Source organism: Aplidium turbinatum, chromosome 4 (genome assembly GCF_918807975.1).
Source record: "Aplidium turbinatum chromosome 4, kaAplTurb1.1, whole genome shotgun sequence".
NCBI lineage: Eukaryota > Metazoa > Chordata > Ascidiacea > Aplousobranchia > Polyclinidae > Aplidium > Aplidium turbinatum.
Genome location: NC_137475.1, coordinates 24779604 through 24902665, shown reverse-complemented (window position 1 = coordinate 24902665; position 123062 = coordinate 24779604). Strand labels below are relative to the sequence as shown.

The following is a 123062-nucleotide window of genomic DNA, read 5'->3' as shown; positions in this document are numbered from 1 at the left end:
CGCATGATATTGTGGTTGCAGACTGTTTTTAACTAATGTAGGATGTTAGTTACAGTTAGTTTGATCTACAAATTTCTGAGGCTTAGGTTAGCATGACTACAAGGAGTTAAAAGAAGATGTGAGTTTTCAAATTACTAAGGATTTGATTAGTTTATAGTTTGAAGTAGTGGTCTTTAAAGTTCATAAGTTTCAATGTACCAAGTATATAGGCTACAGCAGCTTAATAATTGAAGGGTTTAATTACTAAATATTTGTGGAAGCTTTAAGCTGAAGTAGGCTTGAAATTAGTACCGTAATTGGCAGATGCTACTTAGCCAGCATCATTTCCAAAAACATTGATTGATCGACTTTAGAATTCAGTTGACAGTTATTTAAAAAAAGTCTATAAAGTTGTTTTATTTAGTGATACAACAAAACGGTGATAGGTTTCAATCTGTGATACTCAAAATAGCCACTCCCAAAAATAATTTATAAACAAAGAGCATAATTATTAGCAAGACAAATTTGAGTACCGGTAAGTATGTAGGTTCAGTAATTTAAAGCAACAATGTCACAAAGGTTAAGTCCTGAGATTTAACTTAAAACTAGTTAGGCTGAAGGAAGATACAGCAGAATCAGATACCGTAACTTGTTCCATATTTGGAGAACCTGGTTTGTGACATATAATCTTTTGCAGTGGCGTAGCCAAGGGGGGGGGTTTTGGGGGTTACAACCCCCCCCTTTGGCACTCGTGTGACGTCACGATATTGAGAATGATGCTTTCAATCTAAAAAAAAATTGCCTAATTTTAAACAAAATTGCATTAAACGAGCGAGTTTTGCCAATACCAAACATTCAAACATCTCAGCCAGGAATTAGCAACAAGAAAACACAGAGACTTAGCTTTTTTTTCCGAAAAATGCCGAAGAAAACATGATCTTATCCTTTTGCTATGCTACCGGACAGCACCATTTTACAGGAATATTCGTACCCACATTTTTGTTGAAAATGCTCTCAGAATGCACCAAATTCAAAGTAATTTTTCAAAATTTTCTGGGGGAGGCCCCCCAGACCCCCCGCCGTTGGGTGGTCAAAACCCCCCCCTTTCAAAATTCCTGGCTACGCTACTGATCTTTTGGTTATGTTATTGACTGGAAATTTGAATCAAACTGGATACAGGAATTTTACACAGGTGGGTTAAATAGGTTATGCTGTCTTTACACTTTATAATTAGGCTGTGGCTATATTTACACTATATAGTGTATCTGCACATTACATTATATAGTGTATCTATAAAGTGCTCTGCTTGTGCAAGATATAAATGTACAACATAGCTTCTGATTGGCTCCAGGTTTTTTCGACAGTGTACTGAGATTTTGTTGTTAAAGTGCTTACCGTGTCTTGGCATTTGAGACAGCGCCTCAAGTGGTGGTAGAGTACTTTTGCATGTGTGAGATTACAAATGTACATAAAATCCAAGACTGTGTACCAGAGGAATATGCCCAGTTGTTTGAGTTAGCTGATCGTGGAGGTTTGTCTGCTTCTACAGATGCTCGACTGCACTACATTATTTTCTATATGTTTGTGTAGAGATCCTACCCCAATCAAGGAACTTCAAACATCCTCCGAAACCAGGCAACAATGAGCGACGTGGCAGTCGTGACACCCCCCTTTCAAGGGTTAATATGCTTGCCCATGGCAGCAGGGGACCTGGAGCCACGAGCTTGTATTGTGATAAGCCGAAGAGTGCACTGTAGCACTGTGAAAAGCATAAACAATTCTAAAAGCAAACATTGAAGTAGGATTCCTGTTGTATTTTGTTATGCGTTTTTGATTTGTACAATAAACATTGATTTGTACAAGAAAATACAGCACTTCTATATTTCAGATATGTCACATTTAGCATGTTACTCATGGGCCACTCACGATATAGAAAACAATTTATATGCATAATACAAACAAAGCATGTTCATAAATACAGTATATATATATATTTTAGAATGCAGCAATAGGGTACAGAAAGGTTTTTTATTATATTGTTTTAAAAAATCATTAAAATGTTGTCACAATGTTTGGAGTCTCTTCAAGATAGGAGTGAACAAGAACTTGCAATATGTTTTCATAAGGTATGTTGAACTAAATTCAAATGTGCCATTTGCAGCTTACTCATTAACAATTCTCCACAACAGCATTATCAGTTAGCCGGGTTATTATGATTATTCTTGTATTTTTTGTTTTTTAATATGGACTTATTGGTCTGATGCAAATAAATAGTAATAATAATTATTATCAATATGGTATGAAATTTGGAAATCTAGCCAATGAAATATTTAACTGCTTCAGGGTTAGCCTTCGTGTTGAAACAGTTAGCTTTCAAAAGCATAATATGCAATCATATATACACCTTTATGATGGTGCTACTTTAGAAGTGCATTAATTCAATAACTCCGTAGCTATATTTACATTTTGAGGTACCGGTAATGAACGTTCTTCCTTGGCTGCCATTTTTTGCATACTATATATAGCCTATATAGCAATTGAACGTGACTTATTTTACACATATGCATTACGTACATTACTGGTATGCTGGCACTTAATGAAAATGGTGCATTACTGAATTCATTTGTATTTTACAGTTGAATGAAGATTTGGAAGGTGAAATTCGCCTATGACAGGGGAATTCTCTTCAAAAAGTGGGGTATTACAGTACTGTATTACACCGACATATTGCGCAATGAAATCAACAACCTTAATCTGCCTGATGCATATCGTGAGTCGTGACTATTGTGAAGAAAGCTTATTGCCGGACTTGGACTGTGCAGGGTATACAGCAATCCATTAACTGGAAACTCTCTACGAAGGCGCTTTTGAAGAACTTTTCTAGACCCTTGCTATGTTGACATGTATTGTTTTCGCTGTAATGGTCAGAAAAAAAAAATGAACTTATAAAAAAAGTGCTGGAGATGCGAATGAGGAGGTTATATTTTTTGCCACTACAAGACTTCTTACATGGTAGAAACAAAACAGCTAAACAATCGCATAAGCCGAAGAGTGCACTGTAGCACTGTGAAAAGTATAAACAATTCTAAAAGCAAACATTGAAGTAGGATTCCTGTTGTATTTTGTTATGCGTTTTTGATTTGTACAATAAACATCATAGCATACTTTCATCGTATGCTTTTCAAGCCGATTTCATAGCACATTACTTTGAAGAATAAAATAGGCTTTCTATTAACACCGTAACTTAAATAAAGCGCAGTATGCCGGAGTAGTTAGTCTAATGTTCACTCTCGACATTAGATCCCTTCACTGCAGAGTACTTCACCATATCTAAAGTTTTGGCGGTAGTGCTAAACATTCGAACTGTAGGCGCGGTATCCCGAGACTACAAAGAAGGGGACTTCTGACTCAAAAACGGCATGGGCCTTATGAAGGATACCACTCAAACGAAAATCAACAAAACATAACATCTAAACGTCTCTGTGTTTCATGTAACAACTTTTAAGTGTACTCAGCACAACATTGAGTACGCTGTGGCTATATTTACACTATATAGTGTAATAATTACCTCAATAATGTTGCCAGATAAGGAATTCTGGTCTAATTTGAGAAAAGTTTAAAGCTGTTGAAAACAAAAACATGAATTTTGTAAATTTTTTTAGTCCTGGGCAAAAATGAAAACGCTAATCTTATTCCTAACTCTTACCTTAACCCTTCCTTACTTTAATCCTAACTCTTGAAACACCTGATTGTAACCACGGCATTAAGTGTGGAAAAATAGCCACTTCCAATTGAGTATTATATATGGTGAGGAAAAATATGCAAACACTGATAAAATGTAACTTTAGTATTATAAACATTTCACTATAACATTTAAAATCATAAGGCTACATGGAATCGCCAATACTATAAGACCGTATATATTCATTTTTTTGGAAAATTAAACAAACATAATGAATACTGCTGCAACGCCAACATTGTTAGGCCTATGTGTTTCCGGTGGCTCCAGGTCCCCTGCTGCCATGGGCAAGCATATTAACCCTTGAAAGGGGGGTGTCACGACTGCCACGTCGCTCATTGTTGCCTGGTTTCGGAGGATGTTTGAAGTTCCTTGATTGGGGTAGGATCTCTACACAAACATATAGAAAATAATGTAGTGCAGTCGAGCATCTGTAGGAGCAGACAAACCTCCACGATCAGCTAACTCAAACAACTGGGCATATTCCTCTGGTACACAGTCTTGGATTTTATGTACATTTATAATCTCACACATGCAAAAGTACTCTACCACCACTTGAGGCGCTGTCTCAAATGCCAAGACACGGTAAGCACTTTAACAACAAAATCTCAGTACACTGTCGAGAAAACCTGGAGCCAATCAGAAGCTATGTTGTACATTTATATCTTGCACAAGCAGAGCACTTTATAGAAACACTATATAGTGTAATGTGCAGATACACTATATAGTGTAAATATAGCCACAGCCTAATTATAAAGTGTAAAGACAGCATAACCTATTTAACCCACCTGTGTAAAATTCCTGTATCCAGTCTGTTAATAGGAACGAGACAAACAACATCCTTATAACTGCCATGTGCAGACTGGGACTGAGATCATGACATTCTGCTCTTTTGGTTGCCTTGCTGAGATGTTTAGACATACTCTTAGCCATGTGCCAAATATCATACTGCGATATCTGTGATATCTGCGGATATTCCTCTTTCATGATTTTGGTTATCTGAGGATGTCTGTCAGTTGCCAAGGTAGTGATGTCTATATTTGATTCTACAAATACACAAGAAGGAACTCATACAATGGTAAATTTTTACATACAAGTGCATAGGCTATACCCTTTTGTTGTCCAAAGCAATAAATAAATTACATTTTAAATTATATAAATTAAAAAAAAAAAATTGTAAAGTTCAAACATTCCCCAATGGAGATTTTTGAAGTGACCACTCAATGGATATCAAACGTACCAACTTTTTTTGGTTGTTGTTGTTGTGTGGCTGTGGCCTAAATACTGTTTATAACTGTGTAGAGGGTGGAGGCTGCTAGGAAAACATTTCCCAGTGGGGTTTGATTCAAATTTCCAGTCAATAACATAACCAAAAGATTATATGTCACAAACCAGGTTCTCCAAATATGGAACAAGTTACGGTATCTGATTCTGCTGTATCTTCCTTCAGCCTAACTAGTTTTAAGTTAAATCTCAGGACTTAACCTTTGTGACATTGTTGCTTTAAATTACTGAACCTACATACTTACCGGTACTCAAATTTGTCTTGCTAATAATTATGCTCTTTGTTTATAAATTATTTTTGGGAGTGGCTATTTTGAGTATCACAGATTGAAACCTATCACCGTTTTGTTGTATCACTAAATAAAACAACTTTATAGACTTTTTTTTAAATAACTGTCAACTGAATTAGTCGATCAATCAATGTTTTTGGAAATGATGCTGGCTAAGTAGCATCTGCCAATTACGGTACTAATTTCAAGCCTACTTCAGCTTAAAGCTTCCACAAATATTTAGTAATTAAACCCTTCAATTATTAAGCTGCTGTAGCCTATATACTTGGTACATTGAAACTTATGAACTTTAAAGACCACTACTTCAAACTATAAACTAATCAAATCCTTAGTAATTTGAAAACTCACATCTTCTTTTAACTCCTTGTAGTCATGCTAACCTAAGCCTCAGAAATTTGTAGATCAAACTAACTGTAACTAACATCCTACATTAGTTAAAAACAGTCTGCAACCACAATATCATGCACAGTTTCACCGTTGATAGTAGACAATATGTCTCATGTCTGTATTTGCATACCTCTCGACAGGGTACTGAAATTTTGTCGTTTTTTACGTTCTTACGTCACAGACAACGTAGCTTCTGATTGGCTCCAGGTTTTCTTGACAATTACTGAAACTTTGCTATTAAAGTGCTTACCTGTGCCATCACTGCCATGCGTAAGTGTACCGTCAGTTGGCGTCAAAAATGATCACTAGGGGCGTAGTTGCGCATCCCGTATTAGTTTTGCTTGAATCAGTTGAACATAGCCAACCTTAACACGACAACGATTTGTTCTTGATGAGAAACAAATGAAGTAGCATCTACAGTAGGCTACAATGATAGAAAAATACCTGAAACTACCTATTTCACTCAAAAATTTGTTCATTTTTAAGCTGGTACTTTTTTATTTTAGTAGCAAAAATAGGCCTTATTTAAAAGTGAAACAAAAAAATTTCCTTTTTCCTTTACAATGTTATGCTAGGGGGGAAACCCCTCTCGGAGCCCCTGCTCACATGCCGTCTCCAAAAAACATTTGTTGGCCTGTGAATCAGTGCCGGGTTGCACTTTGTAGCCGACAAACTTGCATAAAACCTGTTTGGAGTGTTGGCAACTTGCATGTGTGTTTAATCTCATTCAGGTAGGCTAACCAACATTGCGTTTTAGAGCAACGTTTGATGGTGCAAAAAATCAAATAAAACAAGCTTTTAAAAAGTATAAGCGAATTCTCAAAAACCTCCAGCAGAAATCAAAATCATGTTCAACAAACGTTTCAAAACGCATAATGCCATACTTTTTACATCTTTATTCCACAAAATCGAAACGTGGAAAACTTGACCTTGATTCGATGAAAACTGAAGGTATAAATTTTGAAACACTTGATAAATATAAGTTATAGTTTCTGTATTTCGGGGTCTGCATTTGTTTCTTCAGATTGACGAAGCGTAGCTTAGACAAAGTTTATTTTCCAATGCACAGGCCATAGGCTAATATTCTGCACTCAACACTTATTGTACTTTTCGATAAGTCGTATTGTGCTTCTAAACGTTAGTCTTTAAAATTTAAAGGTTAATTTCACCAAGGAAAAAAAGGTTCACCTTTGGCTGTAAATCGTCATCAGAGATGATTTGCACGTTTTGTTCTGCTTCTTGTGCTGCAATCCTCATGACCACGTTTTCCAACTTCGATATCTTCATAACATTTCAATTTATTTTTTTTTCTTTGTCAAAATACGATAGAAATGATATTGTGGAAATAAAATACGGCAACAAAACCAACAAAAGGAAAAAGTGGGAAAACTGTAATGGTTTAAGACATGCATGCAAAGTTTTAATTTTAACTAGGTATATTTATCGATGACTTATAGGCTACTGTTCTTCTTCTTGCGATTGAGGCCGCCACAGATCACGTTGTTACATCCAGGCGCAGCAGCCAATGGATTGTGTATTCATCGAGCGTTGTTAGGTCCACATGTCTATCTTGTGGTCGGTATACAGGACATTGATAGATAATGTGGTGTGCAGTTTGAAAATCTGAGCCACACGCACAAGATGGTGAATCGGTGAGGCCCCACTGGAACATGTTGCTGCTGAAACGGCTCACTCCAGTCCGCAGGCGATTGAGCTTCACCCATTCTTTTCGGGGTAGTTCTGCTCCAGGTGGGGTGTTGGTATTGGGAAGGACTGTGAATTGGGTTGGTCTCGCAACTGCTCTCCATTCATGGTTCCAAACTTTGGAAATGTGGAAGTTCGATAGGCCAGATAGGCTACTGTAATAATTAGGCACAGTTACCAAACTTAACAGTTTAATGTCAAAATACAATAACACTTTTAAATTTTAATAATAATACCATTTATTCAACTCCACATCCACAATGCAAATTAAGTTCCTAGTCACAGTACCTGACAATGATAAAAAACCTACTCATTTAGGCACTACCGTTTGGATACGCTTCCCCCAAATTAGTATTTCATATATTACTTTAACTTCGTTTATCAAACGGTTGCTTTTTCGTATTGCGTCTGGTTTCAGCAATAGTGCTTTCAATATTCAACACCTTTGCCATTTCGCGAATGTTTATCGTTCCAGTAGAGCAGCTTTATTGTATCAACTGTTAACTTTTTTCGAAAACAACGAAACAAAACATGATGCAATTGCAACATTTCATTTCTGCAAAAAGTTATGTCGTCGGTTGCGAAGTGCCACCACTTTGACTATAGCGGTATAGCCCTTGAAAGTCTTTCATGATTATGAACATTGAACAGTAGCCTAAGCAGCTCTGAAGAGTAGTACCTCCGACCCTTCTTAGGGCTATGGCCTGCTGAACTGAACATGCAAAGTTGGGTAAGATCACCAATGTTAGTGATCTTGCCAAGATCGAGATCAACATCAGAGCATCAAAAGAATTTGATCTTGAAGATAAGACCACTTTTAAGATCACTTTCAGTGTACCTGAAAAATTGCAGTTCTCAATAAAATTCCAAAATATAAAACTTTTCATCAAATGTTCTTATGATTCAACTTTCTTTAACTAATGATCTGATTAGAATGCATCATCATCATCATGTGTCGTCTCCGATCCGAAGGTTGGCTGTCATTTTCTTCCACAAGTCACGTTTTTTCGCTACTCTTTTTGTTTCTCCAATGCTTGACAAATCAGCCCACTGTATTATGTCATCTCCCCATGTTCGTCTCCTTCTTCTCCTGCACTTCTTTCCTTCCACCATACCTTCAATAACCCAATAACCAATTGATGTAGCTGTCCTGCTGATCCCCTCAAAATATGTCCCGCGAATTTCATCTTTTGTTTTGCTAAGTCGTTTGCCTATCTATCTTGCACTCCAATTCTCTTTCTAATTGCTTCGTTTGTAATGTGTTTTTTTTACATGATATTTTTAATATTCTTCTGCATAGCACCAGAGTTGAAGAGCATTAATTTTTTTGTAAATTTTTTTGCTGTAGGTCCAACTTTCACTTCCATATGACATGACTGGTTTGTTGCAACAAGATAGAAGTCTCAGTTTTAATTATAAATTCATATCTCCTCTTAAAAATTCCTTACATTTCCAAAATGACGCATTTGCTTGACCTATTCTTCTTTTTACATCATTGGTGCATCTTCCATCTTGTGTAATGAGGGTCCCTAGGTATGTGTACGACTGTACGACTGTACGTGGTGACCTGATCCAATTGTTCTTCAGCTTAACTTTTATTTTATTATTTCCATTGCTTTTTTCGATTAGCATTGTCTTTGTTTTCTTTAAATTGAGTTTTATTACGTATTTTTTACTGATTTCGTTGATTTTGTTTATGCTTTCTTGCAGTTTTTCTTCTGTGTCGGCGAGAATGACAGTGTCATCTGCGTATCGTATGTTGCTTACTATTTGACCATTGAATTTACTCCGTTTTTGTTTAGTGTTGTTAATGTTTCCTTTATTATTGCTTTGCTGTACAAATTGAATAATATTGGTGAGAGTATGCATAGTGTGATAAAATGGTTGAAACAAAGTAGACAGTAGCGCACTAATCAGAAAAATGTTTTGGAAAATCAGAAAAATGGAGGGTGAAGAACAGTCACCTTCACGCGGTCCCCCCTGTAAGTAACATCATAAAAAATGCGAAACGAAGACTGTCAAAACCGAACCTCGACCCGGAACGCTCAGCACAGGACCCCACGAGAACCGCTCTTTTCAGAGCGCGGCAGTTCCACTGTCGACAAGTACCCTCGTCCCACCATCTTACAGCTGAACGCTGAGGACATCACATCCAGCAAGATTGATGTCATCGAGCAGCTCGCTCATAAGGACCGAGCTCTTGTCATCCTCCTCCAGGAGACCCACTGCACTTCTGCAGACAAGCTAGTAATTCCACACTACTCACTAGCTGGGTTTACCCAATGCAGGAAGCATGGCCTTGCCACGTTTGTCCATGAGAGCTTAAACTGGACGCTTGCAAACTCCTCCGCCAATGAGGAAATAGAATGGGTTTGTGTGAACATTGAAAATTACAACATCATCAATGTATACAAGTTACCATCCTCACACCTGAACCCATCATCTATATACCGCATTCCCCTCACCCAGTATCTATGCTGGTGACTTTAACTGCCAGCACACCGACTGGGGTTACAAGTACATCACCAGCGACGGAGAATGCCTGACTGTTTGGGCTGCAAACAACAACCTCGCCCTCCTTTACAATCCAAAAGATCCAGCCAGCTTCTGGTCCGGACGCTGGGGAACGGGCACAAACCCTGACCTGGCCTTTGCAAGCATGGATACAGACAGCTCTCTTCCTGACAGACATGTGCTAGAGAAGTTCCCACGTTCTCAACACCGACCTTCGCTTATCACTGCCCCTAAGCTTGTCTCTCCCATCCCAAGTGCACCAGTGAAGCGATAGAACTTCAGAAAGGCCAATTGGAATCGCTACAGCCTCATAACCAATCAAACCGCGGCGGAACTACCCTCACCTTCTACCGCCAACGTGGATGAGGCTTACCAAGACTTCTGCCGTGCTATCAAATCCGCAGCTAAACAAGCTATCCCTCGCGGCCGCCGAAAGAACTACACGCCGTGCTGGGATTCAGAGTGCGAAACTTTATACAGCTCTTATATTCGTGCCTCACCAGGTGCTGCCTCTATCTCAGCCGCAACAAGACTGCTTGATCGGCTGGACTCACGGAGGCTAGAGCGATGGAAAAACACCGTCAACACTATCGACTTTACACACTCTAGCCGGATAGCATGGAGTACTGTCAACAACCTTACGGGCCGTTCAGCACGCCCTTCCCGCCAATGCCCCGTTACTGCCAATAACATCGCATCAGAACTAGTGAAAAACGGGACGTACAAAATAGGCGACCGCAAGTTCTCCAAACTTGTAAAGAGGGAAACGTCTGATCTCTGGAAAATCCCAACACCAGACGAGGAAAGCATTTCTGGTGAATTTACGTCCGATGAGTTCACCGCTGCCCTACAATCATCTAAGACCCGTAAGGCCCCTGGTCCCGATAACATCTGTCCCGAACTTGTACTCCATGCTGGCACCGCCATGAAGTCTTGGCTGCGCAAATTCCTGTCTTCCTGCTTATGCCAACTCAAAATCCCCAAAATTTGGAGACGAGCCAAAGTAGTCGCGATCCCTAAACCTCATAAGCCACAAGAGGATCCGAAGAGCTATCGACCTATATCTCTTCTCTGTATCCCTTTTAAAATCTTCGAACGTCTTATCTACTCTAGAGTCGAACCAATTATAGACCCACTCTTGCCCCGGGAACAAGCTGGTTTTCGACGTGGAAGATCTACTGTAGACCAAGTCACTCTCATGACTCAAGACATCGAAGACTGCTTTGAGGCAAAGAAGAAGGCTGGTGCTGTGTTCCTTGACCTCACAGCCGCATACGACACTGTATGGCACCAAGGCCTCACCTGCAAACTCCTCCGCCTGCTCCCGGACAGGCACACGGTCCGCATGATCATGGAGCTCGTTTACAACAGAAGCTTTACCTTCACCACCGGAAGTGGTAAACCAAGCAGGTTACGACGCCTTAAGAATGGCGTCCCTCAGGGATCTGTCTTGGCCACCCTTCTGTTTAACATCTACATCCACGACTTGCCAATCAAGGTATCCGCAAAGTACGCCTACACCGATGATTTGGCCATTTTACACTTGTCGAATCAATGGGATACACTAGAAGAGACTCTAAACCAGGACATGTCGACACTTTCGGCATACCTCCAGAGATGGAGACTGAAGCTCAGCGAAACCAAAACAGTGACGACAGCCTTCCACTTAAACAACCGAGAAGCGAAGCGTGAGCTCAAGATCAACACCGATGGAAAAACCCTGCCCTTCTGCTCAAACCCTAAATATCTAGGGGTAGTCCTGGACAGGTAGCTCACTCACCGTCAACATTTGGAGTCACCACGCAAAAATATCTTAACACGCACAGCTTTGCTAAGACCTCTGGCCGGCTCAGGCTGGGGAGCCGGAGTCGATACCCTGCACATTGCCACCATCGCGCTAGTTCACGCTCCAGCAGAATACTGTGCACCTGTCTGGAGCCGCAGTGCCCACTGCCATCAAATCGACACTGCCATTAACGACGCCTTGCGTATCGTGACAGGATGCCTGCGACCTAAACCATCTGAAAATCTCCCTGTCCTTGCAGGCATCCAACCAGCTGAGCTTCGTCGCGAAGAAGCTATCCTGTCTCTTTCTCGTCGCGCTACGAACCCCAACCACTTGCTCTACTCAAGTCTCTATGAGTCTGTGAACGAGAAACCTCAGCGACTGAAATCGAGACACCCATTTGTACGTGCCGCACAACTCCTGATGAAAACCGCTGAAGACCAATCCATCAGTGCGGCTACCTGGGTGGACTACCAATGGAGCTCGGAGTGGAAGAAGAACTTCTCAAGACTCCAAAGTTTCATCTCCGACACCAGCAACCACCCAACCGGAATGCATTTGCCAAGGAAGGCCTGGGTGCGGCTTAACCGCCTGCGTACTGGCGTCGGACTATTCCGCTCCAACATGCACAAATGGGGGATGGCTCCATCCGCGATTTGTGAGTGTGGCAAGGAGGAACGAACCGTAGACCACACCATTTGTAATTGCGCCATCTTCCATGCGCCAAATGGTGTGCGTAGTCTGCGTGAACTGGATGACAAATCAATTGAATGGCTGCTCGACATCTGCCCAAACATCTAGACCGCGTCGCGCCACTGCCCAAGGGTGGTAAAAGGCAGAGCCCCTCGACCCTTGGAGTGGCGAAGAAGGTTCAAACGAAGAAGAAGAAGAAGAAGAAAAATCAATTTTATAGAGGCTTCGCCACACAAGTGTGGCTTATTCAGTATAGTCTTATTCAAATAGAATATTAACAAATACCATACAAACGTTTTCGACTGTGCAGTGTGCATATGTTAAATGTTGTGTTGTTCCTCAATTATGTGTTTATGGTTGAAAAAGTAACCGCTCTACTCTTTTATAATTTGGTTTCAGATATTTTTTCACTGGTACGGTACTTTACTTGATGAAGTTTCCAGTTTTACCGTGTCTAATTATATCTATTCATCGATACAAGACAAGCAAAATAATATAAAGAAAAATAAATTGAATATGCTTCACAGGTGTCTGTGAAAAATATAACGCAAAAAACACTTTCAGATAAAACGGTTTTATTTGAAATTAAAGAACGCGTGTATTGGTAGTCCAACTATTATAGCGACGTTCATGGTATTGAGAAACATTGTTTCTAATGACAATTGTAGTCTGACAGAAATAATCCAGCGATGTTGTGATTACATCAGAAAACAATTGACAAAAACTCACCACTTTCCAAAATTGCATCATGAAAAGCAAAATAGAAGATCTATTAACTATGACAAAATTGCATCCAATTGTAGCAACAATAAATTCAAAAGTTCTAAACATAATACTTCGGTCGTGTACAACCGGATTGGATGTCTGGGCATAATTTCAGCTGCCAAGCAGTTATATTTTTAAAAGTTTTCAGACCATCAGCTCTGATGGAGCATGGATGGTCTTCTTCTTGCGTTTGAGGAGGCAGCTGGTCACGACTTTAAACACCTGGACAGGCATGGGTGCGCCTTAACCGTCTCCGTACGGGCGTCGGGCTTTTCTGCTCAACCATGCACCAATGGGGAATGGCCTCTTCCTCCTCCTGTGAATGTGGTGCCGAGGAACAGACCGCAGACCACATCATCAATGACTGCTCCATCTTCAAGCCACCTAACGGAGTGGAAGGTCTGCGTATCATGGATGATGAAACCAAAGACTGGCTGCTCTCTAGTAGCCTTCCAGTGTAGTCCGGGAACATCGTGAATCTGGGGTGGTAAAAGGATAGACCCTCGGCCCCAGACGCTCACACGACGACGGCGACTAACAAAATTTGTATTCCAAATTGATAAATGATAATTGAATGACAATTAAAATTTAAAAACACTGCTGTCCGTTTCGTCAGTTTATGGCCCTTTTTAAGGTCTCGCGCAAACTGTTTTACATCTATTGTACTGTTTGCACTTATCAAAAACAAAACAAAACCAGTAAAAGTACGCAATATCAGATATCGCTTTGCGAAAAGTGAAAACGCTTTAATTTCACATTCTAAGCGACTAGTTTTAAGTTATTTTTTGTGCTCAGCAAATGCAATAAAAAAGGAATCGACTAAAGCTGTGTGTGTTCTACTTGCCCAATTTTACAAACGTTTTAGTGATGCTGCTTCGTTACTCGATTTATGGTGAAAGAAATAGAGATGTTCAAAATATTACCCAATTTGCTAATTTTTTTACTTTTAGTTCGTTTCAATATCGCTAGATGTTGCAACGATTTGAAACAATTGTGTGGCTTTGGCAAAAGAGTTTAAAGGCGGGCTGACATGAAAATAAAACGAAAACTTTTTATATTGTACAAGAGAAAGTAGGAGAACAATTTGCACTTGAGCAAATTTTATGCTTTTTTTAGTCAAATTCTCTCATTTTGAGTCTATTCACCTGCAATTTACAAATTTTCTTACTTCGAGATGGTTTTCAATAATTTGTAGGAATATTGAGCACACATTCATCACATCTAGCAAGAACAATATTTCTATTTGCGCTTGGTATAAAACTTAATGAACTTATCCTAGGAAACTCACCTTGCTCAGAAGGCTCATGTGGTACACGAGAACGAACACCAAGAAAGCTACTGCAACACTTGCACTGACTCTCTTTCCTATTCGTCGTTGAGGTAGCTTTTCATCACCAGTAAAGATTTGCTTCAAACGGATGAAAAATTCATTCATTTCTGTTTTTTAAATAAGAATTACACTGGACATGTTCATGCAACCTGCAATTATGACCAACATATTATCGCAATCATGCAATCATTGACATAAGCTTCAGTACTGCCATTCAGGAGACCATTGGAGAAAAATGAATTATGAGGCTTCAGCTTCATATCACAAATTAATTATTATCATGGAGCAATGCTACAATAATCTTAAAGTTGAAATTGATTACAAAACGAAAGATTTTTGAAAGTTGGTGTATTGCTCAAAAGCTTCAGGTAATAAATCAATATAATGGCATGGAAACAAATTGTTGTAAACTCTTGTTTGACGTATTTGAATTAGTTTCATGCTGATTGTAAACTGTGTGGTGGTGCGTGTAGAATTTGATTCTTCATTATTCATACTGGTCCTTCTCCCCCTCTGCTCTCATTAAATCGTTTTAGTACCTGTGGCACTTTCCTGGCGTTTTGCTTTCACTTAAACGCGCTTGATGAAGTTTAACAGAGTTTTTGACGAGATTTTGTCTTTTACGGCAAAATTTACAGCAATAAAGAAGTTAGAAATTGTTCACTCGTACGTGGACATTGTTCGTTTACGGGCTTAGGGCTACAGAAATTTTCTGTTTTAAAACTTAAGTTAAATCGAGTCACGTTACTCGGCTTCGTATACCTATGAATTAAGTTAAACATACAGCAGGCCTACATAGCCTTACAAAAGATTTAACTTTTCTACTGTAAGTGAAATTGTATTTGTTTTTCAGACATACGGTGCAAAACGGACCTGCCTTGTCGGTTTTGCCAGGCCAGTAGTCCTACCTTGTCCATTTGCCCAGCCCAAACAAGACTGCACCAAGAAGGGTTAGCTTCCTAGGCGTTTGGAAGTGATGTGTAAGATGTAGCCCAGTTAGTTCAGTGGTTACGTGCCCAACTCAAGATCACGCTGCGCTGGTTCGACTCTCGGGGTGTGCGCTTGAGCAACGCACTTTCAGGACTGCTCTACATTCAGCGGCACCTAGTGAACACTTCAACAATCGGAAAACTTCACTCTACAAATCTCGGTAAACGGCCCTGCGTCAAGACCCTCTACAAGTATGCGAAACTACTAGGAATAACCTATCAAGGCTTTGTCAGTCCGAGGATAAAGATTCAAAACCAAACCAACCAAACCAAACTATGTACGATAATAAAAATTATTGGATATATCAGTCACCGTCTTGTTATACTGTTTCATATTTTTTGTGATCAGTTTAAAATTTTCCGAAAGTAGTCTAGCAATTTCACATTTGAAAACTGGTGACGTCAAGATACGCTGTGTAGACAAATGTTAATTTTAAGTGGCGTTGGCTAATAGCAAAAGGGCATTTTCTTCCAAAACACCGGTTATCAATCCCACAGAATGGCTCCCTCAAGAAATTCTTGCTTACGGCAATGATGACAGCCACGACTGATCTCAAATCAAAAAAAGCTGCAACAAACTTTAAATTGTAAAACATTTGACAACTACTTCGCTGCATGCAAATATTATGTAAGAAACACTTGGTTGCATAAACCGAATCAGTGGAGGCTCATCCAAAAGGACTGCTGGGGCTGCTGCACACTTTTAGGCTACATAATTTTCATTGTAGAAGAAAGCAGTTATTTCAGCGAAATTAATAAATTGTCTTACTCTAACTATGTTTCCCTCTGTCACTATTCGTTATTTTTGTAAAATCCTAGGCTGCATTGTATCACATGTTTTCAACCTTAGAGTATTCAAAAATGCTTTATTTCTGAGAAACATGGCCAATTGGCCATGGGCTGCATTGCATCGCAGCCGTTATGACTCTGAGTGATTTTTGCATATAGTGACGTAACATGAATGAACCAAAACATTGCAGACAGTGGTGCCGAAGTAGGGGGAGATGGGGGGATATATCCCCCAATATTTTGGCAGCATCCCCCCAATAATTTACAAAAAAATATTTGCTATGAAGTTGTAGCCTACTTCGATTTAGTTGTGTGCAAGCATCTTGCATTGCTGTTGTTTTTCTTTTATTGATGTTTGATCGCAGTTCTAAATTGTCTTGGATTTGACGCTAGCCAATGAAGGATTTTCATTGAAGGGATTAAAGTGCCTCTGACAGGTAAATAAATTCGCTAAATTTACCTAAGATACCAAAAAGATGACACTAACAAACTTCCCTGACCAGCAAATCGTAAAAAATACCAACAGGCTACTAAATTACACGCTTGCAAAGTTTCGTTGACTTTCGGCGAATCTGACACTCATTCACTTGCGAAAATAAAAACGGCAACACCGCTGTGACGTCACCATAAGTTGAAAAGATGCATTCTTTCTCTGTGGTGACTTGGTAAGGTATAGTACGACTACTGCAAAACGTGAATGTGTGGGGCTCTGTTGGTCAAAAAGCATGTGCAAAATAAGAATTACCGAAATGAAAAAGTGAACTTATTATTACTATCAGGTTGAGTTTATTTTTATCAAACAGTATCTCAAATCAATTGAACTTGCAGTTTCGTAGGGCTACAATTTTGATAATTTTTTATTTGTCCTAACCTGGCTATAGCCATTTGCAGTGTAACAACAGTATCTCACAAACAGTAAGTTACCCTTAATTTACGGTTAAGGCAATGCCTACAAACTGCTGTTTATGTGACAGTGTCACTGTCAGTGACAAAGACCTTGTGCTATCTTTTCACGCTTTCCCAAAAAACCAGGTGCTGAGAAAAAAATGGTCAAAGTTTTCTTCAAGTGTTCGAAAGTGGGATGGGCCATACAAAAGTAGTCGTATATGTTCTCTTCACTTTACTGAATATGATTTTGTTATGGTGGTGCGTTTGCCACAACTAGCACTCTTGGTGGTGCGTTTGCCACAAGTGCGAGTCTATGCCCCAGCCCAATGAATGTGTATGTGTCATGAAGTGCCACAGACGAAAGAACTTTTGACGAAAGACGCATCTAGTTGTGTTACAAATTTGACCGATTTTGAGGCATACTTACATCCTGCAGTTCTGAGGACATTTTTTTATGAGGAGCAGGAAAAACTGGAAAAAAACAATAAACCGAAAGGAGAAAACGGAGACCTATCAAACGAGTAAGGATGCTACATTAGGCTAAAAATACCCTAAACACTAAAGAATGCACACTAAAAGAAGTGATTTTATTTCCTTGCAAGCATTATCGGTTAGTTGCCTACAAGCATGTATTGGAGTGGATAGGCTATACTACAAGGTGATGCTCTCGGAAGCAACAATCGGATTGTGCTGCCGTCATGCATTGTTTGGCGAATCCGAAACAATTTTGCAAGTCCAGATGGCCGTTACACCGGATTTCAATGGCCAACTGAAGGCATATTATGAGACAGTGAGAAATTTTATTTGTTTATGAATAGTGAATATGAATGATGATTCGTACGATTTCTTCATTTTTCACTTCAAGTATAATTTATGTTTTGTAGGAACATATCCAGTACAGTTTTATTAAACTGCAAAAAAACAATAAATCTTTAAAAAAAGCAACCGCTTGTACCAACTCCGACTAAACCGTGATCCACCAATTACATCTAGGAAACATCTGTTTCATCCGTAGTTAACGACGCCCACTCAGGATGACGTAACACAACCAAAGTCGTCCCAGAGCAGTAAAATATGGAGTTTCGCCTGTGGTGGCGCTGCGGAGCAGTCGTTTGATATAAATTACGCCCTAACCAGTCGAGCTACGAGGTTAAGATTAAAAAGATCGCTAAGCATAATTCTGCGCTAGGAAATGCTTAAAAAAGTTACTATACTTGGATTCAACCTGTCAGGGTCACTTTAAGGACGAGTTGAACCAGGCTACCGGCCATGGCACTGCAGTAATGCTTATGAGGAGACTCATTGTTTTAATATCCTGTGCAGGCCTTGTGTCTCTGGTATACAATGGATTAATCTCCTGCGTTTAATCGCAGCTCTTAACTATAGTGTCTGCTGTTCTAATCTAAAAGAGCTTAGCAGGCATTGTCCGAGTTGGAAAAACCTCTCTTTCTCAAATACTTCAGCTGATTAAGATCCTCTTAGTTTTCCCGTTAAGCTCTGCTGCTTGTAAGAGGTCATTTTCCAATCTTCATAGATTGAAAACCTTTCTGAGAAATACTTTGGGACAGGAGAGGTTGAATGCTAGTATTATTTGCAACATTCACCAAAATATTCTTAAACTGCTAAATGGGCGTCGTTAACGACGGATGAAACAGGATGTTTCCTAGATGTAATTGGTGGATCACAGTTTGGTCGGATCACAGTGTAACGGCCATCTGGACTTGCAAAATTGTTTCGGATTCGCCAAACAATGCATGACGGCAGCACAATCCGATTGTTGCTTCCGAGAGCATCACCTTGTAGTAGCCTATCCACTCCAATACATGCTTGTAGGCAACTAACCGATAATGCTTGCAAGGAAATAAAATCACTTCTTTTAGTGTGCATTCTTTAGTGTTTAGGGTATTTTTAGCCTAATGTAGCATCCTTACTCGTTTGATAGGTCTCCGTTTTCTCCTTAAAAAAAGTCCTTAGAACTGCAGGATGTAAGTAGGCTATGCCTCAAAATCGGTCAAATTTGTAACACAACTAGATGCGTCATTCGTCAAAAGTTCTTTCGTCTGTGGCACTTCATGACACATACACATTCATTGGGCTGGGGCATAGACTCGCACTTGTGGCAAACGCACCACCAAGAGTGCTAGTTGTGGCAAACGCACCACTATAACAAACCATATTCAGTAAAGTGAAGAGAACATATACGACTAGTTTTGTATGGCCCATCCCACTTTCGAACACTTGAAGAAAACTTTGACCATTTTTTTCTCAGCACCTGGTTTTTTGGGAAAGCGTGAAAAGATAGCACAAGGTCTTTGTCACTGACAGTGACACTGTCACATAAACAGCAGTTTGTAGGCATTGCCTTAACCGTAAATTAAGGGTAACTTACTGTTTGTGAGATACTGTTGTTACACTGCAAATGGCTATAGCCAGGTTAGGACAAATAAAAAATTATCAAAATTGTAGCCCTACGAAACTGCAAGTTCAATTGATTTGAGATACTGTTTGATAAAAATAAACTCAACCTGATAGTAATAATAAGTTCACTTTTTCATTTCGGTAATTCTTATTTTGCACATGCTTTTAGACCAACAGAGCCCTACACATTCACGTTTTGCAGTAGTCGTACTATACCTTACCAAGTCACCACAGAGAAAGAATGCATCTTTTCAACTTATGGTGACGTCACAGCGGTGTTGCCGTTTTTATTTTCGCAAGTGAATGAGTGTCAGATTCGCCGAAAGTCAACGAAACTTTGCAAGCGTGTAATTTAGTAGCCTGTTGGTATTTTTTACGATTTGCTGGTCAGGGAAGTTTGTTAGTGTCATCTTTTTGGTATCTTAGGTAAATTTAGCGAATTTATTTACCTGTCAGAGGCACTTTAATGACATCAGCATAAATGACATTGCTAATGAGTTTTCAATGTGCACTACCGTAAGACACAACATGTTCGGTTGCAACAAGTTCTTGTTAAGTGTTTGAAAGTTATTATTTTGTCATAAATTTGCAGATGTTCTTCTGTAGTTTCCATTGTTTTCAGTATCCTGACTAGTGACTTTGTCTTATAGTGCACTAAGTGTAGTGATTCTAGTGAAGGAGAGGACAAGAAGATAAGTATAACTTCTGTTTTTTTTTTGAAAAACTAAGTAGGCTACTCATTGGAAGGTCATAAGTTCGAATCCTGCTGGAGTTACCAATTTTTCTTTGACTGCTGCAAGAATAAGAAACAAGCATTCACAAGCGCACTGGTAGCACGTTTATCTCCATGATTTCTTATCTGTACCGTATATTATGCTGTTAGCAGCTAATTTACCCAGGTCCGGTGATTGTTTAATAAATTTAATACCTGTACCACTAAAATTGTGTAAAAAAATTTGCATCCCCCCAATGTTCAAAAATCGTCTAAAATTTGATAAATGGTTGAATTATCTCTCCCCCCCCCAATCCTAAACTAACTTCGGCACCACTGATTGCAGACCAGAGCGATGCATTGCGCATTTGTGATTGAACATTAGAGAAGTTTCAAAAAAGCTGAGTTGGTAACAAAATAACACAGTGTAAGTCAAGTTAATTTATTTTGTCTCAATAATGTAGTATACGCTATACAGTAGCCTACAGTAATGAAAAGTAACTAAAGCCTAAATATAGTCACTGTATTGCAAAAAATTTTATCATGGCTGCGTCATTGGTAACAAAACCTAAGTAAGTGATGGGATTTTGCTAAGCTATAGACTACGTGACGATAAACCATATTTTTTGCATACTTTGTAAAATTGTAATAAAATCATCATCGGCCAATAGCCTAAACAATAACATATCAAATCAAGATTCGATATGTTTATCATATTCTCCGTTTATTATATCTCCTTTTGTTAACAGACCCCCCCCCCCCCCCATTAGATTACAACTGATCACGACTCACGAGCCACCACTGGACCAAACTATGCTTCTTTGTTAAAGACATAAACTCATAAACTGGTTATTGAAAAATAGTAATAAACTACACACCAAAAACTTTCATCACAAAAACATCCCTTCCCAACCTCAAGTTAGGCAAAACAATGGAAACAAGTTGAAGTGAAAAAAAAGATAATTATGCTAACTTATGTAAATTATAGCCTAAAAGACGCGTTGCCCTCTTCTGAATAGACCCTCCAACGTCTTTTAACATGACAAATGCATTTGAACAAAGTGTTTTCTTTAAAATTTGAATGTACTGTACCTCACTTGTAGCGCTTTTCTAAAAAAAATAATTCGAAGAGCGAGAGTTTTCTATGATCTGGCCGCTTTTCAATTGCCGATTGTTTTGCAGCAGTTGCGAACCAGGCTGTCGCGTGTCGCATGGAAAGATAGCAAAAACTTCGATTCAAATCAGGGAGATCCCCTTAACTTCTCAGGTGAGTTGCTTTGTCATGAAATGAAAAAGGTCAATGATCAACATGATACTACCTCGTAAGTCATGGAAACCATTCGAACAATGAGTTTTGTTGACTGTCAACAAAAAACCGAAAGTTCGCGGGAGTGCTTCGTCACGACTTCACAAGGTTTTGAAAACGAGGCTTTTCAAAACCTCTGAGAATACGTAGCAACTTTTCATCTGTAACTTAAAATACGTTCTTTGCGTTAACTCAGCGCAGAATGATGTGAAATCGACAAACAAACGATAAACTATGCCAAACAAAGAATCTTACTTGGTTAAATTTACTCTGACTTTAAGCTAAACCAATAACTTAGCCTGTAAATACGTAAAGTGAAATACAGTATATGAAATACAAAAGTGCATGTTCTTTGTTTTTCAACTAAACATTGCAGCATAGTAGCAATCTGAATAGCCCTGTATATTTATTGACATAATGGGAGGACCAAACAATGTTAGAAACGTCCGATCGCAATACTTATGATTTGCTGTTTTAGTGTAGTGAAGATCAGTGGCCAGGGCCGTTGTCAGGATTTCTCGGGTCCGATACCAATTTATTTTCGGGCCCCTTTCATCCACAATGTTATAAATATTAAGCTTGCTATTAAAATGAGAATGAAACATGCTGTTCAAAGTAGAAAATTATTTGAGAATAGATCAAACCTGATATGCCAAAAGCATGGTTGTTTAACAAATCTTGCGCAATCTTAAAATTTCCCGAACCGCAAAACTTACCATCTCTATTTAGCGGTTGATTTTTTTGAACTTTTATTTATCACATCCACATGGCGCTTGAGTATTACTTCCCGATTCCATTGATGTTTCACTGGTCATTCTAGGCTCACCAGAGAGAATTTACAGCAAAGTTAGTGCAGACGGTTAGAAAGTTTTCAATTTGATTCGGGAAAGGTTTTTGGGCCTATGTCACACATTTGATGATTGCGGCAGTCTGAAAAGAGTTTTTGGTTTAATTTTTAGTCCAGAAATAGGGATAGCAATCTTCTTATCTGTGCCCAGGTTTTTTTTTAAGGTTTGGTTTGGGTGACCGCTAATTAGTTTTAAGAGACCGCAAGTGTTTCATTTAAATACCAAAAAATAGCCATATTTGCTTAAGACATAGCGAGAAACAACCATTACTTTTCTACTGTAGTTGCAAGTCCAAATTTTGGGAAACCGCTGGAGAAATTTTAGGGACCGTTTCGGTCCCCCAAAACACCTTAAAAAAACACTGTCTGTGCCATTTCAGTTTTTGAGTTTAAACAAACATTAGGTTGTTTATTTAGAAATTTGTGTTTCGGGTTATATTTCACTAAATATTCATGGTTAGGGAAATCACTATACTAGACTAAACCGAATTTTTATTTTACTGTTTGGTAGCTGAAGTGGCTATTTTACCACCAGAGAGCTGAAATGGGCCCGGTACCCGGAAGGGGGCCCGATACTATACCATCTGACGGCTGAAATGGCTGTTTTAACCTCTGATAGCAATTCCTTTTGATCTGATTATATTAAGATCTTGATAATGTTTGAAGTCGCGGGGAATCTTTTAAATCCGGGCCCCTTAAATATTCCGGGCCCGGGTCCAAAAGTGCCACCTAGACCCCCCTGTCAACTCCCCTGTCAGTGGCGTAACCAAGGAGGGGTAATTGCTCCCCTCCCTTAAAATTCTTTGCCCTCTCTGTAAAAACGCAGCTAATGAGACGTTAATCAGGAAAAGATGTTGTTCCCGACAATTTTCACCAAATCAAACGTCATATAAAAACCGTTATGGTCTACTTAACCTAGCTGGCATCTTACGTCATGGAAATTGCTAGAAAATGTCCAAATATTGCACCATCGTTCGTAAGACCTGATGAAATATTGCATCAGCCGCTTTGAACACCTGTTTGAATGACTTCATAATTGTCTTTCATTATTGCGTCACAGTACTGCGTACGTGAGTTTGAGATATTGCAAATCATTCTGGTTATTCTTAAAATTGTTTGTTGGAAGTCAGTCGCATATTTAACTGTTTGCTTGGTGCTTACTAGCTGGACAAATTTTCCGTCTTTTATCTAAGTAATCTGTTCTGTAGTGACAAGTTTTAGTGGTGTACGACGTTACATCCAATTTCGACAGCCAGGTGGCTAATTTTACAGAAATACAAATTTGAATAGACGTTTCGAAGGAGTGTTTCTTTTTCGGTCATTACATGCAGACGAACGGATTCGGGAATCTTACGTTACAATTTTCCCACGAAGAGATTATCGTTTACCGCTGTGACCATAAAAAAAATAAAAGACGTTTTTGTTAGCTGGTAGGCCAAGAAGCACTTGAAGGCAAAAAAAATAAAAGACGAGTTCTTGTCAGTTGGTAGGTCAAGAAGAAATTAAAGCAAAATAATAAAAGAAGATCCTGTTGGTTGGTAGTCTACAGAAGCAAAAGAAAATTAAAGACATTTCTTCTCAGTTGGTAGGCTACTGAAGAACTTCAAGTTAAAAATTAAAGGCGTTTCTTTGTTGGTTCTGAAGAAAAAACAACATTGACATTCATTTGAAGAAAAAAGATTAAAGACAATCGATCTGTGCTTGAAGATTCAAGTGAACGAATCCAAGCAAGTTGTGTGGAACTTTAGGACTTTATATACCCCTACAACTACGGTATTGTGCATTTAAATTCTTTTTTGTATTTTTACGGTCTTTGAAGTTAAGTTTTTTATAACTTAATTTTGTGTGTTTGTGTAACTTAATTTTTTAATTGTTAAATTGAGCCCCAACATTTAATATGTCTACACTCGGTGGCGACAGGGACTCGACCGCCGTCGACTCGATTGAGTTTAAGCTTGATGATGTTCTTTGCGGTCGGGCAGGCCATTCTGGGGAGGGACCCAGTAGCAATCTTGGCAGAACTTCGTGATAGGGTAGACCCCGAATTTAACTCGTTAAAAAATAACTTTGAACAAAAAGTAAGTGAGTTCTCAGATATGTTGGATGCTGACATACATCCTGAGGATAGCGCCTCAAATGTAAGCACTAGGATGTCTACGAGTTCGTCTCGGATAGTGGCACAAATTAACCTGCAGCTAAGACGAGAGGAGCTCCAGATACGAGCTGAGGCTGAAGCGAGAGCTGTTGAGGCCACCGCGAGAGCTGATGCCATACGAGCTGAGGCCGTACGAGCAGAGGCCGTCGCGAGAGCTGAGGCTGAAGCGAGAGCTGCTGAGGCCACCGCGAGAGCTGCTGAGTTTGCACTCAAAGACGCACAGTTGAGGGCTGAACAACGTAAAGAGGTAGCTTTGGCTGAATATCGATCAGATGTGGGCTCCCGGCGTAGCTCCAAAAAGGGCTCTTCTAGGCATTCCAGAAGTGAACATCAATCACAGTTTAATTTACATAACCTTTTCCAGACGCTTGTTCAGTCTGTAAGTGGACCAGTGCAATCCACACGTTTTCCAGCTGTTTCAGGAGGTCTCGGGGCCGCGGCTAAGGGTCTTCCGAAGGCTGTAGAGCCAAGGCCTGCGAATTATAGCCGAACTCCTCCCCCAGAGCGTGCAGGTCACGGGGCCGCCATTAGCAGTAATGCTTTGCCCCCTTCACAGTTTTCTGCGCCGCTAGTTTTTGATCGCCCAGCTACACGTAATTTGCGTGGTTGTGAGAGGCGTATCGCGTCTCCTGATTTTAACGTGTGTGAGGATCGTGATCGGGCTGTGCATGTGACTGAGCCCACTCAGCCCCTTAAGGGATATAGCTTGTCTTCTCCCGCTAAATCGAGTTCTCAACAACAGGATTGCTTTTTTGAATACCAAAATAGTAGGACGTTTTTCGATAAGGCGGCCTTGATTGGTTACGATGGTAATAATATGCCATTTATCTTCTTTAAAAATCGTGTTACGGCCTTAATGGCAGCTTCGCCCTTTAAAGGAATTCGTTTGACTTTGTTACAAGCAGCTTGTGTTAGAACAGCTGCGCAAACGATTGCTAATTTGGTTTCCGACACTCCTGGCTTGTCAGAAGAAGACAGGATAGAAATGTCGTTAGCTCGCTTGTCCCAGCGTTTTGGGGTTCGTGGAGGTCTTTTCGCCGAACCGGAAATTAGAAAGTATCGCTATGGTAGCAAATTGACTTCGACCTCTTCCAGTGATCTGAAAGAGTTTAAAGATGAATTGTCGCAGTGTCTGCTTTACGCGCAAGCTTATGGTCAGCGTGACAAATTGGAAGGACGTTTTGTTTTGGATTTGGCTAAGCGACTCCCGTTTGACGCTAAGCAGCGTTATCTTGACTTTTTAGGTGATCAGTATGGTGGTATTGATGAGCCTACTTTTCAGAGTTTGTTTGAATTTGTAGTACGGGAGGAAACGCGTAAGTCGACTGATTTTAGCATTATGCTAATGGGCGATTCTGGTGAGTCGCAGCATTTTAAAAAGTTTGGCAAAGGAAAATTGCCTTCATGTCCGGTTAGGCAGACGTCGGTAAAACCCCATGATAATATGATTTCAGGGAGTTCGCAGTACTCGACTGCTGTTGGCGCACCGCGCGGTGGTGTGGCCAGACGTAGAGACATACCGGCATGTTTTTATTGTTCGTCACGTGGTCAAGTTGAATATCATTTTTTGTCTAATTGTAAAGAATTTTTGCGCTTGACACCTAAAGATCGGAGAGATGTCATTGTGAAAGCTGGCAAATGCTTGAATTGTTTGCGCCAGCATATGGTTAGGGATTGCGTTCATGCAAACAACTGTTGTCAATGTGGCCCTAACAACGATAGGAAGCACTATTTTCTTCTGCATGATTTTTATGTGACGTCACGTGATTCTCTGGATTCGGTCGGTAAAGATGATGTTGGTGCCAGAGTTCCTGTGCGTAATGTTAAGATTGGAAATGTTAAAGCAGCCTTTAACCGCATTACTGCTGCTCGTGTTTTGAATCCAATGACTGGCAAATCGAAGTTGGTGTATTGTCAGCATGATCCTGGTTCGCAGTTGACTTTTGTTTCGAGTGATTTGGTCTGCGAACTTGACGTTAAACCGTATGACAAAGCGTCGTTTAAAATGGATACTCTGGCTGGTCAGAAACCTACTTGTGCTGACCTTGTTAAACTCAACATTCAGTCGTTAGAGACGAATGAACTGTTTTGTGATATAACTTCGGTGGTTAACCCAGCTTGGGCTGACAATGTTAAAACTTTACCACATAAGCAGGATTTAAGTAGTTTCCATCATTTTCATGACGTGAATATGTTTCATTTGAATGATTGTAGTACTGTAGATGTACTGATTGGAAACGACAACGCTTATTTGATGTGTGCTAAAGAAGAGCGTGTTGGTGAGAATCGCAGTGAACCGCATGCTTTACTCACTCCTCTCGGTTGGTTGGCTTGTGGTGGTAAGTCACCCTTAGATGAAAGCGTTGCTAACGTGTGCAGAGTGCAAACGTCTTCAGAGTCGGATGTCATCTCTAGCTTTCAGCGTAAAATTGAGTCTCGTGATATGGAAATAGCAGACCTGAATAAAGTCATTCAGGATTTGACTTTGCAAAATGAAACCTGTGAATTGTCTCGCAATGATATTTTGGCTAGAGAACTTGTTGAACCGAATATTGAGTTGAAAGATGGTCGATTTGAGATACCTGTACCGTTGAAGGAAGATATTGATTTACCTAACAATTTTGTGTTGGCGTCAGATAGAGCTGCTGCTTTAAGAAAGAAGGCTTTAAAACAACCTGAACTTCGTGATTTCTTTACTGACACCATGAAAGATCTTAAATCTAATGGCTATATTGAGCGTGCTGGTGAAGCAGAAAATGTAAAAGGATTTGAATGGTATTTACCATACTTTGTGACGTCACAATTAAAAAAGCGTATTGTTTACGATGGCAAGTCTGAATTTCGAGGAACTTGTGTTAATGATGTAATGTTTTCGGGTCCTGACTTGTTAAACTCTCTGGCAGATCTCTTGGCTAGATTTCGGCTTGAAAGGTTTGGTTTCATGGCTGATGTGATTAAATACTTTTTTCACATTTTGGACTCTTCAATTCGTAAGCCCAATTTCATTGAACTGCTTACGTACACAGGCAGTGCCGTTCGGATCGTGAATGAACGCCCTTTGGTACCTTTGAGTGACGACCCTAGGGATTTTACTGTCATCACCCCTGCCTCACTTTTGACCCCATACTTAGACCCATACTGTGCTGTTGGGCAACCACATGATCGTGACCAATTAAGAAGGGACTATCGGTTCAATTTGTCACTTTCTCAGCAGTTTTGGAGCAAATGGATCGATTTTTTCTTGCCAGGTCTTTAGGGCCGGAAAAAATGGCTAAAAATGGCCGAGAATTTGGAGCCTGGTCAACTTGTAGTGGTGGGTTCTCTCCAAGACATTGGTAAACGTGGGAAGTATCAACTTGGGAGGGTGCATGAGGTAGTTCCACAAATTAGGAAAGGGAAGCCTGTGGTTCGTAGAGCCAAAGTTGCCGTCTGCAACTATGATGAGAGTACGGGGGAAGTGAAAGTAGACTACGTGTTGAGGGATATTTCGTGCCTCGCCCCTGTAAAGAACACCTAAGTGTTAGGGTTTGAGCCTGGTTTTGTCTGCGGTGGCCGACACTTGTCTGAGTCCAGAACAGTCGGTTATTATCGCAACCATTGTATATAGCGTCATTTTAGCGTGTACCTATGGTACCAATTTCATGTATCGTCGTGTATTATTCGTATTGTTGTTCATTCTTTGCATGCCCTTTGTATTTACGTGTTAACATAAACGTGAGTGATTCAAACAATTTGTGTATCGTGTGTTTTTATTCATTGGCTCACAATTGTCGTCAATTCTTTTTTAGTTATGCCATGTCAGACTGTCATAACTAAGGGCCGCTATGTTCCCGACAATTTTCACCAAATCAAACGTCATATAAAAACCGTTATGGTCTACTTAACCTAGCTGGCATCTTACGTCATGGAAATTGCTAGAAAATGTCCAAATATTGCACCATCGTTCGTAAGACCTGATGAAATATTGCATCAGCCGCTTTGAACACCTGTTTGAATGACTTCATAATTGTCTTTCATTATTGCGTCACAGTACTGCGTACGTGAGTTTGAGATATTGCAAATCATTCTGGTTATTCTTAAAATTGTTTGTTGGAAGTCAGTCGCATATTTAACTGTTTGCTTGGTGCTTACTAGCTGGACAAATTTTCCGTCTTTTATCTAAGTAATCTGTTCTGTAGTGACAAGTTTTAGTGGTGTACGGCGTTACATCCAATTTCGACAGCCAGGTGGCTAATTTTACAGAAATACAAATTTGAATAGACGTTTCGAAGGAGTGTTTCTTTTTCGGTCATTACATGCAGACGAACGGATTCGGGAATTTTACGTTACAATTTTCCCACGAAGAGATTATGGTTTACCGCTGTGACCAGATGTTTTCGATTAAAATTCCGTATCTTATAGACTAGAGCAGTGCAGTAGCTCGCCTAATTTAACCAGATTTAGTTATATACAGAGATGGGCATGATCTTCATCTCGAAGATCATAAGGAATTTTGAAGATCAAGATAGTGATCTTCCAGATCACTTTTATTTTGGTGATCTTGAAGAACAGTAAGATCATTTCAAAATTCAAAAAGCTTTCTGTTTTGGTCATAATAAATAAGTCAACTTTTGTATAGCCTAATTGATGTTGACGTATGATAAACAATGATACAACTTTGTTTACATTCTGTTTTGTAATCTCTAAAAAAATGTTTGCTTTCTTTGATCTAATTTTAGATGAAAGTTTAGAATAGTAGTGCTATAAAAACTGGACTCTATATAGTCGACTTTGGTCATGTAAAGTGGTTTAGGTTATTGCAGCAAATTAACCAGACCAAAATTGTTCAAGGTCTGAGTATAAACAAAAAATTAAATGTAAAAATATATGTTGCCTTTTTTTGTATAGCTTTTGTATTTTTGTTTGGAGCGGTTTATCTGACCGCAGACCTCTGATCGGTTTAATAGCGCAGACAACAGTAGGCCTATATCAGGTTGCAAGATGGGTAAATGGGGTACAATAAACATTTATAAAATCAAATGAAACTTGAAAATACTTAGTAGCACGAATAGCACTCTTATATCAGTCATGACACTCCTGTATATTCTGTCTTTTTGGATGCTTCAAAAGCCTTCGACAAAGTCAATCATCATTTATTGTTTAAAACACTTATCACACGCAACGTGCCTATGTATTTTGTTCGCTTATTGGAATACTGGTATAGTAAACAAACCATGCAAGTGAGGTGGGGAGGTCATCTGTCCCAATCATTTAATGTGTCCAATGGAGTCAGACAAGGTGGGGTGTTAAGCCCCTATCTTTTTGCAGTATATATTGATCAGCTTTCTTATGAGCTCAATAAAACAAAAGTTGGTTGCTATGTTGGCAACTCTTGTCTAAACCATATTATGTTTGCTGATGACATTTGCTGCATCTCGCCTAGTTTGTGTGGCTTATAAAATTTGTTAGATGTTTGCCACAAGTATGCTGTTGAACATGAAATTACTTTCAATTCTAAAACGTCATTTGGTATGTTATTTTCGCCAAAAAACTTTTATCTTTCACGTGCTCCTCTGCTACATCTAGGGAAATCTGAAATTGTGTTCACAGACTCTGTAAAATACCTGGGTGTATTTATTGAGAGTTCTCTCTCAGATGAAAAAGATATTTCAAGGCAGGTACGCTTTCAGTACTGTGCTGCAAACAATGTAAAATCTCATTTCGCTAAATGCTCACTCGCTGTAAAAAACATTGTATTTCGCTCTTATTGTATGTCCTTTTACGCATCCCAGTTGTGGAACAAGTTTAGATCTTCTAGTATAAAACGATTACGTGTTGCTTACAATGATTCTTTTAGAATATTGCACAACTTGCCTCGTTATGTCAGTGCCCGTGAATATCAAGTAATGTATAACATAACAACGTTTGATGCTTTATTGAGGAAAAACATGTTTTCGTTTATCAACCGTTGCATTCACTCCTCAAATCGCTTTATATCAGACCTGATGTCATCTGATTGTTTTTATCGTTCTGAATACTTTCAATTCTTCCACGCTCATTGTAGGCTATATAAATTTGTAACAGTAGATAGCCCATTTAGTGAGCTTTTAAACCGACGGCATCCAAAGTGGCTCTCTGTGACCTTTGCGCATTTGCAGTTTGTGTATTATTTCGTTGTTTTTGCTGTGGATATGGACAACTTTGTCTGACGCAAATAAATAATAATAATAATAAAAAGCTTCTCATATGAACTAGACAAAAATTTGGTGAAAAATGAACTGAAGGAATATCAAAACAAAGAAAAACAATTAGATTCTCTGTGTGTTAACTTGGCTGCAGCATTGGACTTCCTAACGAAGAATTGATTCCTACAAGCAAACAAAGATAGCAAGCACCTTACAAAGTGATTCTTTACCTTGGAAAGGTATGGATACAGAGTTATGGAAATCTATGACGTCAATATGTGATGCAGACTTTGAATTAAAGCGTTTTAAAACCTTTTCAAAGAAATATCTGGGACATCCATTAACTTAAGCACATATAGCATAGACTTAAGTTTGGAGATTTCATTCATGTATTCGGCTGCATGTAATAGTCGGCAGAGTAGTGAGAGCGCTGGAACGGCAATCGAAAGGGCGCCGGTTCGACACCGCTCATAAGCATACGGCTGTATCTTTGGAAGGACACTTAAAGGCATGCCTGAAGATGGACACGAAGATAGGCTTCCTTGCCTTCAATTTTAAATCTTCAACCACCAGGTGTAAGCCTGGATACGACAAACAAAAATTCATGCAGTGTTTTGTGTTTGAGCAAATAGAACGTGCACGGTTAAGAAAAAGCCTAAAATCAACGAAATTTCTATTTAAAGGACACACTGCGTTGAAATTCAATAATAATCCGGTGCTACTTGGCTTTCGCCAAACCCATCTATCGAAAGAACTCATTAATTTGTAGTTCAACGTCTAGAAAGGGAATGGTTTCCCTAACTTGATCCACAGTAAATTTCTTATTCTTATGTTGAGAATTTAAGACATTAAGAAAAGTTGAACACGAATCATCATCATCAAAAATATCATCCATATACCTGAAGTAGGCTAAAGGTTCGGATGAAAATCTTTTAACTCTTCAAGAGTTTTAGTTTCAATATGTGCGAGAAAAAAACTAGCAATGGTAGGACCTAGTGGAGACCCCATCGATTTGTTTGTATGAATTATTTTGATGTAAAAACATAGGCTACCTTATGTAGGCTACCGGTAGCCAAAGTGAAGAGGTTCATAAATATTTCTTTTTTGATGCGAGAATGATTTGGTTGAGAGTCCGAAAAAATACAATTGGCAATGATATTTGTAAACAATTAAGGAAGACACACCAAAAATCACTATCATTTGTTTTTTTGGCAAGGGAAATTATTTACATTTTCTAAGAATTTGTTGGTAGAGTTGAGCATATGCTTGTTGGGAATATAAGGTTTAATTACAGAGTCAAAGAATTTTGCTAAGCGGTAAACTATTTAGGTGTAAGCTACCAATCATTGACACTACTGGTCTAACAGGGTTTTCATCTTTATGGACTTTAACAAGACCATACAGTTTTTCTGGGTTATTTCCAGATGGATTAAATTTCATACAAATATCTTTATCAAATTCGTAGGCTACATAATATGCAAGACTTTTCTTTCTTGATAATGGGATGTGTCTTGACGGTGTCGTCGATATTAAGGAACTTAGAGTGATCATCAACAATAGGTTAGTTGGTTTTGAAACTTTATCCTCGGACTGACAAAGCCTTGATAGGTTGTTCATGGTAGTTTCGCATACCTATGGAGGCTCTTGACGCAGGGCCGATATTGGCAGAGTGAAGTTTTCCGTTTGTTGCCGGGGAATTATTCCATCCACTAGGTGTAGCTGAATAGAGAGCAGTCTTGAAATGCACTGCTCAAGCCGTCACCTTCGAGATACGTAACAGAGATTCTTGTTTTATCTCGAAGGTGACGCTCAAGCGCACACCCCGAGAGTCGAACCAGCGCCGCGTGATTGAGCCGGGCGCGTAACCACTGAGCTGACGGAGCGGAATAGAGTCGAGTTTGAATTCTTCTGTATAGCCTATTCAGAATCGCGGTTTCCTCTCCTTTGGTATCAGGATTTTTGGGGAGACTTAGTAGCCCAAGGTTCTATGTATAATCTGGTTTCTGTCAGATGAGCACTCACGTTTGGCATCCCACATGAAATGCGTAACAATATATTTCATGTCATCTTTGGTGTCGTCATTTTGACAAATATCTGTGTTTCTCGGCAGTCGAGTGTAGCAAAAATTGACAGTGATAGACACGTATTTCGTTCATGAGGCCGGGCTCATCAGTATCGCACCACTAACTCATGCTCACTGTTCTAGAGTGAGTAGGGTCAGATAGTGTTGACGCCAGAAAGATCGCTTCTTCTCAACAGTAAACAAAAATTGTTGGTTCGGTTAACTGAAGAAACGAGCTGTTCAATATCGGCCTTCACATCGTCATAATGTAGGCTACCTTTTTTTTGTAGAATGTGGTGGTTTAAACCCTGTCGCAGAATCATTTTAGATTAATTAATTATACATTTAGGACTTCATTGTCTTTGCTTTCAGTGTATATTTTTGTATAATCATTAATCAATCTAAGTAAAAATATATTGAGTACAGCAGACATAGAAAGTTGAATTGCAACTGCGACTATTTTTTGCAAGCAAATTATAATGTCGGCGTTAAGAGGTTAATAACTTATGAATCCCATCCAGGGCCACCCGATGTGAGCACCATATCGGTGGGCTCCTTGGAAGGAAGTAAATACGGTCTTGCATGATTTAAGCTATTGATTTATCGAGCTTTTATAGTAATTTTTTTAAACAGTCAAAAAACATTAGACAGACTAAGCTTACAATGCGTGGGCCTACCCGGCGGGGGGGGGGGGGGGAAGGCGGTTAACGCGGCCCTGATCTCATCTAAAGATAAAACAGGATAATGGGCACATTAGTAAAAATTCTTAGCTTCGTTAAACGCTAAGATTTTTCATTCTATATTTCAAAATAAGCCAACGCTGATTAGTTAATTAGCCAGACATTAAACGAAAGTTAACAGTAATATGTGAATTTTAAGTCCCTTCAGTATGTGGCACCTCAACATGTCGTCATAATGAAACAATAACGCCATTCTTGAATTCAGCTTTGAAAATCTATTCAGAATATGCCCCAAGCTTATTTTCCTAAAGTCGCCCAAAAACGGGACACCCTAATCCTATAGGCCTACCAAGTAGGCTATAATGGCTCAGCCCTGGGTGTCAGGCTACGGCTCCTTGCACAACGTTCTCCGCGCTGCATAGCGCCTTGCACTTGATTATTGGTGATCAATTCAAAGCAAATTACAACGTCACTGTGGCATAACAAAAGTAAGAAAATTGAATGAAATGCATGTTACGATTCTCTGAGCAAACATCGGTCTATCATCGAATCTTAAAATAAATCTTGCCAGCTTCAACTTAATATGTAGCCCAATTTAAAACAAGCCTATGACCAATAATCGTCTTTTGTCCTCTGCGGAAGCTTTTTTCTGGTAGTTTCGAAAACTTGCAGAGGCCTAAATTAAATTATCTACTGTATGATGTGCGTTGCTGAAGCGTAACCTATGCTTCGAGTGTTAGTTGAGCTTTCTGCGATTTTTTTCGTTCACAAAGTTATCGGTCGTTTTTTTCGATTTCACGATTTTTGAGTAAAACACAACCAGGTGATGTGTACTTTTAAAATAATTTGAATTAACGTATCCAGAATACTATTGCAAAGTCTTTTCTGACCAATCAAGTATAAAGCTAATGTCCTTCTATCAGTACCAAATGCTGTTAGTAGTCAGCTTGAAAATATGAGATGTGGCAAACATCGGCCTGCTCTCACCCCTACTTTTGTTCAGATGCAATCAGTTCGCTCTGTTCAGTAGAATGCAATTGCTGTTGCTTTCTCAAAATGCAAGATTGAAGCCTGCAGCGGCCACACTCAGACTATATCACACTGAAAAGTGAACCACAAGTGCATTCTTAGCAACTGAATCCCCATTCTGATAACGGTAGAAAAGCAACATTTGGTAGCCTACCAATCTACCAAAATAACTCTTGTGGGCTGATGTTTGCATGAGATGTTTTGGTAAAAAGTAACCACCTCTGTAACAGCATAAAGTTACAATAACCTCCAGGGGTCACATACATGAAACTTTAAATCGAATAAAAAAAATGGCATTCTCTGGAACAAGAACCAGGTTACTGGGCAACTATCGCTGTTCAAATAAGCCGTCACAATGTCGAGCAAGCTCAGTTGCATGATGCGGATATCGTCGTCTAGTAGAACTAAGCCATGGGAATAATCAGGACTTCAGCCGAAAGTGCAGTATCATGTCATTTCCGCTTTTCCAAATTAGGTACTTCACAGTTCGAAGGTTCCACTCGGGGTCCAGCACCTGAAACACACTGGTTAGAAATAGCTCATACCATCACTGTACTCATATTTGATCATGTAAGCATTTTACCATACCACCCAATACAGGAGACCTCGGGTTGCGTTTGACAAATTTAAAATGAAGTTGACAGAATCTCAGAGTAAGCGAATCTGCTTATAACCCTAGCTTAGATACTACTTTAAAAATGTCATCATGTGACTAAATTCTTGAAATCATTTCTTGGTGCGAAACAGTTTTGGTTAATCCAAGAATCGATTGATACACAATACACATCCTACGAACACTAACAAAGGCGTAAAAGAATAGGGACCAGAGTCACCTCTATTACAAATGTGTGCCACCGTTATAGAAGCAATGGAGTGTATAACCATTGCAAATGCAGGGGGCGAGCAATGTTAACAGTGTAGACCCATTCGCAGTTGCTCGGCTTACCTGCTCTCTGCAAAGTATCTCTATTTTATCTTCCCATTGTTCCTTGGCAATGTTGGAATTTTCAATCATCGACCGACTCTCTTCCGACCTGCCAAGTCATTATAATCAAACTGATCAAAGTTGACACTCTGTGAGGCCTTGGCCAAAAGGATGAGTCAGGCGACACACTTCACATAGGAAGAGGATTGCGATACACAATATTATTGGATGCTTACGACAAATACCATAACAATGTCCATAGTGCTGCCAGGCATTTCACCAGTTCATATGCACAGAGAAATGCAGGTGTCTTTATTAGCCAATAAAGCCAGTGCTGATCTGAGGCACATTACGATCGCGTACCCACGTCCCACCTTCGATGTCCCTGCTAAACAGCGTTAACCATCACGACGCCATTTTGTAAGACATACTATAAAAATCCCAGTTTGCTTATTTGGACATTGTGGATGCCGGAGTGGTAATTGAGCAGTGCAGCAACTTTATAGCTCGCCCCGCTCTGTTATTTGGTATGTCTTCCGCCACCTCCCTCCCATTTGGTTTTGAATTTCAGAAACGGGTCGCGCGAAACCGTCTTTGTACGGGAATAGACCATTTGATTGTTTGACAAGCTGGGGCATGAGGCCTTCTGATGCTGTGTCAGTGTGGTATGACGGAGTAGGTTGCTAATCATATCATCTCTGGCCACCCATCTATTCCCTTCCCAACGGAATAACTGGCTTCTGCACCCTTGATGATTTAACAGAAAAGATCTCCGAATCTTATCATTCTACCGATCACAAACTAGATCATATACGCATTAAAATAACTCAGCACTATTTAGCTAAGACTAGTACATAACACAAAATTGGGACACTGAGCTTTAAACACTGTTTGGTCAATGCTAAGGACCAAATGTTGAAAATAAATTTGTACTTCCGCGACAGAATTGTTTCATTCTTTTTTCAGCTCTCAGCATCATTGTGAAAGATCGAATTGAATACGTGAATTCAAAAAGGGCCCAATTCCAATTGTTGTGTTTTTAAGATTGCTTTTCAGTCTAAACATGAAAAATACCCAACAATGTTTCTATTGATTTCAAGAAGGACCCAACTCCAGCAATTGGGCCTTTGTTGTACTCAGTAAGTTAAACAAGTCAGGCATATAGCTCAGTTGACAGCACAAGGAACCACACCAAAAGACTAAAGATGCAAACAGGTATCAGAAGATGATGGCATCAAGCTGAAAATTGCTCATACTACATACAGTAATACTTTTCCACACCGGGTGTCTCATTATGGTGGTCAGGGGAACAAAAGGCGATATCTTGAATGTGATATCAATGTCCTCAGAATGTGTGCCTTTTCTTGAGAAGCATTATCCAGCACGAATTAGGTCTAAAATTATCCCCAGGACCCCTTCAACGCTACTGACATGGCCGGAGACAGAAGCGGGAAGGGGTGTAAATTAGGGTTGCCATACCGTCCGGAAAATTCCGGACATGTCCGGAATTTAGTGTTAAATTTTGCGTCCGGGAGGAATTTAAAAAAATGCTCAAATGTCCGGAATTTTATGATGGGCGTTTTGGGGGAATTAGAAAATTTTTTTCTAGAAAATTCGCTCAGCCAGCTCATTTTACTGCATCTGCAATCGTACTGTGCAACACTTCCATTTTTTTTACTACGAGGTTGTACGGAATTATGATGTAACAGAGCGTTTTCCTTATCAATGATGTTTACCACTTAGAACTTTTTGGAGCTTTGGAACTTTCTTGAACCTATTGACCTTGGCCGTTGTGCTGAATCAGAATTGGTTAGATATAGATCACATGCTGCGAAAATTACAATACTAAAACATTCCAACAGTCTATATAAGCAGGCGATTTCGCACATATAATCAGAGATTTACTTGAAATGTCATAGATAGTGAATTTTTGATATAGAATCCTTGACTAATTCTAATGGCTAATAGTAATGGCTAATAGTTCGGCAGCGCATAATATGGTCTCATGAAAATAGTCATGCACTGTCCGGAATTTTGCTTTTTCAAATATGGTAACCCTAGTGTAAATGAGCTGGTGAGCTGCCTTCACGATTCCATTTTGAACTACCTGGATGCTAATGCACCGAACTTACACGTATTTACCGATAGGTGTCGTGGCCAAAACCACAATAAAAAAATGGTGCAATATCTGCATTCTTTGGCATTGCATGGCAGATTGGATTCCACAACTCACCATCTGCCCACATGCGAGCATTGTTATCTGCCATGTGACAAAGAGTTTGGCATTACAAAGAGAATGCAAAGAAAGCGCCACCATGTCCAAGTTTACACCTGCTGGAGCGACATGATCAGTGAGCACTTTCAGTTGACCACCATGAAAGGTGGTGACATAAAAAAAATTAAAAACATTCTTAAAAAAAGTTACAAGACTAAAGCTAAGGACCAGACAATCACCCAGTTTAAAATCCTCAGATACAGCCAACAGGCTACAGACATAAATGCCATGTTGAAGCAAAGTTTTCGGCTTTTAAAGCCACCGTACACTCGGGTTGAGTACTCTACCGATCTCCTCTAGACAGGCCCTTGCTTTATAATTCCTCAGAAAGTAAAAGACGTTCAAACACTGGCACGATATCTTGAAGCATGATAGCATTAGCATATGACAGCCTTGATTCCTTGAATGCACACACGCCCCATGGTGGAGCTGAAGACAACTTTGACTATGAGGAGTAAACACTTGATATTGAAACGCTTGGAAATTGCTGCATTATTATTTTGTGTTGTTCTGTGTATTTTAATCAATCTTTTTGTGCTCTGTGCCTATTTTCTCATTAATAAAATCAGTTGCAAAGACTTCGCAGCACATGTATTCCCGTTGAGTTGTAAAGGGCCCAATTTTGGGGGATTAACTTCCCCATAGTTTCTCCGCAGAATCATCAGAAGAATCATTGGGCTCTTCTTGAATTCACGTATTCAATTCATTTATCATTTTTGCGTTATCAAACAGCTCCTTGACCAAGCGCAAGAAAATGGAATAAGTACTGTAGTGTGAGCAAAACGGGTTTATTTTCCAAACGACGTCGTTTTAATGTAAAATTTCATAATTAAGGTATACTCGAATTAAATGTCAACAGATTTATTGAGCGAAATTTTGGGCTTTTTCGTAAAACAAAGTCTGCATATCAATAAAGTAAACACCATGGGGAATAGAAGCAAAATAGGTCTATAGTCTTCCTCTCATTCCAGCTGCTTATTGATTGTGTTACACCATTGAATTGTAGGTTGCCACAATAGATGCAAATTAAACATATTGTTGTCGCTATTATGCATGCAACTTAGAATAGGGCAATTACTTTTCATTCGTTGGATCGGTGTTCGTGGTTTGCGACACGTCATCGGCGAATGAAGTCATCTTTTCGAACGCGTAATCCATCACCTTGGCAATGGTAAGAAGGTCGTTGGCTAGCAAACGATGGTTCGTACTAGAAATAGAATCTAATGTTATTTTCATTCAATGGATGGTAACGCACAAAAAAACTACATCATCAATTGCATTAGTTCATCTCTCCGTTAAGCCTTTCAACAAGACAGACATACAGCAGAGTGCGTCGAGATTTAAAGTCAGCTAGCAACAACTGAAGTTTGAAACGGACTTTTCCTGATCTTGAAAATCATTATCACAGTAGCGTAATTTTTCGATGATATATCAAAACCACCGATTTTTTATGGATGTCAAATGACAGAGAAGTTTGAAAGACCATGATCGCCAACATCTGTATCAGATCAGGCTTATACCGTAATCTTCATAATTATGATATGACGCAGGAGTCAACCCATAAGTAATGATATGCAAGATGGGTCGTAACAGCTGATGCAAAGCACTTAATTTCTTCACAGTAAAGTTCTTCACAGTTAATTAATTTCTTGTTAATGTCATTTTTTCAATATGTGTTTTGGCTTATCTTCAACGTATAAATGGTAAACAGTTTTGGAAAGTATTTTAATTCAGAAAATTGTTGATTATGTGCTAAAACAGGAAAATGTAGCTTCATGCGTGTTCGCTATTTAAAGCAATGGCGTTACAACCCTTCTTATCGGTGCATCGTTGAATACATTGTTTACATTGCTGCACGATTAAACTGAGAATGAAATACAATTGATAAATCATTTATCTTCTATAAATTGCTTTTTCAGCAATATATTCAGTCGCCATTTCCGCCTGATGCAGATTGCGTGTCAACACGAGTCATCTGCGTCCATGAGTCACGGTTTTGAACAAGCTCGCCCAGTGTCGCCAAATTGAGTTCAGTCCATGCCTGGATGTTGCCATCGTCTTGGTGGTCTGCCTCGTTTTCTTTTTCCGTTGAGCTTACCTTCCATGCAGATTTAACTGACTCCGTATTTTCATCTTTCAGCATGGCCGAACAGTTTTAGAACTTTTTGTTTTATTGTTGCTGCCATTGGTTGTAGCTTCGTTAGTCAATACATCTTATACTTTTATGTGGTCAAGTAGCCTTTTGTTAGTTATGTTTCTCATTATGTGACTTTGGAAAGTGGTGGGTTTTTTCATTGTTTTGGACGTCCAATTTCAACAATGCTTTAACCAAAATCTTTGCATCAAAACTTTACACAAATCTCAAAACCGACAAAACTAAAGTAAAACAAACTTTAAAGCCAGAATAAAAATGCCCTTAGTTGTACAGTATACGACATAAAGTGGGTCACATCAATGGCGACCTCTAGTGACAGGCTATGACATCGTGCAACATTTTAAGTGACTGGAGGTCAGCAATCGTCAATTAATATGATTACTTGATGCATTGGTGCCTTTATAAGTTGCTAGTTTTAGCAGTGATTGATCAATCAATATAGTTATTAGTTAGTCTATATTTTGTCTAAGTTTAAGCTACTGTGGTACAATTTTCAAATATACAGTACTTACAAGGATTAGCCTAGTTATGACAGTTCTGCAATCTGAAAAGCATCCAGAAACACTACTACTCAACTATACAATTTTGCGTCCAAACAATGTGCTGCACAGTCTGTCCGCAATACAACACAACATACAATTAAGTTAACCTCATTTACAACAAAGTTCATACTTTTTGGGCGTCTTCATTCCCCCGGAAGGGTGGGGCTGTACATAAAACGGCAACTTGATAAAGGATGACGATATTCTGTTCTACAATAAAACATATTTCATCAGAAAAAGTTCTAATTTGTAACTTAAGAATATAACTGATACAGTTAGTAACGTTTATTTTGCGTCATGGTCATTGCCTAGTGCATTGCACCGGTCACGTGCACTTGATTACGTCGTGCCGCCCTGTGGCTGTGAGTAGTTGGTAATTACGGCAGCAGGACTTCTTGGCAGCTACACAATGATTTCTCCTTAGTTCTATTCTAGCTCTACTCGCGTTGAGACCTCTTTTCAATTCCTTTACGTTTACCTACAAGCGTAACAGTGGTGTCAGAAGTAAAATAGAATCTACGTTGCAGTTTTCTGAAGTGAGAAGATTATTACATTGTCGCAGTGGTTTCTGCACAAATTAGTCATGGAAGAAACAGTCAAAGCAATGCTAGCCACAATGGAGAAACAACAGGAACAGTTTTTATCAACGTTAAATGACATTAGTCGAATGCAAACCAACGAATCAGCGCCAAAGTTTGAAAGTTTCAACCAGGATAAGGAAAAATGGAAACAGTATATGCAAAGGTTCTTGCATCACATGGACATTTACAATGTTGCAACTGATGACAAGAAAAAGGCATGTTTGTTATCCTGGGTTGGACCCGAGACGTATAGCTTGATTGAGAATCTTTTTGGTGACAAAAACGTACGTGATAAATCGTTCAACCAAATTTCAGATAAGTTAGCATCGCATTTTAAAGAAACCATCCATGTTCAAGCAGCGCGCCATAGTTTTTACAACTGTAAATTACAAGTGGGTCAGTCTTATAAAGATTGGACAGCAACTTTACGAGGGCTTGCTCAAAATTGTGAGTTTATATGCAAAAGTGAGCAGTGCAATCATCTCAGCTATGTGGACGAGCAGATTAGAGATGTTATTGTATTAAACACCCCACACCCTGAAGTCAGGCGTCAATGTTTAACGAATTTAAATTTTTCACTTAATGATGTTCTCAACAAAGCTGAAGTTTATATCAGAACTGTGCAAACTGATAACATCCTAAGAGGGGAAGGAACATCAGATTAAGTTGTCGTTAATAAGATGTCCGCAACCTACATTAAGAAGAGAAAGACGCCTTCAGTTGGTTCCACGAATCAAGGTCGCAAAGCGTGGAAGTCATGTCAGGATGGTTTTTCTAAACATTCTAAGGGTGAATGTCCGTTCAAAAGTTACGTGTGTTACAAGTGCGGAAAAAAAGGGCACATCAAATCTGTGTGCCAGGCAAAGGGGTTACAACGCCAGCAGAAAGACCGAGTAGAAGCTATAGGCCATGTAAGCAGTTGCAACCAAATTCGAAAGACACCTCCATGGAAGGAAAAGCGGAACTCAAAAGCTTACCAACGCATCGGAAAGCAAATTTGGATCCGTGCCGAAGTTAACGGCAAACCGTTCACGTGCCAGTGGGACACTGGCTCAACATGTTCCATGGTTGGATTAGATGGATACCACGAGTTAGGTTCTCCCACGTGCTATCCATCAGAAACCTCACTACATGCTTATGGTGGTAGGCCTTTGCATGTTAAAGGTCAACGCTTCGTAAATGTTAAAATAGGTTGTCAACTAAGGTCAAGGATGAAGTTAATCGTACTAAATGAAAACAAAGGCACAAACCTAATGGGTCTAGACTGGAGTGACAGTTTTGGCTTGACCAGTCAGGGTATTTCGGTGTTAGATCAAGTTTCAGACAAGAAAAAACATCTCGTATCTTCACAAGTTCAGCAGACAGAAGAATCCTTACTAAAGCAGAGGGAAAGGCAAGTTTCAGCTTTAACCTACAAATTTTCCAGAGTTTTTTCGTCTGATCTTGGGAAATGTGTTACGACAAAAGTTTCTATACACTTAAAACCGGAAGCAAAGCCCGTTTTTTCTAAACCAAGACCAATTCCATTTTCCAAAAAGCAAGCTATCAAAGAAGAATTGGACAGACTTGTGGAGCGCAACGTTTTGCAGCCAATAAATTATAGCGACTGGGCAGCTCCGATCGTAGCGGTGTCGAAAGCAAATGGAAGTATACGAATTTGCGGCGATTTCAAGGGACTGAACCAGCAAATACAAGTGGATCAACATCCGTTGCCGACGTTGGACACGTTGCTGGAATCGCTGGGAAAAGGTCAGTACTTTTCTAAAATTGACTTGTCGGATGCTTACTTGCAATTAGAGCTTGATGACGAAGCAAAAAAACTTTGTGTCATAAATACATCTTTTGGTCTTTTCCAATACAATCGTATGTGTTTCGGTGTGGCGTCAAGCCCAGCTCAATTTCAACGTTGCATGGATAAAATGATTTCGGGAATCCCTGGTGTAGCAGCATATCTAGATGATATCTTAGTTACGGGACCGACAGAAAAAGATTATTGGAATAACTTAAATAAGCTTATGGATCGTTTAAGCGAGTATGGGTTTTGGGTCAAAGTAAAGAAGGCTACCCTGCCTCCCTTGGAGAGCATGAAGATTCTGCAAGGGGGGGGGGCGAAGGTGATAAGCTGTTGCAATAGTATACTACTACATTGTACACGTTGTAAACAGTAATGTTGGTAACACCTTACCTTGTGTCACGATTACTGACAGGTGAAGTGATCTAGTTTTGTTCCCAGAATTTATTCATACGGTTGTAATTTAGTCCATTGTTCTGTGAGGTTTTTTTTGTAGAAGTGGAGTTTCTGCACTTGCAAGTGAAATCAAGAGACAAGCTCGAAACAAAGTTACAGCCTGACAATTGACATGCAATGTGCATTGTCTTCAAATAATCCAAGAATAAATCTGCTGGCTTCGAAAAGGCAGCTATATCTTCTCATTAACAAAGAGGAAAGTAAATTGTGCTCCACTCAATCTTTCGATTTATGTATAATCAAAAATAGAAAATAAACTTTGTTTACTTTGAAATGTAAAACTCGTTAAATTTGTGTAGTTTGACTTTAATTTATAACTCAAACGAGAAAAAGAGGGCACAAAGTTTTACAAGTGACGTCAAGGAAGGCGCAGACCAAAAAGTTCAAGAACCCCTGTTCTAGTGACTGCAAACTAGGCTCCCACAAGATATTAAGAATGGTAACCACCTTCATTTCACACGTTTTGTCAGTCAGAGTGACTGACTTTATCAAAGATGCCGAAACAAGAAAAAACTACCTGTTCAGTAACAAAATGGCACAACACAGAAACATATTGACGAAATGAAAAAAATTGCAAGATACAAAGTTTAAAAATGCACAAAATTGTCGCTCAATTAGTTGACAACGTCGCCCAAATGATGGTCTTCTTCTTACATCGATTCAACGTTTGATCACGTTAAGTCATTGAAGAGGTAGACAAATTTACCGACAGCTGGGTAGCACTGTTTTGAGGCCTCAAAACTGTTGTCAATAGACTTTTCCCGCAGCTCTGTGCAATGAAGCGTGACGTGGAAAACAATCACGCTGGCTGCTTTATTAGCAAGCACTAAACTGCTTGTGAATACTTAACTTCTATAGCAGTTACCAGAATTTTTGTAAAACGTGGAATCAACATTAAAAAAACAAGGAACTGACTGTTGTAATTTATTCAAGTTACTTCTATAAGAAAGACAGGCCAAATGTTACAATGATAAGTCACTTATTAATGGGCTCTCGTAACTGCGAATAAGCTATGGCGCTTGAAAGAACTGCTGGTAGTGTTGGTGTGAAAGCAAAATGCTGTTAGTCTACAATCCTGATAGAGTTAAAATTCCTTCCTGCACTATTGTGTATTTATAATAATAAGAATGACTGTCTTATTTGCTATAATAAGTACCATAGGCTTAGTAAGTAGCCTAGGTTGGTTTTTGTTTGTAGTCTTTTTTTGCTTCTTTACTTGGGAAAACAGTGTATCACTCATGCCCTAGTTGCACTGAATAATAAATCAACTGGAGTAGGCTAATAAGCCTTGTTAAAGGGATATAACTTTAAGAATGCCATTCACCAAGCTCGTTTATTTAGGCTATAGCGCTGTGCCGGTGGCAGTATTCCCTGCAGTACAGTAAATCCAATTTTCTTATTTCTGAAAATAGACAACTTAATTGTAATACTCACTACTCAGTCAAAAAAGTATTTTTAGTAGAAAATGTATGACTAAAATGAGCGAGGGTGCGATTAAAACAACAACTAAAACGTTAAAAACCTGTTCACCAGTATGAACTTAGCTCGTGAAGTGCTTTGTTTTCTACGTCACGCTCCATTGGCTGACTGCGGGAAAGGTCTATTAATTGGGTGGCAACTTTGTGCGCTTTTAAACTGTGTATCTTGCAAATCTCTTTATTACGTCAATATGTTTCTGTGCTGTGCCATTTTGCTGCTGAAAAGGTAGTTTTTACTTGTTTCAGCATCTTTGATCAAGTGAAAAAGCGATGAGATGGAGTAGCGGAAAAGACACTCACTTTCTAATCATACAATCTTGATTCGACTCTCGGGCCAGCTGGTTGTTGAAAACCACCGCTCACCTCTATCCAATAAATTGTGTAATAAATAGGGTGGGCGAAGTTGCTGAAAACGCGGCCGAGATAAAGGAACTGGCCACTCTGCTCTCGTTAGTGCCGATGGCTTAGTATTGAGAACCTTATTTTTTCATCTCCCGATGCTTGGATCAAGTATGGAACTCACAACCACCATCACACACATTGAGAGGTAAACAGATGTCGCTTATCGTGCCTTGGTTTGTAAAACAACAAACTTGCCACCTATTAACTGCACGTGAAATAAGGTAACAGAATTATACCACCAACACGAGACAACACTAACTTCATGAACTGCATGAGCGATCCACTGGGGAACGAACTCGTCCAGGAATATTCCCTCCGTTTCCCGGGCAGCCTCCCGACACAGCAACCTGTGACAAAATACTTTCAATTTCTACATTAATTGGACTCGCCAACCTGGAAAGATTACGTCGATCATGTCATCAAATTCGGAAGGTTAGTCATTCTAACCACATCGTTATAATATGTTATCATTTCAACGAAAACTCACCGATATAAAGTTTTTCCTCCCACCTCACTGAATATGACTGGAGTGTGAGAAGGGGCGTTAAAGTAGTCATTAGTCAATGATTTGAGGACGACAGGTGCAGAAAGATTTGATGAATCACCACCAGCTTTTGGATCAGTTGATGATGATGATACAGATTCTATAAGCAAACCGATTTGATAAAAATGCAATCCTAGTACCAAAGTACGCACTTTACAATATTGACACTTGAAAAGTTTGAAATACAGTGTCCCTTTACATCAACTCTTCCGATCACAAGCAAGTGTCAATTACGCACTGTGACACAAAAACTGCACTAAACACAATTGTTGCTATAAAATCAGCACTCATGTGGATTGACCATACTTGTTTCTCTTGGTGTTTATCTCGCTTAGGTGGGGAGGTCCGCAAGTTTAGATTTGCTGCACCATTTGTCATGGTCATGTGATTGATTTGTGTATACGTGATCCGATTATCGTCAGATCTTGGATTGATTTGGTGATTGATGGTTTTATCATAACGCCAATGACTTCATTTACTTAGGTTAATTCTTCGTGAGGTGATCTTTTAGTTCATGACGTCACCAATGCAACGTGATCATTGAACCGAGATATGACATGTTCCGTGCGGGGAAAGTTGTTGTTGCCATTGATTTGGATTGAATCACATTTACCGTGGTCAGTTGTTGGATCTTTTGTTATATTGACCCAAAAATCGAATTGTTTTTCGGTGGTCATTGTATGTCCGCACTTGTTGCTTCAGGCCAATGTTGTTGTCAGGAATAAATCGTCAGCTCTTCGTTACAATGACAATACTAATACTTTATTTTTTATCAAATGGTTGTAAAATAGCGCCAATGTCTCCACAATTGGCGATTTTCAGCATATCCATTCAGTACTTCTAGGAATCTAGGTTGTGTTCAGTGAGAGACTAAACTCTTTGCATAAAACTGTGTGCCACTCCTCCTTAATTTAGTTTGCGGTTTTCGATGATGATACAGTAGAACACAATAAAAAAGTTTTATAATAACGTAAGTCTATAAGATATCGCATTGACCATGATTGGTGAAAATGTTTAGCAATGGAATTTTTTAATATTCATATGCGTTTAGAAAACAAAATAATTCACATTTTTGTAGTTACAAATTCTACATATCTTTGCAAAAATTATTTTGTGATGTGGTGCTGCTGCGTCGCTGTGTCTGATTGACTACAGTGCGCCTAAAGTCTGCAATGAAAAGCACAACAGAACCTGCTAAGAGCACAACATAACCTGCTATTAACTACGCCACCAACCTTGGTCTTCGCTGGGACATGCGGGAACAGTTTTGGTATGTGGCCAATACTTTAGCAATGCATTGAGCAATAAGCCTCCGTAGTTAACTGCAACATAGAACTGGTTTAGATTGAACAGATTCAATGTCGTCAAATATTTCACATATTTAAGCACGAGGGTCAGTCAAAAAGTTATGAGCCCATGTTTTTTCCAGCTTAATTTATTGTCAGAAAAACACAGTGTACACAAACACATGAAAATAAAGCTTAAAAAGGTGAGAATTTCAATGCTACTTTTCAATGTAATCTCCTTAATCTTATTTTTCAGCACGAACTGTCCGTCGATGGCATGTATACATACAAGCCTGATAAACTTTAATACACAGTGCTGTCAATCAGTTTCCTTATAGCTTTTGGTCAAGCAGGCTCTTGTTGGGCATTGAACCTGGGTACCAGCTACTTCAAACCTTTCGTTTTCCAGGATCAGAGCTACCTCGAAAAAACCAGGTGAAGCTCAACGGCCTTCGCACTGGGGTGGGATGTTTCAATAGAACCTTACAGAATCAATATCCTACGTAAGTACGTATGCCCACAAGACCTCCCCACTGAAAAACACATTATCACCACTACCCGGTTTATACATTTCAGGATGAAAATTCTAATCTCACAGCACTTTGTAGCAACACAATCCAGTGTCTGTAGGGAGTGGATAGAATAACATGACTGCTATTCTCTCCTCTGTGTGTCTGATGGCCCAATGTGCATCCAGCGAAGAAGTGATATGTCATATATAATGACTGATCGGAATCAGACAGGGTTCCATTAACAGACTAAATTATAATTTACTGCATGAAAATGTATTTCCTACACTCTCATCTTGAATGTTTTAATCCTTGCATGGAATGGATGCTGGGTGATGTATGGGTGAAAGCGAAGAACATGATGAAAGGTTTCATCAGAAGATTTCTTATGTGAAAAGAAAATATCAAGGGCGGTGGGTTTGCAACATGAAGAAGAGAAGGCACGTAAGGTTCGGAATACGAAAAGATTTCTCAGGTTATATGCCCAAGTTACACAAATACAATCACTTCTGAATATATTTAGAGAGTTTTTATCTTGGCATGATACATATATGGGTTATATTTCTATAATTTTTCTTTGTGTTTGCAAGCTTACACGTTTAATAGAAAACTATGCTGGCTAATACAGAAAATGTTTGAGTAAAACCAACAATCAGAAAAAATCATTCATCAAAACATTTTATCAAAAGTAAGAACATTTTAGAAGTTTTGTTTCTATTTTGGTGATTAGTTTGAAGCAGCAAGACACAACACTTGAAAATTTTTGTGTAACTAAACCTTTCGTGAAATTTTGCTACATGGCGTTACAAATTAGATTCATTGCTTTTAAACTGACCCTCGTATTTTAAGACAAGCACTTTGATTGTTTATTTGTTCAACCCATAGCATGTCGATAGAGGATGCACTAACAAACAGACTATCTAATTTTCTAAAATGATAAAAAGCAACTCACTCTTAGTGAGAAGATCAGTACGCTCCAGACCAACAACATCTTTGGCATTCACCCAGCTTGAGAAGCATTCTCTCTCCTCTAGATGAATCGTCAGCATCTGACGGAGAAAAAACAAAATGGACAGGAAAAACCTTTATCGTCAATTGCATTCAACCGTTAATAATGGTGAAAAATGAACATACAAACTTCAAGTTCAAGGTTGTTTAACTCTCTGCTGTCCCCTAGGTAGACCGAGAAAGTCTGCGAAAATCTAAAGTATGGAGAGGGGAAAGCAAAGCAGATCATTACATTGTAATGACGTTTCGCGATAAATCATAATAATTTCCAGGTATCTATCAGCCTAAGCGTTTATTGAACGCTGCTCATGATCTCTGGACATAAAATAACCATACCACAACAAAAAGAAAGAACAGCTTACCCCAAGTTTCAAGTCAACGCCAAACCAGTTGGGAACGTACAATATCTTTTCTCGGGTTTTTGCTTCCTCATCGAAGTCCACTTTTCCTAAATCTTCGACAGCTTTAGCCTGCATGACGAAACAATGTAACTTTTGAACAGACGTAATTGTCGTTGAGAAATTTTATTACAACTACAGCACAACAATGCTTTGTCGTGTCGTCGCTAGTACCAACAACTTCTTTGCACGTTTTATATTCTGAAACTGAAGAATCTATCCCAATTAATATCTACTATTATTAATTTGTATTTTTCCAAACGAAAGCCATTTGATTATTTTTACCTGCCGAGTCGACGTATAGTTAGATATAATAACCCGATTTCTGTCTTGTTCATCCTTTGTTAATGACACACAAGTAGAACAACCAAAAGTCAATATGATCGTTTTTGAATTTGTGATTGAGTAGAATTTCCAACCAAGTGTTTAAAGACGGCAAAAATTTAGAGTATTTTTTTGTTATCAAACAAATGTATTTGCACTGATGTCGGACACTTGCAAACTCTTTTAAAACAATGAAAAATAAAACATTTCACTTAATTTTTAAACGTTTTCTAAAATCTTCATGGCTGTATAATTTGAAATACAGGGTGAACAGAAAGTCCTTGGATTTATTTCATTTTACGATTAAACATATTGAATGTCACTTATATTATATGCCTTTTAATATGCTAAATATCTTGTTGAACTCTCTAAAATTTAGGTCTAATTGTAAGCATTAATTGTAATGTTTAAAATAAGCCAAAAAGAAGCCATGATTCAGTCCCATCGCGCAGGAAAAACAAACTCTGAGACCATTAAGTTCTTAAAAGTTGCCAAATCTACCGTTTACCAAGTTGTGAATAGAAACTTGGTAGGCCTACATCTGACAATCGTCCTAGGAGTGGAAGACCTCGCACTACTCGAGCAATGAAAGTGGTTAAGGCTGTCCGAGAAAGGGTGAGGAGAAACCCAAACAGGTCCATCGGTCAAATGGCTCAAGACACGAATGTGAGCAACACTTCAATGAGAACCATTGTGGAAAAAGATCTTCAGTTGTCTCCTTAGAAGAGGAGAAAACGGCAGTTCCTTAGACCTCTCCAAAAGCAAAAAACACTTGAAAGAGCACAGATTCTTCTCAGAGAACTGAAGGCAGGCATGGCAGTGCACGAGATCATTTTTTCAGACGAAAAACTCTTCACAATTGAAGCTCAGTTCAATAATCAGAATGATAGAATTTATGCAAAGTGTTCAGCAGATATTAAAGATTCTGTTTACCGCCGTTAAAAACCGTCTTCTGTCATGGTGTGGGCCACCATCTCCAAAACTTGGAAGTCTTCTCTGATTTTCGTGAAACAATTGAGGTTAAAAAACAATTCAGATTGCTACATCAACGATATTTTGGTTTCAGCTCTTGAAGAGATGCAGAAACACTAAAAAGATTAGCCCTTTACATTCTAACAAGATGGTGCACCACCCCACACCTCAAGAGAAAGAGTCAGGACTGGTGCTCTGGTCAACTTTCAAGATTCCAGAACAAGGAAATGTGACCTTCCTCATCGCCTGATTTGAATCACACAGATCTTTGTGTGTGGTTGTTGTTGGAGGCAAACGCCTAATTCCGTTGGCCGTCCAAGTGTTGATGCTCTTGAATGCTCTATCAATCCTGCGGAAATGGGCCAAAATACCCTAGCATGAGTTAAGTGTCTCGGTCAAAAACTTCCGACAAAGAATTTAGAGTGTTATCCACGTGAAGGGTGCCAAATTGAAAATAAATTTATTCCTAGCATTGTAAGCTCTCATTGTGATACTTTTTAATGAAATTTTATTTATTTTCTAGTAAATCGTTTAAGTTGGCCCAAGGACTTTCTGTTTACCTTGTAAACATCCCGCCGCACAATGCACATATATCCGGTATGGAGGTATATCTCCATGGCCAATGGCCATACCAGTGTACCTACTGCACTGAGGAGGCCGGAAGGCCGAAACGGTGTGCACTGTCTGCAGTTCTTTCCTGTATAAATATCTTTGTGTTTTAATCTAACGGTGATTTTTGTAAATCACTGTCATGATTTCTGTCTATCTCTTACCAGGAAAAAGACTTGGAAAGGTTCAATGACGTAATTTAATGGGTTAAACCGAAAAGCAGTCAATTAAATTCACGGATAGTTCTACTAGTGAAATGATATATATGAAAACGCTTGAAGGACTCCAACGAATGGTTCACCACTTCCAGCAATTAATCAAAGTAACAGTAAACAGCAATAGATTCCAACGCTTGCGGCTTTTGATCGAGTCTAACGTGATCCACTCACAGCTTCTCATACGATTCTAATTTCAATCAGAAATTATATTAGCATCAACTTTGCTTTACTCGTATTCAATACTTCAACTCTCGATCAACAATAATCTTTGCGTCTATTAACAGCTGCTACTACTACAACAATGATCTCTCATCACCAACTCATAATAATAATAATCAACTCATCATAATAAATCATTACGCAAATTACACCACTATTTATAGAAGGTTTTGCGGTATAGTAACTTCGAGAAGGTTACGTATTGTTACATCATGGGACTCATGGTTCTGTCAAGTTGCATTAAAATCGTAAACAAGCCGAAGCCTCTAGATTGTCACGTAGGGAAAATGATTCTAGAAAATACATTGCATAATAATGATTTCGCAATCAGAGATCCATTGGTAAACACATAGGCGTAGAGTTTTAGAAACTACCGGGAGTGCAGTTGTATCAGAATATCACACGCATAAACATCAAATACCGTATATACTCCACTAACTCCAGTATAAGTCGAGATTTTCGCAAGTGATTTTCACCTTAAAAAAACAGGTTCGACTTATACACGAGACAAGCTGTTGTCTACAGCTCGGCAGCTTTCAAAATTAACGCATTTTTGCTGCATCATTGCCGACGTAGATTACGGATTGTGAAATGGCGTCGGCCGAAGTAAAAGTTTTGAATACATTTATTTGCAGTGATTCAAACTTAATTTTCAAATTTAATGATTTCTTGTCAATTCTAAACTTTATACACCTGTTACACTTTATACACTTGTTAACCGATCAATTTTTTAGTTTTGCGGGTAGGATATAATCGTTCTTATTACGTAACATTCCATGATCGTTGAAGTCGATGTCAAACCTTAGCGGCCGCATAAAACAATGGTGTCAGGTTGGCTAGGTGATAATGGCGGTAAGAGACGTCGTTAAAGCAGGCAATATATGCGACCAAGATCATTAAACATCTTTTCTTTTATCGGTTTTCGATTTAATTTTCACACATTGCGAACTATCTTTGCTTCAAGAACATCGTGGGGAGTCATAATAGCACATTTGCTGGCCTAGTTTTGTTTGAGTTCAACCACTCAAGTCAGAAGTTACAGTTATTTCTTTGCACTAGTGCATAAGCTTATTCGCCCGAGATAAATAATTGCTGGCGCTGGCGGACATTAGCTTATTTTTTACATTGATTCAATGTCTGGCAGTGTTGAATGTTTATGTGTCAATGAGCGGATTTCGATTCTCGCGCCTCTGATCACAATACAATACGTTCTGTTAAATCATACTTGATCTCACAGCGGGAAGACTTCGTTGAAAATATCGAGTTTGGATTACTTATTATGCCGTGAATATTGTTACGTGACTATTCCAGCAGCGTAAGTTACTCTACGCTCTACTTTGAAATTTCCTCACCGTATGCCAATACCGATAAGAGCAGGGGTGCGCCGCACCCCTGCACCCCCTTACTCTACGCCAGTGGGTAAACATCCTTATGACATCATGACAGACGATATTTGGTGATTGAGAAAACAACATAAAGTTTGAGGTTAGCATCTTACAGAATGATGTAGAATTACGTTACATAACAACGATTCGTGATCAAAGGTTACTTCAGGTCATAACCGATAATAACACATCGCACCAAAATTTTACAATCAAAAGTTCAAAACAACACGCTCGTTGAAGACACAAAGCAGTCCATCGCGAGGCCTTGCACATTGATTGTGACAATCACTTTGAACCTTAACATTTGGTATTTTAACATTAAAAAAAAAGAGGTAAACTTATATAGCTGATCTGCAAAATGGAGGAAAAAAAAACAGAGGTTGGGATTGGCCTATTTAGGTTAAACCCAAAATTGAAATCGTATTTTTTGGTGAATGTCCTTTTTTCATATCATCCGTTCAGCATATAAAAAAGGGTTGGTTTTTCATCACTACCAACAATGTGTTCAGCTGTATGATAATTATGAAGAATGAAAATATAACAGAAATGATGTAACTACAAATCTCTCAATTCTCTTATCATAGCATTAATGTCCTCAAACGCTTTCTATAAAACGACATATTTTAAGCACTATGTAGCGGACGCTGCTGTTCAGCATACACGCTACAATGATATGTTGCACATGTCATCCAAGTGACTCCTTACGTCTTGTCTTTTTGTGTTTTGGCTTTAATATGGACAACCTTGTTTGATACAAAAAAAAAATAATAATAATAAACTTTCAATAGATTGAGTTTCGCCTTTAGTGGCATGATCGTTGCTTTCTTCACTATGTAGATATTCACGACCTGTTTTGACTCGCTGCTTGACTGCTGTCTCGAAGACCGTCATGGTCACTTCGCAGTTTCCCATTGTGATTAGCACTGATTACTTAAAGCATTTGCTTGATTGAACGATGCAGTGTGCATTTACCATTGTTAATTGATCGTCATTGACGAACTATTTGTCGTAGCGCATGACTAGGGAACTGTGTTTCGAAAGCTAGTGCAATTAGCTATTCCCATGTAGCAAATTCGCAGCATCAGGCTAAAACAGGTATGTATTATATCTGTGTAGCTGCTACACAGATATAATACATACAGGTATAAATAAATAAATGCTATGGTGCTGCTGGTATTAGGATGACAGTGCAAGACCACAGGGTGAACAACGTTAGCTGTCACCCTCATACAAATAAGAAAAAAAATAGAGACAATAACAAGGAGAGAGCAAAAAAACATAATATATATATACAAAGTTAAATTGAAAGGCACTCACTGTTAATACGTCCCAGAGAACAACTTTATCTGTAGTATCTAGCGTGAGAATATGCCGCTTGTCTGGCATCACCTTGTACTGGGAAATACTGCTGCCTCCTACAACCCACAGCATGTAGTAAGTTTTAAGTATGGTAGTAAGATGACAAATGCATGAACAAAACTGCAATGTTACTTTACAAAAGTGACATAAAAGTGTGTGGGTTAAGGTTAGTTAAAAAAACGTTTAGAGGCTACTGCACCTTTAGACCTGCTCAAACTTCAGGCATTTTCTTTTTTTTTGCCTCTTGCATTGATTCCCATGGTCTTAACCATGATAAATCCGAAAATAACAAAAAAAACAACCATAAAATAACAAAAATAACAACCATACTCTCAGATGATGGGATACCCTGACTCAAGTGCCCTAAGCATTTCATTTTGTCACAATCACCCATTTTCAACCTGTTAAGCTATGATCCTGGTAGTTGAACTCTATATTTCAACAGAAAACACTTTTATCTAATGCCTTTCTGATAGCTTACCTTTACCAGTGCAAAATCAATTTCTGGATGTTTAGCACAATTTTAAGAAGTGTACAGAGAAGCAAAGGACAACACTTAGCGCCACTAGTGGTGAAAATGCATTTTTCTTATTTTATGCAACCTTCATGTATATGCATAGACTTTGAAAATTTTATTTCTCAATGGTCTAGTCCAGTAGTTCTTAACCTTTTTCCTGACACGTCTCACTTTAGCAATGGTCACATGCTTTTTTTTTTAGCAATTTTGTTTTTGTTGATTTGTTTGATTTGTTTGATTTGCTGATTTTTTTGTTGAATCTGGATAAGTCTTGCCCTTTAATTCCTTCCATACTTCCAAAAATCATGCCAAACATATAGAAATTAATTTACACGCTATCAGAAAGGCATTAGATGTAAGTGTTTTCTGTTGAAATAAACAGTTCAACTGCCAGGATCATGGCTTAACAGGTTAAAATGGGTAATTGTGGCAAAAATGAAATGTTTAGAGCTCTTGGGGCAGGGTATCCTATCATCTGAAAGTGAGATAATTGTTATTTTCAGACTTCTTATGGTTGAAACCATGAAAATCAATATTAGAGGCAAAAAAATTGAAATTTTTTGAATTTAGAACAGATCTACTGCACCTTAATATATTACTTGAGAAATTTACTTTTTTATTTTACAAAAAAACTTAAAAAAATTTATGTGATAAAATAATTTTCTGCAAAATATTCTTCAATCTTCATAATGCAATTTTCTAAAACATGTGAAATAACAGAAACCTTTAATACTTGGGTTCAAGTTGTATCTACTGCTGAGGGGCGGTGTATTTTTATCACATATTAGGGGTTGGTATGTTTTGCAACTGATACTGATAGCCTACCGATTCAAGGAAACGAAAAATGGCGTACACACAAACTTTTGGGATCATTATTGTGCAGCACTGCCGATGTCAAATCCCACTGCAATTTAGGCAATGTCGCTTTCAGATCACATTGGAAACTATGGAGCAAGAGATCGAGAATCCCATTACAGTTGCGACTAAGATTGTACAACGCGTACTGCATCCCAATTATGATCTACAACTGTAATAGCTGGTCTGTTACCAAAGCAAGTCTTGAAAGATTGGATGCCTGTCATCGAAGACATTTACGTGTCATAACTGGTCATACTTGGCCAAACAGTCTTATCTCGAACAAAAATCTCTACAAAATATGCAACAGTGAACCATTGTCTTGCAACATCTCCACCATGAGATGGAACATGTTTGGACACATTCTGAGACTTCACCAGGACTCACCTCCTCAGAAAGCCCTTGAATTTGCAATAATTGGCAGCAAAAAGTACCAAGGCCGAACCGGACGTCACCGTACCAATTTATTACAACTGCTGAGATCTGACATCAGAAAAGCTGGCCTGGGATCCCTGCTCAGCACACCACATCTCCATCGATTGCAAAACATCGCAAAGGACAAAACAGAATGGAGATCCTATCAACCTTGTTGAAAGACTGATCGAAGCCAGCGGATGCCAAACGATTTGGCTACACTGGCGGCGGAGACAGTTACAATAATAATAATGTTTTGCAACAATTTTGAAACTGAACTTTAGCCCTGATTTTCGGATACCGGTACAACAGGACATTCTCAGATCTCTGGTATATATGCTTTTCAAAATTACCATCCAAATCACCTTTCTCTCTTACGGCAAAACTACTTTTCGGAAGGTCTATATTTATTATGCAATAGAATTACCTCACATTGTGTTTACGTCACTTTTTTATCACATAGTTAAATGGTCATCAATTGCGGAGTGGTATCTCTTCGACTACATAGCCCTTGATTTCTCATGATTATGAACAGTGAGAGAAATGCTCTAGAGAGAAATGCCTACAGCCCATCTTAGGGCTATGACCTACTGAGCTGATATGTTGATACACAGGATCCAAAATCAGTACTTTATAATATGCTGATTTAATGTTTTTCTATAAATCTCCTTTCTTCATTTGTAATCAATATTTCGTTGCAATCACAGATATGACAAAACTGTGAGTGCTGATCGCTGCTGACTAACGTTTGCAATTCAGGGTTGAGAAAAACCCAGGTTTTTTTGGGTTTTATTGGTTTTTTTTTTAAAAGATGCAAAAAAAGGTAGATTCGTGCTTATTTCACTTCAAAACTACTTTTTACGAATGAAGTGCCTTTCACTCACAGTACATGCTTGCATAACTCAATAAAATAATGCACTAAGGCTGTTGTTGCTTGAATGTTGCATCATCCATTAATTTCAAGATCAAGTTGGATGTTGCATCATTCACTGATTTCTATACCAAGTTGATGCTACCGTGGACTGGTAGAAATCACATTATTACATCATTTGCTTTAGATTTGAAGGCAAGGAGCATTTAAGCCATCATGTTTAAATATTTTTTATCATTTATATATATACAGTATATATTAAAACAATGAAAACTATTAATACTACAAAAAGTGCTCAATGCCAAGCAAAAAGGCAAAGCAGAGCGAATTAAATCAAATGTAGTTATTACTATCTGAAGCCTTTACAAATTGTTTCACCTAACGGATCATCAGAAGGTCTTATTCAAATAGAATCTATTTGAATTTTTATTTAATATTTTATTATAATAAATTATATATTTATATATATTATATATAAATTATATATTTTAATATTTATTTAATATTTTATTTAATTTTTTAATAGATTCTATTTGAATAAGACCTTCTGATGATCCGTTAGGTGAAACAATTTGTAAAGGCTTCAGATAGTAATAACTACATTTGATTTACAGTATATATTATATATATATTAGGCTGTACCAAATTTTGGTGACTTTCTCTGATTTCTTAGCAACTCTGCCAAAAGTTGTGGCTCAACCACCAAATCAAAATGCCATAATTTTTTTTTGGTTAGATTTTGGTTTTGGGCCTCCTCAATGCTCGTTTCCATGACAACGTGTAAAAAATCACGAAATTGTCATAACTCCACAACCGCTTAAGCTAGATCAAAAAATTTTTTTTTAAAAGCTGCAGAACAGCCAAGTTCCTATCTGTTGTCAACACATTATAAGAGCCTAACTATTAAATTTTTCAAGTAAAATGAAAAAAACATGTTTTTGCCTATTTTTACGTTGAAAGGTGTTTGTGCAATGACAAAAATGCTATTAAAGTCAGTTATATGTTCTTGATGCAATCATGAATAACACAAAAGCAGTATACAACTTCCAAGACAATGACAGTTTTACATTATTAGTAAGCAGATAAGACTTTTAAAGGCATGTACTGTTGTCGACATGCTATAGCATGTTTTAACTATCATTGAATATGCATTAAAATAAATATTGCAGTTACTTTAGACATGACTAACCACCTTGTGATGATCAAACCACTCACGCATGTATATCAACAATATGTTTACAACAGTGTCACAGCAATTTTTAATTTCAACACTTGGATATTGCTTTAATCTTGAAGAGACTCTTCTTCGTTACTCTTTCACTAGATGTGGCTGCATCACGTTGAGAACCTCTCAGTTCGGAAACCATTTTGAACAATATCTGTCGTTGTTGTGGATCTAATTCTAAAGTGATTCTGCCAATGTTGAAGGTAGTCAATAACCCCAATGCACGTTCTGCTGCATCATTTACCACATTGAGGGATTGAACCAAGGCTTGAGCATGCTTGTATGGTGCACTCAAGTACCAGCTGCTTGGATCGTTTTTCAAAAATGAACAGTCAACGTTTAAGAGATCAAATAGTGTCCAGGAATCAGGACCTATCAAGTCAGCCAATGTTGCCTTGTTGGAAAGTATTGGCATTTGCTGTAACGAAAGCTTGCTGTTGCTGGTCTTTTTGCATTTTAGAAGACCTTTTGACATTGCATTTTTGTCGCTGATTGGGACAGCATTGCTGAAAAGAGCTAGAACAACAAGCCTCTCAGACAGATACCATAAATGGCAGTCTAATATTTCTAGATATGCTACTAACATTGGTGTCATCTGTGTAGCCAGTTTTGTAGAAGACCTTGCTTGCAGTGTGGCTAGGTCAGCTTTTAGGGTATGGTGCAATTCCAAATCCACTACTGGGGCAAAAGTGGGATCTATAGAAGTAAACCAGGGCTTCAAATGGTACATAACAAGAAACAAAGCCAAACATCGAATCAGTTGCAAAATTTCCTAACCAAGTAAGTTATTGGCGAGTAGGGAAGTGGAAAACAAAGCAATTTTCAAAGTATAGATTACTTTGGACATCCAGCGTGCATGCGAGATGGCACCTGGAGCATTGACTGAAAATGACATGCTTGTAGGCAAGGATCCTCCTAAGAAAATAATACTTAAGCACAAGAATTCTTTGTAATCTTTCCTGACTAGGCGTTAGGGATGGGCAAAATAGAATACCGAATATAGAATAACCGGTTGTAGAGCCAAACCGGTTTCAAAATGCATATGAAATCGGATAATTGAAACCGCTTTAACGATCGACTTCGTTCAAGTCCGTTTGATCGCAACGAATTCGCTACAGCGAAAGTACAATTGTTTATCGATTTAGTGCGATGCGGCGTAGGAAAAACGCACTTTTCTTGTCAAGCGCTTTGTAGTCCTCACAGTCTTGCGGAAGTGTGGTACGAAACAGCTTAATCCGCTTTCAGGATTTTTCTCTATTTCGGTACCACAAACCTAACTTGTTTCTGGTAGAATAGAAGGGTCGACTAGCCTTCGCTCAGCACTCAACATGTCTGTGTGTTATTTTATTTGCATCAACAGCGCACGGGTACAAATAATTGACACGGCGAGAGAGCACAAACAAACATAGCCAGGTCGAAGACTTTCAGAAACCGGCCTGCCACACACCGCGGCGGCGGGGCGCGGCGTGATTTAGGGGTGACGATGCACCCGGAGGGGTAAGTATACCAGCTTAGGTCGCGGGGGCCAGGCTGGGGAGTCGAGGTACCTGTGGAGGGAGAGTGTGGATCGAAAACGTTACATGACCCGTCCGCAAATTTAGAATGGCGGAGCGGGCCAGGGAGACAGACTCTTTCTGCATTGCCCAGAAAGATGGCCTGCGACGGGCCGGGCGACCCGTCGCGTGTGGACGCTGGAACCGGCAGTTATTGACCGCCGGGCGGCAACCACGTCTCTCTCACGCGACCTCGGCGCATGTAAGGCAACGTCGACCACAGGGTGTGAGGACTAGCAAACCTCCCCCGCACTGGGACCCCCCTAACGCCAGGGTTGCCAGGTTGGCCTATTTGGGGCAAACTTTCAGAAATCTGGCTCTTTTTGAAGCTGTTTGGCCCCCTAATTTTTGGTTGGCTCTTTATGAACAGGCTGAGAATTATTTCCTAGATTTTAATGTAAGCTTCAGCAATATGGCAATCAAAACGTGTTTTTTGGCAACTCTTGACTTTCTGATTTTTCACCCTGTTTTCTTTTCACACCCGGCTTGACATCAGCATGACCTTTTTTTAGTGAGTTGAAGGGTTAGCTCTCCAATTTTGGTTGGCTCTTTGGCCCTTTTTGAAAACCAGTTGGTTTCTTAAGTTTTAATTTAGCTCTTTAGCTTTTTTGGGCCTTGTTTGGCCGTTTTCAAAATGTGAGGGATTGTAGAATGTTTTTTTGCAAGTGATTCTTTTTGCCTTGTCCTCTGGAGAAGGTGGTAACAGAACACTAGTAAGGATACTGTGGCAGTGTAATACTGGTACAGGTATACTATTTTATTTCAATTGTGTTTTTGGACTTGATCCAGGAAGACTAGGATGCCAAAGAAGTAGAAAGCAGGATATGAGAGCTGTACCGGTAGGAAATACAATAGTAGGCCTGTGGTAATTGGGGAAAACTTCGAATGGGAGGATGATAGTGAATTGAATGTGGAAATGTTTATTTGACTGTTGGATAACTTGGTGGAATTTATTGGGGTCACATTTTCTGCATGACTTTTTGTAAATTGTTTATTTGTTATTGTTGTGTCTCTCCAGAAGCATGATCTAACATGCTGTATGGTCTGTATATGTTATGTTTCAGTGCTGAAATGTCTGTATTGCTAAGAATGTGTTGTTAATTCAGTGAAATTGCTTCTTAGTACTTGAAAATTGAGCTGGCCCTATTTTTGGCACCTTGTTTTAGAAGTTGGCTCTTTTTGGCCCTTTTTAAACGTGCAGTTGGCTTCTTGCCAAATTTACATCTGGTAACCCTGCCTAACGCTCAGAACAATGCAGGGCACTCTACCTTGGCGTGTCTCGGGAAAACCCAGCCCTGAGACACTGGTGGTGGTGGGTTGTTATGTGGCACGAAACAGCTTAATCCGCTTTGGGGATTTTGCTCTGTTTCGGCACCACAAACATAAGTTGTTTGTCATAGAACACAAGGGTCGACTTGCCTTCGCTGAGCAACCCAACATCGGAAGCTCCCACTCTCGTATGTAGGGCAACGTCGACCACAGGGTGTGAGGATTAGCAACCCTCCCCGCAGAAGTACGTACGGGTAGCTGGCTTTGTCTTAGCTTTTACTACTGGTATGTCAGTACAGTGACATGGACGACTTGTTGAGCTGTGGGATTGAAGATGCTACGTGCAGTAGTGAATATGAATCAGCAAATTTGGTTTCACCACCTTTAGAAATAGATACCTATCTCACGTTGTTGAAAGCATCGACTATATCTCTTCAAAATGCCCTTGTTTGGTGGAAAGCAAACAAAAACCAATTTTCTTGTTTATGTCAGTTAGTTTCAAAATATTTTTGTGTAGGCCTACGGTACCTGCTACATCTGCTTCTTCAGAGATGTTTTTCAAGTGCAGGTTTAACTGCCACTAAGTTGAGATCTCGTTTGACTGGTGAAAATTTAGAAAGCCTAAATTTGTTACACTGCGATAAGCATTTTTTGTGATGTTTATTGTTTTTGTAAAGTCATAAAAATCATTAAAATGTGTCATGGCAAAAACTGTCAATTATTCTAGAATAGATATCTGTATTCTATATTCGGTTTCAGTATTCTAGAATATTCTAGAATAGCTAATTATTCTATTTTGCCCATCCCTACTAGGCGTGAGTGTTCACCACTTTTAAAATAATCTTCTCCAAACTGTAACACCTGTTCACAACGGCGCTGTAAATTACGTGGCAATTTACTGATGTCGAAGAGGTCAAACTGGTGAACGTTAATTTTGTGCCAATTCATCTGCAACAGAGTGAAAGTCTTTTCAGAAGGAGATGTTGTTTCACCAAATACTTTTCTGCATGCTGCACCACAGCACAATTCATACACATGATGTCTACATGCCAGCAAAAGCAGTTTCCTTCCCAGATATTGCTGAAGCCTGACTATAACACCGTTTCGAAGACTAGTGTTAACTGCAGTGGTATCAAAACAAAATCCAACTATTTTATTTTTAATCGCTGGATAATTCTGGAGTTCAGCTTGAATGAGTGAGGCCTCATTCTCAGCTGTACTTGCTTTGTTATGCATTCCTGTTATAGATAATATAGTGTCATTGGTGGGATTGAGAAGTGAATGAAGGATGATCGCAACATGCTCAACACTTTTATTGACATGCTGAAGACCTTCAAGCATTTTGCCATCCCACTGAAGCAAAAACAAAGAATTGGGATCCTCAGTTGATTGCTTAATGTTCTGTAGTATTTTAGAACCAGCAGCAGACCGCACAGCATCTCTTTGGCGTTTGCATGTCATAACTGAAAGAGTTACTTGATTTAAGTTTTCATGCAGCACTTTATCAGCAAATACAATTTCAGTTAGAGCTCTGTGGCTTATTTGATATTTGTCTGCTACTTTACAAACATTTGGAGTAAAGAAATCCTTTCTTTTGTAAACAGATGTGTTTTGACCAGGGCACTCAAGTTCTGTAACTTCTCGATCAATTTCTGCTTCACTTCCCTCACTTTCAGTTAAATTGAATTCTATACTATCACTTTTTTCCAGTGAATTTTTCTTTTTTTTTTCATTTTCATGTTTCCATCACTTGCTTTTCTTTTATTCTTTTTTGCAGTTTTAATATCTTTGGGTCCAATAGCTACATGATTTGTAGGGTCTTTTAATGCTTGAAGCCATTGAAAGTCTTCTACTAAAACTGGATTGGTTGAAGTCCCTGCTTTTTCCTCAAAGACTTTAGATACTGCCCAAAAAGTTTGTTCGCTATCTTTTAAAAATTGATTTCTAGCTGCTATTTGTTTTTCTGAAAATCTTTTCTTGTTTTTTTGCAGTCCTTGATAACTTTTATGTACAGCTAGCACCATTTTGATTAATCCTTCATCTGATTTCAAATCCACCCCTGCTCTTTTCCACCAATCTTTTATTTCAAAGACTGTTTTCTCAGCAGCATGTCTTGCTTTTGAATGCCGTTTGGTTTCCTTTTGAAGTCGTGCATGTTGCCCATTAAAGTTCGTATAAACATCTTGATCTGAAGGAGGACTTGCTCCATGGAATAATATTCTATTAGATTCAACATCTGCCATTGGTAAATAATCATCAAGTAACCACATTTTATTTCCAGACCTAGTAGAAGTATTTGAACTGCACATCTTTTAAATATAGTAGTGAAATTACAATCTGAAACAAAAGACATGGTTTATTGCTTAGTCTAGATGTTACTTGATCTTGACAGATGCTCATGCTGGAAACAGCACTTTGCACAATCTAGAAATCCATTACATAGCTGAATACTGATAATTCAGCTGTCCTCAAGTTTATATAAACAAAGGTTATTATGACTCATATCTTAATGGAAATTTACCAAACAAAACTGTAAAATTCCGTGTACAAAAAATGCTATGACAGAGATGTTAACAGAAAAATGGCAAAAACATGTTTTTTTCATTTTACTTGAAAAATTCAATAGTTAGGCTCTTATAATGTAATGACAACAGATAGGAACTTGGCTGTTCTGCAGCTTTTAAAAAAAAAATATTTGATCTAGCTTAAGCGGTTGTGGAGTTATAACAATTTTGTGATTTTTTACACGTTGTCATGGAAACGAGCATTGAGGAGGCCCAAAACCAAAATCTAACCAAAAAAAAAATTATGGCATTTTGATTTGGTGGTTGAGCCACAACTTTTGGCAGAGTTGCTAAGAAATCAGAGAAAGTCACCAAAATTTGGTACAGCCTAATATATATAGTAATGGATGAGCAATTGAGCGATTGCGTGGCCAATGGCCATTCAGGCAAATGCTCTGAAACAGCCATGCGTTAGAATCCAGAATCTGTAATTGGTAAATAGCCTCCTAAATTGCATTTCACATCATATATGCAGACTACAGTAGAGTAGTACTTTCACCAGTTTAACTATAAGGCCTTCTTGCATCAATGAGTTTTAGTGTAATATACACAAAGTGGCATTACTTGATTTTTGTGTAACTGTACAATATCCACTGCGTTTTCAGTTTATTCTTGGAAATTTACTTCACAATCACATCCTTAAGTCCTAATTTAAAATTTGTTTTAAGTGCCTTGTAGTCTTTTTGTTCATTTTTTTAATTTTCTAATAAAAACTGGACAAATATGATGCTCTGGGTTTTTTTATGGGTTTTTTTAAGTGGGCTTTTTTAAAAAAAAAACATCCGGGTTTTTTTGGGTCGGGTAAAATACCGACAACCCTGGTTTGCATTTCTAAATTAAGCATTGATTAACAATTCACTGTCTCAAAATAATTAAGTTGAACATACGTAATCAAAAGTTTTTTGCCCTTTGAAATTTTAAATGACGCACCAGGGCGTCGAAACCAAAGCTGTGGTGTCAGAATCGATAAAAAAAAGACCAAATTCGGCATGATGCGAAACAATAAACAAAAACTTTTGTTGGTAACCTTTCTTCAAGAAATTGTTTCTTGTTCTCTGTATTAGGATGGGAAAGATGCAAGAAGGAATGGTTGGTCCTGTTGAAAAGCTGAATGACGAAGTTGAATCAGTGAATGCTTTTTGCTATCTAGGAGATAGATTGAATGCTAGTGGTGGTTGAAGCGGCAGTGACTGCTAGAGTAAGATTTGGTTGGGTGAAATTCAGCGAAATGGCCCGTTTCGGTGAGTCCGATTCGGTGAGTCCGATTCGGTGAGTTCCCTATTCGGTGAGAGCCTTTTTCGGTGAGAGCCCCATTCGGTGATTTTTTTTTAAATTATCGGGTACCGTAGCCTAATTATTATTGCCGTTTTAGGGTTAGGGGTTAAGGGCTAAGGGTTAAGGGTAGGGGTTACGGGTTAGGGTCTTATTTTAACGTTTAGCGACGTTAAAACGATGTAAAAGTGGCAATGATAATTAGGCTACGGTACCCGATAATTTTCAAAAAATCACCGAATAGGGAACTCTCCAAAAAAGACTCTCACCGAAAAGGCTCTTACCGAAAAGGCTCTCACCGAAAAGGCTCTAACCGAATCGGACTTACCGAATAGTAGCAGACCCAAAATTCAGAGTGTCGAGAGTTGTTATTGTGATAGAAGATTTCTGTTGAAAATGAGAGGAAGAATTTATACTAGTTGTGTGAGATCTGCAATACTGTACAGAAGTGAGGCATGGTGCTTACAAGAAAACGAATTGGCGATTTTAAGAAGAACTTAGAGAGCGATGGTGAGAACAATGTGTGATGCGAAGCTGATGGATAAAGGAATACTGAACTGAAGAACTTATGAACTTGCTTGGGTTGAATGAGAATGTTGATAAGTTGGTGAAAGCAAATGGAGTGAGGTGGTATATGGGCATGTTTTGAGAAGGAATGAAGATGATGTTTTGAGAAGAACGCTGGAATTGCAAGGGGAGGGTTGTAGAAAAAAGGGAAGACCCAATAAATTATGGAAAAGACAAGTTGAGAAGGAAAGCAGCAAGGTAGTCTTGACAAGAGACTACACGTTAGACAGATCGATGTGGAGGCAGGATGTGATGGCGATTGCGGCACATGGAGGTGAATCCAGCCACCCTCTGTAATGGGGACGTTACCGGATTAAAACTGAACTACCACACTGTGATCGAGAGATGTGGAGAAAGATGACGTATAGAGTGACCGAGAGTCGTAAACGACTGAACGGATGAAGAAGAAGAACTACACTGTATTAGGCTCTAAAATTCTACCAGAAAAAAAGTGTTTGTTCTTGTCAGTTTTGTAAAAGTAGCCATTTCAATATTGATCACAACTTAAGTCAAATTTAAAAAAAATTCTTAAATTAAAAAAAACTTTAAATAAATCTGGGAACACTGAAGCCGAAGTCACCAGTTATAAATCGAGGAGTTGGAGTCATATATTTTTCGCCCGACTTCACAGCCATGATTGCAACGCACAATTTGAAAATCACTGTGATACACAAATAAAGCACGATTATTAAATGTTACAATTTATCAATCATTTTGCTCATTCGAAAAACTTTCACAGACCCCTGAAACTTCATGAACTTCCGGTTGACAACCGCTGAAATAGAGAATTCCACACTAAATTGACAGATTCAAGGTATTGTAGAGCTTTTGCTGCACAAATGTGACTTCGTTAGTGCCTACTGTGCAATGTGCATATCTATCTTTTTAAAGGTTCAAATTTGCACTATGATTAGAATGATAGGTACTGACAAAATATACTTGTATGGGAAAAGGTCTAGAGTACCCACTATGTTTTCAATACAAATACTGTCTTTACATGACGCTTTTGCAAAAGCGTGTGTTAATGCGCACAAATCAAAATGACCACTTAACATGTTTTGTTACAAGCTTAGACCAGAAAAACTGTTTGAGGTTGTCTTGTAACATGTTAACAACTTTGTAGTAAAATAGCAATTACTATTTGAACTTTTCATGCCACACAAAAAAAATGACCTAAATACAATAGGCTATGTGACAATGTTTATGCAAGTAAATAAAGCAATTTTTTGGGGTATGGAGGGGGGTTGGATAAAAATTTCAAGGGCTAAAATTGAATTTGAACTCAACAACCCCATATTTGACCACCTGTCCCAGAGCTACATGAGGTTAAAAAGAAACATTTTGGAAGGCTAAATCTGGCTAATACTCAATTCATGCAATTACCCGGTATTGTGAGGCAGGGTTGTTTTGAATGAGGAATCATAGTATCAAAGTTATCATCCTCTATGAGGTCCCCAGATAATTCCACAGCACATTTGTCAATGTCCTTTACATCCCAGGCATTGACGTGTGAGTTTGTAGTCGCACAGAAAATCCGCTCAGGAACCTCATTCCCATCAAGTTGCAGCTGAAGAAACATCAAGAAACGGTAGAAACTTTAAACCTTTAAAGCGAAAGAGCACTAAGAATTGCTTAAAGCTTTAGTCAAGAGTTTGCATTTTTGAACCATAGACAAGTAAAAAAAAGTAACCTTAGCGGGTTTAACATAATGTATTACATGCAAGACTAAATATATAACGTCAATGACTCAAACGTTTTTGACACGTTATTTCGTACGTGTGTCCTCATCAGGAATTAAATCTGCAATATACATAAAAATAAAAATTGTAAGATAAATTTGACTTCGCACTATAACTGCAACGCCACTCTGGACTGAAAAGCACAAACTGAACAAATGATACAAAATTAATTACTAGATCACATGAGGTATAGACTACAGGCATTGGACAAACAATTGCAATTAGAACACACATAAAAGAAACGATGAGCCACAGGCGAATAACTGTGGGTTGAGAGATGGATTGTTACATTTGATTCTTAAGGCTTTCATGATCTTAGTCTGAAAATCAGATCTGTCTCGAGAGGTGATTTTAAATTGTGAGTTTTGTACTGTTAAATGCTTGACTGTAATTGTGTGAAAGAATATATACATCTACCTCGGAAACAGATGCTCTCAGGTAGTCTACAAAAGATTTAATCTGGAAACTTTATTTGACAAACAGTGTAAAAATACATGTTTTTTTCTTTTACAAACAAGTAGAGCTCGACCGATATATCGCTCAGCCGATATGTATCAGCCGATATCAGGTGTAGCCGATATATTGTATCGGCTATTTTTCGCCGATAAACATCGGCCAGCAAAAGCACACTCAAACCCAGCCATACATGCCTTTAGAAGAAACACAAGTTGCTCAAACGTGCTTGCATAGCACAAACAATTGTTGCAAAAATATAATTTTCCACCCATTCTAGTGAGCGCATCTAGAAAATGTTAATACTGTATCCCTAAGCTTCCATTCAAGCAGGAAAACTGCATGCAAAAATAAACCCAAAGAAAAAAGCCTAGTGAAACTTTGCACAGAAGAAAATAGTAGCGTCATTGTAGAAGTTGCAAAAATAACCCCCAAAAAAAAGCCTAGTGAAACTTTTGCACAGAAGAAAATAGTAGCGTCATTGTAGAAGTTTCCCGACTCGTGCCCAGAGCATTGTGACGCAAGAAGCCACACGACGTCGTTCTGTGGAAGTTAATCAGTAATGCGGTGTATTGCAGCTACACGGCGCTTTGACTCTCCAAGCGCACCTCGTTGGTCTGATGAAAGCCTTTGCTGAAATTTTAAAAGTCTTACAAACCGTAGCCATAGCTCTTAAATGGCGAAGAATTCAGACCAGACACGTTTGTCCGCCGTCAGCAAAAACGAATTTCGAGGCCTGGGTTGTTTCTTTTTTGTTTGGTGTTTTTTTGTGATTAGTGTTAAGAATGATTTTTCCATTACAGCAACTAATGCATAAACTTTCTTGAACTGGTTTGTTGCTTAATAACTTTGTTGGTAACAAATTTTTTGTAGCTGATATACAGTATATCGGCCGATACATATCGGTATCGGCCTAAAAATTTTTATAAATATCGGTATCGGCCTGAAAAAGTGATATCGGTCGAGCTCTACAAACAAGTTAACGTCAAAAGCGCATTCCATTTAATACTATCCACAATTTCATTTTCCATTTGAATACATCTGATGTGCCTTCCAAAAACTCAAAAAATACTTTATTCTTTCATAAAGTAGCCTAGTTCAGCTGGTTTAAGTAGCTGAAAATATCATTTGAGAAAAGCAAATTGACAATCCAATTGTTGTCGCTTAAGCATTGAGCAAGTACCGGGTGCGCACAAAGTCCTTCAACTAAAATTAAATTTTACAGTAATTTACTATTTCCTTAAATAGATTTAGTAAGTGCTTGATAGTGCATATTTATAACCTTATCTTTTAGAATGTGTCATCAGTTTATCATAATTTAGCTTTATTTTCAAGTATGAGTGATAAACGTACAGCTATCATTGAGCTTCATCGAGCAGGCAAGACCAATTCAGAGATAACAAAAGCTTCTTGAAGCACCGAAATCAACAGTTTATCACACTGTTAGCAGGCTTAAAGAACTGAACAGTGCCGAAGATCGCCCCTCGAAGTGGGAGACCATGAACTTCTCGTACCCCAAAGGTCATTAATGCGGTTCGAGCCAGAATCTGCCGCAATCCCAAGAGATCCATGAGGAAAATGGCTCGCGAAATGGATGTGAATGAAAAGACGATCAGGAAGATTGTTAAAACCGATCTAAAGTTGTCCCCCATCAAAACGCAAACTTGCCAACACCTCACATACCTCCAAAAAGAAGAGTGACTCGATTGAGCTAAAATTCATCTGAACAAAATGAAGTCAGGTACGGACACAGGAGAGATCATTTTCTCAGATGAAAATTGTTCAATGTCGAAGCAGTGTGTAACCGACATAATGATAGTATCCTTGCTAAGTTTTCTGCAGACATTCCTGACTCCATGAAAAAAGTTTCCATGCGCCAGAAACCGTCTTCTGTCGTAGTGTGGGCCGCTGTCTCCAAAACCTGGAGGTCTCTCCTCATCACTGTCTTGGCAATACACCGTTAAAATATTTTGCGATTTTATTCACTATTTACAGAAATATTACACTTTAAAGCAGTCCAAGGACTTTGTCCGCACCCTGTATATGATAATGCTCTTTCACGGGAAGGCAATGATTGCAACCCGTAAAGGCCAGCAGTGTCTTGAGCAACTTTCCCTTCATAAAATAACTACAAACTCAAGAAGCTTTTGCGAATTTTCGATACTGAAAAAATATAATTGACATTATTCAATTTATTTGGCCGAAAGCCTTGTAAATTTACGCTGTGGAAATTACTACACCAGTTATAGAAATATTATTAAACGAGTGCAGAAAGCAATTAAAAAGTTCTAAAGTTGGCATGTTTGCAAACTCGTTTTGAGTCTGTAGCCTCGAGGTTAAGAAACACTGTTTTGGTTGCTTGTACAAAGCTTGTTGGTGTTGCAAATTGCAATTATCTCTCATAGTTGTATTATTTACAATTATCGCTGTTTATTTTTAAATGTATTTAATTATTATCTGATGAGGGAATGGAGTTTTACTGAAAACATTCAAATTGAATACGCGCGATAGGGTGGAGTAAATTTTTTTGTTTTGAAATTCAAAAATCCGTAGTTTTCAAGTCCTGACAAATATGCCAAAAACAACATAAAAAATTAATTTGGGGGTTGCCACCATTTTCCTTCCGGCAACCAGCCAGTAGGTGTCTCAGGTAACCTCAAAACATGAAAATCTTCATAAAATTGAACCGTATATGCTAGGAAGATAGTTTTGGGTTTAAAAAAAATAAGATTTGCCACGTTTCAATCTAACTTCTAAGAACTGTTTGTTGTATTTTCACAAATAATGAAGTTATTGAACAAAAACCGAAAATTTACCATAATATGCGAAACAATACTCTGCCATTGTAGCATTGGGCATTGTAGCATTGCCAACTATTGCGCGATAGTTTATTGTATTGTTGGAATAAAATTGACTATTTTGTTGTCAATTACACTGGTCAACAGCAAATTTTAATCGAGCTCGTGATTGATTGATTCTAGAAGCATTTTGTGCGCTGATTTCAAAAATGTCTTTATTTTTTTCCTAGCACATCATGTTTTTTAGATATTCCATTTTTAAAATTTTGAAGACATGCCACATTTACAGGCAAGTAAAGCAGTTTTTTTATTCGCAAATTAAGTGTGACGTCATAATAAAACAATGATAAGCCGTACAATTGATGAGCTGGAGCCGTACAATTTTATCCATTCCCATAGCACACTCGGTATACCTAAAGTCCTAAAGGAATCTTATGAAAACATCGAAATTCTTCTCAATGCTATTAATTACAGGGATTATTAGTGGAGTATTTGTGGAAATCTGAAAATGATTGGAATCTTAATGGGGGTGCAAGAGGGATTTACAAAGTACTGTTGTTTCTTGTGTCTGTGGGATAGTCGCGCTACTACTGAGCACTACCAGAAAAAGGATTGGCCAACAAGAAGCTCCTACAATCCTGGAAGAGAAAGTGTCCAAAATGTCCCGCTAGTTAATCCTGACAAAATTCTTTTGCCGCCGTTACATATCAAACTCGGCTTGATGAAGAATTTTGTAAAAGCAATGGGCAAATCAAATTCAAACGGTTTTCTGTACCTCTGTAAGAAATTTCCAAAGTTAAGTCATGCAAAGCTTAAAGAAGGAATATTTGTTGGTCCACAGATTTGAGAAGTTTTAAAAGATACTGACTTTGAAAAATCACTCACTTCATCAGAATGTCGAGCATGGCAATCCTTTAAATGGTTATGCTCTAACTTTTTGGGAAATTTCAAGGCTGCTTCCTTCAGAAAAGGTGTTGAAAGGTTGCTCTCAACTTACAATGACATGGGCTGCCCCATGTCCCTCAAGATTCATTTTCTTCATTCCCACCTGGACTTTTTCCCTGAGAACCTTGGAGCAGTGAGTGATGAACAAGGTGAAAGGTTTCACCAAGATATCCAAAGCATGTAAGTACGCTATCAAGGGTTCTGGAACGAAAAGATGATGGGTGATTACTGCTGGATGCTGCATCGCGATGATCCAACATGTACACCTAAACGAAAATCATATGCCCAGCGATTTTTATGCAGCAATGTCTAAGTGTCATTGCAACATTCTAAACACTATCTTTGGTATCATGCTGAGCGTTTTTCTTGTGTTTTTGTTCGTTGGTTATTTGATGTATGCAAGGTGTTGCAGCTGATCTTGTGTAGCTTGTTTGAAGCGCACATTCAGCGTCAACCATGACCGTTTAAAATATAATCCAGGGAGCTTAAAAACCTGACACTTCAGTATTGTGCTAGCTCAAGTATTTAGTACCTCAGACAAGGTTTAAGAGGCATTTTTTGCACTCTAGTGTCTATGCATACATATATGCAACTAAATAGTGTTGAATCTGTGAAAGCAATGCACAAATCTGAAACACTCTGCTCTCTGAAGCTAATCTAAATTTGAAAATTGTAGCGACAAAATCGGTATTTGATCGCAATATTGACGTTTCTGGTCAAAAATTTTCTGACCAATAACTTTAAAACCTGATGTGCTAGAGCAAAACTAGCGCCAGATTTGAAATCAGCAGCAAATTGTGGTCTAAGAAAAGTTACTCCCATTCTCGATTAAAATTTTTTTTCAAATTTTGTTAACCTGTGTTATCAGCCTGTGGTATAAAACACTTTGTCTTTACATACACAACAAAGCATATTGCATGTTACAATGTCACAACTGAAGAAAAATCGAAAATAATTCATCTCTGAAAAACATTTTAATATTGAAATAAAACATAAGACAATAAACTGCATACGTTTGAAGTTGATAGCAGTTGACATGATTACCACTCGCTTGAAGATTTTGTCATGAAAAAGACTAAATGATCATTTGTGGTCTTAAGAAAAGAAAAATGGCAACCCTAAAAAATAGTAATCCGTGGAACTTGGACCATCAAAAAATACGTCATTATAGTTTTCTTTCATCTTCACAGCCCTGGATATAGCAATTTGCAAATCTTTCAATTACCGAAAGGTTGCATCTAGTACAAATAGGATTTCATAAAATGGGACAAGATATGAATGTTCTTTTAGTTCGCCTAAGCAGTTCTTGTTGAATTTTCTACGGAATAGTACATTTATTTTTTTACTTGTGGCAAGAGTTTAACAGTAGTCCTGTTAGATCACCACAAGTATAGCTGGGTACCGAATTAACGAAGGGAAGCCAGCAAACTGGCACCTGTAATGTATCAATCGTTTTTTTTTTACGTTTTTGGGAATGTTGGGTGACGTGGGACAATGTGACATCTGTTTCTGAATAAAAACAGCTTGAAAAAAGTAGATTACGAAACAAGGCATATATCAGTGAACAACACGTGCGTCATTGGAGCATGGTGGCATACGGATGGCATTATTCGACTTGTAGTCATTCGAATCGCGTAATGAAAATTAGCTTCTTCGGTAAATAAAAACATTCATTGGTTGAATAATGACAGGTACGAGATAGGCAAGAAGACCGTTATATTCAAGCTGAATAAAACTTACACCACGCCGATTAAGGTCGAATTACCCGAAGTACAGGTGCAGTTTCTTTGCAAACCAAATAGCTCCGAAAAGCAGCGTCCCTGAAATCCGTGCACATTACCCTCCCATCCCGACCAGAGGAGTAAACGGAGTTAAATGATGAAGAGTTCTGTAGAGCAGCAAGAGCCCACACCCCTTCATTGTGAAGTCGGAGGGTAGCAACGCACCTCTGCTGACCCAGAGACCATAAACGGACCGTTCCATCAGAACTTCCTGACAAGACCTGCAGTTGATTGACATAAGATGATGTAAATTATTACGTAATTAAATAATTTTTGAGGTTAACACCACTGTTGTTACAGAGAACAACATTTTTCATTTAATTGTTTCAAACATAATGACACTTGAATAGCAACAGCCCAATGCCATCTCACATACTTTACGACTGCCCGACTTTTCTCCATCTAGACTAGGGCAATTGGTCTGTCAATACTGGACGACTCTACCAACAAGTGGCGGTTTAAGAAATGCCCGGAACCTCGATGAAACGTAGTCTACAGAATGAACTTCTCATACGAAAGAAGAAGGCCAATGTGATAAGAATTTTATACATGTCCAATACACAAATCGTTGGATTGTTCACCTACTTGAGTGCCATCATGGTTGACTAACAATGCTTTCACATTGTCTGTGTGACCTTTCAGCTTCATTCTCTTCTCACATACTCTAGGATCCCAAACTCTGAGAGCTCGTTCAGTGGACCCAGCCACCAACACAGTACCGGCATCATTCATGGCAACGCTGTACACAGAGTTCTTGCATCCATTCACATTAGAAGCTGCAAGAAAGTATTTTATACCTCATCACTTGATATGGGGTGTTAGAATACCAAACCATTCGGAAAGATTCGGATCTCAAAAATGTGCATACCAGGACCAATATAGGCAATATGAGAAATTTTTCATGTTACAAATGCCCGTTTTGCCCGTGTGTTGAATGCCAGTTTGGTTTTATCACAAATTAAAACCAATGAAAGTATTAAGTAATAAGCATGAAGCATACATCCAAAAAAAATCTACTTGCTCCCTTTACACTTCAAATATTAAATGTCGAAATTATCAATTTTTGAAACTTCAAATGCTTAAATTGCGTTGATGGTGTGATATATAATCACATTATTCACATACGCAATAAATATTAAAGAATCAACCCAGCACTTGTATAGTTTTTAGTAAATTACTAAATCACACTGGTCAACACCAATTTGCTTCTGAAACGAATTGAGTCGATGTTGTATGATAATTAGATACACGAATATCGTGTTGAAATTTGTTGATTAGCTCCGGATTTCACGATATGGCACCATGTAAAATGTGCTTGACTTGCTGATGAGGCAGCAGTGTTTCACTTGGAGCTTTCGTCGGTCAGTTACCATTAGAGACTTAATATGTTTGGTGGAAGGTAGAAGAGGCATCTATTCATATTGTTTAATGTTTATGTACAATTGTACAGGGTCATCAGTAATTAACTTTGTAACTTGAGCAGAACATTAACAGCCGAGACCTCATCGAACAACTCATCCTTTATTGCCATTGCGGGAAAGGGGGATCAATTACTATTAGCTTCGCCAACCCCTCAACTTCCTTGTACTCAATTATTTGATCTATTAGCAGGGTTCAGTTGATGTTTGTTGGATGCTTCTCGAATCGATACCACTTACCGATATATTTCAAAAAAAGATAAAAGTATTGTAATTGTTAAAAATACCTCAAAAACGAGGACATTTCTTAGAAATAAAGACAATAATTTTTCTAAAACATTGCTTTTCAATATAAGGATAAATCTTACAAATAAGTATGGTATAGCAACCCTGCATGTACCTCTGTTTGAAGAGCACTGATCTCATTGTCGAGATCTGATAGAAAAAGCAAAAATGACTTGAATCCTTACAAGCTTTTTTTAATGCGAACAAGCAATACGTATCGTGTTCAAACAATTTGTTTTAAAGTAGAAAGTATAGAAAATAATTTATAAATGAAATAGAACAGCTCGTGTACCGGCAATCCGCATTTAGTATACCCAACATCGTGATTCACACATATGAACTTAAGTCAGCTAAAATTGGTGCTCACTTGTGACAGTGTTCCGTGTTACAGTGAGAGCAGTCAGTGTGTTAACATCCCACAAAAATATGTGCCTGTCCAAGCCAGCACTGGCTACCAGCTCCTTGTGTTTGGCGTAAGCCAATGCGCGGACGTAATCCTTATGCGTACGTAATGTTGACATACAGAAACCTTTTGCCGCATTCCAAACCTTTACACTTGCGTCTGAAGAAGCTGAGATCACTGAAAACAAAATCCAAAGCTGATAATCGACGTTTAGTTGATAGAAATGTTGGCAAACAAATACATCAAGATATTTTACCACAATCCCCATGACGGAAAATCAATTTTGATGAAATTTGAAATAAACTACTTAACAGGTCTTGTATTCTAGCAAATAGCAATCAATTTGTATGCTCCACTTTTTGCTAAATCACAGCTGCTATTCAACTAAAGTTGCAATCGTGATCACAACAATTGGAGTTTGATTAAAGAAATGTGTCATCGCTGGTAGATCGCTTTGCTTTGTTTAACAAGGTTTTTATTGTGGAGAAGTTGGAAATGTTGAATAAAGGAGTAATTGTCAAGGCACACCAAACTAATCACGGTAAACTCTGTTCAGTTTTACAGTGCTCAAGTTAGAGCTCGACCGATACATCGGTCAGCCGATATATATCAGCCGATATCAGGTGTAGCCGATATATTGTATCGGCTATTTTTCGCCGATAAACATCGGCCAGCAAAAGCAAACTCAAAACCAGCCATACATGCCTTTATAGAAGAAACACAAGTTGCTCAAACGTGCTTGCTAGGGTGTGTCGTGTGCCCCCAAAAATTTTAAAAATGGTTGAAAACAAAATTATTTTTTTTTGTGGGTGAGGCTTGACTAAAAAAGCAAAATTACAAAATTTCAAAAAATTTGGTCAAAGTTTAGGTGCTCCACATCCCAATTGCCTGTATCCCCTTGTTGGCTTGACAATAGGGTGGATTGAAAAAAAATTTTTTTTTAATTAAAAAAAAGGGGGGTCTAGACCACTGACAAATTGGCTAAAAACAATAACAAAACTGGTTTCAGGGAGTTGTACCACATATTGGCCGTTCTACTCCCCATTTTATGGGGGAATACCCCCAAAATTCTCAAATCGGATGTAACTTTGGAACTGCTGGTGCTAGGAACATGAGTTTGGTATCAAATAATGCAGAATCATAATGTTTCTATCTGCTCTATGAGGATTTTTTGCCTTAATTTCACTAGAAAAAAAGTTATGACAAAAAGCGTATATTTGACAATGTTTTGGACAAAACGGTAGCGCAGGCACAAGGTAATGGGTAAATGCACATGCTGTACTGCATATCGTCGCTAATAAGCTGAACTATCGTAACTCCAAAAATACAGTTTTGAGAAAACTGAATTTTAAAGTTCACGCTGTGGTTGCTGTACATTGTTTGATCTTTCTAAAAGTTTTCTAACAAAAAAAACTAAAGTAGATAGAGTTGCGATACTTTAACAAAATAAACTGTAGTCTATAAAGATACTAAATCATTCAAAAACGCAATTTTGAAACAATTTGGACTTACGATAGTTCAGCTTATTAACGACGATATGTTGATGCAGGTCACAGATGACTTGGATACTTTTGCTTATTGCATTTGCAATAAATATACAGCATGGTATGCATAATATACGGTACACACTACACATGATGTAGAGAATACAAGGGTTAATCGAGAGCATGTAGGCAGTGGTCTAACGGTACAGTAGTGTGACTGGAAATACAATATAGTGCTCGTGTCATGTACACACACAGTAGCAAGTAACAACTTTACTGCACGACCTGGGGGTTACTAACTGGACTGTTCAAAGTGTAGGTGCATAAAACAAATACTGTAATTAGTAGACATAATTGGTGATGGGTAGACTGTGATCTGCCATGAAATCATTGTCAAGGAAATACCAGCACACAGATTGATATACTCCATACTGCTGCATGTGCTAGACTACCTGTACTACATTGAGACTTTAGCAACCAGCACAAAAAGGTGAACATGTCAATCTAGTGGGAATTCCTTCTTGCTGTTGAATTCTTTCATAAGTTGACGAGATCGCACCTTCTGACGAATCAGTCCATCCCTTCTTTCAAAACCTACAGCTTGCTTTAACAGTCACTAGCTTAACGTGACACTCCACTGCTTGGTTGTGGCAAGGATAATCCAGCCGCAGAGGTTCGTCGATGACATTGTCAAGCTGTTGATCTGCTAGCGATCTCATGATAGGTGGCTCAGACTTATGAACTGTGCCAAGCTTCACAAGTTGGTGGTATGATTTTGCTTTAGTATTAAGCTGTGGCACAAGAAATCTGCATATTGCAGGTGGCACGGCTGGTGAAATTTCCTTTCTCAGCTTTCGATTTTCATCTTCTGCTTTTTGTGAGGAGCCAACATGATTCTTGCTTTGCTTTTCCTGTGCTTGTGCACCTAAGGAATAGATTTGTTGGCCTGCTGCTTTTCTAACTTGGCAGTCTTCATCACCTAGCATTCCAACAATGACATTTTCAGAGTGAGCGAATAATGCATTGCATTCCAAAACCTTCTTGGAAATCTTTTACTTCTTGGTTTGGGAAGATTTCTTTGCAACATGTTGAAGAAGTTTTTTGACCCATCAGATAATGAATTGTGGTGTTTTATTTCAAACCAAGGTGGGAAGCAAACCTTGATGCAGTACTCAGACAAGTTCATGAAACTTTTGGAAGGGTTGATTGCATGAGTGTATTTACGAAGTAGCCTACAAGCAAGTGTTAGCCACCTTGAATGACATAATTTCCCGACTGACAAAAACTGCAAGTCTTCATCAACATTCAACATGCCCAAGCACAATGCAGGCATAATCCATATATTACACTGGTAAACAAAAAAAGAATCATTTTTTGCTCCATAAACTTTGAAGACTGATTTAGAGTAATTTTGCGGTGCTGAATCCGAATCTAACCTAGATCACGTCAGGTTTGTGAGATATGATAACAACAAATGGTTACTTTTGTCAAAAGTGGAAGATTTGGCATTGCGTTCACCACCAACATATGCAGTGCTATAACGAATGGTTAGTGTTAGACAGACCAAAACAGCCTAAGTAAGGTTACTGTACAAGCATTGCCACAGGCCTACTTAATCCTTTGTGGTTTCATGCAAACCTTTGACGGGGGGGGGGGGGTCAGTTATACTTTTAGCCTCCCTTTTAGATTGTTATTACTGCATGGTTAATAATGTTGCTTAGAAAACAAATTGGTATCAAAATTATATTTGGTGTATTTCAGCTACTTATGCACGACATGGCCTGGATTTCTGCATATAGCAAAATATGTATGTGCAATAAACGCAACGTCAAATCTTCCACTTTTGACAAAAGTAACAATTTGCTGTCATCATATCTCACATACCTGACGTGATAGGATAAATCTGAGGGCAGATTTGGATTCAGCACCCCAAAATTACTCTAAATCAGTTTTCAAAGTTCATAGAGCAAAAATCGTGTAGACCAGTGTTATGTTAAAACAAGGTATTTATGGAGTATGGGGGTCGAAACTCCTGTATTTTTAACTGCAATGTGGAGCACCTAAACATTAATATTTTTTGCTGAAACTTCATATTATTGTTGTTTCAGTGAAACCTCACCATTGAAAAAAAATAATACAAAAAATATAAACATTGGGGCACACGACGCACCCTAGTGCTTGCATAGCATGAACAATTGTTTCGAGAATATGATTTCCCGCCCATTCTAGTGCGCGCATCTAGAAAATGTTAATACTGTATCCCTTAGCTTCCATTCAAGCAGGAAAACTTTCGAGTTTTACGTTGCTTCAACGATTGATGACATTGAATCAGTGTAACAAAAGTGAATTTTTCGCTAAGAATCGATAGGAGTACCGGTGTACTTCTACACTAACCACGCGCAACTTATTTCAAGTCTTACGTCACAATGTCTGGCTTTGATCTCCGAGTGATTTTGATAAGGCAAGATTTGTTACAAAATTAAATCATACGAGTAGGCTATCACAGCAAGATGCAGCAAAATTTGTCAAGTTTTGGTATTACAGTGAGAAAGAAAAGGCCCAGGGAAAATTAACTTACGCTCACATGACATGCAAAAATAAACCCAAAGAAAAAATCCTAGTGAAACTTTGCACAGAAGAAAATAGTAGCGTCATTGTAGAAGTTTTCCGACCGGTGCCCAGAGCATTGTGACGCAAGAAGCCACATGATCTCGTTCGGTGGAAGTTAATCAACGTAATGCAGTAATGCAACGTAATGCAGCTACACGGCGCTTTGACTCCCAAGGGTACGTCGCTGGTCAGATGAAAGCCTTTGCTGAAATTTTAAAAAACCTTACAAACCGTAGCCATAGCTCTTAAATGGCGAAGAAGTCAGACCGGACACGTTTGTCCGCCGCCAGCAAAAACGAATTTCGAGGCCTGGGTTGTTTCTTTTTTGTTTGGTGTTTTTTTGTGATTAGTGTTAAGACTGATTTTTCCATTACAGCAACTAATGCATAAACTTTCTTGGTCTGGTTTGTTGCTTAATAACTTTGCTGGTAACAAACTTTTCGTAGCTGATATATATCGGCCGATATATATCGGTATCAGCCTAAAAATTTCATGAATATCGGTATCGGCCTGAAAAAGTGATATCGGTCGAGCTCAAGTGCAATGTGTTTAGAAGCAGGTTACAGTTAACCAATCTATTATTAGAACTTGCAGTAAGGCGGTTATGAGCAAGCATGCTAAAGCTGCAAGGCCTACTAATAGACTAGTGACAACTTTCGACTCCAGCCAAACTTCGGGTATCTGTTTCTACTTCGCCGCCAGACTGAAAGTGATAGTCGCTCTGACACAGAACCAGAGGTGTGTGCAGTGTGCATTTGTGCACGCTCACCACCCTGCTTCTACTAATTCTACAACTGCAACAATTGAAGATACCCAAAATGGGATGAAGGAAGTTAAGCAGAAATCGTCAATACTTCAAAACCAATGCTACATCGAGTGGATAAAAAAAATTGCCAAGTTTGAAGGCTACTCAAAAGTTTACTTATATAAATATTAGGAGAAAGTTTTTCATAGCTTGAAGCTGCAATTTTTCATCTGACTCTCTGCAGAAGCATGTTGTCAGAATAAAGTAACAGAAGTTCGATTCCCATTCAAGTCAAGGACGTCTACGGTTTCCATCAAGTCGTACGTTCAACTTTCACTCAAGACAATATGGATATTGGATATGCACCACTGATGATTCCAAACAAGGGTAAAACTCAAGTATGGTGACTTCCATTTTCGTTTGACCGGGGTTTTAATGACTGTACAGCAGGGCTACTCAACTGGCGGACCGAATCCGGACCTTCTGGGTGTTGAAGGTGGACCTCAGGCTTCTGGAAGAATAACCTCATTGCCACATATTAGGGCCTCTTTAAACAGATTTCCTTTAGGGAAAAGCAATTTATTGTGATTATCCAGGGAGTTGGGGGCTTCGCCCCCACACCCCCCAACGCTTTGCCATCTTCTCTGATGTGCAATCCACACAGCTACACTACAAAGAAACACAATATATACATTTTTTCCTTTTTTATTTGTTTGTGTCAGAAAAAAATCCAAGTCATGTTACATACTACCTGAAAAGTGTTTCGGTGCTCGTAGGCACCCGTACTGGTTGTTTAATTTTCGTGGTTGTATATGAAATATTCACCGGACCGCAAATATATTCAACTTGTCAAAATGGACCTTTACTAACAAACTTTAGTTGAGTAGCCCTGCTGTACAGTGTACAGATCCCCACAACTCCAAAATAAAGTAAACTTAAATGTGGTGAGGTATTTATAGATGCCGAATTTCTGTTTTCTTCTTTACAAGCTATTTTCATGTACAAAGTACATTGACTGTGTACAAAAAGAAATTAATGCGTTTTACCCACCGAGCTGAAATGTAGTACTGTGACATACCATGTAATTGTAAATGCAACAAACTGCAAGTGTCTTAGTAAGTATAAATTAAAAACCATCATTTGAACAAATGACCAAAAACTATCAAAGCTTACAAGTTCTCCCATTGCAACAGAGGACAATGTCATTCACCCAGTCCGTGTGATGCTCCATCGAAGCAATATACGGATCCTCCACCTCACTTCTCTTGTGGTTAGTGTGCCAGATGCGAATTATGGAGTCACGACCGGCCGTGAAGAGACGATTGGTGGCTGAATCGTACTGCGTGTATGAAGATATTCATCAGACAGAAATAAGATAAATTTTCAAACTTGGCATAATATGTTAATAGCCTTTGAAGGGTACATGACATTTTGATGCGGCCGACTTCATGCGACACAATTGACCGTGGCCGGCCTGTTACTCATTACTGCTTGCGTGAGTGCCTGTGGTATTTCTTTTTTTCTCATTGCCAATTCCATCACTCTTCTTGGAACTCTATTAAATGCCTTTTCCATGTCCACGAAGCACATGTAGCCTACAAGTTCTTCCCCTTGTCCAGATATTCCTCTTGCAACCTCCTCAAAATAAAAATAGCATCTGTTGTTCCCTTCCCAGGCATAAATCCACACTGCATCTCGTCCAGCTTCACCACAGATCTTATTCTATTCTCCAACACCCTTTCCACTACCTTTATTGCATGTTCCAACAGTTTTATTCCCCTATATGACTATACGACCCACAATCCATTACATCACAATTTCCCTTGAAGATGAGTATCACCACGCTCGTCTTCCATTCATTTGGCATTCCTTTTCATCTAACACACGTTGGCTGATTTCCTGCATTACTTTCAATCCTGTTTCTCCACTTGCGCATATCATTTCCACAGTGACTTCAGATAGTCCAGGAGCCTTCCCCGATTTCATTTTCTTCATTGCTTGGCTTGCGTCACCTCCTCTCGAGTTACTCTATTTAATGGACCTGCTACCACATCGACTTTCACATTTTGATCCCAATCGTTTTCATCGTTCATTATCATAATAACCAATCAATATGTTCTTTCCAAATTCTTTCACGATCTTTCTCACTGAAACTAAGTTTCCATCCTTTCCTTTAAAGGGCGGGGAAACCCAAATTAACTTTTGCGAGTTTTTTGTTTTAACGTGATGTCATTGTGTACAACATGCGTTTTAGCAAAAAAAAATCCAAATTTTGTTGTCCTCGTCTCGCTAAGGCCGCTTTTGTTTGATGCCCGTTTGCAAGGTTTCGCGCGCATCCAGCCGTGACGCTGTACGCTGAGACGTCACTTAAAGTCCCCAAGACCCAATACGATTTCCTGATCACTTCTTGTGCTCCATTCAAGGTCTATTTCGACATAAAATCTTTTTTTTCTGCATCGGATCTTCCACTGTGTGGTGCATAAGCACAGATTACTCTTATCACTACATGCTCGACCACCATCACTATTGCTATTATTCTGTCACTGTGTCTACAAACCTCAACACCATTTTCACATAGCTCTTCTTTCACCAAAATCCTAACTCCTCCGATCCCAATGTCATTACCCGACCACCACAGCTTGTATCTCCTTCCTTTGACACCCAAAAACCTGGCTCCTTTGTTCCTCCATCGGACTTCGTGTAAGCAGCAAACATCTATCTTTCTCGTTCTCAGCTCTTCACTCACCTCAGTACCTCTACAACACAAACTTCCTACATTTAGACTTCTCAGTGTTACTCCTGAATTTTTAACAGAAATGTCAGACAACCCGGAGATTCTTCGCACCCCCTGCCCATTTAAGGGTTGCCGGGACTGGGGGCCATTCCCTTTTTAACACTTATCATTAGGATTTTTTGGTGCATGTTTTTCTACAGGGAGCATGCCTTTGCTTACCACCAACCTCCATTTAAAGACCGAAGTGGTCTTGATGACCGAATGCCTCTGCATTAGGGTGGAGTGAAAAAATTTTTTTCTCTCAAATCAAAAAAGAGGGGTTCTAAAAACTTGTCATTTGACCCAAAATCACCATTAAAATTGATTTTGGGGTGTGGCACTTTTAATTGGCCGTGCCACCCGACCCTAGGGGTCGCGACGAGGTCAAACTTCATGAAATCCGCATAACTTTACAACCGTACATGCTAGAAACTTGAAATTGGTCTTAAAAGATTCAAAAGCTACATGTTTCTATTTGCTCTAAGAGCAATTTTTACCCTAAGTGCAACAGAAAACGTTTTATCAAAAGAAAACTGTTATTTGTATTAATCAAGCATTGTGAGTCGATGAAATGCATGCAAAAAAAAAGCACTTTTAGAAATAGGAGAGTGGGAATTAAACAAATTTCTTGACCTAAAGTTGTAAATGAATGTATAGCCCAGTCAAGAATATAGAACACAGCCATTTGACGCTTCAGGCATGTTGATGAACTGAAACTCAAAGCCATATACAGACATAACTCAGCAACAACACTACATTTAACATTATAAAAAACAAAAAGCGAAAAGAAAATTTTCTGAACAATTAATTAATTTTACCTCTCAAATACTTGACCCGTTGTGCTGTATAATTTTAAGTTATCAATTTGTGTGAGCGAGGCAGTTTCTCAAATGTTTAGATTTGACCATATTTTTGCTGTGATACTGTATGATTCTTTAGCATTTCTTTTAAAATGTATTTTTCTTATAGGCTTGAAAAGGGCTGTATGACTGGCCGAAAACGTTCGCTTTTTGTTTTTTATAATGTTAAATGTAATGTTGTTGCTGAGTTATGTCTATTTATGGTTTAAAAGAGTTACCTCTCTACCCAAATTGTATGAAACTCAAAGGTACAGCAACAATAAGTAACTCTGTATGGTCACTGCTCAGTATTCTATGCCTGTTCAATGTTCATGAAGCAATTGTTTCTCTGTGTCAAAGCGTTTCATCAGACGTCTAGATTTAATTTTCTATCTGATCAAACTGTCACGCCTGTCATACCTTGCTACAGAGGATGATGCATCTGTCACCAACTTAATGTGTCGTGCAACTCTTTGATTGTGGCAAGGATGCTGAAGTCGCAATGGACTATCTCAAATCTCCTCAAGTGTGGATCGACTTAGAGCTTTGATCAGTGCAGGTTCACAAATCCCAGGGTCATTTAGATTGATAAGCTTGTAATACTCCTTCGCCTTGATGTTGATTTTAGGAACAAGAAACCAACGCACACTGGAACTAACATTTGTACCAGTCTTCTCATCTGATTGTTCCAGGTCACCTCCTTCAAAGTTGTCATTCGGTGAAATGTTGACTCCATGTTGCTGTAAACATCCTCTCATCGCCAATATTTTATTCACAGCAATTCTGCAAATTTCTTCACTGTCGTCCCACCAGAATATTCTCCGGATGTGCAAAGAATGCATTTCTTTGCACAACCTTTAACAAAATTCCCCTCACTTTTTTGGACGGGAACTGGACGATTCAACTCTGGACAAGATTGAACAGAGTCTTTGGCCCATCAGATATTTTATCTTTGTGCTTGATTTGAAACCATGTGGAAGTATATATATACCTTTAAGCAAAATTCAGCCAAAGTATGCTGGTTTGCGGACGGCTTTGATATTGAAGTATAATACCGCAGGATTCTGCATGCAAGTGTGAGCCACCTCGAGTGGAAAATTGGCCCTATCTCCAACATTGCTAAATCATCATCCACATGACCAAGGAGAGTTTTCCAACAAATCCTGTAAGCATAATGCTGGTCTATGCTGAGGTTAGCGACAACCTTATTGGGCAGTAATGGAAAGTTCTGGTTTGAAATTGGTTTCATCATAATCCATCGTTGGTTTGTTCCTCACTAGTGGGGGTGGCCAATTGTTTCCGCGCAGCAATTGTTTTAATCTCTTTTCTCCATATCACCCTGTCCCTTGCATCGTCCTCCTTCAGTCCGACTTTTTTAAATTCATCCTTCACTTGTTTCCACGTTCTTCTTGGACGACCGCGTTTCCTCTTCCCATCCACCTTTAGCTCTAGTGCCTTTCTAAGAAAACTTCCTTCCTCCCTCCTTATCACATGTCCATACAATCTTACTCCATTTGCCCTTGCCAGTTGGTCTATGGTCTTTCTCATCTCCAGCATATCCAAGAATTCTTCAGTCTTTTTTTCCCTTCTCGTTTTCACCTCACACATTGCTCTCACTATTGACCTTTCCGTTCTTCTCAGGATTGCCAGGTTTGAATTTTTGAATTGGCCAATCCGAAACCCAACCACTTAGTTTTGATCCAATCTTTCCTTGAGAAATATTATGTGTTGTCCCATCTATAGCTACAAGCACATGTCGCAATGGCAGTTCATTGCAGTGTAGACTGTAGAAGGCATATCAGTATCACCCACTGCAATAGATGTTCTACCTTCTCTTCCAATGATCTGATTAAGCCATTGTATGATCCGGTCATTGCTGCCGTGCCATCAGTTCCTACAACTACAAGTTTGTCGCCCAGTTCAGTGTACTTTATGGCATCATTGACGGTATTTGCAGTTGTTCTTCCTTTCCCATCCTCAGGTGTGACATGGGTCAAATAATACTCGCCTGGTACTCCAACAATGACATTGTGCTCTTCCAGGATTGATTGTGATTGTGAATGGATTTTGAAATATAGTCTATTATGTTGTTCCTCTATGTAATAGATTCTAAAATGGACGATTCCACAATGCACACAGTACATACTTATTATGGTTGAGAGCGAAATGATAAAATATCAGTTTTTTTCATTTAAATCATTTTCTGTTGCGTTTATGATTAAAATTGCTTTTAGAGCAGATAGAAACATGTAGCTTCTGAATCTTTTAAGACCAATTTCAAGTTTCTAGCATGTACGGTTGTAAAGTTATGCGGATTTCATGAAATTTAACCTCGTCGCGACCCCTAGGGTCGGGTGGCACGGCCAATTAAAAGTGCCACACCCTAAAATCAATTTTAATGGTGATTTTGGGTCAAATGACAAGTTTTTAGAACCCCTCTTTTTTGATTTGAGAGAAAAAAAATTTTTCACTACACCCTACTCTGCATGACAACTAACGAGTTTGGCTAACCCGGTTTTGACTTAAGTTATCCTTCTTGAATGATGTTGCCATTGAAGCCGTTGTAGCATGTAGCTATCTTCCGCCTACGCCGCCAACCTGCCTGGCACAGGCATCAATATCAGAAGTGAGGGCCAAAACTACCAGCGAAACATGTACCGGTGCGAACGAGCCCAGACCAGGGGTCAGGTGCTACCTCTCTTCCTGACATCGAGGATGCAGTTTAATGTCATACCCAGGACATATGCTGTGACAAGATGCTGTGAAATGATTAACATTATATATTAAAAGAGTCCTGCACTCAATACCTGTACATTTGCAAATTTATATGGTGAAATGGAATCAGAGATTAAAACCTTTTTGCTGCATGTGACTCACAAAACCAAAGCATCAAAACGGCTATTAACATTAAAGAATTTTTCCAATGAAAAAAATTCAGACTTGGTAAACCATGTTTGCAATGACATATGGCATTTGAAATTATACTATTTGTCAGATTTGCTTGAAACGTGAAAGAATTTAATTTAGTCCTTCAAGGTGAACACACCAATGTCTTTACATTGAAATCTACAATTGAAGTGTTTATCAAAAAATTGAACATCTGGCAATAAAAATAATAAATAAAAATAATGGCAAGTATTGGCCTGGGTCTACCAAGAGCCACAAATAGCCAAATGGAGCTCATATTGACGGACTAACCTGCAAAGCATTGACCCCTGACCTGTTGTATTTCTCCACTTCATCACGAAGAATGAATGAAACCTAAAAGCATGCATGACGTTGGTTAAATTTATTAAATACATATATATAGCTTTTATTGATTGTTTAAAATAAAGTCGAATAGAAAAGCTTTCAAAGATGATTGGTAGGGCTATTTAATGCAAGTACAGCACTTCAAAGTATCTACATGACAAAATGTGTTTTAACAAATTAATTTCTACAAACAGGGCTGCAAGAGCAGTTTATTTTGAGTTTGAAAGAAAAATTGAATGACGTAGTACTATCCTAATCAAAACTGACCTGAATCTTTTTTCGCACAGCCAGGATTGTTTTCGTGTTATCAAACTTCCAAATAAATACAGAAATACATTACGCTTTAAGAGATTCTTATATGTAGAAATAGAACATACCTAGTATTGATACAAAGATAAGTAAGTGCAATAATGATGCATGTGTGTGTACCTAAAACCGAAGTAAGCTACATCATCATTGATCTAGAATAGGCTAGGGGGTTCAGGTGTGGCGATGAAGGAGGCCATTCTTCCTTGGAAATGAAGAACGGCACATTGGCTGAAAGCCAGTTTTGCGTTCTTTTAGCTCCATGTGAAGGGGCAGAATCTTGTTGGAATGACCTATTACGTTTTCTGAAATGTTTCTTTGCCTAGGCCTAAGGCAACAATGAACCCTCAAGAATATATATAATTTCGGTAGTTTTCTTGGTGCAATTTCACTCCTTGGTCCACAAAAATAAATGGATTCCTTCCTGATCTGTTGACTACCCAGGGTTTCACATCACCATCTCTTGACCAAACACGGTTATTCCAACTGTTAAAACTTAAAATGATGTTGAACATCAAATTTCTGGTGCTGGACTCAGGGTTGTCAGATTAGTTGTAGCCTTCCCTTCCAGATTGCAAGTCTAGACATTTCATTCAAAGTCTAAAACAAAACACCATTTAATACGCAGTATGAGTATATATATAGCCTACGTTGTAAATATACAATATAATAAGTAGTGGTAAGAATCTTGATGGTGAATCGCCTCCAAGAATTTACTACTACAAATTAGTGTTTACAACAAACAGCATTGGCTGTACAATGAAACACCAACTATAATAATGGTTAAAATTACATAATCCGTATTAAACTCAGCCATTTACGCAGTCTCGAGTCCCTCTGCCACTCAGGTCTATATTTTTGAGAGTACATTTTCTTTGGACAATAGCGTGGAAACATATTCTTCAGGACTACAATAAACTTCCCGTAGCTTACTCTTGGATTTTTGAACTTCTTTTCTAACTTCTTCGATCCAACAAAATATGAAAATCAATAAATACTTAAAGGGGCAGACAACTCCATTTTCAAATGCAAATTCAGAGTTGAAATACATAAAGGGGATATTCAAAAACATGTTGCACTTGTTTTTATGAAAAAATACTCATTTGTTCTCACGCAATCTTAACCCTATTTCTAGTGGGGGGGGTCGGTGGGGACTTGGTACTTTTCAAAGCAATATCATTAAAGAACTACGCGATTCACAGCTTTGAAATTTCTTGACTTTTCCTAAAAATTATTCAAGTATTTATTCCGCTTTAAATGACGTTGCTATTGTCTATAGTTTTAGAGATATGGCATGATTTTCATAACATACTCTGATATTTTAGCTAGCTACTAGCTAGCCCTTTTGTTTTCAAATTATACGGATTAATAGGATTACTGAGCGCCGCCGTGCGTGGAACTGCGACGCAGATATCTCATGAGTTGGTTTTGTTGTAAAGCTTTCAACCGTAATGATCCGCCTTTTGTTTGTGAACTCGAGTTTTGAGTTGCTTTGATTAATCTTTTAATTACATCTGAGTTGCTTTGAAATTATCAGAGAGCATCCGATAAGCTATGCTCAAAAAATGTAATTTTACGTTGTTTTCTATGGCGAATACATTTTGTTTCTAACTTATAACAAGAAGCAGTAGGAAAATTCTTGACAAAACTCTGTTTATCTCATAAAACAAACAGACTGATGTGGGAAGTTTCTTGATTTCTTGTCGGAAAGCAAGGAGTGCGTTCTTGACCCGCCAATAAACTTTTGCATGTACCTGTACACTTATATTCACATGAATATTTATGGATGTTGTGAAAATGTTTTATGAAAACAAGAGATTGATGGATACTGAAAAGAACTTGACACAGACTATCTAAACTGCTTGGCTTTTGTGGAAAAACACGCGCAGCTAAATTACTGTGCTTTGACAAGCATTGTGCATATTGTATCATCACTGAATCTTTACCTAAATGGTAATTTTGCAGTTGCTTGAGAGATTACAAAATTATTTTTTTATACGAGGATTGAAAAGTTTTGATATATCTCAGCAGAAACACTATTAGGACCAACTCAATAACTTCAAACTTTTCATTCAAATGTTGGTCTTCAAAAGCTTATTTTCACAAAACGGTGTAGGCCTATATCTTTTTCCACATAAATTCTGATGTTTGTGTCATTTGAAGCAAAGTTGTTTGTTGGGTTGAAAGAATCTGAAATCGATGTATCGTTTTTGTAACGTATCGTAACGTAATCTATCAGTCAGCGATTTTGTGCCTTTTTGTTTTCGAATACATTTCCATGACAAAAGATTGGCTTTTGTAATAACACCATCAACCATAGAGTTGTATTCCCTGACTGCATCTCAAACGCTATACCATACTCAGCAATTTTTCTAAAGCTTTGTTACACAAAATGCATATCTGACAAAATCAGGAAAATATGTTGAATTGAATTATATTTTATACGGATCGTTTTCCTTGTCCTTGAAAAAAAGAAAGAACGATTTTTATCGTTTGGCATAAAAATATGTATATTGAGGTTCACCTTGGTTTGCATAATGAAAATCACCCCAAAGAATTGCTTGAAGTGATTTTCGCAGCTATTTGATCCTTCGCGATGATATCAATTATAGTTTCTATCAGATGAAACCTGTTCAAACTATTTTTTTTAAAACTATGGTTCATTCAAGAATATGATACTTTGTAAATATAGCTTACTTCATTTTTGTGTTTTTACTTCGATTTTTTCACAAGCAAGACTTTACACAAAACAAGTTATTTGCAACGTGAGTTGATTGACCAATGACCATAGTAGCCTGAATGGACCAGAAAGCTGTGGCCTAAACTTGATTACTTTTTATCAAAATGTTTGCACATTGGAAACAGCAATCACTTTGTTTCAAATCAGCAAATCACTTTTTGTCATTGGTTCAACGTCTGCAGACGTCTAAACTAATATACGACAAAATTGGTTTTCTGGGTCTTCGGTTCGGAAAAACATCATTATGATGTATTGTGACGTGGTCTATCAGCCAGCAGTAGTTTATGCGTCTTTTGTTTTTGGATCTGTGCAGGCCCGCAACCAGCAAATATTTTCGGGGGGGGCATTTAATTTTTATCAAAGAACAAACATTAAAATGATGCATTGTGACATTTTTATGTTAATGTCCATGCCCATTGATAGAGTGTGTGGCACTACCATGTTACGGTTCAGTGGTCATAACTTATGTCAATCACGTTTTTGTTTAGTACAGCATTAAAGGAAACTAGCCTTTGTAACCTTTTCTCATTTAGCTATGACTACCCAAGGAAGAAAATTACGATAATACAGTAATGTGTTCAGTCGATTACAAATAAAATACAACATCTGTAGGCTACGAACTGCATTGGCACGACTGGAGTCATAAATTAATCAATAACATATATTTACACCAACATAAACAAACAAATACATATGAATAAACTCAACACGGTAATTACAAATTACAATCCTGAAACATTTTGTTCGCTCAACAAGTTTTTATGTTTGTAGGCCCAAAGAAGTTGACTTTGCAAATGAAAAATGACATTTTAATTTAGATCATAATGTCTAACTATCTACTTGATTTGGCAAGTTCGTTTAACACCAATTCCGCGCTTGAAATTTTAGTACGATGGATTTGCATGAGAGCTAGTCGAGAAAGCCTGTCCTGCCCCATTGTGCTTCTAAGGAAACTTTTCAAGCGTCGTAGACAGCTAAATGTTCTTTCTGCAGACGCAGTTGTGACTGAAAGTGTAGCCAAAATTATCAAGAGTTTGTAAATGTTTGGATAAAACTCTTTTTGGGATTCTATTGCTGACACCGCATCAATCGCACTTGCTGGCCTTTCACTTTCAAGAATTCGTTCCCACTTAATTTTCCACCTGCAAGTTCATCTATCATGGCTTCGCAGTCAATGTCTCCTTTGTAAAATTGTACTGTATTGTCGATGTCACTATACCTCATTGAAGCGACATTTCTAGGCACAATGAGTTGAATTTGGGCAGCTGTTTTAAAATGCTCATGAAATCTTCCTTGCAATTTTTGTAGAAGGCCATCTACATACGGTATGTATACAGATTGACGATAGAAACCTTCCGGATCATTTGTCTCGTAGTTTGCTCTCATTAATTGGCGACCGGCATTCCTAGGTCCCAGTCAGCAAGGGTTCGTGGGGCCCACGTGGGATTTCCATGGGCATTCGTGGGCTTGTGGGCTTAAGGTGAGTTTATCTGATGTTTCCGATTAGGCCCCAAGTGCGCGGCCTACTTCATATTTTTTTCTTTACAACCGATTCCCGACATCTTTTATTGAATTTATCTTAATAATGTTATCATATCATGAAAATGTATCTGGGAATTTATTTTCATTTCTTGAAATAAACTTTCTGGGCTTTCTGTGGGCATGAAGTGGGCTACCCACCAACATGAAAAATTATAAAATATACGTTCGCACCGGTCCATTATGCTATATTAAAGTGCAATAATCATAAAAATTGAATATATACAACGATACAATGCGACGGCGGTTTACATTTTAATAATGGTTTCATGGTAGGCTGCCCACCCATTAGACGTAGGTGGGCTGCCCACTTGGGACATTTCTGCAAACCGTGGACACTAGGGTGTTGCAAATTTTACAACCTATGTTGAAAATATGATTTTCTGACCGGAAATGGCGTGAAACGACACCAAAAAAAAAAAATTTCGAAAAATTTTAAGGTTTAGGTGTCCCACGCTCACCCCGAAAATTTTGCGTTTTGCCGCAAATGAACATATTTTCAAACGCATACAATTTCTACATGTTACATCATAACCACACCATGTTGGGTATCATTTTGATCAGAATTTTATGGAGAACATCACTAAACTATCAAAAGTTAATTTTCTGCAACAATGTAAAAATTGAAAAGTAGGCCTGGCGTAATATTTTGACAAAAATCCATTCGAAAAAGGTGGGAAAATTAGACACAAAATGTTTTGAAACATACGGTATACACAATACTACAATAGTCTTATCAGTTAAATGCCAAACAGTGTCAAAACTAAGTGTCAAAGATCATTGGGCTTGTCAATCATCCTTGAAAATCACCATCTCAACCGAAACTTTGAAGCTATCCAACTCTTGTACCATGGGCCAATCTAATTGATATTTGCTGGTACACCTTCTCTTTTTCTTTGAAGTGTCAAAACTGTGTGATATTCGAACATATTGATGTGACATAAGCTTGTATTTTGTCATCAGTTTCTTTTATTTTGTCGTCTGACATTGCATCGTTACTGTCTTCAACCTTTCGATTATTCAAACATCTGGTGATGTTGCCAATCAGCCTCTCATTTGCCATCTGGTTGTTTTTGAAGGACACCCAATCATTAGGCTGGCCTAGTGACAAACAAGGAGAGCAAACAAACCTCGCCTGAAAAACGGCGTGCCACAGCAGGAATCGGTCCTGGCTCCACTTCTTTTCAACATCTACACCCACGACCTGCCAACTACGGTCTCCGCAAAATATGCTTATGCGGACGACCTGGCAATTTTCCACTCCACAAAGTCGTGGGAAAATCTAGAAGACACCTTGAGCCAGGACATGAAAACTCTCTCAGCCTATCTCCAGAACTGGCGACTGAAACTCAGCGAAACCAAAACTGTGGCAGCAGCTTTCCATCTCCATAATCGGGAAGCTGATCGTGAGCTACACGTCCAGAACTACGGAAAATCTCTGTCTTTCTGCCCCGAATCAAGATATCTTGGGGTGACACTGGACAGATCGCTCACATACCGCCACCATTTGGCGTCACTGCGCAAGAAACTCACATCCGCGCTGCGCTACTCAAGCGCCTGGCAGGCTCTAGCTGGGGGGCGAGGGCTGACACTTTGCGTATAGCAGCCTTAGCCCGTGTCTACTCTTCAGCAGAGTACTGTGCACCTGTTTGGTGCCGCAGTGCTCACTGCCATAACATCAACACTGCCATAAACAGCGCCCTGCGCACAGTGACCGGATGCCTGCGTCCCACACCATTGGACAATCTCCCCATTCTCGCTGGCATCCAACCCGCTGAGCTTCGTCGCGAAGAAGCCACTCTGTCCCTTGGTCGACGGGCACTGGAGCCTAACCACTTTCTCCACCACAAGATCTCTGCTCTCTCAAACGAGCACCCCGTCGACTGAAATCAAGACACCCATTCGTGCCAGCCGCTTAACTTCTTATCAACGAAGCTGATGTACAAGACATCTCTGCGGCTGCTTGGGCGGACCATAAATGGAGTTCTGAATGGAAGTCAACCGCCACCAGACTCCATTCGTTCATCCCCGACGCCGACACACGCCCCATCGGTCTAACACTACCAAGACAGGCATGGGTGCGCCTCAACCGTCTCCGTACGGGCGTCGGGCTTTTCCGCTCAACCATGCACCAATGGGGAATGGTCTCTTCCTCCTCCTGTGAATGTGGTGCCGAGGAACAGACTGCAGACCACATCATCAATGACTGCTCCATCTTCAAGCCACCTAACAGAGTGGAAGGTCTGCGTGTCATGGACGATGAAACCAAAGACTGGCTGCTCTCTAGTAGCCTTCCAGTGTAGTCCGGGAACATCGTGAATCTGGGGTGGTAAAAGGATAGACCCTCGGCCCCAGACGCTCACACGATGACGACGACACAGTTTTGACACTTCAAAGAAAAAGAGAAGGTGTACCAGCAAACATCAATTAGATTGGCCCATGATACAAGAGTTGGATAGCTTCAAAGTTTCGGATGAGATGGTGATTTTCAAGGATGATTGACAAGCCCAATGATCTTTGACACTTAGTTTTGACACTGTTTGGCATTTAACTGATAAGACTATTGTAGTATTGTGTATACCGTATGTTTCAAAACATTTTGTGTCTAATTTTCCAATTTTTCCACCTTTTTCGAATGGATTTTTGTCAAAATATTACGCCAGGCCAAATTTTCAATTTTTACATTCTTGCAGAAAATTAACTTTTAATAGTTTAGTGATGTTCTCCATAAAATTCTGATCAAAATGATACCCAACATGGTGCCGTTATGATGTAAAATGTAGAAATTGCTTGCGTTTGAAAATATGTTCATTTGCGGCAAAACGCAAAATTTTTGGGGTGAGCGTGGGACACCTAAAACATAAAATTTTTCAAAAATTTTTTCTTCTGTTGTCGTTTTACGCCATTTCCGGTCAGAAAATCATACTTCCAAAAAAAAATTCAAAAATTTTTTGAAAAACGCAACACCCTAGTGGACACATAGGTACTGGGGCCCACGCAATACAATGTGAGTAACCCATATGCAGCCCAAGTGGGCCCCACGAACCTTTGCTGACTGGGGTATTGTTATTGCATCTAGAGACAGCTCTTGGGCCTTAGAATATATTGTTTTGAAATCAGCAACTGCATTTTCTCTGCAATCAAATACAACTGCTTGAACTCCGCTAACTTCCTTTGCACACTGTGTGAGGTCCATATTTGGAGAATGAAGAATTTTAGAAATCGGCAAAAGTAATCTTGAAAATCTGGCGCACACACAAAGAGATACAACAAACTTTGGAGAGAGCATAGCACATAAATATTGCGATGCCTTGGCAGCAGCAGTTGTATCTGACCACTCTGTCATTCCTTCAAGTGTGTCAAGCACGACAGGAAACATTTCCACAAATTTTGTGACATGGTGTGTGAGTGAGTACTTTCGGTTTCGATAGTCTACACTCTACAGTATGGCTGTACGTGTACGACGTAGGCTACTATTCATAGTACATTTCATACTGCATAGAACGCTTAAAATTTTTTCAAAACATTTCGGGGGGGGGGCAAATGCCCCCAATGCCCCCCCCTGGTTGCGGGCCTGGATCTGTGTCAATTACAAAAGATGGCTTTTGCAGTAACGCCATCAACCGCAAACTGCATCTAAAATGCTATTTCAAAATTTGAACAGAAAGAAATCTTCTAATGCGTAATAAATAACTTGACACAAAATGCATGTCCAACAAATTAGAAAAAAAATGTAGAAAACGTTATTTTGTAAATCTAGTTAACAACATGAAAAAAAAACACTTCCATCATTTTGACACAAACGTGCATTTTTGAAATATCAATAACCTTCAATTTTGCCCAAGGAAAAAGTCAACACTTTAGTGATTTTTTGTTTTTTTACGACAATAGCACTCGGCCTGAAAAAGATTTTTTTTCTATTTTTCGTATCGTTATGCCACGACTTTGAGTTTGTCACGCAGAACGGGAGTTCCATTTGGCAATGTGCAAACGACCTCCTCTATAGCCTACCAACACGATTTGACTAAACGATTATTATCAGATTTGACTAAACGAAAACATCATATCAATATTATCATTATCATTGAAACTTTTCATGTGCATAAAGCAAAACAAACTCTTTCCATTTGCAAAAGTTTAATAATTTTATTGTATAAAGTAAATTGCTGAGAATCGGTACAAATTGGTGAAGTTTAAATTATCACAAGAAAAAAATGGTACTTGTTTTGGATTTGTAGTTAATTGATTCGTGTAGATGTATGATCTTGCTTTCCAACGATGGCAAAATTGTTAATATCCGAGCAGAAACGAGAAAACTACCGCAAGTTTAGTGGAAGCACTATTTACCGATCACAGCAAACAAGGGGTGGCTTATACTGAATAAGGATCGATTCGCCTTTAGAATGCATTGAAAAAAAGCTTCACTGGGCGGTTAAGTTTGAACGAGGATTGCTCGTTTGGTGGGGCGTCTTTAAATGTCGCAAACCTAGCAAACCTCGCAAACCTAGCAAACGTAGCAAACCTAGCAAACCTCGCAAACCTAGCAAACGTAGCAAACCTAGCAAACCTCGCAAACCACAAAGTTGCCAGATGGTATTTTATTAATTGTATTTTTTTAATTTCTTGGCGTTTTATTTGTCTGGTGCCTGTTTTTTAAAACCCTTTTAAATATGTTATTTGTTTAGTATTGATGTGCTATTATCATCTATAAAAAGATATCAAAATATCTGCTTTGTTGTTTATGGTTAGATTTGATATAAATACGTTTAAAGCAATGCCTTTGCGATCAACATTTGTGAGATGTTGAAAGTTAATATTAACGCAATATTTGGTAGTCAGACATTCGGGAATCAGTATTCCCTCCCTTAAACCATGGTTGGGTGAGTTCACTAATCACTGGTTCTCTAAAAACCGAGCTGCAGACGATAAATAAAACTTAACTTTTGCAGGCAACCGTAGTTCCTGCCCTTGGCTACGCCGTGTGACACACAACTAACAACGAAGAAGTTCCTAATGACAAGTTTTTGTGTGTGTTTAGAAAGTAAGGGATATTTTGTGAACGAAACCGGTTTTTCCAAAATTCTTTGTTATTTCAAGTGTGTTTAAAATACCTATATGCTTTGGCTCCTTTTTGGGCTACTTGCAAAAAAAAATTGGTTTGTTTTTGGGATTGGTTTGAAACGTGTTTTTGGCTGGGTAATTTTTTAGTATCTGGCAACTTTGCAAGGCTTGCTTCTTTAAATGTAGCAAACCTAGCAAACCTTGCAAATCTTGAGAAAGGTTTCTACAATTGATGGCCGATGAGGTTTTCAACTGTTTATAGTTTGCATAAAATAAATAGGTCTAGACTACAGACAACCTTACCATTACTTGCTGCTAATCTAAATCTATCTTCTTTTGAGAGACTATGAAAACCTACTGGGGTAAGCTTTCAAATGCAGAAACCTTCTCAAGCTTTACGAGGAATTCGGAGTTCGCGACATTTAAAGACACCCGCTGAGAAAACCTCATTACTATCAATTGACAAATGCACAAACCTTCCTCAAAGTCATAGCCTAGATAGTAAAACCTTGTCGGGTTTGCGAGGTTTGCTAGGTTTGCTACATTTAAAGAAGCAAGCCTTGCAGAGTTGCCAGATTCTAAAAAATTACCCAGCCAAAAACACGTTTCAAACCAATCCCAAAAACAAACCAATATTTTTGCAAGTAGCCCAAAAAGGAGTCAAAGCATATAGGTATTTTAAACACACTTGAAATAACAAAGACTTTTGGAAAAACCGGTTTCGTTCACAAAATATCCCTTACTTTCTAAACACACACAAAAACTTGTCATTAGGAACTTCTTCGTTGTTCGTTGTGTGTCACACGGCGTAGCCAAGGGCAGGAACTACGGTTGCCTGCAAAAGTTAAGTTTTATTTATCATCTGCAGCTCGGTTATTAGAGAACCAGTGATTAGTGAACTCACCCAACCATGGTTTAAGGGAGGGAATACTGATTCCCGAATGTCTGACTACCAAATATTGCGTTAATATTAACTTTCAACATCTCACAAATGTTGATCGCAAAAGCATTGCTTTAAACGTATTTATATCAAAACTAACCATAAACAACAAAGCAGAGATTTTGATATCATTTTATAGATGATAATAGCACATCAATACTAAACAAATAACATATTTAAAAGGGTTTTAAAAAACAGGCACCAGACAAATAAAACGCCAAGAAATTAAAAAAAATACAATTAATAAAATACCATCTGGCAACTTTGTGGTTTGCGAGGTTTGCTAGGTTTGCTACGTTTGCTAGGTTTGCGAGGTTTGCTAGGTTTGCTACGTTTGCTAGGTTTGCGAGGTTTGCTAGGTTTGCGACATTTAAAGACGCCCGTTTGGTGGATAAGGTATAAACTTGAAATTTTTCAGGTGAATAAAGCAAGACATACTCTTTTAATTTTTAAGAAATTAATAATTTTATTGTAAAAATTAAATTGCTGAGAATCGGTACAAATTGGTGAAGTTTAAGTTATCACAAGATAACTCTAGTACTTACTTTGTGCTTGCATTTAAATGATTCGGGTAGATATATAATCGTACTTTCCAACGATGGCAAAATTGTTAAAATCCGAGCAGAAACGAGAAAACTACAGCAAGTTTAGTGGAAGCACTATTTACCGATCACCAGGGCTGCGATAACTCGCGATAACTTGTGCGGTAACTCGCAAACCTAGCAAAGTGCAAACGTAGCAAACCTCGCAAACCACAAAGTTGCCAGATGGTATTTTTTAATTGTATTTTTTTTAATTTCTTAGCGTTTTATTTATCGGGTGCAAGTTTTTTAAAACCCTTTTGAATATGTTATTTGTTTAGTGTTGATGTTCTATTTTCATCAATAAAAAGATATAAAAACCTCTGTTTTGTTGGTTATGGTTAGTTTTGATATAAATACGTTTAAAGCAATGCCTTTGCGATCTAATGGATGGAATAGTTCCATGGCAACAAGACTTCAGCAATCGGAAACTTCACTCTGTCAATCTCGGTGACCGGGCCGCGAAATTTTTTTTCCCACGAGATTTCTGTATCATTGATTCTAGTCACTCTAAAAGTAAGATTTTCCGAAAGTGTTAAGAGATTGGTTGATTCAGATTGCGAAATAACTATTTACCTACCAATCAAATTCTGCAATGATAATAAAATATAAGCTTTCCCTAACCCTACTTTTTTTGAAAAGCTCTTGTGCACCACAAAAATTAATTTAAAGAAGAAAAAAAGTTTGACAACGTCGGGCGTCGAACCCACGTTTTCACGATCACTAGGCGAGGATGAAACCACTGAACCAACCGTGCCAACGAGAAAATGTTGCATTCACACGGTTTTAATCCAAACTTTTACCAACATATGTAAATGAGACAGAAATCTCGTGGGATAAAATTTTTCGCGACCGGGCCTGCGTCAGTGATTCAAAGCCTCTACAAGTATGCAAAACTGCCAGGATTAAGCTCTGCAAGAAGCTTTCGCAGTCCGAGGATAAAGATTCAATCAATCAATCAACATTTGTGAGATATTGAAAGGTAATATGAACGCAATATTTGGTAGTCAGACATTCGGGAATCAGTACTCAATCCCTTACAGTTAGACCATGGTAAGGTGAGTTCACTAATCACTGGTTCTCTAAAAACCGAGCTGCAGACGATAGATAAAACTTAACTTTTGCAGGCGACCGAAGTTCCTGTTCTGGGCTACGCCGTGTGACACACAACCAAGAAGTTCCTAATGACAAGTTCAGTTCAGTTGTTTTTTATTTCTGACCATCATATCAAAAAAACAATACATGTCAACATAGCAAAAGTCGAGAAAAGGGTAGAAGCGACAAAACTCGAACGTTAAAACGTGCTTGAGACCGAAGTAAGTTATTAAGTTGAGAAATTTGGCACGGTCGCAACACCTTCAGAAAAATTTAAGATATAAAGGGAAAATAAAAAAAAAAGGAAACTGTTACAAAAAAAATAAAATAAACAACATATATTTAGGCTAGGCTATAGCTTTATTAGCCCAAATAACTGTAGCTGATATAGGCTATTTAAGATTGTATGGACAGTTGCTATGAAGATCGGCCATGGTGCGTTATCAAGAGTGCTGATGGTCGTGAGGGGAACACGTCTTGATGCGTTTAGCTCATAGCAAAGAAGAGCAAGGCAGGCAAAGAAAACCCCACAAAGAAATCCTACCACGGGCAAAGCCATTTCAACCGCAACGCACCAGGCCTTGCACGACTCACAAAAAAGATACAACTTGACGATGCGAATCAATGACGAAAACAAATAAAACAAACTAGCAAAAACAACCTCATCATCTTGCGGAAATTCAATTTTACCCAGAGAAGTTATGTCTTGAAGATGTCAAGCGTGCTTTGATATAAAGTTGCGTTGATAAAGCCATAATTTTACACCCCAGTCAGCTAAACTCGTCACTTCCACACCGATCCAACGTTAGCAAACGTTGAATTAATGCAAAAATGACAGGTATCGCTAGCTGGGATGTAGTGGCATGTCACAGTAATATGAGAAATTTGGGTTACCATGTTTTACACGTTAAACCATAATAAAAGTGAAAAAAAATTGGGCATATTACCAGAGCCACTATATACACACTATATATATAGTGGCTCTGATATTAAGTTAGAAAGTAAGAGATATTTTGTGAACGAAACCAGTTTTTCCAAAAGTTTTGGTCATTTGAAGTGTGTTTAAAATATTTATATGCTTTAGTACCTTTTTGGGTTAGCCTACTTGCAAAAAATTGGTTTGTTTCTGGGATTGTTCTGAAACGTGTTTTTGGCTGGGTAATTTTGTAGAATCTGGCAACTCTGCAAGGCTTGCTTCTTTAAATGTAGCAAATCTAGCAAACCTCGCAAATCTTGAGAAAGGTTTCTACAATTCATGGCCGATGAGGTTTTCAACTGATCATAGTTTGCATAAAATAGATAGGCTTACTCTACAGAAAACCTTACGATTACTTGCTGCAAGTCTAAATCTATCTTCGGAGCTGGTATACAAGTCACCCCCCTTGGCAACTCTGCAACTCATGACAAAGAGGAATTGACCAAAACATGTGGATTGAAGTGTGTGAACACGAACAGTAAAGCAAAGGTAAAGTAGTTTACCCTATATGTTTGGTTGAGTCCTGTCTTTGTCATGAGTTACCAAGGGGGGTGAGGGGTAGACTTGTATACCAGCTCCCTATCTTCTTTAGGGAGACTATGAAAACCTTTTAGGGAAGGCTTCCAAATGCAGAAACCTTTCTGTTTGCGAGGAATTCGGAGTTCGCGACATTTAAAGATGCCCGCTGAGAAAACCTCACAACTATCAATTGACAAATGCACAAACTTTCGTGAAAGTTGTAATTGTACAAGCCTTTTGAGGTTTGCTACATTTAAAGATGTAGGCCTTGCAGAGTTGCCAGATTCTACAAAATTACCCAGCCAAAACACGCTTCAAACCAATTTTTTGCAAGTAGCCTAAAAAGGAGCCAAAGCATATAGGTATTTTAAACACACTTCAAATGACTAAAACTTGGAAAAACCGGTTTCGTTCACAAAATATCCCTTATTTTCTCAACACACACGAAACCTTGTCATTAGGAACTTCTTGGTTGTGTGTCACACGGTGTAGCCCAGGGCAGAACTACGGTCGCCTGCAAAACTGAAGTTTTATTTATCGCCTGCAGGTCATTTTTTAGAAGACTAGTGATTTGTGAACTCACCCCATCATGGTCTAAGCCCTAAGGGATTGAGTACTGATTTTCCCGAATGTCTGACTACCAAATATTGCGTTCAAATTAACTTACAATATCTCACAAATCAAACGAAATTACGAGATATATTAAGCACAATCAAGAAACTAAAATGGTCCTGGGCTGGTCATATAGCAAGATATCAGGACAATAGATGGACTAAAAAATTAACAACATGGACACCACGAGAAACCAAAAGAAAGAAAGGAAAACCAAAAGTAAGATGGAGGGACGACATTGACAAACAATGCAATACTACAACCAATTGGTACCAACTAGCACATAATCATGTAAATTGGCATGAAAAGGGGAAGGCTTACGCTCTGCAGTGGCTCTCACAGGCGGAAAATGATGATGATGATGATCTCACAAATATTGATCGCAAAAGCATTACTTTAAACGTATTTATATCAAAACTAACCATAGCCAAAGCAGAGACTTTTATATCTTTTTATAGATAAAAATAAAACATTAATACTAAACAAATAACATATTCCGATGGGTTTTAAAAAACATACACCCGATAAATAAAGCGCCAAGAAAAAAAAATACAATAAAAAAATACCACCTGGCAACTTTGTGGTTTGCGAGGTTTGCTACGTTTGCTACGGTAGCCACTTTAACAAGTCGAAATTATGCCACTAAACTTGACTAGAATGAAACCGATATGGTCTATTGAATCTTATGGTATCACGTCATGGAATTTTTCCTAAAAAATGATGCAATCTTGGCTCATTGCTCCTAGACTGATAAAATATTGCATCAGCCGCTTTGAACACCTGTTTGAATGACTTCATAATTGTCTTTCATTATTGCGTCACAAAAACTGCTGACGTGCTTTTGAAATACTGCAAATCATTCTGGTCATTCTTAAAATTGTTTGTTGGAAGTCAGTCGCATATTTAACTGTTTGCTTGGTGCTTGCTAGCTGGACAAATTTTCCGTCTTTTAACTAAGTAATCTGTTCTGTAGTGACAAGTTTTAGTGGTGTACGGCGTTGCATCCAATTTCGACAGCCAGGTGGCTAATTTTACAGAAATACAATTTTGAATAGACGTTTCAAAGGAGTGTTTCTTTTTCGGTCATTACATGCAGACGAACGGATTCGGGAATCTTATGTTACAATTTTCCCACGAAGAGATTATGGTTTACCGCTGTGACCATAAAAAATAAAAGACGTGGCTTGTTAGTTGGTAGGCCAAGAAGCACTTAAAGTACATAAAAAAAATAAAAGACGAGTTCTTGTCAGTTGGTAGGTCAAGAAGAAATTAAAGCAAAATAATAAAAGAAGATCTTGTTGGTTGGTAGTCTACAGAAGCAAAAGAAAATTAAAGACTTTTCTTCTCAGTTGGTACTGAAGAACTTCAAGTTAAAAATTAAAGGCGTTTCTTTGTTGGTTCTGAAGAAAAAACAACATTGACATTCATTTGAAGAAAAAAGATTAAAGACAATCGATCTGTGCTTGAAGATTCAAGTGAACGAATCCAAGCAAGTTGTGTGGAACTTTAGGACTTTATATACCCCTACAACTACGGTATTGTGCATTTAAATTCTTTTTTGTATTTTTTACGGTCTTTGCAGTTAAGTTTTTTATAACTTAATTTTGTGTGTTTGTGAACTTAACTTTTTAATTGTTAAATTGAGCCCCAACATTTAATATGTCTACACTCGGTGGCGACAAGGACTCGACCGCCGTCGACTCGACTGAGTTTAAGCCTGATGATGTTATTTGCGGTCGGGAAGGCCATTCTGGGGAGGGACCCAGTAACGATGAGGCTAAGTCAGTTCGAGAGGCCCGGTATCTTAGAAGGGATATTTTGACTCAAATTGGGGAACTTTCTGTTGCCCTAGGTTTTTTGAGTGATAAGCAGGAACTGTTAATTTTTAGATCTAAGTTCTCTACTTTGGAAGAGGATTTACGGCATTTCCATGCACTTTTGACTAAAATTTTTAACTCTGCAATCTTGGCAGAACTTCGTGATAGGGTAGACCCCGAATTTAACTCGTTAAAAAATAACTTTGAACAAAAAGTAAGTGAGTTCTCAGATATGTTGGATGCTGACATACATCCTGAGGATAGCGCCTCAAATGTAAGCACTAGGATGTCTACGAGTTCGTCTCGGATAGTGGCACAAATTAACCTACAGCTAAGACGAGAGGAGCTCCAAGCTGCTGAGGCCGAAGCAAGAGCAACAAGAAGCAAGACCAACAAGCTGAGGCCGAAGCAAGAGCTGCTGAGGCCATGGCGAGTGTTCCCGACAATTTTCACCAAATCAAACGTCATATAAAAACCGTTCAAGTCTACTGAATATTACGTCATGGAAATTCCTAAAACATGAGCCAAAATTGCACCAGCGTTCATAAGAATTGTATCAAACCTGTTTGGGCCTGTTTGGGCCTGTTTAAACAGGAAATATTACATCAGCTTTAAACACCTGTTGGAATGACTTCATAATTGTCTTTCATTATTGCGTCACAGTAGCCTACTGCATACGTGAATTTGAGATATTGCTATCTATTCTGGTCATTCGTAAAATGATTGTTTGAAAGTTGGCCGCACATTTAACTGTTGGCTTAGTGCTTGCTAGCTGGACAAAGGTTCCGTCTTTTATCCAAGTAATCTGTTCTGTAGTGACAGTTTTCAGTGGTGTACGCGTTGCACCCCCTCGTTTTTGGTAGCCGTGGGCTAATTTTTACAGAAATACACTGTTTGAAAAGAAGTTCAAGTGTGTGTTTCTTCGGTCATTATATGCAGACGAAAGGATCCGGGAACTTTAAGTTACAATTTTCCCACGAAGAAATTATGGTTTACCGCTGTGACCATAAAAAATAAAAGACGATTCTCTGTCTAGTGTTTGGCACAGAAGCACTTAGAAGCATAAAAAATAAAAGACGATTCTCTGTCTAGTGTTTGGCACAGAAGCACTTAGAAGCAAAAAAAATAAAAGACGAAGTTTGTTAGTTGGTAGGCTAAGAAGCACTTAGAAGCAAAAAAAATAAAAGACGAAGTTAGTTAGTTGGTAGGCCAAGAAGCACTTAGAAGCAAAGAAATAATAAAAGAAGATCTTATTGGTTGGTAGTCTAAAGAAGTAAAGAAAAGTAAAGACATTTCTTCTCAGTTTGGTACAGAAGAAAAATAACTTTGACATTTATTGGCAAGAAAGAAGATTAAAGGCAATCCATCTGTGCTTGAAGATTCAAGTGGAAGAATCCAAGCAAGTTTTGTGGACGTTTGGACTTCACATACTCGTACAGCTACGGTATCGTGCATTTAAATTCTTTTTTGTATTTTTACGGTCTTTGCAGTTAAGTTTTTTATAACTACTGTAATTTTGTGTGTTTGTGTAACTTAATTTTTTAATTGTTAAATTTAGCCCTAACATTTAATATGTCTACACTCGGTGGTGACAGGGACTCGACCGCCGTCGACTCGACTGAGTTTAAGCCTGATGATGTTCTTTGCGGTCGGGCAGGCCATTCTGGGGAGGGGCCCATTAACGATGAGGCTAAATCAGTTCGAGAAGCCCGGCATCTTAGACGGGATATTTTGACTCAAATTGGGAAACTTTCTGTGGCCCTAGGTTCTTTGAGTGATAAGCAGGAACTGTTAATTTTTCGATCTAACTTATCTACTTTAGAAGAGGAATTACGGCATTTCCATGCTCTCTTGAGTAAAATTTTTAACTCTGCAATCTTAGCAGAACTTCGTGATAGGGTAGATCCCGAATTTAACTCGTTAAAAAATAACTTCCAACAAAAAGAAAGTGAGTTCTCAGATAGGTTGGATGCTGACATACATCCTGAGGATAGCGCCTCAAATGTAAGCACTAGGATGTCTGAGAGCTCGTCACGGATAGTAGCACAAATTAACCTACAGTTAAGACGAGAGGAGCTCCAGATCCAAGCTGAGGCCGAAGCAAGAGCTGCTGAGGCCATCGCGAGAGCTGAGGCCATACGAGCTGAGGCCGCCGCGAGAGCTGAGGCCATACGAGCTGAGGCCATCGCGAGAGCTGAGGCCGAAGCGAGAGCTGCTGAGGCCGCCGCGAAAGCTGAAGCTAGAGCTGCTGAGTTCGCACTCAAAGACGCTCAGTTGAGGGCCGAACAACGTAAAGAGGTAGTTTTAGCTGAATATCGTTCTGAGTTGGGCTCCCGGCGTAGCTCTAGGAAGGGCTCTTCTAGGCATTCCAGAAGTGAACATCAATCACAGTTTAATTTACCTAACCTTTTCCACACGCCTGTTCAATCCGTAAGTGGACCTGTACAATCCACATGTTTTCCAGCTGTTTCAGGAGGTCTCGGGGCCACGGCTAAGGGTCTTCCGAAGGCTGTAGAGCCAAGGTCTGCAAATTACAACCGAACTCCTCCCCCAGAGCGTACAGGTCACGGGGCCGCCATTAGCAGTAATGCTTTGCCCCCTTCACAGTTTTCAGCGCCGCTAGTTTTTGATCGCCCAGCTACACGTAATTTGGGTGGTTGTGAGAGGCGTATCGCGTCTCCTGATTTTAACGTGTGTGAGGATCGTGATCGGGCTGTGCATGTGACTGAGCCCACTCAGCCCCTTAAGGGATATAGCTTGTCTTCTCCCGCTAAATCGAGTTCTCAACAGCAGGATTGCTTTTTTGAATACCAAAATAGTAGGACGTTCTTCGATAAGGCGGCCTTGATTGGTTACGATGGTAATAATATGCCATTTGTCTTCTTTAAAAATCGTGTTATGGCCTTGATGGCAGCTTCGCCCTTTAAGGGAACTCGTTTGACTTTGTTGCAAGCAGCTTGTGTTAGAACAGCTGCACAAACGATTGCTAATTTGGTTTCCGACACTCCTGGCTTGTCAGAGGAAGACAGGATAGAAATGTCATTAGCTCGCTTGTCCCAACGTTTTGGAGTTCGTGGAGGTCTTTTCGCAGAACCAGAAATTAGAAAGTATCGCTATGGTAGCAAATTGACTTCTATCTCTTCCAGTGATTTGAAAGAGTTTAAAGATGAATTGTCGCAGTGTTTGCTTTACGCGAAAGCTTATGGTCAGCGTGATAAATTAGAAGGACGTTTTGTTTTGGATTTGGCTAAGCGACTCCCGTTTGACGCTAAGCAGCGTTATCTTGACTTTTTAGGTGATCAGTATGGTAGCACTGAGGAACCTACCTTTCAGAGTTTGTTTGAATTTGTAGTACGAGAGGAAACGCGCAAGTCGACTGATTTTAGCATTATGCTAATGGGCGATTCTGGTGAGTCGCAGCAATTTAAAAAGTTTGGCAAAGGAAAATTGCCTTCATGTCCGGTTAGGCAGACGTCGGTAAAACCCCATGATAATGTGATTTCAGGGAGTTCGCAGTACTCGACTGCTGTTGGCGCACCGCGCAGCGGTGTGGCCAGACGTAGTGACATACCGGCATGTTTTTGTTGTTCATCACGTGGTCAAGTTGAATATCATTTTTTGTCTAATTGTAAAGAATTTTTGCGCTTGACACCTAAAGGTCGGAGAGATGTCATTGTGAAAGCTGGAAAATGCTTGAACTGTTTGCGCCAGCATATGGTTAAGGACTGTAATCATGCAAACAACTGTCGTCAGTGTGGGCCTAACAACGATAGGAAACACTATTTTCTTCTGCATGATTTTTATGTGACGTCACGTGATTCTCTGGATTCGGTCGGTAAAGATGATGCTGGTGCCAGAGTTCCTGTGCGTAATGTTAAGATTGGAAATGTTAAAGCAGCCTTTAACCGCGTTACTGCTGCTCGTGTTTTGAATCCAATGACTGGCAAATCGAAGTTGGTGTATTGTCAGCATGATCCTGGTTCGCAGTTGACCTTTGTTTCGAGTGACTTGGTGTGCGAACTTGGTCTTAAACCGTATGATAAAGCGTCGTTTAAAATGGATACTCTGGCTGGTCAGAAACCTACTTGTGCTGAACTTGTTAAACTCAACATTCAGTCGTTAGAGACGAATGAACTGTTTTGTGATATAACTTCGGTGGTTAACCCAGCTTGGGCTGACGATGTTAAGACTTTACCACATAAGCAGGATTTAAGTAGTTTCCGTCATTTTCATGACGTGAATATGTTTCATTTGAATGATTGTAGTACTGTAGATGTACTGATTGGAAACGACAACGCTTATTTGATGTGGGCAAAAGAAGAACGTGTTGGTGAAAATCGCAGTGAACCGCATGCTTTACTCACTCCTCTCGGTTGGTTGGCTTGTGGTGGTAAGTCACCCTTAGTTGAAAGCGTTGCTAAAGTGTGCAGAGTGCAGACGTCTTCAGAGTCGGATGTCATCTCTGGTTTTCAGCGTAAAATTGAGTCTCGTGATATGGAAATAGCAGACCTGAATAAAGTCATTCAGGATTTGACTTTGCAAAATGAAACCTGTGAATTGTCTCGCAATGATATTTTGGCTAGAGAACTTGTCGAACCGAATATTGAGTTGAAAGATGGTCGATTTGAGATACCAGTTCCGTTGAAGGAAGATATTGATCTACCTAACAATTTTGTGTTGGCGTCAGATAGAGCTGCTGCTTTAAGAAAGAAGGCTTTAAAACAACCTGAACTTCGTGATTTCCTTACTGACACCATGAAAGATCTTAAATCTAATGGCTATATTGAGCGTGCTGGTGAAGCAGGAAATGTCAAGGGATTTGAATGGTATTTACCATACTTTGTGACGTCACAATTAAAAAAGCGCATTGTTTACGAGGGCAAGTCTGAATTTCGAGGATCTTGTGTTAATGATGTAATGTTTTCGTGTCCTGATTTCTTAAACCCTCTGGCAGATCTCTTGGCTAGATTTCGGCTTGAAAGGTTTGGTTTCATGGCCGATGTGATTAAATACTTTTTTCACATTTTGGACTCTTCATTACGTAAGCCCAATTTCATTGAACTGCTTACGTACACCAGTAGTGCCGTTCGGATCGTGAACGAACGCCCTTTGGTACCTTTGAGTGACGATCCTAGGGACTTTACTGTCATCACCCCTGCCTCACTTTTGACCCCATACTTAGACCCATACTGTGCTGTTGGGCAACCACATGATCGTGACCAATTAAGAAGGGATTATCGGTTCAATTTGTCACTTTCTCAGCAGTTTTGGAGTAAATGGATCGATTTTTACTTGCCAGGTCTTCAGGGCCGGAAAAAATGGCTAAAAATGGCCGAGAATTTGGAGCCTGGTCAACTTGTAGTGGTAGGTTCTCTCCAAGACATTGGTAAACGTGGGAAGTATCAACTTGGGAGGGTGCGTGAGGTAGTTCCACAAATTAGGAAAGGGAAGCCTGTGGTTCGTAGAGCCAAAGTTGCCGTCTGCAACTATGATGAGAGTACGGGGAAAGTGAAAGTAGACTACGTGTTGAGGGATATTTCGTGCCTCGCCCCCGTAAAGAACACCTAAGTGTTATGGTTTGAGCCTGGTTTTGTCTGCGGTGGCCGACCCTTGTCTGAGCCCAGAACAGTCGGTTATTATCGCAACCATGGTATATAGCGTCATTTTTTGCGTGTACCTAATACCTATGGTACCAATTTCATGTATCATCGTGTTTATTCTTATTGCTGTTCATTCTTTGCATGCCCTTTGTATTTACGTATTAACTTAAACGTGAGTGATTCAAACAATTTGTGTATCATGTGTTTTTATTCATTGGCTCACAATTGTCGTCAATTCTTTTTTAGTTATGCCATGTCAGACTGTCATAACTAGGGGCCGCTATGTTCCCGACAATTTTCACCAAATCAAACGTCATATAAAAACCGTTCAAGTCTACTGAATATTACGTCATGGAAATTCCTAAAACATGAGCCAAAATTGCACCAGCGTTCATAAGAATTGTATCAAACCTGTTTGGGCCTGTTTGGGCCTGTTTAAACAGGAAATATTACATCAGCTTTAAACACCTGTTGGAATGACTTCATAATTGTCTTTCATTATTGCGTCACAGTACTGCATACGTGAATTTGAGATATTGCTATCTATTCTGGTCATTCGTAAAATGATTGTTTGAAAGTTGGCCGCACATTTAACTGTTGGCTTAGTGCTTGCTAGCTGGACAAAGGTTCCGTCTTTTATCCAAGTAATCTGTTCTGTAGTGACAGTTTTCAGTGGTGTGCGCGTTGCACCCCCTCGTTTTTGGTAGCCGTGGGCTAATTTTTACAGAAATACACTGTTTGAAAAGAAGTTCAAGTGTGTGTTTCTTCGGTCATTATATGCAGACGAAAGGATCCGGGAACTTTAAGTTACAATTTTCCCACGAAGAAATTATGGTTTACCGCTGTGACCAGCGAGAGCTGAGGCCATAATAGCTGAGGCTGCCGTGAGAGCTGAGGCCATAAGAGCTGAGGCTGCCGCGAGAGCTGAGGCCGAAGCGAGAGCTGCTGAGGCCGTACGAGCAGAGCTCGCCGCGAGAGCTGAGGCCGAAGCGAGAGCTGCTGAGGCCGCCGCGAGAGCTGCTGAGTTCGCACTCAAAGACGCTCAGTTGAGGGCTGAACAACGTAAAGATTTAGTTTTAGCTGAATATCGATCAGAGTTGGGCTCCCGGCGTAGTTCTAAGAAGGGCTCTTCTAGCCATTCCAGAAATGAACATCAATCGCAGTTTAATTTACATAACCTTTTCCAGACGCCTGTTCAATCTGTAAGTGGACCAGTGCAATCCACACGTTTTCCAGCTGTTTCAGGAGGTCTCGGGGCCGCGGCTAAGGGTCTTCCGAAGACTGTAGAGCCAAGGCCTGCGAATTATAGCCGAACTCCTCCCCCAGAGCGTGCAGGTCACGGGGCCGCCATTAGCAGTAATGCTTTGCCCCCTTCACAGTTTTCTGCGCCGCTAGTTTTTGATCGCCCAGCTACACGTAATTTGCGTGATTGTGAGAGGCGTAACGCGTCTCCTGATTTTAACGTGTGTGAGGATCGTGATCGGGCTGTGCATGTGACTGAGCCCCTCAGCCCCTTAAGGGATATAGTTTGTCTTCTCCCGCTAAATCGAGTTCTCAACAACAGGATTGCTTTTTTGAATACCAAAATAGTAGGACGTTTTTCGATAAGGCGGCCTTGATTGGTTACGATGGTAATAATATGCCATTTATCTTCTTTAAAAATCGTGTTACGGCCTTAATGGCAGCTTCACCCTTCAAAGGAACTCGTTTGACTTTGTTACAAGCAGCTTGTGTTAGAACAGCTGCGCAAACGATTGCTAATTTGGTTTCCGACACTCCTGGCTTGTCAGAAGAAGACAGGATAGAAATGTCGTTAGCTCGCTTGTCCCAGCGTTTTGGGGTTCGTGGAGGTCTTTTCGCCGAACCGGAAATTAGAAAGTATCGCTATGGTAGCAAATTGACTTCGACCTCTTCCAGTGATCTGAAAGAGTTTAAAGATGAATTGTCGCAGTGTCTGCTTTACGCGCAAGCTTATGGTCAGCGTGACAAATTGGAAGGACGTTTTGTTTTGGATTTGACTAAGCGACTCCCGTTTGACGCTAAGCAGCGTTATCTTGACTTTTTAGGTGATCAGTATGGTGGTACTGATGAGCCTACTTTTCAGAGTTTGTTTGAATTTGTAGTAGGCTACGGGAGGAAACGCGCAAGTCGACTGATTTTAGCATTATGCTAATGGGCGATTCTGGTGAGTCGCAGCATTTTAAAAAGTTTGGCAAAGGAAAATTGCCTTCATGTCCGGTTATGCAGACGTCGGTAAAACCCCATGATAATGTGATTTAAGGGAGTTCGCAGTACTCGACTGCTGTTGGCGCACCGCGCGGTGGTGGGGCCAGACGTAGAGACATACCGGCATGTTTTTATTGTTCGTCACGTGGTCAAGTTGAATATCATTTTTTGTCTAATTGTAAAGAATTTTTGCGCTTGACACCTAAAGATCGGAGAGATGTCATTGTGAAAGCTGGCAAATGCTTGAATTGTTTGCGCCAGCATATGGTTAGGGATTGCGTTCATGCAAACAACTGTCGTCAATGTGGCCCTAACAACGATAGGAAACACTATTTTCTTCTGCATGATTTTTATGTGACGTCACGTGATTCTCTGGATTCGGTCGGTAAAGATGATGCTGGTGCCAGAGTTCCTGTGCGTAATGTTAAGATTGGAAATGTTAAAGCAGCCTTTAACCGCATTACTGCTGCTCGTGTTTTGAATCCAATGACTGGCAAATCGAAGTTGGTGTATTGTCAGCATGATCCTGGTTCGCAGTTGACTTTTGTTTCGTGTGATTTGGTCTGCGAACTTGACGTTAAACCGTATGACAAAGCGTCGTTTAAAATGGATACTCTGGCTGGTCAGAAACCTACTTGTGCTGACCTTGTTAAACTCAACATTCAGTCGTTAGAGACGAATGAACTGTTTTGTGATATAACTTCGGTGGTTAACCCAGCTTGGGCTGACGATGTTAAAACTTTACCACATAAGCAGGATTTAAGTAGTTTCCGTCATTTTCATGACGTGAATATGTTTCATTTGAATGATTGTAGTACTGTAGATGTACTGATTGGAAACGACAACGCTTATTTGATGTGTGTTAAAGAAGAGCGTGTTGGTGAGAGTCGTAGTGAACCACATGCTTTGCTCACTCCTCTCGGTTGGTTGGCTTGTGGTGGTAAGTCACCCTTAGATGAAAGCGTTGCTAACGTGTGCAGAGTGCAAACGTCTTCAGAGTCGGATGTCATCTCTAGCTTTCAGCGTAAAATTGAGTCTCGTGATATGGAAATAGCAGACCTGAATAAAGTCATTCAGGATTTGACTTTGCAAAATGAAACCTGTGAATTGTCTCGCAATGATATTTTGGCTAGAGAACTTGTCGAACCGAATATTGAGTTGAAAGATGGTCGATTTGAGATACCTGTTCCGTTGAAGGAAGATATTGATTTACCTAACAATTTTGTGCTGGCGTCAGATAGAGCTGCTGCTTTAAGGAAGAAGGCTTTAAAACAACCTGAACTTCGTGATTTCCTTACCGACACCATGAAAGATCTTAAATCTAATGGCTATATTGAGCGTGCTGGTGAAACAGAAAATGTAAAAGGATTTCAGTGGTATTTACCATACTTTGTGACGTCACAATTAAAAAAGCGTATTGTTTACGATGGCAAGTCTGAATTTCGAGGAACTTGTGTTAATGATGTAATGTTTTCGAGTCCTGACTTTTTAAAACTTCTGGTAGATGTCTTGGCTAGATAGATTTGGTTTCATGGCTGATGTGACCAAATAATTTTTTCACATTTTGGACTCTTCAATACGTAAGCCCAATTTTATTGAACTGCTTACGTACACAGGCAGTGCCGTTCGGATCGTGAACGAACGCCTTTTGGTACCTTTGAGTGACGACCCTAGGGATTTTACTGTCACCACCCCTGCCTCACTTTTGACCTCATACTTAGACCCATACTGTGCTGTTGGGCAACCACATGATCGTGACCAACTAAGAAGGGATTATCGGTTCAATTTGTCACTTTCTAAGCAGTTTTGGAGCAAATGGATAGATTTTTACTTGCCAGGGCTTCAGGGCCGGAAAAAATGGTTAAAAATGGCCGAGAATTTGGAGCCTGGTCAACTTGTAGTGGTGGGTTTCTCCAAGACATTGGTAAACGTGGGAAGTATCAACTTGGGAGGGTGCATGAGGTGCTCCCACAAATTAGGAAAGGGAAGCCTGTGGTTCGTAGAGCTAAAGTTGCCGTCTGCAACTATGATGAGAGTACGGGGGAAGTGAAAGTAGACTACGTGTTGAGGGATATTTCGTGCCTCGTCCCCGTAAAGAACACCTAAGTGTTAGGGTTTGAGCCTGGTTTTGTCTGCGGTGGCCTACACTTGTCTGAGCCCAGAACAGTCGGTTATTATCGCAACCATTGTATATAGCGTCATTTTAGCGTGTACCAATTTCATGTATTGTCGTGTATTATTCTTATTGTTGTTCATTCTTTGCATGCCCTTTGTATTTACATATTAACTTAAACGTGAGTGATTCAAACAATTTGTGTATCGTGTGTTTTTATTCATTGGCTCACAATTGTCGTCAATTCTTTTTTAGTTATGCCATGTCAGACTGTCATAACTAGGGGCCGCAATGTTCCCGACAATTATTCACCAAATCAAACGTCATATAAAAACCGATATGGTCTATTGAATCTTATGGTATCACGTCATGGAATCTTTCCTAAAAAATGATGCAATCTTGGCTCATTGTTCCTAGACTGATAAAATATTGCATCAGCCGCTTTGAACCAGGGATTCATACTATAGGGATCGCCAACTCGGCTGGAAATCCGACAATCGGAGTGTAAAAGTGTTGCCAGATATTTTTTAAATTCTTTGAAAAAAATATTATTTTGGCATTTTTAAAGTAGTAGTTGCCCAAAACTTGTCCGTAAATAAATATTTTAAAACTAATCTAAAGCAATTTTATTGTTCACTTATCAAACTATCATATTTTTGGCAAATTTAACCTCTCTTGTACATAAAACATATCACTTGAAAAATAATTACCGGCTTCAACACTTAAAACATGAAGCTCTTTATTCCTGAGGTGTATTTTTAAGTTTCTCAATTTTTTTTGTTCTTAACTGGTTAGTATAATTTTTTTTTAAACCTGCAAGTTTTATTTAAGTTTTGCACATAAATTCAGCACATTCTTATTGCACAGTAACACAACTACAAACTACTTTAACTCAATCTTGTGCAACTTTAAACTTCAGGTTAGTTTTAAACGGACAAGCTTTGGGCGACGACTACTCTTTAAAAATGCAAAAATAACATTTTTTCTAAAAATATAAAAAATATCTGGCAACACTTTTACACTCCGATTGTCGCATTTCCAGCCGAGTTGGCGATCCCTATACTATGAATCCCTGGCTTTGAACACCTGTTTGAATGGTAGCCACTTTAACAAGTCGAAATTCTGCCACTGAAATTGATTAGAATGAAACCGCCAACCAATCACAAGCTACGGTTTAAGTGACGTAAAAAATGGCGAAAAGAAGATGATAAAAAGCAAATTAAGTGATGGATTTTTTGTCAGCTGGTTGGCTTAGAGGTTAGGGTTAGGGCTAGAAAGTATTTATTTCATTGACGCGGGTTCGATTCCCACTACTGCTATTTCTCTTTTTCTTCTGTAATTACCAAATAAAGTTCAAAACAAGCATTAACTCTCTGGATGAGTGCGAGAAGGATCACAATTGGACGGTAGCCTCTTATAACATGTTCTGATTGGTTGGCGGTTGCATTCTAATCAATTTCAGTGGCAGAATTTTGACTTGTTAAAATGGCTACCTGTTTGAATGACTTCATAATTGTCTTTCATTATTGGTCACAGCGGTAAACCATAATTTCTTCGTGGGAAAATTGTAACTTAAAGTTCCCGGATCCTTTCGTCTGCATATAATGACCGAAGAAACACACACTTGAACTTCTTTTCAAACAGTGTATTTCTGTAAAAATTAGCCCACGGCTACCAAAAACGAGGGGGTGCAACGCGTACACCACTGAAAACTGTCACTACAGAACAGATTACTTGGATAAAAGACGGAACTTTTGTCCAGCTAGCAAGCACTAAGCCAACAGTTAAATGTGCGGCCAACTTTCAAACAATCATTTTACGAATGACCAGAATAGATAGCAATATCTCAAATTCACGTATGCAGTACTGTGACGCAATAAATGAAAGACAATTATGAAGTCATTCCAACAGGTGTTTAAAGCTGATGTAATATTTCCTGTTTAAACAGGCCCAAACAAGTCCAAACAAGTTTGACACAAGTCTATGAACGATGGTGCAATTTTGGCACATTTTCTAGCAACTTCCATGACGTAATATTCAGTAGACTTGAACGGTTTTATATGACGTTTGATTTGTACAGAGATTGGCCGTAACATAGCGGCCCCTAGTTATGACAGTCTAACATGGCATAACTAAAAAAGAATTGAAGGACAATCGTGAGCCAATGAATAAAACACACGATACACAAATTTTTTGAATCACTCACGTTTAAGTTAATACGCAAATACAAAGGGCATGCAAAGAATGAACAGCAATAAGAATAAACACGACGATACATGAAATTGGTACCATAGGTACACGCTAAATGACGCTATATACAATAGTTGCGATAATAACCGACTGTTCCGGGCTCAGACAAGTATCGGCCACCGCAGACAAAACCAGGCTCAAACCCTAACACTTAGGTGTTCTTTACGGGGGCGAGGCACGAAATATCCCTCAACACGTAGTCTACTTTCACTTCCCCCGTACTCTCATCATAGTTGCAGACGGCAACTTTGGCTCTACGAACCACAGGCTTCCCTTTCCTAATTTGTGGAACTACCTCATGCACCCTCCCAAGTTGATACTTCCCACGTTTACCAATGTCTTGGAGAGAACCTACCACTACAAGTTGACCAGGCTCCAAATTCTCGGCCATTTTTAGCCATTTTTTCCGGCCCTGAAGCCCTGGCAAGTAAAAATCGATCCATTTATTCCAAAACTGCTGAGAAAGTGACAAATTGAACCGATAATCCCTTCTTAATTGGTCACGATCATGTGGTTGCCCAACAGCACAGTATGGGTCTAAGTATGGGGTCAAAAGTGAGGCAGGAGTGATGACAGTAAAATCCCTAGGGTCGTCACTCAAAGGTACCAAAGGGCGTTCGTTCACGATCCGAACGGCACTGCCTGTGTACGTAAGCAGTTCAATAAAACTGGGCTTACGTACTGAAGAGTCCAAAATGTGAAAAAAGTATTTGGTCACATCAGCCATGAAACCAAATCTTTCAAGCCGAAATCTAGCCAAGACATCTGCCAAAGGGTTTAACAAGTCAGACAAATCAGGACAAGAAGACATTACATCATTAACACAAGTTCCTCGAAATTCAGATTGTTTTAAAGCCTTCTCCGTTAAAGCAGCAGCTCTATCTGACGCCAACACAAAATTGTTAGGTAGATCAATATCTTCCTTCAACGGAACAGGTATCTCAAATCGACCATCTTTCAACTCAATATTCGGTTCGACAAGTTCTCTAGCCAAAATATCATTGCGAGACAATTCACAGGTTTCATTTTGCAAAGTCAAATCCTGAATGACTTTATTCAGGTCTGCTATTTCCATATCGCGAGACTCAATTTTACGCTGAAAGCCAGAGATGACATCCGACTCTGAAGACGTCTGCACTCTGCACACTTTAGCAACGCTTTCAACTAAGGGTGACTTACCACCACAAGCCAACCAACCGAGAGGAGTGAACAAAGTATGCGGTTCACTACGATTGTCACCAACACGCTCTTCTTTTGCACACATCAAATAAGCGTTGTCGTTGCCAATCAGTACATCTACAGTACTACAATCATTCAAATGAAACATATTCACGTCATGAAAATGACGGAAACCACTTAAATCTTGTTTATGGGGTAAAGTTTTAACATCGTCAGCCCAAGCTGGGTTAACCACCGAGGTTATATCACAAAACAGTTCATCAGTCTCTAACGACTGGATGTTGAGTTTAACAAGGTCAGCACAAGTAGGTTTCTGACCAGCCAGAGTATCCATTTTAAACGACGCTTTATCATACGGTTTAAGACCAAGTTCGCACACCAAGTCACTCGAAACAAAGGTCAACTGCGAACCAGGATCATGCTGACAATACACCAACTTCGATTTGCCAGTCATTGGATTCAAAACACGAGCAGCAGTAACGCGGTTAAAGACTGCTTTAACATTTCCAATCTTAACATTACGCACAGGAACTCTGGCACCAGCCTCATCTTTACCGACCAAATCCAGAGAATCACGTGACGTCACATAAAAATCATGCAGAAGAAAATAGTGTTTCCTATCGTTGTTAGGCCCACACTGACGACAGTTGTTTGCATGATTACAGTCCTTAACCATATGCTGGCGCAAACAGTTCAAGCATTTTCCAGCTTTCACAATGACATCTCTCCGACCTTTAGGTGTCAAGCGCAAAAATTCTTTACAATTAGACAAAAAATGATATTCAACTTGACCACGTGACGAACAACAAAAACATGCCGGTATGTCACTACGTCTGGCCACACCGCCGCGCGGTGCGCCAACAGCAGTCGAGTACTGCGAACTCCCTGAAATCACATTATCATGGGGTTTTACCGACGTCTGCCTAACCGGACATGAAGGCAATTTTCCTTTGCCAAACTTTTTAAATTGCTGCGACTCACCAGAATCGCCCATTAGCATGATGCTAAAATCAGTCGACTTGCGCGTTTCCTCCCGTACTACAAAATCAAACAAACTCTGAAAGATAGGTTCCTCAGTGCTACCATACTGATCACCTAAAAAGTCAAGATAACGCTGCTTAGCGTCAAACGGGAGTCGTTTAGCCAAATCCAAAACAAAACGTCCTTCTAATTTATCACGCTGACCATAAGCTTTCGCGTAAAGCAAACACTGCGACAATTCATCTTTAAACTCTTTCAAATCACTGGAAGAGATAGAAGTCAATTTGCTACCATAGCGATACTTTCTAATTTCTGGTTCTGCGAAAAGACCTCCACGAACTCCAAAACGTTGGGACAAGCGAGATAACGACATTTCTATCCTGTCTTCCTCTGACAAGCCAGGAGTGTCGGAAACCAAATTAGCAATCGTTTGTGCAGCTGTTCTAACACAAGCTGCTTGCAACAAAGTCAAACGAGTTCCCTTAAAGGGCGAAGCTGCCATCAAGGCCATAACACGATTTTTAAAGAAGACAAATGGCATATTATTACCATCGTAACCAATCAAGGCCGCCTTATCGAAGAACGTCCTACTATTTTGGTATTCAAAAAAGCAATCCTGCTGTTGAGAACTCGATTTAGCGGGAGAAGACAAGCTATATCCCTTAAGGGGCTGAGTGGGCTCAGTCACATGCACAGCCTGATCACGATCCTCAAACACGTTAAAATCAGGAGACACGATACGCCTCTCACAACCACCTAAATTACGTGTAGCTGGGCGATCAGCAGCTAGCGGCGCAGAAAACTTTGAAGGGGGCAAAGCATTACTGCTAATGGCGGCCCCGTGACCTGTACGCTCTGGGGGAGGAGTTCGGTTGTAATTTGCAGACCTTGGCTCTACAGCCTTCGGAAGACCCTTAGCCGCGGCCCCGAGACCTCCTGAAACAGCTGGAAAACATGTGGATTGTACAGGTCCACTTACAGATTGAACAGGCGTCTGGAAAAGGTTATGTAAATTAAACTGCGATTGATGTTCACTTCTGGAATGCCTAGAAGAGCCCTTCCTAGAGCTACGCCGGGAGCCCAACTCAGAACGATATTCAGCTAAAGCTACCTCCTTACGTTGTTCAGCCCTCAACTGTGCGTCTTTGAGTGCGAACTCAGCAGCTCTCGCTTCGGCTTTCGCGGCAGCCTCAGCTCGTACGGTCTCAGCTCTCGCTATGGCCTCAGCAGCTCTTGCTTCGGCCTCGGCTTGGATCTGGAGCTCCTCTCGTCTTAGCTGTAGGTTAATTTGTGCAACTATCCGTGACGAGCTCTCAGACATCCTAGTGCTTACATTTGAGGCGCTATCTTCAGGATGTATGTCAGCATCTAACCTATCTGAGAAATCACTTTCTTTTTGTTCGAAGTTATTTTTTAACGAGTTAAATTCGGGATCTACCCTATCACGAAGTTCTGCCAAGATTGCAGAGTTAACAATTTTACTCAAGAGAGCATGGAAATGCCTTAATTCCTCTTCTAAAGTAGATAAGTTAGATCTAAAAATTAACAGTTCCTGCTTATCACTCAAAGAACCTAGGGCCACAGAAAGTTTCCCAATTTGAGTCAAAATATCCCGTCTAAGATGCCGGGCCTCTCGAACTGACTTAGCCTCATCGTTAATGGGTCCCTCCCCAGAATGGCCTGCCCGACCGCAAAGAACATCATCAGGCTTAAACTCAGTCGAGTCGACGGCGGTCGAGTCCCTGTCACCACCGAGTGTAGACATATTAAATGTTAGAGCTAAATTTAACAATTAAAAAATTAAGTTACACAAACACACAAAATTACAGTAGTTATAAAAAACTTAACTGCAAAGACCGTAAAAATACAAAAAAGAATTTAAATGCACGATACCGTAGCTGTACGAGTATGTGAAGTCCAAACGTCCACAAAACTTGCTTGGATTCTTCCACTTGAATCTTCAAGCACAGATGGATTGCCTTTAATCTTCTTTCTTGCCAATAAATGTCAAAGTTATTTTTCTTCTGTACCAAACTGAGAAGAAATGTCTTTACTTTTTAGCTTAAAGTTCTTCAGTTGCCTACCGAGAAGAAATGTCTTTAATTTTCTTTGCTTCTTTAGACTACCAACCAATAAGATCTTCTTTTATTATTTCTTTGCTTCTAAGTGCTTCTGTGCCAAACACTAGACAGAGAATCGTCTTTTATTTTTTTATGCTGCCTGTGCTTCCGTACAAACACTAGCCAGAGAATCGTCTTTTATTTTTTATGGTCACAGCGGTAAACCATAATTTCTTCGTGGGAAAATTGTAACTTAAAGTTCCCGGATCCTTTCGTCTGCATATAATGACCGAAGAAACACACACTTGAACTTCTTTTCAAACAGTGTATTTCTGTAAAAATTAGCCCACGGCTACCAAAAACGAGGGGGTGCAACGCGTACACCACTGAAAACTGTCACTACAGAACAGATTACTTGGATAAAAGACGGAACTTTTGTCCAGCTAGCAAGCACTAAGCCAACAGTTAAATGTGCGGCCAACTTTCAAACAATCATTTTACGAATGACCAGAATAGATAGCAATATCTCAAATTCACGTATGCAGTACTGTGACGCAATAAATGAAAGACAATTATGAAGTCATTCCAACAGGTGTTTAAAGCTGATGTAATATTTCCTGTTTAAACAGGCCCAAACAAGTCCAAACAAGTTTGACACAAGTCTATGAACGATGGTGCAATTTTGGCACATTTTCTAGCAACTTCCATGACGTAATATTCAGTAGACTTGAACGGTTTTATATGACGTTTGATTTGTACAGAGATTGGCCGTAACAATTATTGCGTCACAGAAACTGCTGACGTGCTTTTGAAATACTGCAAATCATTCTGGTCATTCTTAAAATTGTTTGTTGGAAGTCAGTCGCATATTTAACTGTTTGCTTGGTGCTTGCTAGCTGGACAAATTTTCCGTCTTTTAACTAAGTAATCTGTTCTGTAGTGACAAGTTTTAGTGGTGTACGGCGTTGCATCCAATTTCGACAGCCAGGTGGCTAATTTTACAGAAATACAATTTTGAATAGACGTTTCGAAGGAGTGTTTCTTTTTCGGTCATTACATGCAGACGAACGGATTCGGGAATCTTATGTTACAATTTTCCCACGAAGAGATTATGGTTTACCGCCGTGACCAGCTAGGTTTGCTACATTTAAAGACGCCCCCTGGTGCTGGTATAGCATCGGCCGCCTTGGTCAGTGACGTCATGAAAAAGTGTGACGTCATGTAAAAAAACGCAACTACTTTTAGGAAGGGTGCAAAAACAAGGAATAGAAGTAAAAGCGGAATGGCTATTGATTTTTAAATATTTTTTTGTTTTATTATTTTTATCCTGCATTGCAGGAAAGCGGACTTGAGCGCTATGCATCGGTGTACGCCTTCCGACGTACACCTGACCCACGCTGCAGCCGACTGCAATGTCTGTTTCCGGTTGTCTACTCCACTTATGACTTAAATTTGGTACTACCCATTACTCGAAATCGATCACTGGGTAGAGGCAATTATCATAAAGTTTCTTGTCCAGAGAAACAACAGAAAGTGCGGGTGGCTGGAGTCGAACATGCAGGCTCTCGATTGCGAGCCCAACGCGCTAACCACTCGGCCACTGCTGCCGACTCGGCTTTCTCATTTTCTCATTTCTGCTTAGATCGTTGGAAAGCACGATGCTTCATCTACCCGAATGAATTAATTGCCAAGGCGATTCGATCATAAGCCGCCACCCGTTTGCTGTGATCGGTGAATAGTGCCTCCACCAAATATGCTGTAGCATTCTCATTTCTGCTCGGATTGTAACAATTTTACTATCGTTGGAAAGCATGATGCCTCATCTACTTGAATGAATTAATTGCCAGTCTAAAGTAGGCACTATATTTATGTAGTGCTAACTTAAACTTTACTATTTTGTACCAATTCTCAGCAATTCATTTTTTACAATAAAAATACCAAACCAACACAAATCAAAAGAGTATGTCTTGGTTTATTCATAGGTTAACTTTCACATTTATATCTAATCCACAAAACGAGCAATCGTTGTTCAAACGTAATCGCTCGACGAAGCTTTTTACCAAAACAATGCAAACACAAAGCGATCAATTTCGAGTGTTCATTATAAGCCGCCACAGTTTGATGTGATCGGTGAATAGTGCCTCCACCAAATATGCTGTAGCTTTCTCATTTTATCTCGGATTTTAACAATTTTACTATCGTTGGAAAGCATGATGCCTTATCTACCCGAATGGATTAATTGCCAGCAGAGTTGATCGGTTTAAACCGGGGCGGTTTAAACCGCCCGGTTAAAACCTGGTTTAAACCGGGCAGTTTTGACCACCTATTACTGGTCAATTCTGGTCAAAACCCCTTTAGTGTATGAATCAAGTTGCTTTTCAATTGAATTAAAAATATTACCCTCCATGTTTAGTAATGATGTTCAACTATACTTTGTTTTGATTAACAATAACCTAAATGCTGGATTTGGAACAAAAAATATTCATTTTCTCTGTTTATTTTTGATATTTCAATCAGTTGGTTACCGTATTTTGCGGACCATGAAGCGCATCCGATTATAAGGCGCACTGTCAATAAATTGCTTTGATTAGTTGTTTGCTCAGACATAAGGCGCACCGGGCTATAGAACGCAAAGTATTTTAAGGAGTATGGGTTACCGTATAAAGCTCATTAAACAAAAATGTGTAAGAAATGTAAGCAAGTCACAATAGCACAATGAGCAAAAGAAAAAATGAGCCTAGTGAATATCACAGTTGCTAGTTGCTTTTACCGTAGTTTATTGTGTAAGACGGTGGTTTATTTATATAATAATAGTATCGGTACTGGTTTTGAGTGTAGGCAAGAATGCACTTCTTGATCCATACATTAGGCGCACCGGCTTATAAGGCGCACGATCAATTTATGAGGAAAAAAAGGATTTAAATTGCGCCTTATGGTCCGTAAAATATGGGTATTTTAATTATTGAGAAAATTCAAATTCTAAAAATAAGTTTGTGATAAACCAAAAAATGCTTGGTAGAACGATGAACAATTAGCACAGCAAACTGAAGTACAAGTACAAGAATTTAATCCAACAATTTTTTTTTATGAAAAACATTTGCCATCAAATTTTGCCTGACAGGTCGGTATTGGCGGCCATTAATGAAAGTTCTGGCGGCCATGGCCGCCAGCTATTTCGAGGCCTGCATATCAAAATGGTCACAACTCACAACTACTTTTATATTTCCTAAATAGCCCAGGTAGCCGACCATTCACTACATAAAAATATTTTTCTGGGTTTTGACCAGTTTTGACCGGTTTAAACCTAGTTTTGACCGGTTAAAACCAGGTTTAAACCGCTTAGTGATCAAAACCAGTTTTGACCACTGATTTGTTCGGTAGGCACTTTAACGTATTACACTGCCCGAAAAGGTAACTGCAACCATGCGTGACCATCGAAAAACGTACACGCAAATCAGCTGACTTCAGTCATGTGACTCAACACGCGATTATCTGGTCGTTTTTATCGAAAGATTTTGATACAAAGAACTTTAACTGAATGCATCCCCATAACCTGCGTGGCCGATTGGGTTAGGGCAAAGGAGTAGTAATTTCGATTGCGTGGGTTCGATTCTCACCTTCTGCTAATACTATTTTTTCTTCTGCAACTGAATTGAGTGCAAGAAGAATCTTAATGACTGTTAGAAACTCAACTCCCTTTCTTAAATGATTAAATTGTTTACGCTCGGTTGATTTTCGAGCGCACGATATTCGCATTTTGCTGGTAGCTCTTTCTTTTTGCTTCGTCTATTGTGAAGGTAAGAGCTGCCATTTTTATTGTAATTGTTTCTCATAGTTTGTGTTTGTGTCTTATTGTGTCTTTAGTTGTGTCAATATACTATTTCTAAC

The 123062-nt window shown here is 39.1% G+C and overlaps 1 protein-coding gene and 1 long non-coding RNA gene across 2 annotated transcripts; both read right to left on the bottom strand.

The window, feature by feature from the left end:
- Window positions 1-6831: 6831 nt before the first annotated feature.
- On the bottom strand, window positions 6832-14609 carry LOC145769006 (uncharacterized). The gene is made up of 2 exons (XR_014288982.1): window positions 14430-14609; window positions 6832-6960 (listed from the first exon to the last, which is right to left on the bottom strand). It is a non-coding gene; the product is annotated as an uncharacterized LOC145769006 (long non-coding RNA).
- Window positions 14610-34312: 19703 nt separating this feature from the next.
- On the bottom strand, window positions 34313-86958 carry LOC145768191 (WD repeat-containing protein 48-like). Its single transcript, XM_082579669.1, has 17 exons — window positions 86847-86958; window positions 86526-86588; window positions 80889-81054; window positions 74841-75053; window positions 73356-73546; window positions 72755-72991; window positions 66438-66621; window positions 53906-54003; window positions 48826-48933; window positions 48408-48504; window positions 46896-46982; window positions 45604-45760; window positions 45376-45463; window positions 40538-40617; window positions 38789-38917; window positions 35457-35544; window positions 34313-35024 (listed from the first exon to the last, which is right to left on the bottom strand). The coding sequence occupies exons 3-17, from the start codon at window positions 80944-80946 to the stop codon at window positions 34932-34934; spliced, it is 1908 nt and encodes a 635-aa protein (XP_082435795.1). The 5' UTR covers window positions 80947-81054; window positions 86526-86588; window positions 86847-86958; the 3' UTR covers window positions 34313-34931.
- Between the last annotated feature and the right edge of the window lie 36104 nt (window positions 86959-123062).

Bases quoted from the DNA above. Each gene is read 5' to 3' on its own strand.
- LOC145768191 (XM_082579669.1), bottom strand. From the start codon at position 80,946: ATGGAGCATCACACGGACTGGGTGAATGACATTGTCCTCTGTTGCAAT. The intron at 48,505-48,825 runs GTAAGCTGTTCT...TTTCTCCGTCAG, and splicing joins GCGTTGACTTGAAACTTGGG to ATGCTGACGATTCATCTAGA. The intron at 35,025-35,456 runs GTAAGCCGAGCA...AGTGTGTTTCAG, and splicing joins AGATACTTTGCAGAGAGCAG to GTGCTGGACCCCGAGTGGAA.